We start from the raw sequence: 144,179 nt of genomic DNA on the forward strand, positions 1-144,179 counted from the left end.
TTTGATAGAAAATGGGGCAGCAGTTTGGAATCCAACCAAGAACACTGCAACAAGGACTTTCAGTCTCTGTATACAACTCTCTAACAACTGAGCCACCGGGTGCGCTGATGTAGCATTATCATTAGATGTGACTGATTCATGTCATCACCTATTCGATTTTCAATAATCCACATAACTCCAGTACTGCTGGGTAGTGATAGACCGATTTGTCGACCGGTGGATAGTTGCGTTTTTTGCGTGTATCATATCGGCCGATACGGGCTGGTGAGTTCACAGATGTTTTTTTCCAGGCATTATTCACGGACAGGCATCCACAGGCAGCTCCGTGTTGCTGAAGACGCCTTTTTTAAGTTAAATAAATGTTCCTTTTTTTAAAATTCAGACCCGTAACATTTGTTATCAACATTGTGTCATTTTTATGATCTAAATTGAGGGAGCAAAAGTAGTATCTGTATCGGCATCTGCCCTAAAAAATCCATAGCTGTCGATCCCTACTGCTGTGCTGCTAATCAATCACCATAGGCTGAAGTTGGATACTGGAGAAGACTGGGAGTCAAAAGTTAGAGTTTTCCTACTCTGAATTAGCTTCACCAACACTCGTAGAGCTAACATTACTTAAAAAACTGAATATTTGTATTCTCACACCAAAACTATGTGTCTGATTGACATCTTGAAAGGTACGTGATGACGACTGAGCTGGTGACCTTTATTGTAGAGTATGTGGTAATTTTGTATTTTTTATATACCTTTTGCATATAGTGGGTACGGGAAGTATTCAGACGGCCTTTAATTTCTCACTCTTTGTTCATTTGCAGCCATTTGTTAAAATCATTTAAGGTGATTCTTTTCCTCATTAATGTACACACAGCACCCCATTTTGACAGGTGCTGTCCATTTCTTCTGATCATCCTTGAAATGGATCTAAACTAAATGGGATGCTGTGTGTACATTAATGAGGAACAAAATCAACTTAAAAATGTTTAGGAAATGGCTAGTGGGTCTGAAAACTTTCCATACCCACTCTATATGTAATCTAAATGTAGTATCAGTGCATTTGCTCAATTAAAAAAATGTATTTTCTTATATTTGGACAGATGTGGTGCGTCACGTGTGTTTGTAGATGCACTTGCTATGTAAGTTGGCGACTCCGTGTTTATCTGAGTCTGAGGACGAGCCGTGAGCGTCACTTCTCACAGCATTAAAATCCTTCTGAGAGGAGCTATTTGGTGAATGAATCTATTTGTTTTCTATGATCGTCACCTTGGCCGTACAGAGTAAACAAAGGCACGGCCCTTTTCATCTGGTGACAACGTGTTTTAAATATCTAGATAATGCAGAATTTCCAACATTTCTCCTTTAAATTAGCATAAAATCAGACTGTTACTGTGTAGACAGCCTTTCTCAATCCCTTTTTAGGAGATATTACAAAAGACATTAATTACCTACCTCCTACCTACCACATTTCTGGCTAACCTGGTATTTTCTTTTAACTTGGGACTTGAACTAAACAATACAAACAGAACAATATATAATCGACATGTGAACAGATTTGTTTCTTCATGTTGCGTCTCACCATGGCTCGGTGGTGATGCCACAAAACCACTGCTTCCTGGTATTCTGAAAATAAATTTAAGATGTTTCACCACCTTCATGAAAAAAAAAATGAAACCGAAAAGTAAATAATTTCAGACTTGGTTACCAATCCCATGAATGTATTATTTTATTTATGCATAGGAAGTTACATGTATTATGATAACAATACTTAGATATCTATCTTATATGGCATTCAAGTTAACTTTGCCTTCTTTACAATAAAGCATCACCTTGTACAAAAGACATTTATTTACATATATTATTATTTATTTATTTACACAGACATATTGACATAAAAAAAATGACATGCCAGGACCACATATCTGGGTATATTCCAGTTTATTGTCACAGAAAGGTGAGATGTGCTTCTCTGTACTCTCAAACAGAATTGTGTTATGTATTTTTCATACATTGTGCCAAACCATTCATTTGCAGTGCAGGTGTTTCCGTGTTGAACCTTTTAGCAATAATTTACCTCATCTTAAAGCTGTCTCTCACCCAGACACACGCAAGGCCTGAAGAGATGTGAGAGAATGTGCTGAGTTGCAACATTGCTTCACATGCATCACCTGTGCCTCAGCGGTGCGGGGGAGAGCCTGTGGAGTTTCAGGTTGCTCGCTTGCAGGCTGCTGTCTTCAGCGTCTGATTGTTCCACGCATGTCTTCATAAACATCATTGGTGGCGACGCGCCTCGGTGTCTTTGTGGTGCACAACGTCTTGGCCTGGTACCAACAGATATTATTGTCAACGTGAGATGTAGGGCTTTTATTCAATGTGTGTTTGTGTGTGTGTGTGTGTGTGTGTGTGTGTGTGTGTGTGTGTGTGTGTGTGTGTGTGTGTGTGTGTGTGTGTGTGTGTGTGTGTGTATTTATGCACTTGAACTGTATTGCCTTACACAGAAAAGAATCTGTTATTTATAGTAATCTATCCTTTTGAGATAACTGACTTGGACAAAATAATAGAAACAATTGTAAGAATGTGATACAGTTCGACAGCACCACACACTGCAGACAAATTGATAACAAATGTAGTTCTCATTATATCATGTGAAAGAGACACTGACAATAAACCCCAGCTTTCAAACTGAAAGAATAAATTCCACAAATAATTTGTAGCGTAGTTTGTCAGATGAGTAATGTTAAGAATAACAGGAACATGGAAACAGCCCCCGAGATTCCACCAGGGTTTATGAGTCATAGCCAAATAAAATCAAATAAAGAAACACACACACACTAAAACACATGGGTACCTTGCGCCTGATGATCCATATGGACAAGCATATGATGTTGCCAAGCAGCAGCGCAGCACAGATCCCAACAGATACCAGGACCAGATTCTTGTTTGATGGGTCACATGTTGTATCTGCTAATGGACAGTTGTAATGTTTAGTTGGAACTGAAGCTGTAAAGTTTGAGTGAAAGTCTTCCAATTTTTCCAGTGGAGTAAAAAGCAGTATTCATTGCAATGAAGTGAATAGAAAGCATTCATATCATTTCTATCAGATGTGTTTGGCTCAATCCCAAACCGGCTGTTAAGTCGTGACATAACGCCATTTCAAAATAGGATTTTTGGGTCCAAGCTGGTCCAAGCCTCGTATTTCTACAACGCAGCAGTTCCGTGTTCCCCGTTGTTTGAACAGATCGGAGTTTTTAAAAAAAACAACTAACTGTCATTTTACCTCTTTCTTATGGATGAAAAAGGTGTCCAACTGACGAAAGAGGGGATCGTGATTATTCGCATGTTCGACTGTTGTGTCTGTTTTGTTTCATCGGAGAGTTTGGACCCTGAAATTGTATTTTGGAAGGGTGTTACGTCAGACTTGACAGCCAGATCACCACCCTAAACCCTAAACCCTAAACCCTGAACTTTCACAGACTTAACTGACATCACCTCGAAAGTGCTTGAGTACAAGAGCCTTCAAGGATTCATTCACCCATTCAGACTTATGGTTATTTTGAATCATTCAAACCACATTCACGCACCTGTGAAGGGATCACCGGACTTCTTCTAGACATATCATGTCACCTTCATGATGCCAAAACATGTTGTGTACAATTGTGGGTTTGGGACTTTATATTTTACCTTCTCCTATTGGTTTGAAGGCCCCTTTACTGTCAAGTCAACAGTTTACATTTTTTTTTGTCAAAACAGCCTCATTTCACTAAATTATAAGAAATGGTTGATGAATAAACCAGGTGTGTTCGCATTCCTGATTTCATGTGTTTTTATGAATTGTCTTAACTCCTTAATGTTAATGTTTCAGTTTTTTTAAACTTAAACTTTTTAAACCTCTGGTAACTCCGTTTAATGTCACAACACTATGGGTAATTCCCTTATGCAAAGTCTGCAGAAATGCAGACTTATGGAAAGTGTTGATAAAAGGCTCAAAATCTCTGCTACAGAGCCGTCATGCGCTTGAGGATTTAACAGTGGGACGGCACTAACACCCTCACAGACTTACCATGAACGCACCTCAAAGTCTGTGAGTCTGAGTGTGGAAATTGGGATTGAGCCATTGTGAGTTAAGCATGTATCGAACACTTTGTAGTATAATGTGAAAACCCCTTTCCTCTCTGGACTGAACACAAATAGTTAATGCGTGTATTCTTTTCTTGTCACCTCAGAATTAGTTACATCAGCAGCCTGCTGTTGGAAAGCATTCTTGAACTATGTTGTTGTTTTGTGAGGATACATAAATAGATGAGGCTCACCTGTCACCACCAGGAGCACAGAAGTGCCTTTTGTGTCTATGGGTTTATCGGCCTTGATGTCAAACTTGTTATACATGCACCAGTACTGTCCTGTGTCCTCAGAGGTCAAGTTTTTGATGAGAATGTCCACATTGGGGAATACTCCATTAAACTGAAGTCTGCCCTTAAATTCTTCGGCCAGTGTCATTCTTTCTGATTTGCCATCTATGAACAAAACTTCGTATTCCTCATTGAAACCCTTCAGCAGAGTCAGGTACTCTTGGTCCGATAGAGAAGATCTGCACTGGATAGTGAAGGATCCTCCTAAATCTCTCCACACCACCCCAACGCTCTCTACATCGACAAACACAAAAACCGACAGAGTTAATCTGTTTCCTCTCACTTTACATTTGACAAAGCTCTACGAATTCATCCTGCCCTTACATTCATTACAAAACAACATTGGTTTAAATTCTTGGGCACATGTCATCAGTCTTACCTTGGCCACTCATCGCCGTGCAGGAGAGACAAAGGAGGGTCATGAGCTTTAACCAGACAGCAGACATGCTGACGGTGACTGTCACAAAGACGTTCACTTGAAAACTAAGTCTTCGGGAGGAAATGTGCATCTTTTTTCACCACACTTCTTACAGCAACACGTGACCTACATCAAGGTGTTTTATGTGGGCGAGAACGTGACAGCGTAATCAGACAGTCAGCTTAGATACGTTGTAATGTGGGATAGGCAGACTCTTAAACAACAACTTTTCTCTGAGGTCACACCACTTGCGCCATAAGTGAAGATCAACATTAGACTGTTTTATCCCTCTCTAAAGCATAAGGCAGGATATCCTCAATGTGGGATATGTTTAAATAGCTTGCACTAGTGCAACTGTAATATTAGCTGAGGAAGAATAAATATATCCGATGATATCAGAGTGCTTAAAAAAACAATTAGATAAGATCCAGTGCTATTGTCAACAGAAGACCTTTTATTTAAAGCTCCGATATTGTAAAATGTTTTTTATTATTATAAAGCAGGTCGAGGTGCTTTATAAATACCATTAAAGTATCAAAATCCTCAATCCACAGAGAAATGCACAAGACTGGGCTTTTTCAGGAGGATGGGTTAAAGAGACAGGCGCTAAAATCGAGCATTTCCGACAGAGGGTGAATACAGGTATATTCCATAGACTGTATATAAAGATGGGCGACTTGACAGCCCAAAAAAGTGGCTTGCTGCAGTATATGGCAGAGATGGGAATTGTGGCTTCAACATGTCATCTCCATGCCATGTATTTGTTCTGCTCAGTCACTGAACCAGGTGCATTTACTAATTGGCTCATCTCAATGGCTGTGGAGCTGTGCTGATTGCAGTTAGCGGGTTCAGTGACCTAGCAGAACAAATACATGGCATGGAGATGACTTGTTGAAGCCATGATTTAGCATAAATTGCGCCCTCTCCATGTTGGCAGATGGGGAAATGAGCAAAACATCAAAGTACATGTCAAATAAATTTTTCCAAGAGATGGTCCCTGTCATTTCAGGTAGTTTTCTTCATCACACTGATTTTTGTTCAAGTGTTCATGTCAGGATTCCGGTCCTGTCAGTCTCTTCCCTCTTCCTTTTGTGTGAGTTTGTCTCCCTCTGTTTGTTTCTCCCTGCTTGTGTCTTTTCCTGTGTGTTTGTCTGTTGGAGCTGGTAGGCGTGGTTCCACCCAGCTGTGGCTCATCTCCTCGTCAACGCCTGGATAAATAGCTAGATATGACTCACGTCCAGTGCCAGACCGCTATTGCTATTTCATGGTTCGTGTCTCTCTCTTGGTTGGCTACCTACTTCTGATGATCGTATTTTCTATCCGTGTTGCGTTTTGTGTTGTTAATCGTTTCTTTTGCTATAGTTACCCGAGTTCCTGTTTTTCCTCCACCCGTTCGTGTTTCGTCTCCTGGTCCCCGCGTTTGGTTTGCCCCTTGTGTCCACCTGGACCCTGTACCTGTTTTTCCGTTCTCTGGTTTTTGTCTGTTTCTCGTATTTGTTTATGAAATATCTGTTGAAATCTTACTCGGTGTCCATGTCTGCATTCGGGTCCTGCTCCTCGGAGTTATTCCCCGCACCGTTCATGACAGTTCATTTTCTAAAAAGTTTGGTTTTAATCAGTTTTTTAATGCTATAAAACAGGGTGAAACATGATTGACAGCTGGGATTCACTCATGACTGGTCGGGCGGGTATATGGACGTGACTTCGGTGCTGCCTGATCCCTACTGTGCAGACTCTGGTTTCAAAATTACAACATGGCAGCGTTCATAGCAGGGATATTTTGGCTTCACTTTTATACAGTGGGAGAAAGTGGAAGACATGTTGATGATCTTTATATACATCTTCAGACAGACAGTATGAGAACAATAATGTGTTTTTTGAACGTTAAAGCATGTAAACATGTTCTATAGAAACCCAAAATACAAGTAAAATAACATAAGCTAGCTGTCACACAAATTAAAGACAGATGTGTAGTGATAAAAATGACTGTACAATATACTGCATGTTTTAAAGATGAGTATATGTTGAGTAGATCATATACAGACAACCATGGAGATAATGCCACCTAATGGGCATATACCGTATACAGGAGAAACCACTTCACTGGAGTGTACAGTATAGCCGTAGTTATATAAAATAAATGAAAAGGGTCTGTAATATTCTACGTAGATAGTGACAAAAAGTAACACCTAATCCGAGACTTGACCTGATGAATTCTTATGCATGATACATATAATTGGTTGCTTACCTTCACCACTCAGGGCTGTGCAGGAGAGACAAAAGAGCTTTAGACAGCAAACATGCTGACATACAAGTCTCACATATGGATCCTAAACAGGAAGTGTTAAAAAAACAAACATTTCTGCTTTCCCCTTAGGATTCTTAACTACTTGACAAAAGTCTACCAAAGACAACATGTGGAAGTCTGGTGTGAGAAAAAAGATAACTAAATTGTGAAACCCAGACAGACAGTTTATATTTAATTCATTACAATGTAAGATTGGCAGCTCTAATCTCAATTTGAGACTACAATAATAATATCAAACGCGTAGCATGGGATATCTTATCCTTATGAGGTCACATAACTCATACAGAAAGGGAAGTTGAACACGAGGCTGTTGTTTGTTAGACCTCATTAAAGCATCGGACACCAGGAGATACATCTTTTACATCAGAGTGATATGTTTTTGAGCTTGCACTACAGGGTTCAGGTGTCAATGCATACTCCACACCGAAAGTAGGTCAAAAGTTTTGTGTTAGCAGAGGGTGGGAGGCCTCTGTTTTTCAGTGTTTGCATTGCCCTCTAGTGGTAGATGAACAAACATGTTTTTAGAAGAAATAAACAGAAGTTCTATGCAAAAAATAAGTAACACTATACTATACTATTTTACTATAGTTTACAATACACTCAAATGTAGTTTAAGTGTTTTTTTAATATATTTCTGAACAGCTATAACTCCTTCTGTGGGCTCCAATGAGTGAGGGCTGGTGTGTAATGAATGATGAACACAATGAATGACAGTATAGTATAGCACGGTAGTAATAATATATTATATTAATAAACACTTAAAAGTCCCTTATCCTGATTAAAAATATATTATAGTGTGTCACAAACCATAATAAAATGCATGTAAATTGATACAGAGAAACAGTGATATATTGTACACCACCACATGTCCAGGTATACAGAAAACAACATCCACCATACTGAAAAGGTTGGTTTCATTTCATTCTCTCTTACATGACCGTATTATTTCTGCCTCCACCTCAATACAATGGAGGTTAACAGAATTCCATTATTGATGCTCACAGTATTGAAAAGCTGCCTTTGAAGAGACAATGTCCTGTTCACGCTGTCAATTATTAATTTTCTTTTTTTAATTAACATATTTATTTATTTGGTTTTCAGTACACAGAATCAGTAATATGATAATCAGCCAATTACCGTAAGAAATACAGAAAAATAATAAATTAAAGATTTAAAAAATACAATTCACATTAAAACATTTTTTTACAAAATACAATTTTAACAAAGGGATGACGAGACATCACAATTTTTGGATCTGCGCTCTCGGCATCTCTGCACCTTCATTGCAGCTGGGGAATGACTGTAACGACACTGTAACATCACTTTAGTGTAGTTGTGACATCACAACCTCACATAGGTCCCAGCGGCTTGTTTAAAAGGCACAAGGTTTTTGAATACTGTGGATTTATTTATTTAGTATTTATATAGCACCTCAACATGCTTTATAATCCAAACAATTATATAATATATAGGACCTTTGATTAATTATAATATAGAATAATAAACAAAGAAAAATGGGATTGAAGGAGTATAGGATGAATATTTAGGAGCAAGGAACACAATCTTGCAGCTGAAATCTCCACACAAGTGTCGCTTTGCAAACCAAAACCTGAGATCAAATTAGTGTGAAATACAGTGTTACCGTGACGACTGAAATTCTGCCAGCCTATATCTTAGCTAGGGGTATGAAGTGATACAAAATAAACACAGTGTTGTTTTGCGTCAATACGTATCAAACACAATATACCACCACACCTATTGTTCCCAAGGTTTCACAGTTCTATAAAATGATGAACATTGTACTTTGGAACTGAAATGACCTCAACATACTCCATTAAGCTGTCACAGTCCTGAGAGAATTGTAAACCCAACATCAATAACATCAATAAAGGCTTTCATGGTCTTTGGACATCAATTCCCACCGCTCTCTCTGCCTCCCTGGGACAGATTAAAAAAGGTCCCTGTCCGTCCCACTGCTCTTCCCTCCATCTCCCCCCCTCCAGTCTCATCCGGTTAAGGAGGTACAATGTGAGCCGAAGCAGACACTGCAAGGAGGGCTTTTACGCTCAGCTTTGTCGCTACGGAAACGGCCCTGTCCAATTGCCAACTAGTGCTTCCTGTTTAGGGCTTCTGGTGGGTGGGAAGTGTTATATTTCTGAGGCACCAGGATAATAAGGAGGCTCTGTCTGTGGCCACAGAGAGACAGACGTTAATAACAGAACATTGGAAGATCATTTATTGAATCATTTCATTTTTTTTCTTAAAATAACAACATCTTATTGGCTGTGGATTGATGAATTTCAGGAGTCTTCTGCATGGTGTTAAGATACTTAGTAACATTAATAGTGTATTTCCTCCTACAGTTCTCCTTTCTCCTCCTGCCTAGTTGCTGAGTCAGTGCACTATGACTGAATGGGAGTATTGATTGCCTGATTGCTTGCCATGTCACTCATGGATGACTCAACTCGTTTCCTCAATTTGGTTTCCACGCTCTTGTATCCTTTTCCTTTTCAGAAATCTCCTGGGAACACACATGACCTCATCTGGAGCGCACATGGTATCATGGCCCTGTCAATATATCCTGAAGTTGTAAATGAGAAAGGGTGCTTCCACATTCATCACAGACATCAGTTAAATAACTTGGCATATGGCTGTGGGGGAGGAAAATGGTAATCTCCTGTCTCACCAGAAAGATTAGTAGATCAAGGGGGGATCTGTTTCTAATGTGGTTTTACTGAGTAGCTGATGACCGGGGCTAAACAGCCAATCCTAGTGTTGCATTAGCTACAAACGGAAAAAAAAGAAATTTTACACAGAACATTTTGAACTCACAGTGAACACTGGGTATCTCCAGGGGCGTAGCACAAAATTCTAGACACTGCAGGCATTCTCTATCGGCCCCTCCACAGCGATTCATTTTAGTATATTTAGCCCCTTACACCTGGCTTTTGTCTTTAGTGTGAAAGGTTACAATTGGCATTCATTCCCTAAACAGATGAGTAAAGTAACTGATATAAAAAAAGAAGTAACCGTTGCAACCTACATATTCAGCTGTTTACTAACTGTTTTCCTGCATATTCGTGATGTTGAATGTGACACACAAGAAAAAATGCATACTCATCTACTGGCAATGGGAAAGGGGTCTATTACCTACTTTTAGAAGGATTTGCGGCATTTAAAAAAACAACTGTATATACTTGCCAATTTCCTCCCAGTCCTACACCTTGGGGTAACACTATTTACTCCTTACCTATGTGTATACACATGTTCACAAGACAAAGATTGAGTAAAGCACCAAAGATCCATTCTGAATAGCTGTAAGTGATGGCTAAACAGTTCAAATTAATAGCTAAAAGTACTGGTTGAAATGTTCAGCTTTACTCCAGGTAGGTAGGTCGTCTGGTTGGCTGGTAGGATCGCTGACCAAACCAACCTTGATTCCAATTCAATCGTATCAAAAAAATGATCCATGCTTATATATTGAATAGTGTCACACGTTTAGATGAGAATATATTGGGAATCAACGAAGGGACATGAGTTTATCTGACTGGGCTGTGGGAGCACCTCATACCAAAAAGGTAGAATAAAAAACACATCAGTTTCCCTGTGGGTACAGCACTTGGTGAAAACAACCCTTCATTCATTGCCCTCCAGCATCCTGGCATTTCTCCAGGTCAGGAAGTTCTTTTCCTGATCTTGAGTGACCTCTGCATGCCTTTCACAGCAGATGAGGGCTTAAACACACCACTGTGCCACAGCACTCTTCACAGGCTACTCAGGGTTTGGCTCTGAAGGAGCTGGCAGAGAGAGAAGCCACTGTTACAGACATATGTAGCGTGCACAATACAGTGGACGAGACTGTTTAGTTAAGCCCAGGGTGAGCACAGCATGAAGGCTTGCAGGAAACATTCCTCTTTGGGTCAGCACGACCTGTGAAGTAGAAGTTATTTCTAAAGAGTGCATTATGATCGCTAAAAGATCCTTCAGCTTCACAGTGAGAAACTTACAAAATTATCTTTTTTTGTATTGTGAATCCCTTTTTGCATTCACACATAGACTGGGGGAAAGGCAAGCTCATCTTTTGATCATCTTTCCATCCTGTGATTGATCTTGGTTGAATACAGTTCCCTCATTTTAGGACTGAGCTGAGGTCTTAAAATACATTATCAATAGTTACTTCCTGGGGTTGAATCCAAATGAGCGTTTCTTTCTCTTCCACTCAGTCAATTTAGGGATTATAGCTTACATGCTGTTAGTTTTCAATCATATTAACTGTGTAGGGGCTACTAGTGTACTAATATATTATCATTATTCTGCTGATGGTGTGGATTCATTAAATATCAACTCATTTAAAAAGATTTATTAAACGTTATTTTATTTTAGAAAGACTGATCGTAAACACAATTGAAGATATGAAAAAAAACATTCAGAGAGGTGGAAAGGATTTGTTGAGATTGGGGATTGGGGAGGGGTCTTTAGCAGTGAGGACGGACCAGTGAGAAGTTTCTCAATTCTGCCTGTGTGTCTTAACGTTTTTAATGAAGAATGTTGTTTTGTTTTTGTCCCTTTTCCATTGGAGACCATTGAGTTTGTCTTTATTATCCTTATTTCTAGTTTTTATTATTATTTTTTCATTGTTTTAATTATGCATTATTCTTTTCTAATAAGCGGGAGTTGTAATGTAGGTCATGTATATTGTTTGCTTCTGTTTTCAGTTGTAAAAAAAACAAAACAAAACAAAAATGTGCAGTGGCATTACTCTCTCTGGCTGTACAGTTGAATGAGTCCTAAATGCACAAACTTTAGGTGGCCATATCTCAAAATTGCATTTTGTATTTCACAATAAGGGCAGGAAAACCGCTAATTGTATTTGTATTTTTTTTAAAGTCATATAATCAGATAGAAAGTAACCAAATCAGGTTTGGTTGGTTACCTATTCGTCAGTGTTATAGAAAATCTATCTATAGGTATCACTACTTATGATTCACTACCATTAGTAAAGTTTGTGGTTTAGGGAATAACTCAAAAGTTCCCAAAGTCACATTAAATCTATAAATAACTATGCTCAAGAAATATGTGAAAATATAAACGGAGTTAATACTGAATAAGTCTGGTATGTCAAAGAAATGCAAAACCGGTGCTGGTAAAGGATGATTGGTGTACTTTATCCCCTTTGTATGTTTTTAAGAAGGCAAATTTGCTCAGACAAGCATTTCCAAATAAAGCCATCTTTGAGGAGTGTTGTTTCATAAGTACCATTACATCTCACATGAATCACTTCACCTTATGATTCTGACTTAGGTTTAAAAAAAGAAAATCCTAATATTCTTAACATATCTTAAATCAGAAACACTGAAAAGAGCCAAATATCCAGCGTATGATGTCATGAAAAGACATGCCGTTTGTCTTTTGGCACAACTGGAGGCAGCTTTTGTGATTACTTTAGCTGGGCAGATTTCCAGCCAGAGAGCCTGTCTCTGCTCTCAACGTGCCGCAGTCTTCAGCTCCATCTCACTGCACATGAATAATATTCAGCTCCAAGTGTTGAGTCATTTATGCACACAAAAATCCACCGTACAGTAGGTTTTAAGTCTATATCTTTATACTTTGTGCTTTTATCTACATTACTATACATACATCCCTTCTGAACTGCAATATTCACTTTATTATATAATTCTTATGCATGACAGTTAATACATATAAAGAAAAAGCCAGCCACAACAAATTCATAATCAATCTTTATTGTATTTAGAAATCCACGCATCAAATCTTTTTTATTCTTTTTTTCCTTTACCATTTACAACAGGGAAGAATGAGGGACAAGCTAAACGTCATGCCTTTCCCAGCAGGCGCGATGCACTACAGGATGGGCTGAAATGGAAGAGGGGGAGAAAGATACATAAAGTGCTTTTGTCAACAGTTTTCTTCTTTTAATAGAAAAAAGGATCAAAACAAAAGGTTTGAGGGTGGAAGGAGAGGATGCGTTGGTTCATGGACGTGACAGCGTGAGTGCATGTGAAGAAGGTGACAAGTTGATGAGGAGGAAGATAGTGGTGGGGGGGTATTTATCTTCAAAAAATAAAAAAAAGCGTTCGAATGAAAAAGTGAAGAAGTGGTCTCAACCCAGGATGAGGCTGGACTTGCCACCAGGTGGGTTTCTTCGGCCGCCTGTGGCAGGGTTGGCACCTCCCGACGGGGCAGAGGGCTCTGTCGTCTCCTTTTGCTGCTGCGCTTGCTCCCCATGCTCCACCCCCACATTCTCAGGACACTCTGCAACAAAAAGACAACATATTAATCCAAAGCATTTAATAGTGGCTGACATTTGGACAGTATATTTAGTAAAACTAACTGACTGGATGCTCAATTGTGAGGAAAAAAAAAAGAAAAATTGTATAATATCTACTTTGACACCGAGTGGCTGGATGGCTGTGAAAACAGCATTAATGATAGTTTTACAATACTGGTGCCACAGATATTAGGACTTCACATATTTTAACTGTCTGGTACAGATTTACTGAGGCTTTAGTGCTGTTTTCTTGCAGATGCTAATGTGAGGCATTAAACCACAAACATGCTTTATTTATCAAACAGGCTGGATTCACAACTTGCGTGTCATTTGTGTGACTGTCTCCTCGCTGCATTTATGTGAAGATCGTGCACATAAGCGGAAACGTGTGAACAGAGGATGATTATGCTGATTTTGTTGGATTTACTGGAGGTCATGCTATTTGCAACTGTCATTTTTGCAGTGAAATATCTCTGCCTCTGAAATGAGGCATAAACACAGATGGGATTCACAAGAACCACATTAAGTAAAAGCTGATTATTAGAGACAAAACTAGGCATTTATTAAGGAAAAATAATATCTGATTACAGTAATACAAATGCATAGCGGAGCGGAAATTTTGGTTATTAAATCAAACTTGAATTTAACAATCAACTGTAAAATCACTACAGACTGAAAACTAAACTTTTCTTTGTCTTGTCACTACATTACCATTTCTTTTCTGAGCCGAGTGATCTCCTAGAAATCCCACCTCCAACCTGCGCCTAAAAGCTCACCTTCATTGGCAGCGACTACGTAATGAGCTGATGTCTTCGTAAATCACACAAACTCAGTGAAAACTGCAGCACATGTCTGCTCAACGCCATTTTCTTAATAAAACTGGCCCTTTGCCTGCCCTTCTCTCTGTGAGATATGCTTGTTTCAAAGAAATATGTGAAAAACAGACTGGTTACACCGTGTTAATAAACTGACTGAAGTACTCCTTTTTTGTTTTAATATACACTTCAAAGAGCACACACACATTCCAATCACATTAAAAAGCAGAGCAAATGAGTGAGCTTTTATTTCTAAATGCTCATAGAGATGTGCGGTCAAACCCTCCATTATCTGAGCAGCCAGCCACTCTCTAACAAACATGCACCTGGAGGTTAATAAAAAAGCTTTTCATACTAAGTGAAGCCTGCCATCAAGAACAGCTGCTTGACTACAGACCATCACGCCATCATGACAGGGGAAAAACACATCAAAGAGATCATGTGATGTTGACTGAAAAAGGGAGAACATGTGTACTGTATCTTAAAAAAACATGGTAGAGTCGTGGTATGCCAGCAACACATGGGACACCACAATGTGATGTTTAGAGGCAGTGAAAGGGGAATTACCTGATCTGTTATAGTATATTATGGAGCTATTCACGGAGTAATTTAAGTCATGCGCTGCTGTTTAGTCAGAGGGAGTGTGACAGGAACTTAAAAGCTCTAGAAACCGTTTCACGATACTTACCATCATCTGCTGGTTCTTGGCCATTCTCAACCTACAATGAAAACATAAGACGAGATATCAGATATCCTCACTGAACCAGAGTGGCCTTTTAACTTAATATAAATAGGGCTCTCTAAATTCCTATATCTGAATCCTATTAATTCTACTCAAAACTACTAACAACACAGTGCCCTTGTGGTGTGAGGTATAGTGTTGTTATTTATACCACAAAGTATCTATGAACTAATGTGTACAGTAACGTAATAACGTTATGACGTATAACAGGCTCATCAAGTCATTTTTGGTATGACTGTTCTGACCACAGATGACAGCGCTGGGCTGCCTAACACCATGAATGAATTTGCCACATAATATTAGCTAAAGTATGTTGACTCATCTAATGGCGAGTTAGCAAGTTAATGTTGGCTGCCATTACTTGCGGCCACAACATGAAAAAACCTGCATATACGTGATTAAACATAACATGGACAAAACTTTAGTAAATTAACGTCCTTGAACATTATTACTACCGGAGTCACATTAGATAGATTTATATCAACTCTCATGATCCCAAGCTACTTCAACATGTAATTAAAACTCATTTCAGACCCCATTATTATTACTTAAATTGAACCAAGTTTCATGGTTTGTTTATACTTATAGAAAACATTAGAAAATTACACCCATGTGAGTGAGTGATGACAGGCACACTCCCAGAATAAAAATTAAACCTCCACAAAGATTACAAAATGTCAGTGGAGATATCTATTAAACAGCATCCTGGGTCAGTTTCAAATAGATGGATTGGGTCACCAATCCCCCAATGAATTTTCCACTGACCCGTTAAGAATTATAGTTAATCTATGACTGTGTGCTTTTCAGCCCCAAACTAGGCTGGGGCTTTGTTTTGGAAACAGTGCCTGTCAGAGTGCCTTAGGGGGAAAGAGAGGTACCTCTTGTCTCTGGTTCCAGACCAAGGCTGCCCCGGAGTTGTGGATGGTGGTCAGTTCCGGGTCAGGGTTCTTGGGGAAGAGAAGAGGCTGCTGGCACCGCCTAAGTGGGGCTGAGGGCTCCCCGCACAGGGTTCCTGCAGCTGCCCCAGCTGGGAAGGTAAGAAACAGACAGACAGAGCAACAAACTATATATTAAAGACTGAGCCGAATGTAATAGTCACTTTTATTTTTATAGCCCAATATCACTAATTTGCCTCAAGGTTTTACAAACTGTAATGTATGGCACCCTCTATCTGGGTAATGAAAAAAAATCCCACAAAAAACTAGCCTGGCATCGCCACAGTAATTCGCAAACACGTACCAGTCAGGAACCTCTCAGTTAATTTTAGATTTCCAAAAGGTGTTTTCAATGTAATGGAGGAAATCATTGGCAGGCGGGTCTCAAACTTTCTCAAATTACAGCTAAACAGTACACTAAGATGTGTTTCTAAAAACAATTTAGGCGAGAAATAGGCAATACAGTAACATAATCTTGATTCTATTTGATCAGCACTGCCTGGGTTGACAGTTTGTGCCTGACTGCGAACGTCAGTTAAGTTAGTAACTATGATGCTCCTCTGTCAGTCATCATCTTAAACCCGCCCCACATGAAATAACAGTTGTGATTGGGTTCCCCAGGATCTGGCCGGCTGGAAATCTATCTGAATGGGAGAGGGGCCAGGACGTACATACCAGAGTAAATGAAACATAAGCTCGGCTGTTTTCTGACTACCAAAAGAGCCTTGAAGAGGGAAAACATGTTACAACTACTAGCTGTAATTATATTATATTATATTTTATTTTGTTCCTTTTTGGCCAGTATATTATATTGAAGCTCAAGCTAGACAGGAAACACATGAGAAATGACCAAACATGACTCAGGCTTCAAAACAGCAGTCATACACCATATGGAGACTAATCCAATTAGCCAAAAAGACACCCCAATGCTTCCAATGAGGCAACCAGGCTCACCAAAAAATTCATCTTCGCAGATTTGACAAAACATGAGGTTTAGGAGGGAATTTAACTGAAATAACATGAGACAAAATCACTGAGAACCAACAGGAAACATCACCAAAGCCGCTTGGGCGTCTGCAACAGACCCAGAAACGCAGTGGAACACTTCCAGGCAGACAACATGAATGCCAAAACTCACATAACCCTGTAGCATCTGTATTCTCCTTTAGCAGAAAGAGCATTACAATCCAGTGTTTGGCCCACTGTGGGGAATTAAAGCCACATAAGGTAAAAGCCCAGCTCCAGCCCAGAGAGCCAGGGAGGGGACAGACGGTCTTTGTCATGAGGGGAACAACAGTTGCTGAAGAAGAAGAGGAGTGGCCATTGTTGTTGTTAATGGAGTGAAGTGAATCAGCACTGTTCAGAGCGCCTTCATTACTGGAGTCTGGTCAATTCTCTGGACAGTAAATGGAAGAGGATTAAACCCGATTCATCAGCTGGAGACTGGACACTGACGCATTATGTTATCATCACTACAACACATAGCCTTCTACTTAACCTTATAGATCTCCTGGTGCCATGATATAAATGTATGATAACACTGACCTCAGTAACAAGCTTGGAAGGCAGAAACAGCAATCATGCTGCTGGTAGTGTTGGCTTCCTCTCTGATTACAGAGTGCTCCTCTTGTGGCCATAAGCTGAGGGCACTTGAACAAACCAACGGCTCTGGTATTTGAAAACCCTAAAATCCTGACAATAACCTGCCAAAGCCTCTGGCTGAATAACAATATGCTTATGTGTCAGCATAAACATAATATCAGCACATCCCTACAACTGAACTGACAACACAGTCATAACTCTCATTAGTAGATTTTTTGAAACCCTAACAAACTATATGAGTTCGCTTCACATGCTTAAATACCGTTTCATGAAGAACACAGTTTCGCCATTCAACTTTTTCCAAAGGTCCATCCAAATCACACACAAATCACTTCCTCCCATGTTCCTCATGGTAAGATACTTTTAGGTTTATAAGCTCAAATTTTGAGACATCGGTTTCTAAGGTTTCTACCATCATCACAGTACTATATTCAAGTTAAATTTCATTAATCAAAACATTAAAACAGGCACCTGAAACTCAACCGCAACCTGTCTTTCCAGAGCACATGTCCTAGTCACTGTGAATAAACCACAGACCGAGCTGTGAACAGTTTGATTGAAAATACTTATTGTAGAAAAAAATAGTCCCTATATGAACTAAAAACTGTTCACAGTGAGTTTAAAAGAATTATGATGCGTAAACAGGATATTGCCTGAGGCAGAGTCAGGAATTTTAATTCTGAATGACAACAAACTACAATATTAATTCTGCTTACAGTGTCTGCAGGTCTTCAATGATCGTATAACTCAGCCCTCAGGCTTCCTGGTGGCTCTAAGTTGGGAACGACTTAAATGCAACTTCGCTGCTTTGAAACTACAGTGGGACCTTTGTTGCATTCCCTTCATCTCTATTTCTTGTCACTCTAATTTCAGAAAATACAAAATGCAAAGAAGTATCTTCCAAAGTCTGTGTACACAATGTTTCCATAGATTATTATTATAACAAGGCAATACCAAGCATATATACTTTACATATACAACAGCTATACCAAGGGTGAAGCATGGACACGTACTGCAGGACAGTATTCACAACAAAGGCATATTTATAAAAGGATCTACTCAGGATGATGTGCCAAACCAAACACACCTGTTCATCTAAACTAGCAGTTCTTACATAGGCCAGACAGATCACACAATGCTTATGAAACCTGTTATAGTAATAAATCCTGCTCACTCAGGCAGAAACAAATATCCCCATCCAGTTGTATCAGTTAAAATGGGAAAACTATGGGATGGCTCCCCTGAACCTGACCTACAATTAAACAATGAAAGCAGGAAAATGCTATTGCTGTCAGCAGCTGCTGTCCATAAAAGGTCAGAGGAGAAGTAATGGTTTTAGGCTAAATTCTTTATCTTCCTCCACACATCCAGAAATTGGATACACCATAGTTCCCCATAAACTGAAAAGTGTGAAAACATGTGATTTCTAACTTGTGAGTAACTACACGCACCCAACCTGAAATTGAATCCTAGTGCTGTGGGGCCTGAATCTTCCTCTTTATGCACTTTATCAAATATTTCAGCCTTGGATCCAGTCCCTGTGTACAGAGGTAGTTTTTAACAGATTTTTTCCCTCCTTCATTCTCAAAAGTAATCTAAAATCTCATTGAAGAGCTGTCAAGAGCATGCCGAACCAACAGGCGGCGATATAACCCTGACCCTGTAAAAACTACTGTTAGCAAGGTTAGAACCAGCCCCAGTTTGGCCACATCCATGATTGCGCGAATGGCCTTGTGATGCCTCCCAAAAGAAGATAGCGGCGCACACTCTGACATTACAAGACAAAAACACTGTTTTTCCTGTCTACAGGACAACACTGAAAACTAAGTTTCTGAAAATCTTCATCCTGGCAGGAGTTTTCCAAAAGATCCATTTTCAGGGACCTAAAGCGCAGTTTGTGTGGGTGAAAGTCAAAAACTCATAGAAGAAGCTACATTTAAACAAATATCCCTGTAGCAATAGCTGGGTACAAATTCCCATCCTGTATACTCAAGAGTGAATTATGCAGTTTGTATGGCTAAAGTTTTACCTGGATCATTATGAACATGCTGCCAGTCCCAATTATGTCAGACTACAGTCATCTTTTATTCAAGCCACTGTGGCGGTATGTGCAGTGACCTTGACAACTCAAAGTCATTTACATATCCCCTACTGCTGCATTTGTCTGCCTCTCCTCGTGTACTCAAAATCAAACTACCCTGGTGTCTCTACGAGGCCACACATTTAACCAATTGACACATTTTTTTAACTGACCTATTTCTTTCCACTGAGGGCTGTTCCTCATCCTCATCTGACAAAGCCTAGCTTCAAATTACCCTTATCCCAGTACTTCAGGCACTTGTGGGATGTTCTTTCTGTCAATCCAAATGGAAAAATGCTTAATAAAACTCCAGTTTGTATCTTTTCCTTGCTCAAATAAGAAGAATGAAGTCCATGGTGCTTTTTGCTTACCTTAAGGCTTCTGGTCGTTTGTCTACTTTTACAAGATTAAACTTGCCCATACATAAGTGCCTTTATTCCCTCCCTGGTGCAAAATTCAAGCCACTGTTATTGTTACCTTGTAAATCCAACCCCTATTGTTTTCCTTCCTTTGGCTCTGGTATTGTCACAAGGAAAAGAACTAAGACAGGTTATTAGAGTCATGTTAGATCGAGTTACTGGGTGGATTGTTCCTCCGATGAGCATGGGGATCCTCAGGTTCTGCAAAGATGTTGGAGACCATCTTGTCCTTGCGGGGGTTTGAGTCATCATCTGCGCCAAAGGAGATGCTGGAGTCCCCGCCTGGCGGCCGTAGTACCCTAAGAAGAAACAAATGATGAATCTATGATCGATATATATATATATATATATAACAAGAGCGTCATTTGATTGACATCCTGCTACCATGACCCCACCCCCCTCTCTTTAGGCCAAACTAAAACACAAGGCCTTGGTGTCACATGCCACTGATCAGCTGCACAGTGCAAAAAAGAAAATCAATAGTCAGATATAACATGAGGATGCCTCAAGCTGCTTACAGCCTTCTCCCTTCTCCACCCGAACCCTTTTATACACATACCACACACACAAAAACACACAGGCTACCAGCAAGGTCTCCGCTCTCTAAGCCCCGGCTGTCAGCCTGTCAGACGGACAGTCACAATCTCTGCCCTGCAGCTGACTCCAGTCGCTTATAATCAAAGAGTTAGCTAGCTTGCTGCTGCCTCTCCTCAGCACAGATTCCTTTGCAGTGACACAGAGGGGTGCATTGGTGTCAGTTTCTGTTAGCATTGTTATTCCATTATTAAATAAGTAAATCAATTTTGATGCCCCCTTTGGGTCAATATAACACAATAGAGGTTAAAAGTCTGATGTCCACAGTTGATATAGGTCACCTAATAAACAGACTGCTCTAGAAAAATAAAGAGCCTGCCCTGCATGCAGACCAGTCCATGGTAAACAAAGCACACTTTTCACCGACATTCCTTTCACCACAAACTGAACAAAAGGAACACAATAATGGGTAGGGAAACCCTTTTTCCTTGCTGTGCTGAAAGACAGTTGGGGTAGACGACAAAAACTGGCATGTCTGCAGAGCCCCTGCTGGACCCCTCCCTCTTTTTTTCCAGCAAACTCTCCTCTCCTCACAGTCCCTGAAGCCACCAGCTGACACACACAGCAGCTGTCTAAGGGCCAGGCGGGCAGATGGAGGCCAAAAAAGCAACCCAGCTATCGAAGCAAGCCCTACAAAAGAAAGCAACTACAGGAGGATAATCCAAACAGGACCGTGGACTGCACTGACGTGAATTTTCTCAATCAATTTGTGTATACACACTCGTGCAAGTCACACTTGGCTGTGACAGTAATTCCTAAACCAGACTTCACCTCCCGGCCAGAGAGGATGAGCTCATGCTTTCCACATGGATTGCGATGGGGGAAAAGCTTTGCCTGGCAGCAGACCCCACCCTAGTATCACGAAACTGCAAAAATAATATCAATGAAATAGCATTAATGTTCAGAAGCTGGAGGGGGCAGCTTCAGGCTGGTGGACCTATGGGTTGATATAGCTGAGCTCCAAAGCCAAAGATGGCATGTCTGATAAGGCAGGGTGGGAGGCTTTTTGATGGCCTACTAAGATTGTAGCCTAATTCTGCACAAGTAGCTGCTGTGCGGATCCCTTTGGTCGAGCGGCATCAGAAATGACCAACAGCCCGTAAAAAGGGGCTTTAAGGAGCAAAAGCAAAGGGCTAAGGAGCAGATTTACAGGCTTAACTAGCGCAAAGCCCCCACCCAAACCCCCGCATCGTCTTGAAAACAGCATGCGACTTCAAAACGCTTAATGACTGACCGAGATTTGACATGCTCACTAAGCAAAGGCTAATAGTACTAGTTTCCCCTCACAATCCGGCTTATACGCCACTAAAATCATGACCCATTATTGAGGCAGCCGTGAATTAATGAAGGCATTTTTCCTCTGCATCGTTTTCACTGCAAAGGGGGCAGGAATGCATCCAGACTGAGACGCATCACTTACGGGAAAGCTATGACTGCGTGCTTGCAGGATGAGTGGGCCTTTTTTTATATGGGGTTTCCACGAATATACAGATACAGACCTATTGAAACTATGGGCATCATGTGAATCTCTCTAAAAACTTGGATTCGCCCTAACCAACAGTGATGAGCAATATGGGCGATAATGACATATGCAGACCAAGAGTCCTGTCTGGGATTCTTCCTGCAATCATTCACAAATCTGAACTTGAGCTGTATACATTTCTTTCTCTTTTGAAAGAATACTACAAAGTCCACAGTGAATAGATTTGGTAACTTATATAACCGTTAGCGAGCAAACTCCAAAGAACAGCGCATTTAGAAATAAACCAGAAGACTCGAACAACAAGAAAGTTATTTCGTAGTTAAACACAGACGGTTTAAAAGCTGTCGTTAAAGGTAGCTTTGACCATTTGTCCACAAAGTTAGATGGAAACCCCCTTTCTTGTAACGTTACTTTCTTCCCAAACTCTCGTGCCTAATTAACGTTGCGCTATAATGGCCAGACAAGCTAACATAACGAACTTCGAGTAGCTAAAGGCTAGCCTTGTTAAATGTTGCACCAGTCACCCAATAAGATTAACTTAATTAGCGAGACTATGTGACAGTTCAGCTAAATCCAGAAAAATCCCTCCCTCGGGCTAATGTTAGGTAGCAGGCTGCCTTTGAAAGCAGACGCAGAAAAGAGGCGTTTGCTAGCTGAGAAGCTCGCCCGCATCACACTTCTTTTGTTCCTCCGCGAAAAGGTTTTCAGATTGTCGGGTTTTTTGTTTTTTACCTGGAACTGCTTTTAGAACCAGGCTCCATTCCTTTATAGGTGGTTGTCGTCGTCATCTTTGTGGAGTATTTCAATGGCGGTAACAAATAGTCAAAGGAAACTAATAAAAGAGGCAGTCCTCCTCCTAACCCCGCAGAGCTGCGACGGGATGTAGACTCCACCCGACACTGAAAAACATAACGAGGACCGATCCGTTGGTTCTGCGGTGCCAGCCCGAGAGACCCAGCCCACACAGCGTTCGACCTGCTCTGATTGGACAGAACATAACAGAACTCCTCCCTCATTGGACAGAACCTCACAGAACTCCTCTCTCATTGGACAGAACCGCCAGAGCTCGCCTCTCTTGTTGGTGGCAGGTCTCGGCTTCATGTCAGTGATGATCAGACAGTTAGAGTCCACACCCCTCCTGAGGGCCTTTTTTGTTCTCCTGCTATCTAATCTGTTAGCTTTGATCATGACACTCTGCAAACTGTTTTAAACTGTAAGGGGAAAGAAAAACACGGCCGAACTTTGACCTCCAGCTAAGGAAGATCTTGGGTCTATATAACCGTAAGCCAAAAAATGAAGCAACAAAATTACTATCTGGACTTCTACTTCTCTTCTACAAATGCATTTCATATTTGTTGTATTTCTGCCCAGGCGATGAGGACAGAGGGGAGATGCTCAAACAATCACACAGAAAAGCGAGACCAAATTAGGCGAAGTTTGGAAAAAAAGACAATAGCTTTATTTAAACAAGAATCTTAATAGACATTCATTTATTTAACTGAGATCTCTCTTCAGGCTTCATAAATATGAAGCTTGGCCTACTCAAATGATGAGTCAAACATGTTTCTACACATCCATTACTATGTAAAAATGTATCAAATCAATTTTTTTTCCTGAAGTTAACAGAAATGAAATCACAAAGCAGCCCCAAGTCCAAACTGGGTAGGCTTTATACCGTTCCCAACGGGATAGCCAGTCCAACAATAGTACAGTTTAAGAACCGATTTTCTGGACCAAGCCACGCCCAATGACATTTGATCAGAAAAGTGTTGTATTAACTATCACCAGTCCTATCTGTCTGCAACTTTGCCAGAAGAAGTCCTTAACATTTACCACAATACAGCATGAACAAACAAAAACCTGGGTGCGGTTTATGTACAAAACAGGAGTAAAAAGGGCAAGAATTAAAATACTATACAGCAGTTTTGTGTAGCAGAATAATGACAGCCTCTTCTGTGTGGAATTGTTAGACAATAGGACAAGTTGCAAAGAAGCAGCCGCCGCTGTGTATCACAGGCTGGGAGGGTCGGTTGTGTAGAGGAGAAAAATGGGTGAAGCATGTTGATTAAATGAGGCCTCCCGTCTGTTGTTGAAACACGTCAATAGTATCTTCATCTTCCATTTCCAACTGTTAAGAGAAACAAAGTTATATTAATTATATCATTATGTGTCACGTGACATTGACAAGCTGGGAAATCTCTTTGCTGCTTCTCATACTCAGTGGGTCTGCATATTGTGTATTTATTTTAGATAGATTGCCTTTATTAAGAAAAAAGTGTAAAGTGAGAGGAGATAGATAGAGGTGGGAAGAGTGAATATCGTGTCAAAATCATGTTGAGCCCCAAGGCTGGGAGGATGCTTCACACAAACTCAAATGTGCTATTTTGATAGGCACCATTGCAGCTATGATCACGCCAGCCACGATGCAAATTGGGTCAGGGCTGTTAAGTGGTGGGTCATTTGGCCTCTTTTCCTACTTTCTACCCCCCCCCCCCCCACTTCCACTGCCCTTGCTTGGACCACACCCATCTTTGAGGTTGTGACTCATTCTGGCTGCAGACAGACAAAAAATACACCTATCAAAATACCACTACATGTACAGTGGGTGTTTTCAGGACGCCATTCTGCCACAATGACACACACAGACTAACAAGGTGAAAACAATACCAGTGTCTCGGCTGGTTAAAAATTGTATTTGGCTTCGATGACCGCAGCGTGACAACTCAACTGTGATAACAGGATGACTAGTTTCAGCCAACCACACACTGCTCACTGTGGGGTCATCTCCTGTATATTTCACCTCTTTTTACTGTTTTATTATTACTGTATGTCCTACAGTTGCATAGATCAAGATTTGGTCAGACACTGGACAGTTTTTGAGTTGAGTGTGTACTGTTATTACATTCAGTTTGTTTCAGGTAGCTAAACTCCTTGTCTTAAGGCTTCACACTTACCTGTGATGGTGTGTCTGTCTCATTTATTGGCTGCCCATCAAATCTGAATCTGATTTGCCTCATCGACAGTCCCTGGAGAGACATAAACACATCAAATGTTTGTTGTGAATCAAAGACTCATTAACCCCATTCCTTTCTGTACATTGTCAAACCGACAATCAGGAGACTTGCACCGACTCCTTGAACATTTCACAGCCTAACAGAGGGACTTAAGGATGGTTCACACGAAGAAATCGCATGTTCAAGAGTGAGCAATTTCTGAAAAAAGGTTTCTTCCGTGAACTTGACGTAAATGTGATGGATCATTCAGTGCCTGATGTGAGACTCAAATAAAGTTGAAAGCATGTTAGCAAGTTAACTCTCTAACAAGGACGGGCAACATGATGATTTCACCACCAAAATAGAGGTTTCACTGCAAGGTAAACGCACAAAACCACTCAGTTTTCCCTTTGGTTTTACTATAGCTGAGTGGGTTAGCATTAGTAAGCAATTACAACTACTACTAACAATATACAAAACATTTTTTGTGTAGCGCATTTGGAAGAATAAACAACAGTTATATTATATGGATAAACATAATATTTGCATTGACTGGCCTGACTGCATCTGAGCAGCAAGAGAAGAGCTGTAGAGCAGCGCTGGATCATAGCCAATACATTATGAACAATAACTCTCAGGAAAGGAAATGAAAACATCAGACTATGATAAATAAGTCTTCAGTGAGCATCATCTGGCTTTTATTTTAGGTTTGACCTTTTAGCATACTGCAATGTCTTCAGATGGCTTGTATGTGATGTCTCTGTTGGATACAATTTTTATTTCTGAAACATGCTGAGTCAGACCTTCCCATTAAGTCTGTAGTAAACTGAAGTCTTCATCATGTCAAATAAAAACCACAGTTATGATAAGTGGGACTTACAAATTGCAGACATAACTACCTGTTTGCTTGAGGTTAACATTGCACTATTTTGAACTTTTGTAAAACAAAAGCTTAAATGAAATGTGTGTGAAAAAGCTAAGAATAATGATTCTTATAGGGTTTTTTTTGTCTTCAAACAAGATTAAACACGTAAATACTTCAAAGATGTTGCGTTCAACTATCAAAGTGATTTACTAAGTTATTTCCACATAATGTAAATGCAGCATAATCTGGCAACGTAGCTCTTTTCTTTTCACTCAAAATACATTTAAAACCTAGAGAGAGCAATTCAGTCTCAAACCTAGAGCCCCATTAAAGAGTAATAAGTTAACTGCAACTGCTTTCTTTCTTAAATATAACAGACGGGAAAGATATTTTACTCTCGTAATATGCTTACTTTTCCAATGTTAATATATTTCTTCTGGGCTGATAATAAGGTAAATATTACAACGATGGGAAGGGCTCCCCTACTTTATGCCCTTGATCCGATTTGGTGTCGCGACTGGTGTGATCCCGTTGCAGGACAGTTTGCACTTTGTTCCATTTTAATTTGTCATTGTACATCTAACTTCTCTAGTCAATTCTGTCATTATTATGATCTATTAAAGACTAGATGTACTGATGAGATTATGATTTGACAACTGATTAGTGTCATCAAGAGAATGTGATGGACTTTAATTTGTTATGTATATTTTCTTTCAATTGGAGCAATGAGGCCACTCAACTACACCTTACTCTGACTAAGAGAAAATAGAATAAAAGCTTTCAAAAAGAACTCGCTGACTGCTTCTACTTTTGTGCTTACATGATAGTCAAGTGGCTGTATTTGGTTAGAATTGCAATCTGATTCTTAGATGCAGTAAATGTGTTATTTGTTACCACTGGTTTAGGAAATAAACCTTTGACATAATCCAGAATGAACACAGTCAACCAACTATGGTTGTTGTGTGCTGATATTGTGCCCTGCCCACCTGTCGATCGCAGTAGGCCTTCATGAGTTTGATGAGCGGCGTGTGCCTCTTGATCTTGAACTGTACTATAGATCCATCCTGACCTGCTACCTTCAGGTTTATGTGTTCATTGCTTTCTGACTTGACTGCTTCCTAAGGGAGAGAAAATCAGAGAGAAGAGAAAACAGTTAACAGCCATGCAGAGCACCAGAGCGGATTAATCAGTTAGACAATCAACAAATACTGCAAGCTTGAATTTTGAAAAAGATGAAGATTGTATTAATTACAAACAAAAAACATTTACTGGTTACAGCTTTACAAATGGAAATAAGAACATGTTTATCTCGGTCATAATAAACAGAATACTTGATTTTACCAGATTTTTCAGGAGCTGCAATTATAAACCATCATTTTAAACTCATAACAGGCAACTGCCATGATAGCTGACATTTCCAATATGAGTAATTGATTATTAATAAAAGGTAAAGCATCCACGGTGAGCTGGTTAAATGAAGAGCTACAGGTAACAGAGGGTGGGTGAATGCCACCTGTCATTAACCCAGTGGTTCTCAAACTCTGTGCTGTTGGCCAGGTGTGCCTTTAAATAAGTCTCATTTATGATGATTTGCACAGAATAATATGCAAAGACATGCTTTGGAAATACTGGTTTCCATAAATGGTGTGCCTTGTGACATAAATGTTGAACTAGTTGGATTATATATACTGTGAGACAGTAGAGACTTGAAACCCGTTTAGCTATAGACTTCAATCTACCCAGGCATATATAACCTTAGTACCTCCGGTTCACTTATAAATAAGCATGCTGACAATGTTGCATATAGTATTTAATTATGCAATAACCAGGTTTGGGTTGGATAAATGTTCCGAAAAAATAATTTACATAAAATGTATTTAAGTAAACAAAATTTTAAATCTTTTCTGGGGGACATTTTCCACCTCCATTTAATTCAGTAGAGCCTGCAGTGGTGGAATAACTCAGATTGTTTACTTTAAGTAGTAGCCTAATACTACAGGGTAGAAATATAAAGTAGTAAAGTAAAAGTCCCGTAAAAGTCCCGTTTTCAAAAGCTTCCCTAATTAAAAGTACAAAAGTATTGGTATTCCCATCGAAAAATACTTAAAGTACTCATCAAGTATTCATTATGCAGAATGGTCCATTTCAGAATCATATAACTGGACTATTATTGATGCATTAATGTGCTCATCACTTTAGGGTGGTAAAGGTTTCAGCTCTTCATTAACTTCTTAACACTCACCGGCCACTTTATTAGGCGCACCTGTCCAACTGCTTGTTAACGCAAATTTCTAATCAGCCAGTCCCATGGCAGCAACTCAATGCATTTAAGCATGAAGACATTGTCAAGACGATCTGCTGCAGTTCAAACCGAGCATCAGAATGGGGAAGAAAGGTGATTTAAGTGACTATGAACGTGGCATGGTTGTTGGTCCAGACGGGCTGTTCTGAGTATTTCAGAAACTGCTGATTTAATGGGATTTTCACGCACAGCCATCTCTAGGGTTTACAGAGAATGGTCCCAAAAAGAGAAAATATCCAGTGAGCGGCAGTTCTGTGGGCGCAAATGCCTTGTTGATGCCAGAGGTCAGAGGAGAATGGCCAGACTGGTTGGAGCTGATAGAAAGGCAACAGTAACTCAAATATATCCACTGGTTACAAAAGAGGAATGCAGGAGAGCATCTGTGAACACACAACACCACCTACTTTCTAGCAGAGAGGGAACAGCAGCAGAAGACCACAGTGACACTTTATTAAGCACCAAGTGCACCTAATAATAAAGTGTCTGGTGAGTGTACTTCACAATATCTTAGCCTAATCAATAATAATACTAATTAGTTTATTTATATTTTTATAATCTGAATCTGCAAAGTGAGTCTGTTACCAATCAAATGTCTGAGATCTAGTGGAGTATAATGCAGCATAAGCAATATAAGATGAAAATAGTACTACCTAAAGTAAAGCACAAGTACATCCAAATGGTACTCAAGTACAGTACCTGAGTAAATGTACTCAGTTCCATTCCGCCACAGACAGCCTGATATGAGCAGAGCAATATCAGGATGCAAATAAAGCAGGCTCCAGTAGTTTTAGTGACACTTATTAGAGATCCCACTGATGTTTACAAACTTTCTCCCACTTGCAAACAAATGAACACTCACTCAGGCTATTACCATCAAAAGCATTCACACTGTCACCCTCACTCTCTCTCACACACAGGTAAATAAGTTGAAGCGTGAACTGAGGATGACACCAGCTGATATCTGTGTGTAATTATGCAGAACGCGGTCTGCGCGCCCGTGGATGCGCGTTCACAAACCTTCCGGTCTATCAAAGTAGTAGTAGTAGTAGTGGCATTTTTCCGCTCAACTTTATCAAGGTAAAACAAAACATGTGAAAATGTCCGTTTTTTTCTATGAACCCCTTTGCCACAGATCCGGCGAGATAAACTGGAATATTAATGTGGAGACACTAACCTTTGGTTTTTCATCAGCCATGATCACTCTTTTGGCGCTTCTCTACGCTGCCACACAAAGAATACGTGTGCGCGCACGTACTCGTGCCCGTCTAAATTATCCGAAACGAACGTGCGCGGGCACGCGCCAGTGCGCGTCCACAGATCCGGCCTTTGATTGGGCAAAGGTAATCACGAGGATGAGAGCGCAGTCTGGGCACGGGCGGGAGAGTCTCAATGCGCGTAACAGGGGCACTTGCCGCCACGTGCACGCGCACACCGATGTTGTTTTCTTTTGTTAGGTTACTACATAGACTGTATAAACAGAGCTTCAGTTATCCCTCAACATGCACCTTCATCATGCTGCTGTCCTCCAGCTGACCTCGCGTCAGTGGTGCATGGTTCAGTCGACATCAGTAAACATACAGTAAATCACACATACTAGCAATGTTGTCTTTGCACTTTTTTAACCCTATGGATCCCAGCGGCCATCTTGTTTTTGTCTGATGAAGATGATGCACTAACACTACAGTAGACTATAATGAATTTATATATATTTTTACATCTAACTAAAGTGTGTAATTGCATGAATCAAATCAAAACACAGATTAATCTCAGAATCTATTGAAAATATTTGTGTTGCATGTGGATAACATAAATAACACATTTTTATAATTAAGTTCTTCCCTCTTGTTGTATGTGAACGATGTGAACCCAGTTCATTCCCTTTGCAATTCAATTCAATAAACTTTATTTATCTGTTAGGAAGTTTATTTGTGTATAACATCAGTGCGTGTTCACACACCCACTACACATCACATACCAGCAGTCCAATGGTGGTCAGTAGATGCATAACACATTAAGAACACGCGATAAAGAAGCATTAAAATAATGTAAGAAAATAAAAATAATGATAAGTATATAGAAATGAATAAATAAATAGTAGATCAGCTTCTCATGAGTCTGATAGATGTAGGCACGGAACTCGACATGACTCTCCTAGTCTTAGGTCCTTTAAGAGGTATTGATCACATGTTGTTAATATATATATATATTAAGAATGCAACTTTTAGTTATCCATTTGTATGTCGGGGACAAAACACGAGGAGCCCAATGAAACACAGCAGATGGAAAAACAGGCAGGAGTGAGGCCAGCCCTTCCGTGACGTCATTACACCTGCGCCGTGGGGGCTTTCGACTGAATGAGCGGCACAGAACCTGTAGTTCATGGCGTGGAGTGTTTACAGCTGAATAGTTAGGTATTTATATTTCACTGTGTTGATAATATCGTTCCCTGATGGAGGAGTTAGACGTTGAGCCGGCAGTCACCGTAAGTAGCGGAGTTTTCCCTCTTTTCTCCCACTGAAGAGCAACAGCTAACCGCTAACCTTAACTAAAAGTCTAATCCAGCTAAACTGAACCAGGATATAAACACAGACGCACCAAATGTTATTAACAACTTTATAATGACAATAATGTTTAAATTAACAACTCTTTTTTCTAAAACTATAGTTAGGTATCACTTCGATGATACAGTTATTATTTATTTTGGCTCCTTCTCTCACAATAATACATTTAACATTATTAATCTCTTAATATTACTAGTAAAATTCAATATACATAAAGTCAAAATGTCCAAGGTGACCCCTTTTCTGTCATATGTTGATTCAGCTATTGCATTTTATTCAAATTACATTCAGTGAACTTGTCTGCCATTGTGTGCCTTTGTCATTTCTTTGAATGTCTGTTCCATTGTCTTTTTAATTTCCTAGTTTATTTTTCTGTTGTTCATAATATTTGAGTTGGTTAAAGTTAAACATAAGTTAAAGAAAACATACGTCATAAAACCGTGAAAAAAGCTTCAGAGTAGTAAGAACATGATAGATACAATGATATGAAACGAATTTGTTAGAAAGTATTCTAACTTAATCTTTGGCTATTGTTAATTAAATTAGTAGTCTGTTTTAATATAGGCATAATAAAATGGTACTCAAACTCTGTCTATAATTCAAACATAATATCCAACCAGTCTCTCAGTTCAGTTACAATCACTTATTGGAAAGGGAAATTTCATGTTCACATAAAAAAAAAAAAAAAAACTTTAGTCGATATTTAATTCAATTCATTTTTATTTATTATCATAACAAAAGTTATCTCAAGACACTTTTGCATATAGAATAGGTCACACAGACAAAGACAATTCCTCCATGAGCAGCAGGAGGTCGCAATATCTATAATAATATTTAAATATACAGTATTTATCCAGCAATCTGGTGCACCCAGTGGAAAAGAAAACCTTCTCTTTAACAGACAAGGACGTGGAACAGACCCAGCTCTATGTCGGACGGACATCTGTCTTGACCGGTTTGGGGGAATCTTTCCATCACTAGTGGATAATTTACTGTAATGACCCTGTTCCTCTTCTTTAAATGCAGAATATTCCTGCAGCCGGTGATGGGAAGCATTTGGGATTTGCATGGGGTCCAGGTGATATCCTTGCCTTTGAGACCCTTTACAAAGCATCAGGTATGTGTATATTTTGATTCAAGCCTTTCTCTGTGTTTCAACACTCGGTTTTCCTCTCTCTCTCTTACCTAATGTCCGTCTGTTGTCCCCTTCTGTCCTGTATTTTCAGGTGCTAAAGGATCAGGCTCCTCCTTCATCCATGAGGTCAGGAAAGATGAGGACATATATTCCCCTATTTTACGCAAACTCTTCAATGAGTCACATCACATCTTTGTTGGCCTGCAGACAATTAGAGAGGACCTCCCCAGCAAGAACAAAAAACCACAGTAAGGCCATCAGATGGTTCTCTTCCTCTGCATGTCAATGTATTGCCTTTCAGTGACAAACTTTTATTAAAAGCTGATGAAGCACCTGCAGAAAATATTGCACATCTGTCTTGCTCCGTAGATTTGTCAGCATCAGTAAAAACTATAGATCTGTGATACGAGCCTGTATGGAGGAGCTTCAGCAAGTTGCAGGTCAGAATCTTTAAGTATAATTTTAATATTTTAGGGGGATAATACTTTAATACTTAGGGATAATCACATTCAAACTTTCTCTTTTCTGCAGTTTCTACAAAAGATGCAGCAATGGCAATGCAATATGGGAATCAGGTATGCACTATTACTGTGTGTGTGCGTGACTGGAAATTAGACTAATGAACATACAGGATGTCATCTGTGTATTAGTTTCTAAGTAGGGCTAAGCAATAATTTAGTATTAACATTTGTTATATTTAAGTTGAACGGCATTGCAACAATATAGAGCCAAGAAAATGGTACTTGAAAACTGAAGCAGTTACTCATTATCTACAATAAGTAACAACTATTGCTAAATGGCTAATGCAGGGGAGTAATTTGGGATTGAAATCTACTTTTGGATTGTTTTGTTTCCATTGACACTGTCCTAACTTCAGCCTCTGTTTTGGTGTTACAGGTGTCCATTCTGTTGGCTATAGAACTGATCTGGAATCTGTGTGAAGTGCTGTTCATTGATGCTGCTCCTGGTTAGAGTTTGACTTTGTGCTTGCACTTAATCTCCCTTTGTATCTTTGGAATATATTTTATAAATAACGTGTCTCTGAGACTATGAAAGCACCCAAACAAACAAACAAGTCAGCGGTGTGTCTGTGTCCTCAGCGGGTTCCCTGTTGCTCCACCTCCTAGACTGGGTGAGATTACACAAGGCTGATGTGGATGAGAAGGCCAGAGAAGTGCTGCAAAGTGAGAGTCCTGCTGAGCACCACGACTACTGGGATGTGGTAGGTTCGCGCGTGCGCACGCACGCACGCACGCACGCACACACACACGTTTATAGAAGCTATATTCCCACCTAGTCCTGATCTTGAGTGTGCCATGTTTCGTGTCTGGGTTGTGCAGGTGGTGAGTTATGTGCTGCAGGGCAGGTTTGAAGAAGCCCGACAGATGCTGGTGAAGCAGGCCACCCTGCAGCCCGCTGCCAGGAACATGTACAAGCTGATGGACACTCTGCTCAGCAAGATGCCCTTCTACAATGTAAGATCATCTCTCAGTGGTTTATCTCATTGTTTAGCTTTAGTCTGCCCTGGCACAATGATATTTGCATCATTTTTGATCCCGATAGCAAGAATAAGTTCACACATGATTTGATCTCAGCTGTAAATGGAATGTTTATTTGTTTATTTGTCAAGTAAAAAAGTGTACTATGTACATTAAACACAATCCATCAGATTCTTTGTTTATTTCAACCAGTAAATATTGTGTCATTGTCCAAAGCATCGATATAATATTGTATCGCAATAACACTGGATTTACGAACATACCATTTATGATCATACATGGGGTGACTTGTCCATCATTCAAACTTGATGTCAGCTCATAAACCAACAAATGGAGGCTTTCACTTTTGAACTTTCTCTGATAACCATTAGCCCGGTGGCACCCAGACGCTGACAGAGTTTGATGTGAAGTGGAGAAACTGGCACGAGGAGGTGGACCGCTGCCTGCAGGACAACTCGTTTGCCAGCAACCAACACCTGGAGATCATCTGCAAGGTCAGAGCCCTCGGTAGCCCTAGCTACTGCCTTTACATGTACAGAATATGCCATATGAAAAGTACTACTAAAATACTATATGCTGTGATAATTCCTGTTGAAGACTATAAATCATTACATCAGTCACGTCAATCCAACACCTTCTTTCAGGTTTTAGTGGGGGATGAAGACACTTTGCTGGAGCACAAGGAACTACTGAGCACCTGGTACCACTTCCTGGTCACTAGACTGCTCTTCTGCCACCCCACAGTCAAACCCACTGAGTTACACTACTATGCACAGGTACACAACACTAACTGCTGCTGCACCATTCAGCCTTCATGTTCACTCTTACTACATTCCTGATATTTACTGTGTCTTTGTGTGTGTGTGTCTGTGTGTGTGTGTGTGTGTGCGTGTGTGCGTGTGTGCGTGTGTTGCAGTCATGCATGACGATGTTTCTGGACTCGAGAAGTGTCCCAGAGCCCCTGGATAGCATCTTACTGGCTGCCTTTGAGTTTGACATCCACCAGGTCATCAAGGATTGCAGGTAACATGGAGAATGACATCCCTCTATAAATACATATAAACAGTACGTACAAGATACATTTGCATTTATGCCTACAGTCTATAAACTTTAACTATTTTCCAAATTTCTCCACCGTGTGTCTCCTCAGCATTGCTCTCAACAACTGGTGGTTTGTGGCCCATTTGACAGATCTGTTGGATCACTGCAAACTCCTCCAGTCTCATAATCTACAGTAAGGACTCGCTTGTTCTGGCATACAGTTTTAATTTGGAGATGACATCGCACACTTTATTCATCTAACATTTACCATGTCATTCTGTCGTGTGTGTGTTTTTTGTGTGTGTGTTCAGCTTTGGCTCCAACTTGAGAGAGTTTCTCCTGTTAGAATATGCTTCTGGTCTCTTCACTCATCACAGGTATGGTTTTAAAAGTATGCTAATTACCCTGATGGATTCTATTAATGACTGTATTGAATTACTGTGTTCATTTCATTTTCTTGATTTACACAGTCTTGATATATATGGCTTTACTCATTTACTCTTTTAATTAAGTCAGTGCCAGCGCAATTGAAACAAGAGATGACAGCATCATGATATTTTATGCCTCATCTTATAGGACGTTTTGTGTGTGTGTGTGTTTATGTTCAGTCTGTGGCAGCTGGCCGTGGACTACTTTGACCACTGCCCAGAGTTTGGCCGTGTCTACCTGGAGCTGCAGATTGAGCGTGTTCCTTTGGACACCGAGCGCAAAGCCCTGAAGGTGCTCAGGATCTGTGAGCAGAGGCAAATGTCAGAGCAAGGTACTGTAGCACTTTCGTTCTCTTGAATCCCACTTGAATCCAATCTTACACAAACACACACATTATTATACTCATGTGTTTTTCCAAAGTTGTAGGAACTTAAACTAGGGGTGATAACAATTTACCGTTAACTGACAACAATGTTTAAATGAATTGCTAAACAATATTATTAAAATAATAATAATAATAAAAATATGCTATACAATCTATTTCTTAGCTGCTAGTTTACTTGCTTCTGGTAACTTTGCACTGGTAAGTTGTGCGCAGACAACCTCGCAGGTGGATGCGGTGGGGACAGGCTCGGACATAAATTCCGTGTCCGGACAGCTGCAGACGTGTACCGGTTATGCGGATGCGCACACTGTTCCATTACTGGGAAAGTGGCTGCATGTGTCCACGACAAAAAAAAATTATTATCCCTAGCATAAACCTTTCATTTCTTGTCCTCATCCAGTGCGGAGCATCTGTAAGATCATGGCTATGCGGGCCCTGAGGAACAACAGACTGGGCTCTGCTCTCTCCTGGAGTATCAGAGCCAAAGATGCTGCCTTTGCCACCCTCATTTCAGAGAGGTTAGTTTCCTTAACAACACATTTATTCTTCAAGGTGTTTCCCAACATTCGATGTGGCTGTGCTGGAACCTTGGGCACAATAATCTGCAAAGACCTCAATCTCTGAAAAAGGCCTTTTTAAACTTTTTGCCATGTCAGAGAGAGGCTTGTCTTCTTCTCTTCTCTGCTCGCTAGACTTTTTTATTTCTTTCCAAGTGGTTTAAATGTATTTGTCTGTCAGGTTTCTTCAGGATTACTGCAACAGAGGGACCTTCTCGGATTTGGACCTGATAGACAACTTGGGTCCAGCAATGCTGCTCAGCGACAGGCTCACTTTCCTTGGTATGAACAAGAGACACATACACACACACGCTCACTGCAGCATTTGTAGCACTGCTCAATTTATGACTCACAAGTTGAATTAACACATCAAGTTAAGGGTCATTCAGTCAGGGCAGATTGTCTCCTTGACAGCTTCTCTTATAACCTCTTTTAGACAGTCACATGAGACTCAGACACATGAGATAAATAAAGAAATGTACTGCTTCATGGAACAGCATGTGATAACATGAAAGACTGGATAAATATCAGTGAGAATAGATGAACCATTTATAAAACTTTCTTTAGAGAAGTATATTTAAATAGTTTTTTCTATAGATTATAACTTTATTCAACTATGTTAGTTTGTAAATAGATCCCTGTATTTATAAAGAATGATATCCAGAGTTTATCAAGTGTTTCATGGCAGAAGAGGGCACAAACATAGTGGTTGTTTGAGTTCATTTATCAAACTGCACTTTCCTACTGTGTGATACTATATATGCCGATATTAGCTTAACAGTTATCAAAAAGTCTTGACATGAGCCGGTGTTGTAGCTTGAAAACTTTCTTTCCATTCCTAGGAAAGTACCGCGAGTTCCACAAGCTGTACGGAGAGAAGCGCTTCAGGGAGGCGGCCAAGCTGCTCCTCTCACTCATGACGGCGAAGATCGCCCCCCGAAGCTTCTGGATGACTCTGCTGACCGACGCGCTGCCACTGCTGGAGCAGAAAGAGGTATACTGTGGATTTGGACAATTATCTATTTAAAATTTAAATTATTATTTCAGTAAAGATATATCAAGTAACATTAAAATATGAAATTGATATTATAGTTTTGCTGCTGGCACAATAAACCTGGCATTGTCAAATTAAAGTCCTTGATTTGTTTAAGATTGTTGTCATTTCTTTAGACAAGTTAATAAATCTATTATGAAAATATGCAATTTTACGAATGATAATGCTAGTGCTGCAACTAAGGAGAGTTTTCAATATGGATTAATCTGCTTATTTTTTTACATTACAATGTTATAGAGCTTCAAGTAAAGCCTTCAAAATTCTTACTTTGTCTAACAAAGTTATTCAGTTTACTGTCATAGATGATTAACAATACCAGCAAATACTCATGTTTAACAAGTCGAAACCAGACAATACTTCACATTTTATCTTGAAAAACAAAAACCATAAAAAAACAAATACCAAATTCTATCGCAGTGCTTTTGTCGGACATTTAATGAAGTATGTAGGATAGACAACTAAAGTAGTAAAATAGTTGGTGTCAGACTGATAACACATTTTTGGTGTGATCACATTTAAGTTTCCATAATCGATTAATCTGATTTACAACAGTTTCACCTGTTTATCTGTTTACTTGAGCATATTCCTGTCTGGGAATTGACTTTTGGCAATGCTCATAGAGAAGTTGTTCTGTGGCCTACTTTAACTGAAAGGTGGCTTTTGTCCCATGTTTAGGTGATCTTCTCAGCAAACCAAACCCACGAGCTGATGTTCTGTTTAGAGGAGCTCACCTCTTCACTGAACACCACAGGTCCCGGCACAGACAGGCCCATGCAGGTACGCATCTCCTCACACAGCTAGGGTTGCTCCGATGCTCCGAGGTTGTATGAGTCAGTGTATTACTTACTAATTACTATAGTAAATGGCAGTCGACACGCCCCCAGTTTGGAGACAAGGGCGGGACGACAGACATGGAAGCTATGCAATGTACTGCTGTGGATGGGGGCAGCAGCTAAATATATTTTAGCCACCTAAAAAAAACGGTCACTTTCAGTGTACACTATATTTGGAATATTTTTAAGGCTTTACCTTGCTATCAGACAGCCCTGTTTAAGTTTACAGGGGGGGGGGGGACACAGAAAAAGTTCTAGTCAAAGCCACCAGACTCAGTTTTCAAAAGTAGTTATTTTAGCTCACAGATGAGTGAGAGTTAACAAACTGACCGAGGCAGTGGTAGACCAGCAACGCCTGTGTTCTGCAAATTGAAATTACGTTTTTTTCATTGACTTTGGCGATAGCAGAGATAACGGTTTCGAGTGCGCTTAAACAGGGCTGTCTGATGGCAAGGTAAAGCATGCATTTCTTCTGCTGCGATACAAAAAGGATCTGCTTTAAAGACTTACCAATTTCTGCATTTCTTACGTGAGTGTTTTGTCGTTTCAGGAAGAAGACATAGAGCAGACTAAAGTGGAGCTCCTGAGACTCGCTCTTGCCAGGAATTTGGCAATGGCTATAGTCAAAGAGGGAACTGTGGAAGCATGAATGGTGACTTTAAAAAGAAAGCTCTTCTTTTGCATTTTTGTATTGTATATAAAAGTAATCAAAATGTGCTCTTTGATAATAAAACACTCTTCATGATGTACACTTGTAAAATCTGACTTTTTGGTTACTTCAATAACCTCAGAACATCAGACATCCATTGAAAGAAAAATTTATTTTTTTATGGAGCGAATAAATGGCACATCATACAGTATGTACAGACCTAACACACTCCCAAACTGTACACGTCACATGCTCACATAACTTGTCATACAACAACCAATAGGTACATTACATACTATGTACATTAAACACAAATGTCTGTACATCCCATATGATGAGTTGGGGACTACCAGAGAGGGCTTAAGGGAGGATCGGGTGGACTGATTTATGCAACTTTACTCACAGCACAGTTCCAGTCCACCCCACTGCTGAACACATTAACATTTATCCAAGTATGAGATAACTACAGTTATCCAACCACGGTTATCTGCCTGGTGACATTCCCTTTCAAGCAAACACATTTGTATTCAGATGGTTCAGTTCACATTTTCTAGGTTCAGTGATGCACTGAAATACTATGACAACAGAAAAGAATAAATATGACAAAAATACTCCCAATACTGACACTGGTAGAACAGTAAAGCTCTTTAAATACAGAACACAAATATGGATACCCACTGCTAAAATCATCTTTCATTTCATTTCAAATGAAAAAAAACGAATCATGAAATAAACCCAGTTGGGCTCAGTAGACTCGGGTCATAAGGACATATTCATTATTATAAATTAACCATCTTAAGTGCAGTCGGTCTTCACAGCACAAATTAAATATTGTTGGTCCACTAATCTAAAAACGGCATAATAAACACAGGTTACATAACCATGTAAAAAATATTGAAGGCTAAAATGATCAGTTCTTTTTGAGTTTAACTGCATCCTAAGACATCTACTAGATCATATTTTTCAATTTCTAGATATATTCAAGTATATGTTTTGTGTGCAATAGAAATAAAACACAACTGTTGTATCTTAGGCTCTGTTAACCTTGAGGTTATTTAAAAAGATTTTGCTATGAGACAATCCATCGCGTCAGTCAGTGGCTGAGCTCTAATGCATTGATGATTTATAGTACTTTCAAATCTGTTGTATTCATCTTGGGGAAAATCCATTAAAATATTTATCTTAATACCGCCCACTTGTAAACACCACAGCTGTCTTACTTGTCAATGTGTATCTTTAGTTTGTTAGCTATCTGCAGAAAAGTATACAAGCACTGTATAAATACAACTATTGTCTGCTGTTAGCTTCTCACTGCCAGTAATAACAATAAAATGAACAACTATAAGGAATGTAAAGCTGAAAGGTAGAGTGCAGCTGAATTTCCCCACCTTTCCCTTCTTTCTCTCTGGGATGGATGTGAATACACACATGAGCAACCCTTCATGAAGCATGGTCTGTCCCTGCTGAGTGGTAGCAGGCCCGCACACTTCTATAGATAACCCCATGTCTCTGGTGGGGGAAACTGTCCGACCTCTCCAACCTCGTTGCACGGATGATCTCCTAGTGTGAACGCTAGCTTGTAGCGCAGACGCACCTTCTCCTGTGAGGACGCATGCACAAAGATCTTTCAGCTTTAACAGCATCCTTGTCAAAGTTGTGTGTTTGTGGTTTGTGCATTTATGTCCTCAAAAGGATAGGTCAGAATTTTCATAGTGGGGTTTGTATGAGGTATTTATCCATAGTAAGTATATTACTGTTTATAGTAGATGGCCTCAAGTTTGGAGAAGCATACAGGAGGATAGACACAGAAGCTAAGAAATACACTACAGTGGAGGGGGGCAGCAGCAGAAATATCAATATCAGTTTAGGTGTACACTATATTTAGAACATTTCACCACTTTACTGTGCTGTCAGACAGCCCTGTTTACGCAGGGGGGAACGAAAGGCATTCTGTGCTTTTGTCAAAGCCGCCAGACTCCATTGTAAAAAAACAGTAACTTTACCTCACAGAGCACAAGAGTTGCTGATCTACCGCTGCCTAGATAAGTTAGTTAGTTTTGTTAGTACCTCACCCTTTAAAACACAAGAACAAAACTCCAGAGTTCTGTGAGGTAACATCATTTTTATCCGGAGTCTGGTGGCTTTGAGGAGAGCATAGATTACAGCTTCAGTTCCCCCTGTATAAACTTAAACAGGGCTGCTTATGTCAAGGTAAAGTGGTGAAACGGTCTTAATATAGTGTAAATTTAAACTGAACTTTATTTTTTAGGCGGGCATTTTTATAGGTGGTTGTGGACTCGTTCCAACCACCATCTACTGTAGATAATACACTGACTATGGATAAATACCTCATACTTAAACCCCAACCCCACTTAAAAAAATGAGGAACTATGCCTTTAAGTGTTATTGTGTCACCTACCTTTGTTGGGTTGGCCAGCAACATGATCTGGGTAATGGAGGCTGGAGGTAGGATGGGGTTAAAAGGTGCCAGTTCTGTTCCTGATGGAGGCTGCAGCTTCACCTTCATTGACTGGTGGAGGATGAAAGGAAGAATCAGCACTTCACTTCAAAATACCACGTCTATCTCTGTATTTCCACAGACGGTTTCCTCTCTGAGGGATGACCAGGGGGTGGTAACATAAAAGCTGTGGCTTAACGTGACCCATAGCAAATTAAAGAACCCATGAAACATATAAATAAACAGAGGAATAAATGTCTACCTTGGGCACAGCAGCTTGCAGGAGCACATTGTGAACAAGCAGGGGTGCTGTGTTGAGCATGGACACTACCATTACCAACACGTCAGGCCTGCAGGGGGGGCAGTTCGATGCAAAGTTGAGGAGCATGCGGACACCGTCCTTATCATAGGCCGTGACAGGCAGCACTTTACCTGCGGAACAGGCAGATATGAGCTCATCAAAGAGTTTATATCCAGCTATAGATATTTTTTTTTAAATAATTTGTCCGTCAATCCTGTTCTTACTTGGTCTGATGGCCTCCAGAGGGATGTGCACATTGCTCAGGGAGTCTGTGGCTCTGGCTGGGCTGCCCTGGAGGGGAGGGTGGCAGGGGGACAGAGAGCGGAAGAGAGGGCTGCCCGGGGCTGAGCCCAGAGTCTGGGCCTTGGCATGGGACAAAGCAGGAGAGCCAGGCATTGTACCCTGGAGAAAAGAAGGGGAGGAGGGAGAGCCCTGCCCAGGTATGGCTGGAGGTGCTGCTGCAGGCATCCCAAAGCTGCTTCCTCTAGCCGTCATCTGCATGGACAAACTGGAAATCACATTTAATTGCTATGAGCGGTTAAAGGACAGCAGACTGGTCAAATAAGAGCAGTACCATTACGACAGTAAACTTTGTACACAAAATAGATCCTCAAACCTGACCGAAATGTCTACAAACAAGGTCATTATAAGAGACAATTTTGTGGAAATAGATAGATAGATAGTTAGAAAGCAAACGTTTCCAATTAAAGAGTGGAGAGATAAACACTGCAGATGTTTCTGTACCTCTTGTGATCTGAAAAGCCCATCATGGCCAGGTCTTGCAGGTTCTGGAGACTGTGTGTGGCAGCAGCTGGTTCAGCTGGAGGCCCCACTGGACCCGAACAAGCTACACCGCCAAACATATCCACACCTGAGGCTGGAGCCTGCAGAGGAGATGATCATTTATACAGTGACTAACAAGCTGTTGTTTGGTTCAAGCTGCTCACAAACCATTTTAGATGTACCTGTAAGGAAGTCCACTGATTGGACAGTTCGTTCAACTTGGGTTTTGACTGGTTGCTCAGAGAGGTGGGGGGGTCGTTCAGTCCTGAAAGAAGGTACAGGCATTTTTATTGTCAAAAGAGAGAAAATCTTTTATCTTTAATACAGTTATTTATTTGAAATCAAGGAAACAAAAAAATACCTGTCTGTGAAATATAAAGCTACAGCGAGGAGATGGTTAGCTAAGCCTTAATACTGGATACAGGGGGAAATGTCATTATGTCATGTCAATCCCATAAGACTTTATAACATAGGAGGTTGGCTTCGTTTTTCAGCCTCAGATTTGGTTGCTTGGTCAACTTGTTGTGCGTCCAGGATACAGTGACAATTTCAGCAAATGTGAAAAAAAAATCCCATGTTTTTCATAAAAGGTTTAGACTTTAACTCAGTTAGTGGGGATATACTACCTAGAGACAGAAGCTCATCGTCAAGGAGAGAGAGTGCAGTGGAGGCCTTGTCGAGGGGGGGATGACTCGGGCTGCTGCTCTGACTGCCATGGGAGCCGGCCAGCCGTTTGGGAGGAGGAGGCAGGACAGGGATGGGGGAAGCCATGGGATTGGTGGAGACAAGATTTGAGGACTGGAAGGGAGGGGCGGCAGGGTGAGGAGGGCTCGGAGTGTCGAGGCCGGCGAGGTCGATCAGCGTATCTGTGGTCTCTGTTGAGCGAAGATTGCAGCAGCTGAATTACTTAAACAATGACATGAAATCTGGAGCACTAAACAATTATAATTTTATCTAAAATGTGCATAATTAATAGATGTCTCTCACCGCTCTCGCTGTGACCTGCTGTAGATCGAGGCTCCTCGCTGTCACCGTTGATGGGCTGCCCCTCAACAATCTTCTTATAGGAGTTGATGACCCTGGAGAGCTCATCGCTGGCCTGCAGGATGTCACCTGAGGAGCCAGAGGTTACACGTTATACACGATGAAATGTTAAGAAAATGTCAAGACAGGGCTTCTTCAGATAAAGATAATACCAAGCAACCAAACCTAAATTGGTGTCATTGTCCTCTGTTTCTGTGGCCATTTTGAAAGCAGCACGCCTCAGCTTGTCACAACGCTGGTAGAGTTCCTGGAAAGGACATACAAAGGAGTCGCTGTTCAGTTTAAATGCATCTGTGACACCAGCCGGTGATCGCATTTCAGAAGTGAGTGCAGTCAGTTTAATCGACCTAAACATCAGAATGTAAACGTATCAAATACGTGCACGGACACACCTTAATGATGTCCTTGTCCGAGTCAGTGGAGCTGTCTTTGTTGTAGTGGGACAGCATCTCCGTCAGCAGCTTGACGTTGATGTTCACCTCCTCCAGCGTGTGTATACGCTTTGTTACCTTCTGCACACGAGCCTCATCCTGACAAAAACAACAAGATATAACTGTGCACTACGCATTAAAAAGGTCACGTCATGTATGAAAAATATTATGGTAGTATTGCATTGAAAGAAACTCTGAGCCAAAACTATTTTAATTCCTTGGTCTTCGTAGTAGCATGCAGTGCAAAACCTGCAGCTCTTACCTCTTTCACCATGTTTTTGATTAATCTGTTGGCTTCCTGCAGGTCCTCTGGATTTTTACTCCGGAGAAGCTCAGCTAGCAGCTAAACACACACACACACAAAGAGACAAAAACACTTAGAACTGCATCATTTACTAATACTGCTTAATTTTTGGTGATGATGCCCTGCCTTTCTTGCTCATTCATTTCATCAAGAGCCATACATGAAGTTAATACGGTCTGTCTGAATCCCAAGATTACACAACAGATGTAGTTTTCCACCTTGCCCATGTCTTCGTTGTCAAACACTGGGTGTTTAGGTCGTGTCGGAGGAGAGGGAATCAGAGTCCTGTCCAGCGGTAACTCCGGGTCATGTGTCACGAGGCCTGGTGAGGAGAGTGAGGACAGTAAGGTGTCTTCTTACATGCATTATGTCAATCATGCCATCTGACTGAACTCCACACACACCCTGTCGTCTCAGCGTCTGGTAGGCTTCACAGATCTTGGTTTCATTCGGAAAAGCCACTGTCCAGCTATACAGCATCTCTACGATCTTCATCTTCACCTTCTCAGGTGCACTGTCACCCATGTACTGGAAACAAGAGTTGATTATAAAGAGGCTGGGCGAGTCAGCCTACTGTGCTTTCCATATAAACCTGTTTGAAGACTGCTTACCTTTGGAGACACAACTTTTATCAGCTCATTCAAAAATCTGTATTTTCCAACTTCATTATGAAACCTTCTCCCGCAGTTCTTCATACACGCCTCCAATACCTGTATGCAAAATAGTTAAAGTGGGGATTATTATGCATTTTCAGGTTCATACTTTCACATATTTTGTTTAGTTTTTATTAGAATCTACTTATTTTCTGTGTTAAAAAACACATTATTTTCACATACTGTCTGTTTAAAAATACTTGTGTTCACCCTCGAACCCTGAAATGCTCCATTTTGGCACATGTCTCCCCCATTTTGCTCTGATTGATCAGCGTTTCTGGATCTTATGCATCTGCGCTCTCACCATAACTGCCCAGTCATTGTAGCCGACGAATGACTGTAAATGCACTAAAGCAACAACTTCTACTGAGTTATGACATCACAACCGTACAGAAGTCCTGACGGCTCAATTAGCCATAGTTTCTGAATACAGGCTGTGTGCATTTCTCTGTTGATTGAGCATTTTGATGCTTTCAGGAATATGCATATAGCACCTCAACCTGCTTTATAACAAAAAAGACAAAGAAATCTCACTTTTTACCATATAGGACCTTTAAGATTAAGCCAAAGTGTTGAGAAAAAATAGTCCTTGTTGACATTTAGGTTAACTATCTCTTACCGTCAGCGCCTGAAGAGCCTCCCATTCTTGCGGCGAGTGGATTTTGTGGACGAGCAGAGTCACAGCTATCTGAGGACTGCAAGAAGAAATGACAAATTAGAACCCTTTTTTTTCTAGAGATGACTGAAGAGGTGGTTTGCAAATACGACCACAGACATACCCTTCCAGTTCCTTGTTGATCTGATCACAGAAGCCTATGATGTACTCCCAGTCCTCCTGTCTGTTTGTCGGATGAGTGGCTTTATCTGTTAGAGAAAGACATTTACACACACTTGTGTTTGAGGAGCACTGTGTACATTTGAATGCACATCCTGTTGAGAATATGGCTCCCTGTGAGTCATGTGGTTAACAAAACAATGCAGGAGTTGTTCCTCAGTCATTTCTGTGTTCTTTGTTTAAGCAGTGCTGCTCATTCATCATTCAGACCTGTTTTCTGTCCCAACAGCTGCAAGTATTAAACTGTACTGAGGGACAATCACTGAGCTGTCACAGGTAAATGTGACCCAGACAGCTCTCCACCCATCCTGCCAATGATGCAGACAGTTGACTGTCAACCAGGTCCCTCTGTTAGCTCCCACCAGCTGCTGGATGCGCGGACATCTTCTGCCATAACGGCTTTACTCTCCTGTCACGCGGAGCAATACATCGAGCTAATTATCCATAGTATTTAATTCATAAAATGGGATTAATCACTCACTGAGCCAAGATTCAAGCGACTCCCCTTCCTGGTACGCCATAGCACTGGAAAGCATCGCGTGATGTCACCAGCGTCTGCGCGAGAGTCCAAAATGATGCTCGCACACTTAATTTATTATTTTATATGTATTGTTCAGGTATATTTTTATATGTATTATTTGCACACTGATGTTATTTGTATTAATCTTTATTTAGCTAATTGTCTGCTGGTTCTTAATCTGAAATAAAAATGTCGAAATAAAAAATTTATTCAAAACAAAAACACGCACAAAAATACATTATCCACCACTGTTAAAAATAATAAATATATATATACATATATTCTGATCTGATCAGCGAAAATCTGATTTTGAAGTGAGCTTTTTTTGTCCTCAGGCATGTAGAGGAGGTACTAACCTGAGGCCCCGACAGAAGCTCACATTTTCAAGATGGCTGCTACCATCTCAGGATTGTTAAAACCTTGGACACCAAGGTAATTATCATTTTTTCAAAGACTCAAACAAGTAGCATGTGCTGTTAGCTGTCTTTTTAATGGTACTGTGTTTTCCCTGCAGATCAGAATCGAAACAATAATGTAAATGACGTGGTTACATAGCGACCTAACGTTAGCATTCATGTTAAATAACTGCCAACACGGAGGTAATGTAGCACTTCTTTACCTTCATTTATCCGCTAATGTCAACACTGTCGATGTTTTTAAATGGCCAATAAGTGATTCATACAAAATGTATCTTAAATAAGGACATATTCCCATCACTATACAATTTTTTTCATCATCGCTTGATCCATCGATTATTTTCCCCCGTTTATTTAATCATTCTTTATATTTTACAACTCAGCAATAGTATAGAACATAACGTTATTAATTTTGTAGTTTTAGAAAAATGATAAAAGCAGTAAATCCTATTTAACAAATTCAAATTCCACACCTGAAATCCAAAACTTTTAGAAATTGTTTGATAATACAATTAAATATATTATTTCTTAGGTAATGGATACGTCATCTGGTTTCTAAAAAGTGTCAAAAAAATTGTAGAAAAGAGAAAGAAAATTTAAAATGTCCCCAAGTCCAGTCTTCAAATCGTATGTTCTGTGCGACAGCGCTACCCCAAAGCAGAAAATAAATTAAATTTACTGATTAATAAAAACACACTATAGAAAACAACCAAGTGTGTCAAATTTTCACAATCCAGTCAGTAAATCTTCTTCCGCTTTATGATCACTACTTTATAGCACCGATTCATTTTCTGTAGGCTGACTTATCAGTTAATTCGGTCAGCTCTCATTCAGACAAGTGCTGATTTTGAAATGGATCTGCTGTCCCCTCACACACAAACACTGCTCTCTCTGTCGTGTCCTTTTGTTTGCAGAGTGTTCCTGCTGAGGTGGAGCAGATACAACCCGTACTATCTGGAGCCAGAGGTCAGGAAGGAGGCCTTCAGCACACCCGAGACGGAGCTGAGTGCTGAGGAGAAGGAGCAGCGGAAGCTCAAAGCGGTCCGACCCATCAAGGCTGCAACCAGTGGAGTCAGCAGCTCTGTTTTCAGCGACCCAGTCATCAGGTACAACAACCAGACATCCCGGCTCACTGCAGGGAGGGCGTTACCTGTTTAGTCGAAGCTGTGCATCTGGTAGTTCATGTCAGGTCATCGGCATTTTTGTCTTTTTCTTTTCAGTAAATTCATCAACATGATGATGACGCATGGAAACAAGGTTTTAGCCAGAGAGATCATGACACAGGTAAAAAAAAAAACTGCTCGGTCTCAGTGGAGATTTCCTTGTGGTCTAATAATACACTCATTACTACACTTTCTCTCTTTGCCTCCAGACCCTGGAACACATGAAGAGGACACAGGTGGAGAAATTCCACAAAGCATCACAAGAGAAAAGGGAAACTATCGAGTGTAACCCCTACGTCATTTTCCACGAGGCTCTAGACAACTGTAAGCCTGTCGTCGGGTTAGCCAGCATACAGAAAGGTGGAAAGAACTACCAGGTGAGTGGCAAAGCAAAGCAGCACTCTATTCGTCTTTTGAGACAGTTGTTGATCTTGTGCCATCAAAGAATAAACTATTCTATTCCCGGTCCTCATCCCCCAACCCAGGTGCCCATCCCTCTCACGGACAACCGACGTCGCTTCCTCGCCATGTCATGGATGATCACAGAGTGCAGGGACAACAAACACAGACGCACGCACATGTATGAAAAACTTTCCCAGGAACTGCTGGCAGCATTCGCAAAGGAGGGCAACGTCATCAAGAAGAAGTTTGAGCTGCACAAGATGGCTGAATCCAACAGAGCCTATGCTCACTACCGCTGGTGGTAGAAAGAAACTCCTCAGGACTGAAAGTCAAACGTTTCAAAGACTGGACAGACACGTGGAAGATTCAGTGACACATTTTGTTGCTCGAAGCGCTTCTGTAAATAGTGAAAATTCTTTGATGGAAGGTCTACGCTGCAGGCTGTGCTGCAGGTTAACAGTGGATTATAAAGGCCTGCATGCATTGCGGACAATATACAGCCATATTGTTAACACAAAATAAACACACAGTTAAGGAAAAACTTCCAAGATTTATTAGAACAAATAAATTGGTCGTAACCCAACCATAAAAATGGAATTGAGTAATGTAAAAGTGTTGCAACAGTGTAATAAAATATACAAACCGATATTGCAGCCAGTACTGTGCCCTGTCACTATTTGTAACTTTCAAAACCTTGTTACTCCAAATTTAACTTTTTAGGATCACTTCTGTACATCATTAAACCTATTTTGCCTCCGTTTATTTTATCAACTTGGTCCGAAAGGTTGTGAAAAACACCGAAGATTAAACGGAAATCTTCAAACACACCTAGAAAAAAAAAAAGATTTAGGGAAATACAATAGAAAATGTCTTAAATCCTGATCATGACTGGGCTTTTAACTTAACTTTTCTAACATTGAGGATTCTTACTCTGAATTGATAAACTGTTGATTTGTCTGCCAATTTTATATATGATTTACCGGTACAGCTTTTCACAAAACGCTTTTCCAATGAGACGTAACACTTTGTCTCCTCTGCTTGAAGACTGTAAAGCCGCAACTGAGTAGTAACAAGGGTTAAACTGAGCTCAGCTACATCGTTTTCCCTCTGAATTCAGCACCACCAGCACTAGTGTAGCTAGCTGAATTCAGGGAAGATACGTCTCCACTAGCGTTCTTATCCTTCGTCCCACTAAGTCTCTATTCCGAACACGAGAACTTTTTCCTACCTGAACACTACTGATAAAGTCGGCGCCAAGAGTTATTTTTGTACTCTTTGGTTAAGAAAAAAACTGAAGAAACTCCATCTGGTAAGTGAAGGGAGGATAAATACCTACTCCTTCAGCAGTGCTGGAAGGTAACTTAACATATTTACTCAACTACTTAAGTACACTTCAGAGGGGAAACACTGTACTTCTTCTATTGCTGCTGTCCTCCAGCACCGCAACTACAAAATTAAGAGCTTAGGCTTTGTCAAGAAGTACTGGATGATGTTGTTCTTGTTATATTGGCACAGCTTGAAACTTACAAAACCAAAAATGTTTTGAATATCTGATTTATCAGATAAATATTAACAGTAACTAATCATGAGTTGAGCTGTAACAAGAAAAAAAATAAATAAAAGAAGGTCCCTGAATTAAGACTCAATGCTTCATCTGGAAAAAAAACAGAACAGCTTCATGTAACAAAACAGTAACACAGGGATCCCACAGGACAAAAAGGGCAGAAGATTGTGATAAATGCATTTCAAACCTTTTATAAAATGTCAATATTCAACTAAATGCTTAAAATATTGTTTTCAATCAAAATTGGTCACATAACAAAAAGTAAAGCTACGACCAAATCAGCTTGCATCTGACTGGAATGTCTGTTCCAAGTCCTTTGGATTTGGTTAGAAAAATGGGAATTGAAAAGGTTTTCTCAAAACAGGATTGCTGCAAGATCAATAGCAATTAAAAAAAAACGTAAAAAAATATCTTCAACCTTTAAAACAAAGTGTACCTGAATGTGGCTAAACCTCATTAACTTAACTTCAACACACTGTACTATTGCACAATCCACATCCACGGCACCATGGGTCATTATCAAAACGCAGGGAACGATCCAGCAAAAATCAAAGTCTTTTGTACAGTTTATGAACCGCCGTCTTCTCAAATCCTTCCACTGTTTTCCTGGAGGACATTGCTGTCCTTCATGAATTTGCTGGTTTTATAATCAGTGGTGATGTAAGGAGAGGTATCCAAGGTGCTTGAAGGTTACGTAACCTGTAAAAACAGCTGCTCAGCACCCCTTTTTCCCCTCACGAACAATCCTAGTCAGCAATTTCACTGTAGTAGTACTTGTGGGCCGTGCTGCTGAGCACCCAGCCTCCTGCCCTGAACTCCAGGATCTCCAGCAGCAGCAGACGGGCCATGGAGGTAAGACCTTCCTGGAGCAGGAAGCCGTCCCGCAACAGGAAGAACAGCTCATCCATCCGCGGGCCGTTCACCTTCTCCAGCTGCTCTCCGATACGATGCAGCTGCAGCACCAAGCAGTCAACCTGCAGAGGGATACGGCGGAGACGTCAGTGACTTATGTGAAAATAAAAACACCACCTCCAATAAAGTTTGCCAGTCCTCACCTCCTCCTCATTCATTAGAGCATCTGGCTGGGCTAGCCTGATCAGACAGTCATACACAGGATGGACCAGAGCCACCATCGGCATGTTGTTCACCTAAATGTCAGAATAAACACAGAGTTAAAATGACACATTTTGTTTGCTTAATACTCTAATACGCACAAAACATTAATAAAATGCAACTGAAGCAAATGTTCCCACCAAACTGCGCCTCTGTGTGGTCAAAAGAATATATTATTTTAATCATTACACAACCGACAACAAAATACAGATATCAATATGAACCAGTTTTTAACCACTAATGTTGTTCAAAATAGCACCACCCCTCTGCAGTAGCATGATAACAGTCCCTACACATAAAACTAAGCACCAACAACTTAGTGAGCAAACCCGGAGTTTATTTTAAAAAGACTGTTTTACAAGGCTACAAGCTTTAGCAGCCGGATGAGAGGTATTGAGAGGCAGTCCAAACAAGTCGATTTCGGTAAACAACTTTTTACTGTATTCTTGTGTCCAGGTCTTTCCATGCCCATTAACTATCGTTGACATATAAGTCCTACAGTAAGCGCAAAGACTAGACAAATTTGGACATTCATTATGGTGTCCACAGTATATTCCTTGACAATAATGTAAAGCTAAATAAGCACTGACTGTCACCGTAAGAGTTGACCTGTGGAAAAACCACGACAACGGCCATTATCAAGGGTGAATCCTGAGTCACTGTGAAGGGGAACCGGGGGCCACACTTTACAGGCTAATTTTTACCAACGCTTACATTACCACACTATACAAGCAAGATGTTCAAGATTCTGCAGCAGCAAGAGAAGCACATGTGGTGTTTTACATCTGCTTAATTGAACACAAGCTTTAATCAAAGACGTCACAAGGTAACAGCCCAAAGAAAATACATTATTCACGCATTTTACAGATGCATTGATCTTGACATATTCAACTATGCTGCTCTGTATTCATGATTAGGACAATATGATGCAGTTTGTCATATATCAAAGGGGAGAACAACAGTTACTTACTTTGAGGTAGTCGAAGACGTTACAGATGAATGTGACGTAACACACCCACTCCTGCAGCGAGCGGCCCCTCGTCTCCTCGCGGTTCTTGAACTCCTGCTGGAGGCGGTTCAACAAGTTCCTCCTGAACACATTTCCGTTGTTCTGCTTTGACTCGGCCTGCACAAGGTGACCAAGGGAGGTCAGATAGAAGGGGGGATATGGACTTAAGTACCTCCTGTTGCGTGTTGAGTGTAAACTACCAGTTAGACATTAAAAGATAAGAGGATTAAGAATTTGGTTAAAGAGACTCAATCAGATGTTTAATCCCGCTCCTGGTTTCTGTCTCAATGGCGCTCAATGTCTCGATCACAGACACTAATGTAAACAACTACTGCTTAATGGAAAACCAGCCCTTCAAAGTTCAAACAGTATGGACCTGCACAATGGTGTAGCAGATGCGGCCAGCCTCTTTGCTGAACACTTGGTCCTTTAAAGACTGATCCACAATGACATCGGATACCTTGTCCAGGTTCACTGAACTTGGATCTGAAAGAAACAAAACTGTGTTTCACCAACATGCCAGTGTAGGAAAAGTTTTGAACATTATTTGAGACGTTATTGCAACATTGTCCTGATACTGAAATCCCCCCCCCAAAAAAAAATAATAAGAGGGCATTAATGTGCTAACCTTTCAACGCAGTTTTCAGCAACATCTGTGTGTCCAGGTCAAATGACTGGATCCTGTAGTCATCAGTAGTGTTTTCCATTATAGACGGTAGCATCCAAATCACACCTGTGAGAGCTGTCACGCTGTAAAGATCAGACAATTGTTTTTACTGCATTTTAAATGGACCAAAAATACAACTAGTGATTTTCAATAAAGAAATACAAGTTCTTTAACACGCAATACTTTTCTGATTCAAAGTCTGGGGACAGACTACATTACACAGACAGACAGCAGAACAATTTGTGTGAAACAATAACAGCAAAAATCCTGTAGTGTCATCAAACTGGTTGCTGCCCACAGCTCATTCACTGAGGTTTAGGAGGGATTACATGGGCACACACTGGTCCACCAAAGGGTCACTCAGTACCTCAAATCAACACATTAAACAAAAAGCATTCTGTTCAATTGTGAGGTATTAATACCATCACATTAGCCACATGCCCAGTACAGTTAACTTGTAACGTTATAAAGGTTTATCGCGAGAGTAAATGCAGCGTTAAATTAACAGTTTTATTGTATGTCTATCTTGCTGAAAACTCACTAGGGTTAATTGATAACTAACGTTAGAATGAACTAATATCGATACGCTAGCTTGTGTGCTTCTGCTCAATTGCAGAAACGTAACAGTTGACGTCAATGTTAGCAAGTTAGCGTCAAGTTTTACACCTAACGTTAGCGTTATCCTACATTTACGTTAACGTTACAGTCGCCCGCCAAAATAAATGACGCTAACTACATGTTGAGAGAAAAGCAAGATAGGTTACTTAGAGCTACATTTCTAAAATAATATGCAAAAAATTACCTATAATTTACGCCAATTCTACATCTAAGCTGATCATATCACTTCACTGGATGTTGCTTAGGTTAACCGACGAACCCTTTCAAAGTAAAAGTATCAGTTCAAGATGAATCCCTGCGCCTCTTCACATTTGTAGATTGTTTTCACGTTACTTCTTTTGATTTGATTTACAGCATTACCTTTTGAATATGGATGACTAAACGTGACTTAACTCTCAATAAATACATTAATAAATGCATGTACATGCAAGTAAATGCAATAAGACTTACAAAATAAATAAATAAATGCTGAAATAAATAAATAAATGCATGGATAAATAGGACCTCATAACTCATAAACATATGGACACGGAAATACAGAAATAAATAAATGTGGAAATAAATGTAAAGCATTTATTTATTATTTTATTTATTTATTCATTTTTATGTACACATTTATTAATGCATTTATTTGTTTGTCCTAGTGTATTTGACATGACATGGTCTTTAGGGACGGTATGCTTATATCTTTTTTATTTTTTATATATATCTTCATTTTTATACAGTCTATGACTTGTATCCATAGTGGTTATGTTGTGTTCCGGCGTGTTGAAGTCTGGTTGAAGTGAGGGAGTGATTCATCTTGTTACGATATTTCTTCTTTGAACTGTGGAATCCGTACCTAACCCGGAAGTAATGAGCAATTTACGTCCAACTTTGGCAAAAGCATACCTGTATTCTTGTTGCTATTAATGTTGGACAGTACGTGTTGGGGTTCAGTGCTGCAGCTGTAGTTGTGTTTATGAAGCACTTTTACTGTGAGGTAAGTGTCTGTCTGTGTCACCGCTGCAGCTAACAGTTAACAGCTGCGCTCTTGTTGTTGTTAGCTTAGCATAGCTAGCCCCAAGGTCCCACTGCATGTCCTCTATATGCTATGGCTTTTACTAAATCTGTTCTTCATAGCGTGTTGCTAGTATTACTAATGTATGTTGTTATATTAACGTCTATAGAGTTTTGTTTTCTCTAGATATTCACATATTTACTATATATTTCTATGGTTGATGTGCCACACATTTCTACGGAAAACACATGAATGAATAAAGTTGTTAATAATGCGTGGTACATACACACGACTTGGTTAAAAGTAACTACATAATTTTACTTAAGTTAACCAAAGTACAGTATTGAAGTACTTGTGCTTTACTGCTACTTCTTATTTTCTAAATTTCAGAGGCCAATATTTTACATTGCATTCATCTGACAGCTAGCCTTTTTACTTAGAAGATAAAGATTTCACTGACAAAACAGATGTGCATCTTATATAATATGATGCAGTTAGCTCTACCTGACTTGTTGTCAGTTATAATAATAATAATAACAATAACAACAACAACAATAATTCTAGTACTATATTTATCACAACCACGTTCAAGTACATGTACATAAACATTTGGAGTGCTTTTACACTATTGTATGTACTGTATACATTCCCTTAAATCAAGGATTGTCAATCATTTCATCTCTCACACAATCTGTTTTCCTCCTGAATATTTTCGAATCTGAACCACCTCAATAACCAGAGGAAGAATATAATCTCTAGTAAGCTATAGCGTATGATTCTGTGCCATCATGGTTTTGTTTGATATGTCCATGACGGTTTTTAACTTTAATAAAAGCTAATTAAGCTAAAATGACAACACCCAAATATTTCAGAATTTCTTTCTGCAGTGTTAACAGGCATCAGACACCGTGGAGACATGGTGGGATATGACCCCAGGGCTCAAGGTGCAGCCCTCTCCCCAGAGGAGGCAGCCCTGGCGGGGTCAGCTGCCGGGTTGGTCACACGAGCCCTCATCAGCCCCTTAGATGTGCTCAAAATCAGATTTCAGGTAATGATGTGTCAAAGCACTTACTCAGAAAGCTCAGTGAATATTCCTGTTCTTTAGAAGATGCTTGAATCATCTAATGTCAATTTAAAGCACATGTACCAGCTGTTGGTTTGTGTCTTAGGGCCACATTTCAGCTGAACTACATTATGTTGTTAAGGCTTTTTGTTTATCAGTAGTTTTGTTCCCCACAGCTGCAGATTGAGCGTGTGTCTTCACAGAGGCCCGAGGGGAAGTACAAAGGATTATTTCAGGCATCCCGGTGCATTTATTCAGAGGAGGGACTCTCTGCATTCTGGAAGGGCCATGTTCCTGCACAGCTCCTCTCCATCTGCTTTGGGGCTGTTCAGGTAGAGCCTTCTTAAACTATCTTAAGAACACAGTTACCTGCATTCACAAGATTTTATGTAATTGTGAATGTGTGCTTTGCAGTTTGCCAGTTTTGAGTTCCTGACAGAGGTGGTCCACGAGTCGACGCTGTATGACAGCCAGACAGCAGGAGTTCACTTCATGTGTGGCGGTTTGGCTGCCTGCTCTGCTACAGTGGTCTGCCAGCCCCTGGACACACTGCGGACACGCTTTGCAGCTCAAGGAGAAACCAAGGTAGAAGATTTTTTGATAGTAGTCAAGAATATCTTACATCAACTCATAGTTGTGTTTTTTTTTTCTTTAAGTTAATTTTATTGTGAAACTGGTCAGACCAGTTCCAGTACACTGTGAATTTAAGTTTAATTAAGTATTTACTTCCCTGTGAGCTACAGTTACTAAAACACTCATTGACTCATAGTAGGCAAGTGTTGAGGTTAGCAAAAACAGAACTTAAATAAATGAATCATGTTTAATTGGTTAATACATCCATTCATTTTATGCTTACCTAGGCCCAGGGCCCGTTAATTAAATTAATTCTATCATCAGGAACTACTGTTATTAACGCTGGGAAGTAGTGACAAAAATAAGATAAAGATTGCTTGCTGCTTGCTTTGGCCTGTATTTAACTTAGTGAAACCTGCAGAAACCCCGTATTATGCTCATTAACGGAAGCCACCAGCCAAATGCTGGTAAAATATCCAAGTGGCTGCTAGATTAGCTTCACTCACCAGAGACAAAAATGTCTTCCCCTGTCTCCTTAGGTGTACAGAAACCTGCGTCATGCTGTGTCTACAATGTGCCGCTCAGAGGGAGTCCTGGCGTTTTACCGCGGCCTCGCTCCAACACTGATGGCGGTGTTTCCTTACGCTGGGCTGCAGTTCTTCTTCTATAATGTCTTTAAGAAACTCTTGGCTCCACCACCCAAAGCTGGAAACTCAGGAGGTCAGTGAAGATTATGGAGTTTATTACACCACACAAAGCGCGTGTAAATGGTGCGTTTCAGTTCAACTGGGAATATCTGAGTTCCCGGTCGGAAATGTCATCTGGAACACCACCCCGAGGTTGGATTTCCTACTCAGAAAGTCGGGAGAACCCCACCAACCCCCGGCTTCACAATCCAACATGGCTGCTCCGAGCATCAACAGCCGTGAAAGTTGTAGGAATATACTGTTTATTAGCACTTCATTCTTTTTTGCGTCTCATTAAATCAGTCGTACACACAGTACTGTCCATCTGTGTTGCCACGGTGTTTGTATGCACAAAATACCACATGATGCTTTGTTATCAACTTGCTAACAGTGATGATGTGATGATGGTTAAACTTGGGCTAAGCTTAATTTCTGTTACTATAATGTATAAAGTTGGCACAGTACACAATGACACCTCCTCCTGACCTTCATTACGGCGCTAATGCTGAATCTCTGTGTGAAAAGCTCGGAGCCTGCTTGAAGTTTGATCACTTTCTATGTCTCTCGTCAAGGGTACCTGAGAACTCTGGTCTGTGGCAGTGGAGCTGGAATGATCAGCAAAACCATCACATACCCCTTCGACCTCTTCAAGAAGAGACTGCAGGTGGGGGGCTTTGAGGTGGCCAGGTCTCACTTTGGACAGGTAAGCTCTTCTATAAAATGTCCCACATGTTTTGAGCACATAGTTGGGTCAAAGGTGCAAATATCGTGTTTTGTTTTTCGTGCTCAGGTGCGGAGTTATAGAGGTCTGGCTGACTGCGTGGTTCAAATAGCCAAAGAGGAGGGCGTCAGAGGCTTCTTCAAAGGCCTCTCGCCCAGTCTCTTGAAGGCTGCGTTGTCAACAGGCTTCACCTTTTTTTGGTATGAATTTTTCCTCAATACCATGCAAAACCTCAAGGAGAGACGGAGAACAAATGGCCTCATCAAAGACCTAGAGGAAAGGTAGTGAAGGGAACAACAGTAATGGCACAATCACTCACCACAGAAATAGACTCATGTCTTTTTCTGTGCTCGCACTTAACAAATTTGGGTTGTTCAATGGTGGTTTATATTGTGTTTACGTATGAAGGATGAAAAACATATTCTCATTGTTTAGGTTTTTGTGCTGTCATTACACTTATTGTTGTCCAAACAATGTATTTATTATTTTTCGGGGTTTCTAAGGGGTATGGATGCTGGATTTTAAAACATAAATGTCAAGCTGAACTTGCACATTTTAAGCTCTGACTTTTATTCATAACTGCCAATGCTGACTCACATTTACTCGACATTTAGTCATTAAGTATTCAGCAACAATATATTTGATTGTGTGATTGGTTGTATGTGTTTAAACTAAACATGAACACCTGTAATATTTATTTTTTATTATGTACTGCGTTGGGCAAAACAGCATCATTAGGCTAAATGCGTTGCTAATTAAGAGTTTTATTAAGAGCGAGTTTGTCCTGCTAAGAGGCAGGTGTTCTGTCTTCATGTCTGCAAAACTTTCAGGTCACTATTTTTTTTGAATAAAAGTTTTTTTTAAAAAGTGTGTGGTCTGCCGGCCTATTGATAATAAACACTTTTGGCGTCTGAACTACTTTCTTTGAGTAGTTATGTTTAATTACATTCAAATATGGTATAAAAATGGTATTGACAAGGACTCCTCACATTATGGATATAACAGGATTACATTTAATTTAATTTACTGAATACAAAACCTTCCTGGTTTGCCTGAAAAAAGAATACATTTCAAATGAATAAAGCAGCAAAACATGCAAACCACATGACCGACCTGTATAAACTCTTTTAAAACACAACATCAAGTATGAGCCTGAGAAAACAACGAAAACAGAGAACATTAAATATTTAAAATCATGCGTTCACATAAGTCATTTACATGTTGTGAGTAACAGAACTCACTATAATAAACACTTAAAGAAGATGGAGTCTTGTTCTTTATAATACACATGTCATTTCATAGCAGCAGCATCACTGGATATATTCTTTTTTGAAGTACTGACATTTTACCAAGTGAAACAATGTTCATACAGTATATACAAGAATACACAATCACCTTACACCTGACCGTGAAAACCATAATACTCAACCAATACAGTGGCCAGCAAGAATCTGTTGAAAAAAAGTCCCAACCACATAAACCGATACGTCAAACCACAAGCTCCAGTTAACAAAGCCGGATACTCCTATGCTTAGAGCGGAAGAAACAAATCAATTCTGTACATGTAAGGTTTGTGTGCTGAATCTCAACATATATTGTCAACATAGAAAAGCAAGATGATAATCTGTAAGATAAAACATTTTCAGGAATGTGTGCTACACTCAATCTGAATAATTGGACTCCATATGGTTTGATGCATGGTACTGGCTTTTCTGAGGAGAAAGAGGAGCCTTCCAGCTGTTTTTGTTAGACTCAATGGGACACACTTTACCTTTACACCTCGCAGGACGTTTTTGCTATATATCAGGCTGCCTGTCTGTACCTGACCTGTTGGCTTTATGCTGTAACACCGGCGAGTCTGCTGAAGAGGGCTGGGATCACTGGGAGAGTGAGAAGACCCCTTCACTTCAGCTGGCTGAGGGGGCATTGTGGGATGTGCTGGGCAGGCATCCTCCACTGATCCGCGGGTCGAGGGGCTTTCACCAGTGGCGCGGTACCGCTCTCATTCTGGCTGCGGACTGGAGTTCCAGGAGAAAAAGCTGGGCAGTTTGAAGAGGGAATCCCTGCGGCCCGGATCCGGCAGGGTCAAGGTCTCCGGAGCGGACTTCTTCCTGGGCCGCTCCTTTGGCACTGACAGGAACTCCGGGGCCTCTGTGGAGAGGGGAGTGGAGGGGGCGCTGCTCGGGCCGCTGCGGGCGCTGGAAGGCAGAGGGGTTTCTGAGATGGAGATGGCAGGGGGGAAGGTGCCGATCTTCAGGTTGGTGGCTTCTTGTGTTGCACGCTCAAACTCTCTGACTTCCTCCATGGTCATGTCTGTTGGGATGGAGGCAGCACACACTTAGAAAGAGTGATTTTTCTATGTTAGTTAGATTTATGAGTGTAATGTTACTCTACAGAAGGAAGTGAAATATTGTACGGTGTCTTATGATTAAAATAGAAATCATAAATTGCTCAGGAAATTAAATGGCTATTATGGGTTATACTTTAGTAGTCCAATTATGATTTCTATGCAAGGTAATGAGAAAAGAAGGAAAGGGGAATATTGACGGTGATATAAATATGTCCATACAGTGACACAACATAGGTAAGTGTAGACATTCATATGTCTATTGACAGGTCACAACATATACTAGAACAATGATTCCTGAGCAGGGTTTTTATGTTTTTGTGTTGGGGAGGCTAATGCTCTGTAAAAAAGGATTACACATTGGTGATGTTGATCTTTACTATATTTACAGTAAGCTGCCCAGTCAATATGGTTGGCTTTACACTACCTACTACATTCAGTCAGAGTTTACATTGATTATTCTGACAACTGTGTAAAAACCTACAGAAGCCAAATGGGAATTCTACAAATAAAAGACATGGGTAAAACTATTAACGCAGTTTCTGATAACCACAAGGCAAAATACCACATATTCTGTTTTGTATAAACATTTGAATGAAAGTGCTTTTAAGCATAATCAAAGATGCTTTACAGTATAAAAATGTCCTTGCTGGACCTTTAAAAGACATATTCTCATTAGCTGTATCATTTTTATTATACTTTCTATGAACTTTGAGTTTGAGTCACACAGATTAAGCAACTACAAAAAACTTTATTCTGCTTGCACGTATATTGGTTTTTGCCACATTATCAAACTGCAATCTTGAGATGAGTCAGTCTCTGCACAAAACTAATCCACTTTGCCATCTCAATAAACTTACCAATCCACTCATCCACCCAGGCAAAGGCCTGCCTGTGTCCTAGAAGCAGAACATCTCGAATCACCTGAGCAGAATTAGAAAAAAAGAAAGGCGGAAGCAAAAAGATGAGCAAGATCAGAGAGGAAGAAAGGCAAAGAAAGACAGAAGCAGGGAGGAAGTTCAAGGACAGAGGATGTGAATCAGAATGAGACAACTCTCAACTGTTTTCATTCAGTTATTGAATACGATTGATGAGTCACTCCAGGTGTTACCATTGTGAGTAATGGCCCTGCTTGTGTGAGTGTGTGTGTGTGTGTGTGTGTGTGTGTGTGTGTGTGTGTGTGTGTGTGTGTGTGTGTGTGTGTGTGTGTGTGTGTGTGTGTGTGTGTGAGAGAGTGTGTGTGTCAAGCAAGGAGAGCTCAGGGACAGTTTGCCCCATAGATGCCTAGGGTCACACAAAATGAATAAGGGAAATAAAAGATATGAAGTTTAAATTGTGCAGGCAAGGTAAAGTGAGGTGGTGCACGGACATCTGCAGAATGTAAACCGGGCAGATACTGTGCGAAAATAGAACATGCCTGTGGCACTTACACCGATCTACAAGGGGTAAAAAATCTACAACTTATCCCCACTAAAAAATCACACTAGAACATTTTTTTAATCCCAACCTTGTGCACAAACTGCTCCACGCGTGTTTGCAGGCCCCAGACTTCAAACTTGACTGTGACCAATTTGTAGGAGCACATGATGGGCTCTTGGTTGTCGATCCATCCTTCCTGCAGGATGCCTCGGTTAGTCTTCTTCGACTCAAAATACCGCAGGTCCTGCAAGGCCATGAGACTGCAGTTAAGAAAAATCATTCTTCCTTTTACTCCTTTTCCTTAAAATGCTCCTAATAAGAGTATGGCACACGGAAATGTAAAAGAAATCCACCAGGTGTTGAAACTCGTAAAATTTCAATTTTCATATATTTCTGATAAAAGTCTGACCAATCATTTTATTCGGTCCGAATATAATTATTTGTTGTATCTGTTTTTACTTGCGCTGCTTATGCTGCGTTTGAGTGTAATGGGATATCTGAAGCTTCAGACCTCCAACTAGGCAAAGTGCACTGAAATGCCTCTTACTAAATTTCGAGGTAGGTAGATCTCCCCCAAATTTGCTAATAGGAGGTTCCACTTTGACTTCCCATTGCAATCGAACGCAGCATTTCTCTCGACGCACGTGTCAGGGGAGCGTCAGAGGTCAGGCAGGGGGAAGAGGATGCTAAGAATTGCTTTACAGGTCACGTGCTCATTCTTGTATATTGGGTTTCTGCTAGAACACATGTACATGCTTTAATGTTAAAAAAACACAGTATTCCATACATCACATACCTGGAACCAATCTCATCAACTTGTGACTGGGGCAGTCCGTAGCGTAACTATGGAAGTAGTGATGAATGGGGCTCAAGGCCAGATCCAGAATTTCTCAATGAGAACACCTGCATTCATAACGAGCCTCGTGCAGAGTACAGCCAAGCTGCACGGTGGGAGTCCCTAATCACAAACTTTACGCGCATTAATCACTGCTCCCTGTGGACTAATTATTCTGTAGTGCTATTTTGTATTAGGAACATGTGTCTGTCAAAGTGTGTGTGGGGGGGATACACCACTCTCTACATCCCTGCTGGGAAACTATTTCAATGGAGGTGGAAATGGTCCGTTGCATTTATCTGCAAAGAAAATGTGTCATAAAGGTTTGTGGCGGACAAAGGGAAACTATGACAAATGCTAATGAGAGCTTGTTCCTTTGAAGATGTTTTTATAAAAAACGAAGTCAAATGTATTTTAACTTTATAGCTTCCAGATTCGCTGAACCATTTTCTGTGGGTTGAATATGCTGATGCTTGAAGTTATATTTTACTGTGATCCAGCCTTTATACAACGTCAGAAACCACAGTGTGATTAACCAACAGGACTGTGGATGTAAAAAAATTTTTTTACAGAGTGTCTGTTTACACCATGGTAAAAAAAAGCCTTTGCCGTGCGATCTGGCAATTGACACCGACCATTCATCCACCGCCTTAAAGAGCGACAAAGTGTGGTATTATGGCAGTTAACTGTAGGTGAGTGAATGGGTTAAGCTTTGGATTTTCATCTGGAAGACCAGGAATCAAAACCAGTGTGTATATAGTTTAAAATGATGTTGACTTAGTATTTTAGCAGTTTGGTTATATTTAGACAACAAAAATATAGGAAAACATGGTCAAAATACAATTCTTTGCTACCTACACCCTGCTACAAATAACATACATTGTTATTTACACCCAAAAAAGTATGCACTGCAGTTTTGAAAATCAAATCAAATGCGTAACACCCCTACAGATGTCTAGTGTCAATTTTTTTTATTTTAAAGGATTCGTTTTTTTTGTTGACAGAAGATTGAAAAAAAACATGCCATTAGTACATTAATGCTGTGTGATGAAACTGGCTCTGGTGCATTGTCAGGTGCAGCTGATGTATCCACAACCCATCTGTCTTTAAAATCAAATGATATTTACATCAACCACGCGACACCCACTTTTAGCTCTGGACAGCCTCTCGCTGCTATTTTTAGCTCTGAGAGGATAAAAGCAGAAGACCATAAAGCCCAGTGGGAGTTGTGTATTTACGTATGTGTGTGTAAGTGGAGGTGTCAATAATAAAACCCCACTGCAGTGACACCATGACCCCTCTGGATTATTAATAGCTCAGCTTTTTATGACCATCAGACCCTGATAGACACGCACACACACATGCATACAAATGTCAAATCACCAGAGTTAACGCCCATCACCTCTCCCACACATAAAACATGCATTTCCATCACTCTGAGAAGGCAAATGGCCAGCTGGTGGTCAAAAATGACACGGCGCTGCTGGAGAAAGATAACACTCAATTCTGTTTATCTGCTCACACGCTGTCCCTTCTCTTCGTTTCTCATTTGTCGACTGCTCCCCTCCCCCGTTGTTCTTCTGTTGTCCGTCTCCATTCTCTCTCTATTCTTTTCAAAGACTCCTTCCTCTATCTCTGACATGTGTACATGTATTCATTCACTCTGTGCTTGTTTTCAGCTGCAGTATGGATCGCGGAAGTACTGCGTAACCTTTAGACTTGCCCCCACTGCCACCACTGAGTGTGAAGGGTTTCCAAGCGAGACGTTAAAAGTGATGGATGTTTTTTCGGTGCTATTGTTATTTGATTTATTAATATGTGTCTGTGCTGTACCTACGTGCTTTGGCAATAATGTTTAAAATATTTCAGGCCAATAGAGTACTGTAGGGATGAGTTCTAAAACCAGGGAGTGAATTAGCATTTTTGCATCTCTGGTTCCCTTGTCTCAAAGTCAATGTTTTTTATTTTTTTGAATGTTTTTTTGGTGACCTGCCATAAAGCAATAATTACCTTTCTTGCATTTTTACACTTTTCTTTTGTTATCTTAAAATACTCCTAATAAGTGTATGGCGCGCTAAAATGCAAAAACATATATTTCTGATAAAAGTCAGAGCTTCCTGCCTCCATTGCTCTGTTTGACTTGCGCTAACTATGCTTCCTTTGAGTACCATGGGAAATCGGAAGTTTCGGACCTCCAACAAGGCAAAGTGCACTGGAATGCCTGTCAAAGCGGAACCTCCTACTAGCAAATTCTGGGTAGGTTGATCTCCCTCGAATTCAGGACGTTCACTTTGATAGGCATTACAGGGCACTTTGCCTAGTTGGAGGTCCGAAACTTCGGACTCTAACTGACATGCAAGAACAGTAAGAATTCCTTTAAATAAGTTCTGTGGTTCACAAAGGCTTAAGGTATTTTAATGTTTTATTCTACAACATAGAATACACCCCACTCTTGAGTGCTCGCCCGTGTCTTTGCTAACAAGTGGCCAAATTAGACTATAATCCTCATCATGTGTACCATACAAATAAGCTGGGTGGTCATTCAGAGTCTAACGTTAGCTTTTTTAATTCTGGCGATTGCATTTACGCATCAAAAATCATAAAAGTGGTGTTCATCCGTGAATATTATCTTGATGAATAAAACGTCTAATGATCATAAACGTTTGTATGCCACAGAGCTCATTTTCGGCAACAATCCAAAATCCAATCCAGTGGAAAAATCCCATTGGCTTTCTGTTCAAGGGAACCAGGGCTATGCTAAATTTCAGATCGGCTTACAAAAATACATTATCCCTGTAGCGCAACGTTCATTATGTTGACCTGAACTTTTTAAATGGTTCTGTGAGCGTTTAGCTGTTGATTGTAATGTGATTACAGAAGCGCGGCAGGTGGTGAAATGTTTTTGCTATTGATGTTCTGCAGCTAAATGCCATAACTTCATTAATTTAGTCACATGGATGCTTTAATGGAAAGGCATTGAAAGATAAAGGATGTGTGTGGATGAAAAAGAGATGCTAATCCCTTTAATACCTTCCATATCCAAATCTCACAATTAAAAGATGGTACAATGATGTAGTAACCCTCTGACAAAGAGAATTCACTGGCTCTGATTTGGAGCCTTTGAAACAAAAAAGATCAGTGAAAATATGGTAAGAAAAAAAAAGAGAGGAAATAAAATAAACCGATATGTGTGCAACAAGAAAGGAGATTCTGTGAAACACTTCCTCCCCCGCTCCCACTTCTGTTGTTCGTCTCCATGCTCTCCTCTCTACTCTGTCCTTTCCTTCCTTCCTCTGTCATGTTTCATTCATTTGTTCTGTGCTCCTCTACATTCATATAAACAAAAAAATATATATCATGAGGTCCCGACCCCCCCTTACCTCTGACTCCTTGAAGTGGCGCTCAGGTATCTCATCATACACTATGTCCACAAAACACACCTGTGTTTCCTCCTCTCTGGGCTCGCTGCCAAAGATCTGAGGAAGAGGCAAGAGTACACTGTGTGAGGAGGACAGCTAAATCAATAATGCACTTTAGGGGTTGACAAATGCTGGGATATGATGTGCAGTGATTTCCCCTGTCACTTGATGTGTTGGGGCAGCTTCACACACTTCACAAAGACATGAAAAATAAATATTTCACAGAGGTTCAAAAAGGGGGTTGGGGTTTGACGATAAGATAATTTCCTGTTGGTCTTAAAAAAACGACAGAACACAGATAACATGATTTCCTTCCTTTTGACTTCACCCTCAGACAATACACTAAACAAACTGCGAGGATGAATGTGACTCACTCCGAACAGTGTTGTCACTGATTTCTTCCCGTGTCTGACTCACACAAGAGCAAAGAAGTGTAAGGCAGTTATCCTGCTCCTTTCAGAACAACCTCACCGCTCTTGACGTCACAAAGAGTCGATCGCACCTTCTACGTACGTCCAACTTTTATACAGGTGTAGCCGTAGGCAGAAAGGGCAGTGAGAGGGAAGAAGAGGTTATAGAAAGACATGACGAAGAGAAGAATGGAGGAAGGAAAAAAAAGAAAGACTGTACAAATGGTGAAAGCGGAGGAAGAAGTGTAAAGTTGAGAGCGGAGGGAGCAAACACTTCTATAAGACTCTTCTTCCCTCACTTCTTAAACACCCCCAATTGTTACAATCAGTTTCCGATGTGACACTATGACCGTCTGTGAAACTATCATAGTGGGTTGCAACACCCACAAGCCACCACTAGGTGAAGCTGCGGCATTTTGTTTGCAGCTACAGTATGGATGGAGGCAGTGTTGCGTAACCTTCAGACTTGCCCGCTGCCAACACAGTGTAAAGTGGTGCTGAGGGAGAGGTGGAGATCAAGCTAAGAGCTTTTAACAGTGATGAAATACTCAATTGTTTTTTCGCTATTACTATTACTTGATTTATGAATGTGATGGTGCTGTACCTAATTGCGTTGGCGATAATGTTTCAAAACTTTCAAGCCAATAGCGTTCATCATATTGAGCTGAACTGATTAAATGGTTCTGTGATGCAATTTTTAGCCGTTTATTGTGATGTAGCTACAGAACCACCGCAGGTGGTGGATTGTGTGTGATTTCTTTACATTTGTATTACCTGAACTTGTAGCATGAATGTTCTAATGGAAAGACATGGTAAGATATAATCTGTGTATCAGTATGCTTCTTATTCCAAATCTCACAACTAAAGGGATGGTACAATGATGCTGTAACCCTCTGACAAAGAGAATTCACCGGCTCTCATTTGAAGGCTTTGAAGGAAGAAGATCAGTGGAAATATGCGAGGGAAAAAAAATAGACAGATATGGGTGCAACAAGAAAGAAGATTCTGTGAAACACTTCAAAAAACATATGTTGAAAAGTCCTGCTGAGAAACCCCCTTTTTATTTGTCAGATCTACACAGTATGTTCCCAACCGTACGACACTGAGTTTGACTCACATTATCATTGCTCCCTTTGTTGTCCTCGTATTTGGTCTCTATGTGGATGGAAAACTTGGGCAGGAAGGAGCACTGGAGTGGGGGATAGAAAAGGCATGACATAATTACATAGCTTAGGTTTGGATCAGATCAGATCACACAGGTAGAAAAATGTCTGGCACCTGATCCACAGTATAAAATGTGAGACTGACTGTGTGTATACATCTGTGCTTTATCCCCCAACCAGATGAGCAATAATGATTATTCTCTCACTGTGTTAGATTTACTGCACCGCTCCCCTTCTTGATGATTACTACACAAACACGCACACACACTTTATTGCCTTTGGCCATATTGACTGCTGTTCATCAGCTCTTAAACACAACAGTTTGATTGGATTAAAGCTTACATCAATTATTATAAAACCAAAGAATGATAGAATACTGGTGTACTGATGTAAAAGCTGGTGTGTGTTGGTGTGTGTGTGTGTGTGTGTGTGTGTGTGTGTGTGTGTGTGTTTGAGTGTGTGTGAGAGTGTTTGTGTGTGTGTGAGAGTGTGTATGTGTCTTTGTGAACAAAGACAGCAGGAGGGATGAGGAAAGAATGAGCTATAGGGGCTTGATTCTGGGAGCTCATGGTGAATGCATAGGTTTGTGTGTGTGTGTGTGTGTGTGCGCACTTTCTTATTGTAATTATAGTACACAGAGGAGAAGGAGATGGCAAGAAAAGTGTGTGTGCTATGCAAACGTGTTTGTGTGAGAGACTGAAGGTGGAGGATAAAGACAATACCATTCACAGACTTTTATTCTACATAATCATCATGACTTCATGCAGTGGTTACTTGCCCATGATATGCTTTCTGAGCACTTTATAAAAAAATACATTTCATCTTTTATCATTAAGATCATCATTTCTTACAAAAGTTGACTCATTTTCATCAATACATCTCATGCAGACACGGCTAACTAAAACAAGAGTCTAAAGCAAACCATGTGAGGCTGTACTCAGGCACAGCGCTGCTATGGCTTAAATGCTAACGTCAGCATGCTATAACAACATGCTTACAAGGACAAAGCTAACATGCTGATGTTAAAGCAACACTGCGTGAATATTTTAACAGCTTCAAAATCCTTTTTGATGCTATGCTGACTCGATTCCGCCTCGCTGAACGCCTGTTCTTGCACTCTGTGTAACTCCTGGGAGGTGTGCATAGAGCTTTACAGCACTACCACTGATTTTAGCGAAACTGGATCATGTTTTATGGAGAAAAGATATGTTCTGGTTCTTCCTCTGCTGTCTTCTGGCTGCTCTGCTTTGGCTCTATGTGATTTATGGAATGAATGTAATTGTTAAAGTGAATGATGGACAGAAAGCTGTTGTTGTTCAGCACTTTACATTTAAGCGATAGCTCACGACAGGCCGTGGCATGTTGTAATTATATCAAAGCTAAAGGGCATTGTTTTGCCAGAAGCAAAACTAATCAGAACAAAACATGCATAATCAGCCCCATGAGGCAGCGTGACTACACAAGCACCATCGACTCAGATTATAAACACAAGTGGACCTCTGTATTGTCGCTGGGCTCTTATCGAAATCATGGTGTTTGCTGATTTGAGAATACTGAAAGTGGCCTCGTACGCCCGTGGCATATTTTTCCAGGAGAGGGATGTTCATGTTCAGCAGCAAAAAAAAAATTCAGTTCATTCAGTTTCACATCAGCACAACCTTCCTCAAAAACATCCAGATGTGCTGTGTATCTGTATAGTGTCAGGGGAAAAGATCAGCCTGCTGTCGATTTCATGTGTGCCTCATTGACGTTTCTCAGGGTGTGGCAGACTAATGTTCCACTAATGTCCCAGAGCAAATCATTAGTGCATTTTCTCAATGACAGTCAATTAACCAGTTATACAGTTGAGAGCTTTGGGGGTTTCTTAATGTTTTTAAAGGAAAATTAACTTGGTTAGTTGATAGTGACAGGCGGATCGGTCCAGCGGGGTTGCAGGTGAAGCATGATCTGGGTCCATATGTGAAGCTCTTACAAGTTGATTTGACATTTCCGCATTCATCTAGGTCTAGAGTAGTAATTAAACAATTTGATGTTAGATAAAAGAAATTAGTTTCTGTCTTAGAGTGTCTTTTTTTTTTTTTTAACCTTACAGACATGTTAAGGGAGCTCAGATATCCAGAAGGTGCTTAGAGTAGGAGTGCGAGTCAGTAGATCAAGATTCTGATCAGGATTCATTCTTGACACCTCTGTGCTGAGTTGTTCCAGCTATATCCAACTGGGAGGTGACCCCAGGGCAGAGCCACAACCACTGGGGGGGTTACTTATAACACTTGGGGACCTGGGACCACCTTGAGATTCCCAAAGAAGAACTTACTTCACCTGCCGCCACCATGAGCAATGGAGAACGATTGAATAGCTGATGCTGATTATTATTGTGTCTTGGGTAGGCCTTTAATCAAGGTCCCAGATTACACTGGGTTTTGACTGATGTGAAATTACATGTGTTTCAAATATGGGATGGTTTTAGTTAAATGTCACTGCATGGAAAATGCTCAAATCTAAATCTGAAATGAGATGTTGTATCTGCTTGAATTAGACTTCATTTGCTGCGAGCACAATCTGATGAATGAAGGTCAGAATAATGTCACAAACATGCAGAAGTTCCTCTTTTTCTCTGTCAAACACACACACACACACACACACACACACACACACACACACACACACACACACACACACACACACACACACACACACACACACACACACACACACACACACACACACACACACACACAGCGACATAAACGTGTGCTGTCATTCAAATGTCAATCAGCTGTCAAAAGTCTGAATTGTCAGAGATATTCATTTCCACTACCGCACCAAAAGTGGGTGAGATCGAGCGTGCCAAGGCCAGTTGCTTTTCCACTGACACTTCCACTTATCGGGGCCAATTTCCAGGTGAATATGGCCCATCGTTTACCCATAGGCCAAGCAGAGCTACCCCGGCCTGGTTCGGAGTCGAGAGTCTCTGGATGGGGAGTAGCAGCTGCAGCTAATTTCTCATTATCACTGAAGAACCCGGAAAATGAAGAATGGAGAAAAAAATACAGTATTGTTGAATGGAGGACTTTAGACTCTGCTCACTACCTGGTCCGAGGAATAAGACATTAGCATCTATATATCTTCAGTGTGTATTTTCAGAGCAGGTCTTGGCTTTTGTTTTCTGGATAACGGCCCGTCTGCCTGCTGGCCTTTTAGTCCAGTGGAGCTTTTTTTGGACCTATGGTATTTCAGATTAAAGCGGAGGGAGGCGGCCCTAGTTTAAGTCATAAGAGTCTGTTTATCTGTGGTGTGGAATGAATGAGTTGCGTTTACACCGAGGCGGCATGTTATGAGCGGGTTTCAGAGAAATACCGCGGAGCTATCAGGGCAGTAGCGGAAAGACATATGGGTTTTGTTCACCCAGCGTGCAGTACAGGGTCATCAACACCGGCTGGCTCAAAGATAGCTCGAGCTCACAGTGGCGCGGTAGTGGAAAGACAGCTATTGTATCACAACACACTATGTGTGTTGCGGCATACAGATGTGCACAGACAGACAGATGGTGCAGCGTAGACATTTGAATGTCGCTAATCCAGGAGCCATGAATTCCTGCTGGAGACCGGATTTTCACACACATTTCACCTCTGCCACAAATATTTACATGTCAGCTTTTGCATCAAAGTGTTTTTTGTGTGTGTGGTTTGTGTGTGCACGTGCATGGATGCACACACATTGAAAGTACTCACCGTGTACTCTGACCATATCCCCAGCAGAGGCCATCAGTGTAATAAACAGAAAGCAATGAAACAGTATGAGAGAGATAAGAAAAAAACAATTTAGTTCAAAATGGAAAAAAGGAACATTAAGCCTCAGCAATAGCACTTCAGTCCCAGCAATACCACAGGAGTGGAGTCCATTTTGTATTGCAAAACGTATTAACTGTATGTACAGGAGAGCTGCAGCGCTCCCTGTTATGAAAGTTCCACATAACCATGAGGCAATGTGACATCTGCAGACTGATGCTAGCTGTTCTGATCCAGACTGTGAAGGTTGTTTTACTTTCAAAGGTGGTTGAAAGGTTGTAATGACGACACTTTAAATGAATCTCAAGTTTGTTGTGGAACCTTCATACCTGATAGATACTGCATCCTAGCACTGCCGGATGATTGAACACCACTGTAAGTGAGCCACAATAGCATGACATTGCAATACTCCTAATAACATGCAGTAATATCTTCTGTTATACGTTACACAAACGATGACAGAGCAAAACACGAGTAGTAAATGCAAATAAAAATGTTATGTTCAGGTGCATGGTTCAGGTCATAGTCAAGTTGCTGCTGCACTCTGCACTTTAGAGAATATATTACTGTTGTGCAGTGCCTTTGGGGGGTATTTAGAATAATACATTTCTCACTGAACATGTTATAACATTTTATCTGGTCAGGGTGTTTTAAACTTGTGTTCATGTTTAGCCTTACACATACTGTTTTCTCTCAGCCTGCCTGTCCTCTCCACATCATTTCCACTGTTCCTCTTGACCTCTGTCTCCCCCTCCCTCCCCTCATTGTGGATCGTGTCGTACAAAATATTGCTTCCATATCAATTTGCCCTCACGATGATCCCATCAATTGGCTGCCAGCAGGTGAACCATAACCATGTTTATAGAGCAGGGCAGAAACAGGGAGCTTACGTATGTGTATAAGTTGTTTTAGTAAAAATCATAAAGTCATAGAGATTGTTGATTAGAAGAGACAGTAGCCAATACTAGCTGACATGAAAGAACAATTAAAAAAAAATGCCCAACTGAACCAAATTCCTGCAGACCTCTCTCCATTTTTTCTCGGTTGTCTCTAGACGGTTACCCTGGATTTGTGAAAACTCTCAAGACCAAGATCTTCCATCTAATCCATTTCATCCATTCAATCCAATCAAGGTCAATGTAAAACCTCCACCATCTTAACATCTGGTCACGTTTATTTTTCTCTTGTTAGATTGTGGATGACCAAGGCGGCCTTTTTTGTTTCCGGTTAGCAACCTCTACTTCTTCGTCTCTGTTTACTGACAGATTTTAGCCACGACCACCTAATCCACATTTCTTTTTTGCAACATTTCAAAACTTTACTTAAAATTAGCTTGACAACTGAATGGAAACACGGCTAGTGGTTGTCTAGTTTTTTAAACCAATGCTTATTTTTGTTACATAATATCATGCACTGCAGGTAAAAATGGGAGATAAAAGCGCAAAGATGTTGAATTAAAGTATTACCTGTGATGGTGTATGGATAGTAGTTCCAAGCCTTCTCTGTGACATAGAAGATTTTAGGGACCACTGCTCTGGCCCAACTGGGCAGCTTGCTGAAACACAGTGAAAGAGGAGTGGGTGGGTTTGTCAACTGAAGGAGAAGAAGACTAAAGCAAGGCAGAAAAACCAGATGACAATGAGAGAAATCTTTTTAGTCAAAGTAGCCCTCTCTTTAAGTTGTTCCACTCTTTTGTTTGGCCCTGTAACCCACAAAAAGCAATGACAAGCATCCAGCTGTGTGGAGACATAATAGAGGCCATACACTGCAGACATAATTACCCCTGGGGAAGTTGATTATACATTCTTACACCATGCAGCGGAGCTTGCACCATGATAGATACAGAAAGGGACACAGTGAGCGTAAAGTACAGAGAACTAGCTATTACTCAGCACAATTGATTCTTAACAGTTGCAGCCGAGCATTTTATTGGAGGCCCAATAAAATGCAAATGGAAAAGGCGGAACGACGGGGGCCAAAACTTGGTTAGCTGGAAGGAGATTGCCAAGCCAACGATTTGAGGAATGTATGAATTCACAGGTGAAACAAACAAATTTCTTTTTGAAACGTTGGTACTTTTCAGAGTGCAGCCTCATTATTGAGTCCTGTCACAAACGTCACTGTAGCCCAAATCACAGAGTTCTGCCGACTGAATATCAGCCAATCAAGCAAGGAAAATAGCACCATTAATTGTCATTTACCTGTTCCAATTTTCACTTTCAGGACAATTCTCTTTTAAACCAGCCATTTATCATTTTAACTCCCACATTATCACCTCTTTCCCTTCTTATTCTGTGCCTAACAGCTGTAAATTAAATGTGGAGATTATACTGAGAGTCTGTAATGGACCACTGGGACATGAGACGGACGGCTCCCCTGTGGTCTCTCGCCACCGGATTGTCAAACAGCCGTGGGAGCGTGAAGACACAGCAGACTGGCCACATGTCCTCACACTGCCTTGACTACAAGACACACACACACACACACACACACACACACACACACACACACACACACACACACACATACACACACACACACACACACACACACACACACACACACACACACACACACACACACACACACACACACACACACACAAATGCACACACAGACTGCAGCTATAACATGGTAACAGGTGGTTTGTGGGTGGTGAGAGGCGAGCGCGGCGTCCAACAGTGACTGCTCAAATTATCCATCACTTACACTGACCTCATCTCTCTCTGCCCACACACACAGTAACAAACACGTATATATATATATATATATATATATACACACACACACACACACACAAACACACACACACACACACGGCACTAAACCTTCCTGTCGTCTGAGTTTGTCAATGACACTTCACATTTCCCAAAGGCCCAGTTACTTGTCACTTCTGACCACAAAACCTTTCTCTCTCCCTTCCCGCCTCTCACTTTGGTATTCTCCATGTGGCTCTCTTTTCATCTCTGTCTCATTGTCTTACTTTTGGGAATCAGTGGCCCAGTTGTCTGTGACAGCATTTGATTCTGTGGTCTTTATCTTATGAGTCATATCATTATCGTACACCAAAGGGCCCATAGTGATAAGGAAAGGTTACATTATTGCGCAACAGCCATAAAATACAGTCATTAGTAAGCAAAATAAGTGGCGAAATAGAGCTATTTCCTCTGCTGATTTAATGCTACATCCTCATGCATTTACTAATATCTCCGGTTTTGTCTAGCGCGCTGTTTTGAGCATAAGCATACCCTCGTTAGTGCTGCTTGTTGTCAGTTTTCTGTTCGTTTACATGTCATCCTTTGCAATCTTTAGAGATTTGATAAGGGAAATCAATGAAGTGCTGAACCAGGCTTTCATCCGGAGTCACCTCATTAGTGTACTCAAACGAAAGGTCTAAGTGTCTGTAAGGTTATGTACAAATGATATTTTTTCCAATGTAATGCGTCACAGAAAAAAATGAGAAGCAGGTGAGTGATGATGGGTCACATTCAGAGGAAATTCACAAATGAGACTGAGAAGATCTAACTTCAGACTGTACACGGCAGCTGATTAAAATGTAATCAACATAACAGAAAATCAAATATTCAATTTCACGCTTATCAAGTTTAACAAAGTGCAGGAAAATTGGCGTGGGTAGATGAAAAGGGACACCTTACGGCATTGTTCTCTTGTTTTTTCCTGAAAAAACACGTATTTATACACATTGTAAGTCGTTTATTTAATAAAATTAGGACTGGGTGATACGGTCAAAATCATCTATTCCGATAAAGGTAATTTCATATGTTGATATAAATAAATAATCAATGTTAAGTAACCACATGGTACAGCCTATTTTTTAGATACTTATGTGTAAATTAAATATTTGACAAATGAAAATTGAGACTTTTCTCATTTAATTGAAAGTATAATAGATTTGGCTAATTGTTTCTTGTTGTCGCAATAGAAATGATATAGAAAAATACACGAAATACATTTTTATATTATTTTGACGATAAGTATCTCCTTTCTTTTATATTGCCGAGCGCTATTGGGAAATAAACTGTTTGGTAATGTAAAAGTATTTCAGTTAACATTTTCTAATAAGTTAATGTGTTAATGTGCTTGTTATTGTTACTTTCGACAACACAAGCACAAAATCCTGCTATGATTTTTGCACAGTATCGATTCAATTTGAATGATAAATTTGTAGTGAATTATTGCCTGGCGCTAAATTAAACTGAATGTATATTTCATTGCAAGAAGAAGACACTCACTTGTTGAGGTAGATTCTTTTCTCGGTGAACTGGCCTGATCCATGCTCGGGGTCCTCATATGGCTCGTTCTGGACCACCTCCACCCCCTCCCCGCGTTCACTCTGTTCATGACTGTGTTTGCTGATCATATACAGCTGGCCAATCCGGTACTGAAAGACAGAGAGGAGACAAACAAACAGAGGCTTTATATTTGATTGATTTTTTTACCCCAAGTGAAGGAGTTCAAGAACTTCGGGATCATGTTCACGAGTGAGGGGACGATGGAGCGTGAATTTGGCCGGAGAATCGGAGCAGCGGGGGCGGTGTTGCAGTCGCTCTACCGCACCGTTGTGCAGGCAAAGCTCTCGATCTACCGGTCAATCTTCGTTCCTACCCTCACCTATGGTCATGAAAGCTGGGTCATGACCGAAAGAACGAGGTCGCAGGTACAAGCGGCCGAAATGGGTTTTCTCAGGAGGGTGGCTGGAGTCTCCCTTAGAGAGAGGGTGAGAAGTTCAGCCATCCGTGAGGAACTCGGAGTAGAGCCGCTGCTCCTTTGCGTTGAAAGGAGCCAGTTGAGGTGGTTCGGGCATCTAGTAAGGATGCCCCCTGGGCGCCTCCCTAGGGAGGTGTTCCAGGCACGTCCAGCTGGGAGGAGGCCTCGGGGAAGACCCAGGATTAGGTGGAGAGATTATATCTCCACACTGGCCTGGGAACGCCTCGGGATCCCCCAGTTAGAGCTGGTTAATGTGGCCCGGGAAAGGGAAGTTTAGGGTCCCCTGCTAAAACTGCTGCCCCCGCGACCCGACCCCGGATAAGCTGATGAAGATGAGATGAGATGAGAGATGATTTTTTTATTTATTATAGTGAAAAAATTAAGGTAGGAGGAGAAGCTCAATTCTGACAAACCAACATTGTTATAGTAACTGTCCTTATAGCCACGCATCTGGAGTACAGTTCTGTTGAGGCTATTTGAATGGAAACAATATGCTCTTTGTTTGAAGTCCAACAACTGACTCAACAGTATCTAGTATAATATTTATAGCAGCCATAAAAATAAACACAGAAGGGAAAATACCAGTTGGTCCTGACACCTAGGGACAGTCGCCATAACGAAAGAAAGCTGGGGTATTATGAGCTGTCTGTAGCACGACAAAGGCTTCATCGGGTCAGGACCAAGCAGCACAACAATAGTAACAGCAGCAGCAGCCAGTGAGTGTGGCCCCTTGTGGCAGCTAACACCTACATCTTTTACTCAACACTGACTGACCCACTTGGCCCATTTACAGTGTCACTCTCGGTCGCCTTGACAGGCTGGATTGGGGCGTCACGCTGCAACTATTTTCCATACATTTGGAAAAGACAAGCGCTGGAGTGAGAGTGCTCCAGGACGGAGATTTCCGACTGCTTGTAGGCCTATTTCCAGGCCGGGGGAAATCGATACGGCCCTGATGGTGACTTATGCCGCCCTGCTGGAATGCCAAGAGGTCATGTGGGACTCAACTGTCACACACACAAACAGAGCTCCAACCAAGGATAGCTGTGTTAAGCTAATGGAAAAAAAGCACAAGGACCGCCTGGGATGTTGACTTGTGACTCTACATCAAGCCACAAAAAGCAAGGAATGAAGAGGAGAGAAATTGATAGCGTAGTGGAAAAAGGCAGAGCCAATGTGTACCAGTAAACAAGCTCAGGGTGTAACTTCTTATACCACAATGCCAAATTTTTCCATCTGCCAACCACAAGAGAAATAGCAAAGGGCTGAAACAGGGTATTCCCAGCTGGAATGTTGATGGCCCTGCTTCTGACTGAACAGCTGTTGGATTCTGGCATAATTTTTCCGCTGCGATGACACAGTCACAGGCCAGGCATAATGGAAGAGGATCCTGTGGTCAGTCACACACAAACACAGTCAGAATTAATGATTTGTTCATAGAGAGCAAGATAATGAAAATGGGCATAATCTCTACAACTTAAATTCACTCTAATCAATATTACTATAACTAATGAATCAAATGATCTGTTCCAAAACAACTAAGACTAGGGATTGGAACTGATAACGTACCAATACCAATACGACACCAATTACATTATCAATGGGACCAATCATATTATGGGACCAATTCTTTATTGATATCTATTTTCTCTGCGGTAAAAAATGGTATCAAGAAATGAGAGATTATTTGTACAGCATTTAGGTTTTCTTGGTTAAAGAGAGAAATCTGCTCAGCCTGTCTGCGTGGCATTAAAGTCATAACAACACAGGATATTTGCCCTCAGTAACGAATGTGCTGCTCAGTTGGGAAGCAGTGGCACTTGTGCGTAGAGTATAAAGTACATGGCATTCCTCTTTCTGTGTAAATTAAAGCCACACTTTGGACGGTTTTTCCTCTATGCCATGACTCCGTGTTACAGGTTTCTAGGGAGTGATGAGTTTGACATTATCATTATTGTTCACTTTTTTGCTGCATCGATAAAAGGAACTGATAATGGTTGTGTCTAGATGGTATCAAGTCTCACAAGATGGTTACGGGTAGGTAATGACCTCATATGGTCTTGTTATGATAGGTCGTCGGGAAGCAAGCCTTGCGAGTTTTTGTGAATCTAGGGTTACCACCTAGACATGACCAAAGACCTATCCCTAACCAAGACCCATCTTTGTCACAGTGTTTACAAAGGTGAGCTTTAAAAGGTGAAGTAATCGTTGCTGTTATTATTTTTTTTCCAATTTTATAATAAAGCAGAGCATTACATCATTTGTTGAATATTTCCTTTGTATCTGTATACGGTCATTATGATCCCACAATATGACGTTGGTGTGACAGATTTTCTAGGTCATTTTTGGGCGTCCAATTTCGGTCCACTGAAAGGTTTGTTTCTTAACGCCAGGCAACGTCTTTTTTCGACTTTTGTCAAATGTCCAATGTTGACGTCCGTGGGACCTCAGAGTGAGGGCTTTTTATAGTCCAAATGTGGTCGTTTGTGGACGTCTTTTCAACATCAAATTTAGACAAATTTTAGACTACTTCTATAATATCATGGCACTTTTCTAGGGTCACGGACCTTATGGCCGCCATTCAGCGCCTACGGCTCATTCGACCAACACCTCAAACATGCAGCATTCATCCGTGGCAAGGCTAGTTTGGACATCGAATAGATGTCTAGAATTAGTCATGGACGGACAGACCCAATATAAACATGATCTGCACGTCTATTTGACGTCCAATGTTTAGTGGGATGGAGAATGAGGGAGGTCATGACATTCAGACAACTAAAAGAAGAAGAAGAAGAAGGTTGTTATAGAGATCACTAATTACTTTTCCAGCGATTGTGGTTTCGGGCAAAACAAAAATGAGAGAGGCGGTTGAAGAGCACACATAAATCCCCCTGCTAGATGAAAATCATCAGGGCAGAATACCAACTCAAGGGGACCTCTGAGTGCCACTCTGATCACGCTGATGGCCAGCAACAGCGTATTAATATCAAGCATCATCTTTCATGTTTCCCTGGGCTCATTCAGGGCTATTGTGTAAACACGGCAGCTGTTATGATGTACTTCCTACCTGCCATTGTATTCAGCCCGACTGCTGTCTACTTGATGGCTGCTGTTGATGAATGAGAGGCTGTTTTCACTTGTTGTCTTTGGAAATCTTGCTCTAATGACTAGGAGGGTGAAGTGGCCATGAATAATCTCTTATTATCTCCCTATTTCTCTCTAAAGAAAGTAGAGCCGTTGGGCAGGATCAAAGGCTGACAGCGAGGAGAAAAGATGCTGTATTGTAGGCTCGGGTGTAGTTTTTCTCTTTCACCTGTCATTTGATTTATCTACACACTAATTCCCCCCCCCCCCCCCCCCCCCCCCCCCCCCCCCATGCCTCTATGTTTCTGCCTCATTTCAACCTCTCCTTTTGTGAAACTTTTCCCCGTTATTTTAACGCAACAAGCAGTTCAGGCACTTTCAGCACTCAGTCCTCAGTATCATTACACACAGAGCTGCTCTTTGTGTTTGTTATTACAGGAGATTGAGAGCTAAAAGACCATTGAGTGAGACTGTCAGGATGAGCTGGCCCGAGAATAATAATTGGAAGAACACATCTTGATTTTTCTGCTTCCTTTCTTGGAAACCTCTCTGTGAAAATCATCTGTTTTCACATAACAACATTTCAGGAAAAAGAATTGGGGAATTTAAAGGTATAGGTTTTTGGGGAAATACGCTCATTTGCTTTCTGTCAAAGATTAAGACAGTTCACTGTTACTGCCCCAAGCAGTGCAATATCTTACACATAACCTATGGTCAAATAAAGAATTCAAATTTACATTTGAGTTTTTGTAAGGATTAAACAAAGGAGATTTAATGTGTTAATTAGTGAGCTATAGGCTTGCTGGCTTGCAGATTTGATCACCTTTTGACAGAACAAGGCTAACTGTTTCTTCACGTTTCCTGTTTTTATGCTAAGCACAACCTAACCAGCTGCCGGCTGCAGGCTGACATACAAATGTGAGAATGATTCGAAATAGAGACGAACAGAAACAAAACTTAGTACGAACGAGTATCAAACAAACAGCCGTGTGAATGTGTTCAAGTGCCCCTATGCAGCCCAGAGAAGCATAGTTCCAGCTTTATTCTCTGCCAGTAAGCGAATAAATTAATTCCCCAATATATTGAACATGGTGATAAATGAAACAATTTCACATGATAATATTAGTTCAAGGTAATGGCAGCAATGACACACATCCTGCTCTTGATTTAAATTTCAATACAATGCAAAAAAGACTACAGTGACTACATTCAAGAAACATGCTGGTTGCAAATAAAACATGCAACTGAGTCACTGTGGCTTAATATGCATGTATGAAAAGAATAAATAGCATACCAAGATGAAAGCACTGAGCCAATACTGTGATCAAACTGTCTCTGCCTTTCTGCTTCTCTGTAACACAACAGCAGGTGGCTAGGAGCTGTGGTCATTGTGCTACAGACATGGAGTGTGTAAGTGTGAGAGTATGATTAGAACACACACACACACACACACACACACACACACACACACACACACACACACACACACACACACACACACACACACACACACACACACACACACACACACACACACACACACACACACACACACACACAATACTTGGCACAATACTTGGCACAATGCTAACATATAATTAAAATTCAACCACAGACAGAGTAATTACTGCTTTGATCTCTCTGTATTCTTGAATAAATGACTGTGCTCCTAGCTTCTGCGTTTTTTTGATGTACATGTTAGTGCGCTTTTTCACTAAAACGCACACACACATACACACACACACACACACACACACACACACACACACACACACACACACACACACACACACACACACACACACACACACACACACACACACACACACAATGGTAAAAATCCATCCATATTGCTTTATCTCATCTGCCCATATGGTGGATGAATTATTCTGACATCAGAGGGCGCACAGACATATAACCATCCTGTGTCTTACAGCAGATGCTCACAAACATGTGTCCAAATGAACGTTTTCGAAATTTGAACAGAAATATTTGTTAATCCTAATGTATCAAACCATATGCTAATATATTCAAAACTTGGACGATAATACTACGGTACTTGAAATGAGTAACACTGCAGCAGCAGATGAATATTTAAAGAAAACGTTTGCATGTAAGCTTAAAATAATAAAGCTACTTCCATTCATTCATACAACCCAGTACATCACGTATCGGTTCGTACCGGGCTGGTTCACCGTACACAAAAACATTACTACAAATTGGGAAGGATTATGCAGTACACTGCAGGCCGTAATCTAAGCATAATCCCTATAATCCAAACTCACACTGGATGAGTACATCAGTTGACAAATTACATATGGATCTGCATGTGTAAAGCACACTTTCATTCAGCTGCAACAAACAAAGTCAAAGTCCTCCAAACACACAATCCAGGTCATGTGTAAAAAATCCCATACGCCAACACTAGGGGTGTCATAATATCAGATACTGATATCATGGTTATTGTCAGGGTAAATATCATGGTTTCCACAAATATTAATCAAGGAATTTATTATTCAGAAAGAAAAATACAAGGCCTAAAATACTTTATGGTGAAATAGGTTCTGCACATACTCATAGAACTGGAGTTACATCCAGGTAACTACTACATATCCCTGCTAGATTCAGAAAGTTTACTGTAACATGTTGTGAATTACTCTGTATTGTTTTGTTTCAGCTTAGTAACATTACATTTGCTAGTTCCGTTTTATTTTTCAACTTGGGCATAAAGGGGTGGATGATTATCTTTAAGTGTTGAACCCTGTGCAGGTACCTAGGACGGTACTCTTTGCGAAATTAGATATCCATCTTCTTCTATTCAACTCCCTGGTCATTTTGTTCCCAGGCTGCCAAATTGAGGTGTTTTCGGGGGGGAATATAAAGCTAGGATGTCAGTTCCCTCTGACATTTTTACAGCTTTTCTTCTCAAATCTTCAGGTGAATGGCATAATGACTCTCACACACACAAACAAGTGGTGCACACACAAACAGCAAGACTCACAAGATTGGTTTTCACAGGATTCAGGACACTAGTTAGCATAGCTTCTCCAATTGTTACAGTTATGAAACTGTGATGTTGTGCAGCCTCCTTTTTCATATCGTAGACTTGATGAACAGCGTCATGGTAAAGAGAATTGATAAATATCATACATACAGATAATAGAATTAAAAATGGCCAATTTAAGAGAACCATTGTGGCTGGAACAGAGGTGCACGAGCTCTTACACTAAAAACATTGTGCTCCAGGGTAGAGCTGTGTTAGGGGTGTGGTAATCCCACGCAGGACTTCTACCATGAAGAAATAAATAATTAAGAAGTCTAATTTGGTTAAAGGTTTCATATTATGCTCATTTTAGGTTTCTACTTGTATTTTTGGGTTTCTTACATGCTTTAAAGTCCCACTCCAGACATGTTTTAAAGTATAGAAAGTAAAAAAAAAAATGTTTTAAACTCAGGGAAGGGGCTGAAGCAAATCTCTCTCCCTTGTTGAGACATTCTGCATCTGGCCTTGCCCGGGAAGGCTCATCAAGATGAATAAACACATCTGAGAGAATCAGCCATAGGCCTACATGTTTGAGCCGGCTTCAGACAGGAGGCAGTCGGGCAGCGGAGCTCCTTGGGCGGACCGCCGACTCTGGTGGATGGACACGGTCCTGCCCACGGAGCTAATGTTAGCGTCCTGAGCCAAGCATCGGTCAGACTCAGATGAGGAATATGTTGTGCACTAAAATCGGCGACTAGCAAACATGGCAGAATGGTAAGTGTAGTTAGTTTAACACACACAATCCTAACCCCTATCTCTTACCCTCACGACTACACTTTCTCCCAACCTAATTCGTACCCTAACTCAGATAAGGTTACCTCACTTTGAAAAAAAAAGCTCTAAAACACAAACTTTTTCCCCACACACGGACTACACACAAACACATCACACAGTGCTGTTTCAGCAGAAGCGTAGGCTTGCTGTTGAGAGCGAGTACATAGGACTGACTGCATTTGCTCCGTTCACGCTGATCCAGCAGAATATGAAGGTGAGTGTTAACTCCCCGTAATGGTTTGATAAATTCACATAGGATGCCAAGGATGGCAGCTGGCTCAGGGAAGCCATGTGTCGTGGTAGCTCAACGCTAGTGTACTTGTATGCTGTGCCCCCGTTGCCGTTTGTAATTTCATTGCTTTACTCAGAGCAGCAGCCAGGAGAAATGGAGCGTGACAGGTCTAAGAGCAAGATAATTGAGTATCAGTGGAACAGGAGGTTCAGATTGTGACTTTCACATCTTGAATTCTGTGGGCTTGCTCCCTTTAGGCAGCCCAGAGTCAAGTGTTGCAGGAAATCCTTATGCAAGACTTGTTGTGTGATATTGTCCACTTGAAGAACATGCCATAGGTCTTACATGTGATATACTGAGGTAGACATATGTGCTCTTGTCAATGTAAAACATGGATGGAACATACCAGCCTAGTGCTTCTTTAGGGGGAAATTTAAGGGAGAGAATCGAAAATGTAATAAAATAGTGTCATGAAAACCACCCATAAGGGGACCGACTTGCATTTCAACTATCACTTGTTTGATATACAGCCACAATACTAGAAATTTGTATAGATATTGGTTTTATGTAACCAGTTTTTGAGATAAGATTTCTGCTAATATGGATGAATAGAAGTGGAAGTTACATCAGTCCTGATGCAGAGTGGTCTTCTTAAAGCCACTTGCCGGGAGCAAAAGACCGCATTACATAAACCACGTCAAGATGTGTGGGGGGACGTAATTTATTAATACCGATCGTTGCAGGTGGAAGGGAGAACTCCCCTGTTCTGTTTCCCCCTCTACCCCTTTCTTGCTCTCTTCCTCCCCACCCGTCTTCTAATCCTGCATCTCTGCAGTGTCTGAGGTCACTGAACCAAATATTACATAACGCCAAGATCACTCACTGTGCATCATCTTTACTCCCCGCTTGGCAGCACACTGGGTGGCCTACTGAAGTGATGTGTTTTATATGCATGTGCCAGGATAGAAAAAAAAGGTTGAGGAGAAAATTGGATTGAGGTAGAGCGTCAAAGAGAGGTAAAGATGATGAAGAGGAAGAAGACGACAAAAAGAAGCCACTGCTGCAAAAGAGAGGGAAAACTGACAGACTGCTGAGCTATTACATAACAGGATTTGATTGAGGGAAGCTGTTTCTCTCCCCTCTCCTACTGCTCTTTGCGTTTATATGATGCATAGCCCTTTCTCCTTCAAGCTTTTCTTGTCCGACACTCTTCTGCTTTGAACTACTAACTCTCCCCCCTCTTCTTAGCTCTCAGGCGTAAGCAAACTCTTTGTCAAATGAACATCATGCCGTTGGATTTTTAGCCATGATTTTTCAGCAACTATCGGAATGATTGCTATGAAATTTTGTACAGATTCGGGCTGTCAAAAGAATAAATCCTGATGACTTTAGTGAACCTCTGTCTTTTACTCATTACCATTTACATTTTTTGGCTTTTAATGAAATATCTCAGCAGCTACAGGCTGGATTAGTACATTTGGTGATCCTTTAACTTCATTCAAGGGCCACCATGTGGTTGACATCTGTGCTTTTGAGTGAAATACCTTAACAACTATTAGATGGATTGATATGAAATTGAGTACAGACATTCGTGTTCCCATCAGGATGAACTATAATGACTTTGGTGTTCCCTTGACTTTTGATGTGGTGCCATTTTCAGTTTGTCCAGTGCTTTAGTTTATGACCAAATACCTACAAAATAATGGCATTCCCATGAGTTTAAGCTGTACATAACTGTGTGGTGTTAATGAGCAAATGTTACCATGTAAAAATGTTAAACGTTAACATTATAAATGCTAAACATCAGCATGTTACCGTTCTGATTACCACATTTAGCTCAAAGCACTACTGTGCCTGATTACGGCCTCATGGCTCTAGACTCATTTTACTAAACATGCATGTTCAATCAAAATAAATAAAGCAAGAGTCCTTTTTGGCATCTGGTGTTTGATGTTTAACTGCTGAGACCCTGTGAAGCAGGTTCATTTAATATACTGAGATCCTAAAGTGCAGGGAGTGTTACTGATGAGAAGGAGCCTGAAAGAGTTTACAAGCAGATGAAAAGGCATATATTTTCATGCAGTTTGGCCTTTTCATTTACATCAAAACTGAGGTTTTATCACAGTAAACGATCATTTCTGAAAACTCTGGCCAAAGACGGGGTTCATCAGTATCATATCACCTGGCAGCACAACTGACATCGGAGAGATAAAGCTCTGAGTTCCAGGTGAGACATTTAACGTTGCCTGAAAACCACAAAAGTGTGTTTTAAAGGAGATAGGAGCAGCCAAAAAAATCACTACATCTATGCCGAATTGAACATTGTCTCAATATAATTCAAAATATAGTTTTAATCATATATTTTGATGTTTACAGCGTTTGAACTGGAGGCACTTGAAATTAAAATATTTTTAAAATGTTGCCCGGTCTACGGGTCCTTTCAGAGAGCAGTGGTCGTGTTACAGAACAGCTATCTGCTAAAATATCGGACTATATTTATGCTGAGTTGATCAGTGGCTCTCAGAGTTTTTCTTTCATAACGTCTCCCTCAAACACTTTTATGTACAATTGCTAGAATATCTAATGTAATCATGTTCTGTTTGAAGGTGGAAGCCACCTGTAACAACTGGTGGCGCTCGATGGCGTAGACCTATTTATGCGGGTTCTTGTAGATGGGAACTTTTCTGAAAATGACCTGTTGTGTATGACTTTATTATTGAAAATAGGGGGGGTTAATAAGCTCTCCTTCCAAGTTACATAAGCATTTAGTCCTTGCTGTTCCACTCTGGAGTGTTTTGCTACAACTTGATTTTTAGGCTTCTTGGGGAAAACCATGTCTTTTATTATGGATAGAGAGAACACAGTGTATTTCTCAGTCCTGTTGGGATAGTGAAAATAAAAACTGAGCACGAAAAGCGGAGCAAAAGAGAAAGAATGACAGAAAGTGATTTAAGAGTTATCTTGGTATTGCTTACAATATCAGCCTCTCCAACTACTTTCTACTGCTTCGTATTTTCTCTACTCTTCTCTGACTAGAAGTCAAAAACACACCAACAGTGACAGATGCAATAACAGTAGGGAGGCTTGTCTTTATGGACCAGGGCAGATGAGTGTGGAGCTAATTTGCAAATGTAAGGTTTTCTGTTCTTGTGAAAAAACAGGGTGAAGGATGAGCTGAGAGTAGCATGAAAGAAACTGCAAAGTGTGGAAAGTGTACTTTTTGTCAAAAAGTGCTGTTTGGGAGGCTCAGTTTAGGCGGGAAAAGCAATGAATAACTTTTTCATTAGATGACTTGACAGGCACATTTAAAAGTATCAGCATGATACATTTCTTTCAATTTCTCTTTAAAAAAAAACAAACATCCTCACTGAATTAATGCAATTCACTCAACATTTGTTATGTGAACAATCAAGGGTGTCTTTTAGGGCAACCGCACTTATGCCAAGGTTGATTACTTTTCCTCATGGTTTTGTAATTGAAAAACTGGTTTAAAAATGTACATTTTAGTCAATACAGTGTACTGCCAATTCAGCTCAGTAAGACACAATCTTTTCCTAACCCTGACCATGCAGTTTTGATGCCTAAAGCAAAGTACACAGTAGATTTTTTTCCCTCCTTTGAAATCTGTACCAACATACTTTTTCCACTGAGGTCAACTGAAGATCAATTGTGATGTACTTTTGATCACAATTGTGATGTACTTTTTCAGTCCATATAGCTCAAGGGTGATGTCAAGACCTTCATTGTGAGGTGGTTTCCACTTCAACACTTAATGGATGGAAAATATTCGAGCACCACACAGTGACAGCCTTGACTGACAGCACACAGCTAACATAGCCTATGTGTCCTACCAGCTGACAAACAAACCGGTCAGGCAGGTTTTAACAAAGAATGAAAAAATCTTTTTTTTGGATGGGGCTGAAGATGAAAGTAGCTAGGGAGAGAGCTATTTCTGCGCATGCACAGTACCGATCCAGCAATCGCGAGTAAATGGTGGCTTGTAAAGACTGAGAGGAAGTGCAGGCGAGCATTTTGATTATCCTGTTAACCGGAGCTTAGTTGGGTGATTCTAGATACTAATGTGGGAAAAAGAATAAAAATGTTTTTAATTAATTAATATATGATTATATATATGAAAATTAACTTTAATCTTTGTTGTTTTTCTTAAAAACTAATACATAAAACTATTTATATGGGGGTAAGTAGATTTCTGAGCCCCTAGCCCAACTGCGCAAGTAAAAAAAACATTAACGTTGGACCCTGCATGGATACAAATATGTAAAGTAGTTAAGCTTAGATCACAGCAGCTGCAGGGAGGTTTTACAGCACCCTGTCAAACAAACATACACACAACCAGTCTCTCTCACATGATCTTTACAGGCAGTCAGCCAATTATATTTACTATGAGAGCATGGCCATGACCTTTGTGCCTACAATAGCTAACATAAAATGTGTATGTATACTCGTGTGGGAATAGAAAGCAACTGTGTGGGAATGCTTGTTCGCTACACACTAAACTACTGTCACTAATGAGTGTTTGTCTATGGATTAATCGACTATTTTACAGATTAGGATCAATTAATCTAAATTGTTATTTCCCCTCCAAAAAAATATAAGTAACTTTTGAATTTAAGTTTATTTTATTTGACAACAACTGTAGACCACATCATTGTATTATAAAACACAAAATAAGATGTAAACAAAGGTTTACATATATGTGCAAAACTGTAGGTTTAAATCTGCAACATCAGCATTATTTCTTTTTTGGTGAACTAAAATCACTCAATAACACTTTTCAGTGGAGTCTGGTGGATGTGACCAAAGCACAGAACTGCATTCCCCCCCGTGTAAAGTGAAACAGGGCTGTCCTACGGCAACATAAAGGGGTGAAAACATTCGAAATATAGCGTACACCTAAACTGATATTGTTTTTCATTTTAAGCAGGTGGCAGCACCTGTCCACAGCAGTACTTTGGTCAGCTTTTGTGCCATTACTCCAGCGTGCCACTACAGTATGGAAATACACCGACAGAAAGATAAGTACCTCATACAATCCCTATTCATAAAATCCAATACATGTTTCAGTATAACAATCAAATATCAGCCAACCAATGACTGGAGCCCAAAATGACTGACATCACAACGCAGCAATTACATAGTGAATTTGAAGAAAAACATATAATGAACCGAAGCATTTTAGAAAAAAATTTACAATATAGGTTTACAATATTCAGCGCATTTTGAGTGTCGGCGTCATCGATTGCGCCGACCAATCGCAGCAGCCCAGTCATATGCACAGACTTATGTGGACACAAGGTCATCATGTCTTGAATTTGTTTAGGTTTCAAAAAAGTTACTTACTACTAGAAGAAGAAGAAGAAAAAGATGGAAAAAAAACAGACCCAGATCCACTTGATGGACATGTCCTTGTGTGATCATGTGTTTTTGAATCACTCAAGGGAGAGGAAGTGCTTTTTGGATTCCTGATGGTATGTACCTGTCTACTTTCTATGTGGGTGTTAAAATACAAAAAAAGGAAAAAAAAACAAATCCTAGTAGACACACATAAATACACATTAGTCACTTAGACCATCTGGTGTGATGTGATTGCATTGCCATTGTGAAGCGCTAAACTAAAATATTGGTCTAAATCCATTGTGTGTGAATATTTTTAATCAAATAACTTATGATGACAATTTTATTAATTGTGTGCCCTTTAGTAAACTCTTTTCCTCTGATGTATTTTAGGAAATCCAAACATACAAGCACACAAACACACACACACACACACACACACACACACAAACCTTGACAAACGGGTGCTCACTGCATAAAAATGCCTGTAGATGGCAACTTCCTCATCAAAGAGATTTGTAATCAGTTGTGAGCTACTGATGTTACTATAGCAACCAGGCACACTTGTACTTTTTTATTCTAGTCTGTACACAGTGTTTCTGTGCATGCATGCATATACATTTGTGTGGGCGTGTGTGTCACGGTCACTTTACACTCCTGACATCCTGTATCTACTCTGCAGACTTCACAACTTACTAGGGTTGTCATGATTCTACAAGTCCACGATGTGATTTGACATTCGATTTTAATGGTCACAATAATAATAATAATAATTATTATCATTATCATAATAATAATAAAAATAATAATAATAATAATAATCATAATAATCATAATAATTATCGTTATCATTATCATTATTATTATTAGAAGAAGTTGTGTGATATGTTGCTGCTCATGGGGGAATTGTTGGGTCAATTGTAAATCATAAATTAGTCAGAACATCAAATTTAGCCTAATTTTAGACTACTTCTATAATAACATGGCACTTTTCTAGGGTCACTTCAGGGCCATTCAGCACCTACGGCTCCACCACCACCTCGAACATACAGCACTCAGGCAAGGTAAGGGGGGTGAAGTGTCTTGCCCACAATCATGATATAAGGCTGTACCCAGTTCAAAGGTCAAATGATGAACGTCAATATGACGTCCAAGTTGGGTCATGGTTGGACATCCAAATAGTGAACCTAGTTCACGTCGAATAGATGTCCAGAAGTGGTCATGGACCGACGGACCCAATTCAGACATGATCTGCACGTCTATCCGACATCCAATGTTTAGTGGGCAGTGTCATGTTTGGCAAACTATAGGAGACAACAAAGAAACCAAGGAAATCAATTTCACCCTGGTGACTGCATTAGATTATGGATTTATCAATATAAATGAACAGAACAATCACCACAACTATAACAACCTGTTATAGTACTATGCTGAAAAGTACTCTCAAGCGTCAGACCCTCTACGATCCTTTGTAACCTACGCTTACTAACACCACTTTCATTGTGAATGTTTGCAAGCATGTTTCCATCTATCTTAGGAGAATCAATCTGAGTTTAAGACATGTCAGCTTGGCAGATTTATCATCCGTCTTAACACAAGACTGATGGCTGAATATGAGACTACATTATTTTTTATAATGGATGTTCTGTAGCAACCACTTTGGGGGAATCAGTGTTATTTAAAAAAAAAGCTAATGACTGATCACGTCACTCCCCATTATCATCTAACATACATAATCCATCTCCAATCAGAGTGCACAATGCATCCTGATACATTGTGATCACATTATAATGTGACATGCCCAGCTGCTACCCTTCTCACGCTGCATCTCTTCTACCACCTGTCCCATAACTCTACCGACACATTCACAATGTGTCAGCACAGCTTCTATATTCAGTAGCCATTGTTTCTCTTTGTTTAGACAGGATGTTGACAGTAAATATGGTTTAGGAGGACAGGAAGAGAGGAGGCGGGGGTACAGGGAGAAATGGAGGCACCGGCGATTAAGAGTTTCCTGTTCCGATAAAGTGAATGAGCTTCCCATCACTGCATGCATTTTTCACACCAGTGTTGTAGTCACCAAACACTGAAATGTCTCAAATCATTGGTACTTGAGTTCAAAAAAATTTGACATACACAAGTTTAATTATTTTATGCTACAACTAATAATAAAGATAGATACACTTCATTGTTTCCTCTAGGATTATTCTCAGCTGTGGGGGGAAAGGGTTAGGTTTGAAAGAAAGCTTGCCAATTCCTGATCGCCCTGACTCCTCACCAGATCATCAGACTTTCTGTTTCTGTCATTCAATCTGTTTTGTCATTGTAATGTCCACACAATGTCACCAAAATGTTACTTTTAGATCCTTATGCATCCATCAACAATCCCAAAGATCCGGCATGATTCACTTGGACTGCTGGGTAAGAGACCAGAAAAGAGCAAGCTGTAACTCTAAAAACGACTTATAAAGACTGTCCTCCCATGAAGAATGACAGCATCGGTCGTTTCACAGAGACACATTTTTACGTTCATGTGACAAAACCGGTCATAGTAATTATGACGGGAGCAAAGGAGGAAATAAAGTAATGATATAGAGTCTGCATTGGGGGGGGGGCTCAGGGTGAATGGATTAGGTCAACAAAATATTGGACTTTAGTACGGTCAATATTGGGTTTTAGCGTTTCCTAAACCTTAGCCGAGAGTTTCTTACTATAACCTTATTACAAAGGTCCCCTAACCTTAGAAAAAGTGGGGTAATTAGGGGTGTTAGTAACTTGTTAGTATACGTTTGTAATAATGTGTAATGTTAGCAGGACATTTTTGTTCATGAAGGGAAATATTAATGAAAGAAATGCCCTGAGCTTGTCCAGGTACAAGGAAAGCAAGCAGAGCCGATCCGAGTTAAAATATCTTCACAGCAGCATTCAGCTTCCACTAGATACTGCAAAAATAAATAATTTATATTTGAGGCTGCTTTTTCCTGGAATTTAACTGATGTATGCAGGTTCTCAGGAAGCGTCAGTACAACGTGTGTATCTGAGGTGTGTATGTGTGTGCAAAGGACCATTAAAGATGTGTCACTGCTTTCTCTAAACCTCAGAGGATCTCTGTTTGAAGCTCAGTGTTGCAATGTGTGGACTTTCAAACACATGGAGGCAGTAGCAACAGGGCAAACCAGATGTCAAGCAATGGCATTAGAGCATGACTACAGATTTAAATTATAATTCTGATGCAAAATCACCTCATGGTCTTTTTTGGCACTTACATACATCAAACAAGCCATCAAGGCAGTTTTCGTGTAGCAACTATTAACGCAGAAATCCAGGAGAGTCACTAACAGCCGGGCTTGGCTAACACTGATTTCTCAGGCGTTACGGTGAAGGCATTAAAACAGCTTTTTTAACCACTAATACTGCTCAAGACACCAAACCTTTGCAGTGGCATGATAACTACCCCTACACATAAAACGAAGCATCAATGGTCTCTTTCCTTTTGGATTGCATTTGGTAATCGACTTGAATGGACTTTACTATGAGAGGAGCGGGTGCTTTGAGCTGGTGCTCAAACTAATGTTTTCCAGCTTTTCCTGGGGAACATACATAATCTCTTCAGCATGCTCTGGTTCTTTTTTTACGGGTCTTATTGTTAAAGCCTCTGGTCAACGGTTGTTGGCTCCCTGACTATTTCTACTATCCTCTAGGATCTTTACCAGATCAAAAAGATTTGACACCCAGGCTTTCTGTTATTATGCTTAACGACTGTAAAACCTCAGCACTAGGGGTAGCTTAGAGATGTGACTGTTGTCTTATGAGAACACCAACTAAAGGGAAGATTCACTCATGTTATCGCCCCCTTTTCTTTGTCTGGATCGTCCTCTCTAATTTGTCAAGCAGCTATAGTTGTAGATATTAAAAAGAAAAAAAAAGAAGAAGAAAAGAATAATACAGTGCCTTGGTTCAGATAGTCCTCCTTTGGCACTGGATAATTTGCTAAATTTCAAGTGGCACCCTCTCTAGGTTTGTACTGTACCCTATCTCTGTCTAACTACAAAAGGCTGTGTGTGTGTGTGTGTGTGTGTGTGTGTGTGTGTGTGTGTGTGTGTGTGTGTGTGTGTGTGTGTGTGTGTGTGTGTGTGTGTGTGTGTGTGTGTGTGTGTGTGTGTCCGCCTCATTCAGATAATGAAATGGTGGCCAACTGAAGACTTTTTAAAAAGGGATATTTAAGAAGCTGGACAGGAAACAGGATAAGTGCAAAAATGAAAGACTTACTCGAGAAACTCGAGGATTCACCATCCAACTAAATTAAACTGAGTCACTGGTCACCTAAATGGACCCTACCACCTGGCCAGGTGAGTTAAGCTGATAAAATATTTAACATTTGATTTGGGAAACACAGGTTATGCACATAGATATATTACTGCTGACATTACTATATAAATGTACATATTTATGGATACACCTGACCAGATGAACCAGAATATTAAAAAAATATCATTCACTGCAGAACTGTCTTATTCCCCCATTCACACTAAAAATGCCCAGCCCCTCCCTTGTTGAGAGGCTCTAATTAGGCAAACCTGCAGACAAGATGACACGAGTGCGCAGCTGATCTAAACCCACAATCACAGTTAGAGCCAAAACACAAAAACTATAAACCCATGACTAAATAATAAGTGTCAAAAAAAGACCATATGATGAGTAAATATAACTTAAGTGGTAACATTTGTGTAAAGAAGGTGTATATAGTTATGTTCTGATTACACATGTTTAAATACATTTGGATAAATGCAAAGTTAAGATTGCAGAAAATACTTAATAGTTCAAGTTCAATTAACTGAATGGAATTAGTATTAGTAGTAATTAATTAACTTTTATTACTTTAACAATAAATATTAGTTCCTTGTAGTCCAATCAAAAATTCTCTATACTTAAATTGTTTGAGTTATCCAACTTTAATGATTTAAGGCAATCGGTTTCCTCATACCATTTGAGTTGAGCTAACTCAGGTTTAACAATGTGTCTGTGATTTACTCCACCAAGCTCTGGTTAGAGAAAATAAATGTTGCTAGAACATTGTTAGAAGCATTTCTTCGACATGGGAAACCTGCGTGGAGTTGGGGGAGTCTTCTGTACGTTAATTCATCCTGTGTAGTTCATTGTAAGCAGGTAAAAAGAGAGCAGCTGGCAACGTTATATGTCATTTTGTCCACCGTCTCAGGTCAACAGCACAGAAGGCAGTGACAGGACCACAATTTAAGGGGAGAAATCTTTGGGCTGCATTACACTCTGAACTCACAATACAATTCACGATACTTGGCTCATGAGACGATTTTCCCACAAAGACAAATTATCAGGGAAAAGATCCCTCTATTTAATGTCTCCAAAGGTTGAGTACTTGCTCTTACTCTACTTCTGTTGTTGTTGTTCAGCACTTGTACATATAGGAAACAGTGAGTGCATTGTTTTAAGTTGAACCTTTTTTAACTCACAGCGACCAGAAAAATACTCCAAACATTAACAGTGCTCAGTGCCTCGTCACGCTCACGGAGTTTATAGCAGAGTGTAAAAAAATAATGTAAAAGAATGTAAAAAATATACTTCCCTCAGGATAAAACACTTTAGTGGACACAGTGCTACAAGGAGTGCTCTCAGGGGACTGTGGGCTATTTTAGTCACAGTTCTTTTCACATCGACCAATCGATAGGTAGAATTTCCATCAACCAAGATTTTCTTTGGTTGACTACGGCTCTCTTGAGCTGTGTCGTTGAAAAACCTTGATATTGGAAAAGCAAAAAAGATTTTCAAGAGCTCTTTTTCAAGAGTGTGTGCCAGCTCTCTTTCTGCTCTCTAATCTCTGAGGTGATGAATCTGCTTCATTAATCCAGTGCATCAAAATCTGAATCCCTCCACTGCCCCAATTAATCACAAAACGTGAAAACACACACTCACATATTGCATTAATTGCCTGCAATTTCTCATTGTTTCCCAAGAGATGAGCTCTGCCGGCCACAGTGTAACGCACTGATGAATGGAATGCCAGTGTTGCAGGATCCCAAAATAAAGCATTACAGAGAAGACAGCAAAAGTCTGATTTAGAAAGAAAGGTTGAAGCAAAAATTAGCTTTAAAAGAAAAGCCATAATCTCAAACAAGGTTTGTGAGCGCAACCTCAAAAAATACTACCAGGGTTCAATTATCTCCACAGCAGGGAGTGTGAGCCAATGCTCTCCTGTAAGCCAGAAGGCAATGGGATAACCATCGAAGTCAGGCAGATGGAAGCAATTCAATTAATAGGATGTGGATAAATAACTAAAGTGATCATCGCTTTCAGTAACAACTAGCGGTGGGACATAACAAAGCCACATAGAAGTGACTGTTAAAGACACAGAAAAGAGCACACACATTACAGGCCATTGAACACAATGCAACAGAGACAAGATGGCTATAACTTTTGAATGGAAAACATACACCAAAGTGCAACAGGGTTCTGCAAAGAAATGGCAGAGAACCCATCCATTGTATCGTTGTCATGCATTCTCATTCTTTGCTTTAATGTTTAAATCCTGTTGGAGCGCACAACAGTTGATTGACAGTATTGATTGAACTATGGGTGTGGATTGATGGGTCTGTTGATTTGACAGGAATGTTCTTCTCCATCACGGAGAGGTGTAAGTGGTCAATTAAAGCTCTATTTTAATGGCTTATGGGGCTAATGTACAACCTTTATTAAATGATGATGGCCAACGGACACTTACCTTGTCTTTTAAAAGAGCAAAGATGATTTCCTTGTTTCCTAAGCTAATTCTCCAAAGCTTATTACTTAGGAGCTAATCAAGCAAGAGGTGAGAGTAATCCAACTGCTGCTCAGGTGCAGAAAAGACACTGTTCTATTGCCAGTGAATGGTTAATTAATTCCAGAGAAAACTGCATTTTAATTGATGAGGCAGTGGAAACGCTGCTCAGTGTAGTCTGAAAATGATCGTCAGAATGACTCTTACATTGCTGTATGTGAGATTTGTTTAAATCTGATATAGTAATGTATCCCTATGGGGAAACTAGTTACAGTGTACTTTCTTTGAGGCATATTAGAAAGATATGAATAAAATAAAAACAATCAAATATAAGCAACTAAAATAGAGAACACTTAACAGATGTATTCAACTCTGTACAACACTGTACATACTTAATATGTATAGTATCATTCAACATACCTTTGTGTGAATAATCGGTAGTATGAATTCTTTCTGATGCACTGAGCTGTAATTACCATGTCACTTTCTACAGGTTGGAGACACGTAACCATGGTAACCTATGCCAGCCTCAGCTCTATAGCGTTGCCAGATAATGCTTAAATTACTGGGTTAGGTAAGCAAGTTTCAAATACTGTTGCACACACTGTTTTAGCCTACTAAACAGCAGGCTAGTACATAATGTTTTTGATGCAACCATGTCTTTATAGTAAATATGTAGCTGGAGCTAGTGACTGGCTAGCTTAGCTTAGCTTTGGAACTAGATGAGCTAGCGTGGCTTTGGCCAAAGTTAACAAAATCAACCTACCTGCACATCTAAAGCTATCTTGTTTGTTCAATCAATACAAAAAAAAAACATAGAAAAAACTGTCAAATGGACGTTTTATGGGGGCTGAGGGTTGTATGTGACAGACTATTTTTGGGGTGGGAGCAGTTGCCAGGCAACCAGTAGAGACTCCAGGAAATGACTTCTCCCCATATATGCATGCTTTACTGTGAGTTATAGAGATGCAGATTGTGTTACCCTTGGACAAAGCTGGCTAGCTGTTAGTCTTTATGCTAAGCTAAGCGCTAGCACATGAGTATCAAAATACTTACTCTTAACTTTAAGGATACCCTATCCTTAAAATGCCATACAGATGTTTAAGACAATCATTGGCTTGAAGAACAATTGCAGAGGCCTTCATAAAGTCATGCTGACTCAAGCAGACTAAGACAGTTCTGACCAAATCAATCAATCACCTTCTCAACACATATGCTCGCTCTCTCTCTCTCTCTCTCTCTCTCTCTCTCTCTCCCTCTCTCTCTCTCTCTCTCTCTCTCTCTCTCTCTCTCTCTCTCTCTCTCTCTCTCTCTCTCTCTCTCTCAGATCATCTTAGTGTGCATGCTTCTCTCCATCTGGTGTGTGAGCCAGGTCACTGTCTGGATGAGCCACGAGGATCCTCGGGGATCAATGGAAACAGGCTTCTCGTTAGTCAGAGCACAAAGTCTCTCCTCTGGGGTGGTAAACAAGATCTTGGTTCTTGGCCTGGGTCTCAGTATGCAGGGACAAAAACATATCGAAACCCCAGCAGGCGGACGTTTCAATGACTGGCTGATGTCACCTTAATCAAAACAAGTATGTCTGTCATGTCTCAGGGGAGCATAGTATTATCGGTGTAAACACTAAACCCTCAGCAAGAATACATACATTATTCACCGAAATCCATGGCTATTTAGATTTTTTTTTAGAATTTAGACATTTCCTCCTTGTTTGAAATTCTTGGCTTGTTGGGGTTTTTCAGACCAGAGCAGAACTTTTTCATCGTTCTAAAGGAGCCACTTCTGGAGACGGACAAGCTAGCTGGTTAACTGTAGTCTGTAAGCGATGGGGAATGAGGCGTAATTATCAGCTAGCTTACATGAGCGTTCCTATTGTCGGTGCAAATGCAAACAAAAAAAGCCCCTGAAGGTGTGTAGTTCTCAATGGACAGTTCCTCTCATTGAGTCCCCATAACAGTGTGATCTGAAAACACCTAACGAGATCCAACACAAGTAGAAACCGGTGTGACAGTAAATTATGTAAAGTGGCATGCATTAATGGATTGAAATACATTGGATGGAAATGTGTGTTTGTGTATATCCTCTTTTTATACTGTGACAGATAGATCCTCCTGCCTTTCTTATCTTATCAAGGAGATCTGATCATTCTGATGAATGTACACACTGAAATGAGTACACCTAACTCGGGCACATGTGTATAGTACTTTTAAATTTTTTTAAACTGTAATAGAGAACACACAACATATCAACAACCATTTACGTGTAAACACACTAACACAGAAAGTTAAAAAAAAGCCACAATTACAAGAGAAACCTAAAGCCAAATGGCCTAATCTAAATTTAAACACTAAAGTGAATTGTGTCAAACAAATCCCCCATCTTCAAACTGTGTCATATGCCTGTTTACATTTATATTAACTATTAATGTAGCATTGTAGAGTTAAATGTAATTTCGAGATTTACTGAGCTGGTGATATAAATCTCACAAACATATGTACATTATATACACAAACGTGTATATAATATGAACAGAAACAGCTAAGCATCATAGTAGTCAGATCATTGCAAATGATTTGCATTAAGAGAGTAATGTACTTTGTAATAGTCAACGGAACTGCATTCATACCACAAGGAAGTCATAATGACAGTGTCTCCCATTCATTTTCTCAGCAGTGCTTCAACTTAACAGCCTCTGGAGGAAGCCTTTTGTCATCTGTTTGTGTAAAATTGGTAAATTCCTAGGATTTCTAGTCACTCTCCACTTCATTATAAGACTGATATTTATCTGAAGAGGAGCTTATTTCCCTCATGCTGAAATGCCATTCGAGGAGTTTCTGATTTATGACTCTCAGGATATATTGACTGAGCAATGCATATAAACAGGACACCAAAGCGCTAAATCAATCCTTTGCTCATCATGAATCTGGTATACTGATTATGTGAGATGAAGGTGTGTTTTATCATGCAGCCCATTTTCACAGGAACATATAGCAGTACAATATGTAATCTGCGCCTGTCTAGATGGCAGCATCGTTAGAAAAATATTGGCCACTTCTAAATTTAATTGGGAGCTACAGTGTTGGATCAGGAAAGAACAGACAATGTATTTCATTTTACTTTATGTTTGAATTCGAAAATCATTTTTTGCCTGCTGGCAGGAACTGTTTAAGGGCATCCACTCACAATAAACGACTGTTTTGTCATTTCCACTTCAGAGTTAATATGTTTTTAAACTCTTCTGAGATCATCTTACACACACATACACACACACACACACACACATACACACACACACACACACACACACACACACACACACACACACACACACACACACACACACAACACTGGCAATGACTATGATTTATGTGTTTTTGTGCGTGCTGGCATGTACTTGCCTGCTGCAAAAATTAATAGATAACAAATGTTCATTGGTCAAGTCAGTGGCAGATAAATAGATTAGAATGGACCCCATTGTTATTATCATTACGACAACAGATGTGATAGCCTTTAGCTGGCTACAGAGGACAACAGTGTCTTCAATCACCGCTGGAGCAAACCAAAGAAGAAGAGCCAATCAGCCTTAGGACACGGCGTGATAAAGCAGTATCCTTGTAACTATAAACATGAAACTCATAGAAACAAAGTGGGATGATAAAGCAAGATAGGCTATAATAGACTTCAGGAGAGGCTGCTTACTGATTAAAAGTACAGATTTAATCCTCTACCAACCTAGGAGCAAAACAATGGGCTTAACTTGGCTGCTGTGAAGGATATTATATTCACAATAAGCCACTACTGCCACTACTATGCCATTTATAGGGAGCATGAGCATACTATGGGGCCTTTATTGTCCGTGACTCTGAACCACTCTGGCAAAACACTTATTCAGAGTGTACTGACTCCCTTTAAGTGGCAGACAGTGTCATATGATAAACTGGGTTAAATGGTGTGTAAAAACCTTTATGGCACAGTTTAATCTCAATAAAACACTTCAGCTGGAACATCTGTTGTTTAGGTTCAGACAAGAAAGATAACACTGGAGCAGGTAGAGGAGAGACAGACGTTGGTCCAAGCAACAATCAAATAAACACAGTCTCAACTGAGCAGAGTGCTGAATGTTCAAGGGGAAAAAAGCATCATATTTGCATCCTAAAATGTTTAAAAGACAGCGGCACAACTTGATCGTGAGGCTGTGATCTGTGTCACTGTGACCTGAGGGAGACTTCAGCAGCAGATGCTTCTTTCCCTCATCCTTTCTTTCACCCTACCCATTTCTAAGAAAAAATACTGTGAGTGAGTCTCGTAATTGTGCATTTGAGTAATTTAGCCCTTAGGAGGAGTAATCTATAAATACATGCATTGATTCCTGCTTAGAACAATACATGCGACCACAAATGAGGAGTACAGATGTAACACCACCAGGATCCTCATAATATGTGATAATACAAATGCAGTGGTGTTTGGAGAGGATGCAAGTGAATGACTGCTGTGAAGAGGTAGGAAGCAACGTGCGTCTGCATTATTTTCTAACCACTAACAAAGCACGCAATGACAACCTAAACACTCAAAGTAAAATATATGCACGACTTGTCCCCCCACGGCCAATAATAACAAGGTCCCCTCTGCTGTTGTTGTGCACAATTTATTTTAAAAGTGCATAACGTCTCATGAACGCACAACAGTAGGCTGTAAGAGAGACGGCACCAGCTCCACCCGGCGGTGGCTGCCAGACCGCACCTCGGTTGTATAGGAGCTCAATGTCCTTTGGCGCAACAATGATCTTCGCATCACTGACAACTTTGCTATAATCGGTTCCACGGTAAATCCAACAAAACACGCTGACCTGCAAACTCCACGGCCGCTACACGTGAAAACGAAGAGTAGACGATCGGCAGCATGATGCAAAAACATTACGACAACCGAGAAAACTTACCTCCTCCACTGTGAGAGGCATGCAGATGCGGTACTCCTTCAGCAACATACTCCCTGTAGGTGATGGCAGCGCAGAGGAAGATGAAGGTTGACGAGCTTCAAGTCTTGGGTCTTGATCCTGCAAGTCGGTTATTTACCCGAAATCATTTGTCAAATGAAACGAGGTCACGGAGTTGCACAAATTCACAGAATCCTTCCTCACCGCATCGGCAGCACCTCCTGCAAACCCTCCGCTATGCCTACGTGACACTAAGGGCTAGAATAACCCTGCTGTAAAATCAGCCACTTGCAAGTTTTTATAAACTATTACAAAAGCATTCGTTTTTGTGTCTGAGTTACGTCTGCAGCGTGGAAAGTGTACAGAAATCACACCAAACTCAGACACAAGTCGCTTTCCAACCACAGCCGCAGCTTCAGGCGAGCTTCTCGTAGCGCACTCGCTCTCCGGACTACAGGGTTGAGCCTGTCGTCGGTCCCCTGACATTAACACTTCCTCGCTTAACCGTGTTCACTTGGCCGCAGTTCCCCCCACACATAACGGCGTGTCTCCTGCGAGTTCTCCTGACAGCTTCTCCAGGGGGTGTGCAGCCGTGTGGAGCAGCTGCGTCAAGTGAGCGGGAGAGAGACGGCGACGCGCAGGAAACAGGAGGATTTCACTGTAAAAGCGTCCCCGTTCAAACCGACACAGCCACCGATCTGCTGTAGCCTATTGTTAATACAGGTGATACAATTGTATTAAAGCTCATTTGTCGGAACGTTTTTCAGCAGCTGTTCAATTCTGGCGTTTGCGCCAAACATCCAATAAGATCTTTGTTTTTGTTTTTATATTTATATAAATGGTCGGAAGTCCTGCGGTGTTTTTGTGGTTCAGGTTACAGAAGTTTGCCCTTCGCACAGGCATAGGGGCTCTGGGATTTAAAGGATTTCCAATTCACAAAATAAGAAAATTGAACCTATGTTAAAACACAAGTGAGTCGATTTTTTTAACCATTCATATGAGATAATACATTTGGATCTCACAAAACCTTTGTGGCTGGATGTAAGATGATGCAGTGGGGCGATGCATCGGAATGATTTGCGATTGTTTTCTGTATTTCTCTTTTTTCTTTTTTAATTAAAGGGAACCCCATAGAAACCACATCACATAGCAGGTCTATAATAATACTTTTAACATAGAGGGTCTGTACACTTTAATTAGGTCTTGGTTCTGACCATAGACTGCATACAGAGTCTGGTTCTGACCGGGGACCAGCCTGGGACGGATTCTAGTTGTAGCGCTGACCTTGGTTCTGATCCGGAGCTGGCCGTGGTTCTGAAATGTAGCCGCCTGGATTGCTTGAGTAAAAGTTCTTCACAGGTGATGCTTTAAAAGAAAACTAAAGATGCTTTCCCCTCTCAAATATATTTCAGTACCTCTTTCTTATAAGTCACCATTATAAAGGCCTGATTTATTGATGTCTATTACTTAATGACAGGACTCAGGAGTAAGCATATAATGATTTATATTTTTCTTACACTTGCATGGTTGGCTATTTATTTAACGTTAGCTAAATCAACTCATTGTAATTCTGTTACCTCAGTCTGCGACCCTGGGCATCATTGGTCGAAACTGTGACCTGTCTGCTTTGTTCAAACTCTGTTACTAATACGTTCATCTAATGTAAAATTATTAAAAAAGGTAAAAAATGATAAAACAAACTTATCATTTATTATTAAACTTTTTATTGTGTTTGGTTATTTCTCCAGCTTCGTAAACAGGGCAGAACAAAATATAACATGCAGTTTATACTCTTTTCAAACGACAGAGGTCACCAGAGGTCTTCCCTTCAGTGATCAGAGTTGTAGAAAAGACACCCACTGTATGACATAAATCATGTTTGATTTGTTTTTTGGACGTCATACATGATGGAGTACAATTTTGAGGTTTTTCCTGTGCATTTATACTATGCTTGAATAAATTCGGGTGCACAGAAGGACAGGGAATCTGTTGAGTCTGTGAGCTGCAGACATATTGACTAAATAATGATTTTTTTTTTTAAATCCTGAAGATTAAAACGGATATACTGTACGATATGAATTACCAGTAAGAGCATAGACAGATACGGCAGATTTGAAGATAGTGTATACATGTATAGGCTGTGGTTATACCTGCATATATTTGGAGTGACATGACTCAAATCATTTTAATGAATGAAATAATTTGCATATCACACACACACACACACACACACACGCACACGCACACGCACACGCACACGCACACGCACACGCACACGCACACACACAAACACACACACACACACACACACACACACACACACACACACACACACACACACACACACACACACACACACACAAACACACACACACACACACACACACACACACACACACACACACACACACACACACACACACACACACACACACACACACACACACACACACACAAGATAATTAGCCCAGAAGATTCTAAACAATATGGCATAGGCAGTTGGATTTTCATACCAGCAGTTGAGGTTGATTGTTCTCTATTTTTGGGTCATGAAAACTTAATTAAGAATTATTCTTAATAATTGCACAAACCAAGCAGCGCTGGACTGTCAGTGTTGTGGCTGGTGGGATTCAGAGATGGTCAAATGGACTTTCCCCTCTGTGCTGGAAGGGATGGAAACAGAAGTTCTTATGTCTCGACTCAAGAGGGTGCAATGCATTTGCTTGTTTCTATAACACATTTCTCACACTGTTGGTGTCACAGAGCAAGACAGCGCAGGGGCACCAGCAAAGTCATAGAATCAGATTGGATTAGAGGATGTAGATGTGCACAGTACACTATGAAGGGATTGCTGTATGTGCCATGATTAAAACTTCATCATACTGTACAGTATGTTTTGTCACTTTAGCTCTGTATGTATATGGCACATGCATTTACTTTACTACAGTGATTGTAAACACACACACACACACACACACACACACACACACACACACACACACACACACACACACACACACACACACACACACACACACACACACACACACACACACACACACACACACACACACACACACGAACACACACACACACACACACACACACAATGAAACAGAAGCCATTCTTTTGCTCTGAGTTGACACATATATCTGCTCACACAAACACACACACACCAAACTCTTTTTATTCCAGCAGTATCACAGTGTTGGCCGAGAGGCAAAACTGTTGCTAAGAGACCTGGCTTCCTTGCCTCTTGCAGCTCAACGTCATTAGTTGCCCTTTACTGTCTCTTTCCTAACCTCTCAGCCGAGTCAGTCCACTGTTACTGTGGAGAAAGGAGCTTGTTTCTTAATGTGTCCAATAGTGGGGGCAAAATTAATAAGGGGGTTTATCGGAGTCACATTTCAGCTTAATGATACATAGAGGAGAGAAGGTGTCTGCGGTGGATGTCTTTTGCGCTTAATTTTTTTCTTTAATAGCGAATTTCTTGCCACTCTAGTAGGACATGATTGAATCCATGTAAAGTTCAACATGGGGCTGTTGTTTTTGAAATCGCTTTATTCAGTGTGCACATCAAGGATTTTAGCTTTCTTAACTGCATGACTTCTTTGATCTTCCTATTGCTTGGTGTAAAATTTGTCCTTAGGTTCTGCTTTTCTTCTTATGCTGTTTTTGCTGAGATCGCATTAGAGGGCACTGAAATTTCTGACACATATTTGGTCCTAAAAAAATGTTTTCAATCCATGTTAAACTTTAGAGCTATCAGCAGACTGATCAACAGTGTTTGTTTCCATGTCATGTAAAGCCCTGATCCATCAAACACTTTCATGTAGTACCTTTAAAACTGCACCTAACCCAAAAAGTTTCAAAATAAGCCATTCATTGAAGGTGCGCCTTATAAAGTGGTGCGCCTTATAGTGCGGAAAATACGATATTTTACATAAAGACAAAACATTTTCTAAAAACAGCATGAAAACAAAAAACACAGTAAAAAGCAGGAGCAAAGAAGAATAAAAAAAGTAAAAGAAAAGAAAATAGATAATGCTATAAGCTAAATGTTTTTAACCTGGATTTAAAAGTGCTCACAGTTGGGGCTGGTTTCAGATCTGCTAGTAGTTTGTTCCAGTTGTGTGCAGCATCACAGCTAAATGCTGCTTCACCATGTCTAGTTTGAACTCTGTGCTCCACTATCTGACCTGAGTCATTAGATCTCAGAGCTCTGCTGGGTTTATACTCTACTAACATGTCATTCACGTATTCTGGACCAAACCCATCCAGTGATTTGTAAACCAGTAGCAGAACTTTAAAATCTATTCTGTAGTTGACTGGGAGCCAGTTTAAGAACTGGGCTGATGTGATCTGATCTCTTTTGTTCTGGTTAAAACTCGAGCTGCAGCTGTTTGATCCTTTTTTTGGAGAGTCCAGTCAGAAGACCGCTACAGTAGTCGAGTCTAACGGAGATGAAAGCATGAATCAGCTTCTCCTGATCAGTTTGGGACACAAAACCATTAATTCTGGAGATGTTCTTAAGTCGATAAAAGGCTGATTTGGTGACTAATTTTTTTAAGGTCATTACAACCAGAGGTTTTAGTCCTGTCCGAATGTCAATATTATGCCGGAGAATGTCAGTTAAAAATACAGCGAGTTTCACCTTCTGTTAAACTGCCTGGAAACAATACCTCGGATAAAACTAATCCCGTCCGAATACACACTCTGTAAAACATATATGATGATATACCTTCACTCTTATCACTTTTTTTAGGTAATTGATTCTGTCCTTTAGTTTCTTGTTGATTTAATTTTGTGATGTCAGGAAGCTATGTAATACGCAAATGGCGACAGGGAGGTGACGGCAGTGCGTGAATCGAGTAACCCCTCCCACCTCTGGTTGAATACAGGGATTTCTTAATCCTGTGCCAATTTGCCATTTATATTACAGAAGTCCTGAGGTAAGACTATTTTACCCCTGTCCCCATGCCAAACTAATCCCATCGTCACAGGGCTTTAATTAAACAGAGGTATGTTTTCGGCAGGACAGGACAAAATAGAACGGTAATATTGGTGCCATCTACAACTTTTGACACTGGAAAAGAAAAGCTCTGATGTGTGAGACGAACTGAACTGAAATACACTATCTGAATCTGCTTGTGAATAAATGCTTGAATTTGGCCTCTGCAGAGCCGTGAATGGCGACTAGTTCATTAGTGAGATAGGATGCGAAATAAAGTGGCTGGAGGGTGTGAGGTGAACATATCTCAGCTGTGTGGGTTTTCACCACAGGGATTCACACATAGATGTGAGTGCCGCTCATCAGCATGTGATAATGCGTGGACACCGCCTATACACACACATATCCCACACCGTAGACAGATACTCATACACACACACAAACTATCACAAATGTCCGTACACTTGTTCCACTACAGTCTTCCTATTGGCGTGCTGTCAAATGTACACCGGTGAGGTGGTAATTGAGAAGACATTGACAGCAACTGACTGATTTTGAATACAGATTTTATTGACCTTAATTGATATTTTGAAGTACATACTGTAGTTTATCCAAATTTTCTAAGAGTTGGGCGCCAGACAGGAGAATAATCTTAACCCTAAACCTGTCACTTTGATCCAACTACGGACATGAGCAAGTTTAAAAGATAACCCAGCTAGCTTGTTACACTGACAACAAAAAGAGACAAGATCAGAAAATAATGTCCAATGAGGCAAAAAGCAGGGACAACGCAACATTAGATTGAATTTGGCTGACTAGAGGAAGAGGTAATGCACATAAAGATAAATTCCCTCTATAAGACTTTAAAAGTTGTCAGGTTGCTGTGCTGTTCACGCTACACAACTTGCCGTCTTGTTGCTGTGTCTTTTTACAGTAAATGCAGCAGGATGATTCTCCTGTTAAGAAGTTTTCTTAAGTGCAGCTGTGTTGACTTAACAATCGGATGATTTAACAAGATAACAAATTGGAGGTAAGGAGATTTTACCAATCCGTCGCTCACGGATGTCTTCTTTTGCCATGTGCACTCACCTTTATCAATCATGCAGATGCAACCTTTTAAAGAGGAGATTGATGCTTCATTGTCGAGACTGTTTCCATGGATACACTGAGATCCAACCTACTTCTTAGCTTTTCCCTATTGCTAGTCTAAAACCCAAACATGAAGGGAGTGGTGGTGCTTCAGGACCAGCATTACCAAAGAGAAATAAATGTACCAATCATAAACAGAGCGCCCATAATGTGCCTTTTTATCCAGGTAATTTCAGACGCCCCGTTTTCCAATCTCGTGGGTCAGACAGCCATCTAGGTGTCATGCACATTTCATTTAAAATAGAAGATTGTCTCTTGCATAATGTATAATGAAATCTGAACTTATTGCCAGTGCAGAGATACTGCTGTGAGAGATTTGGCATCCTTTTTATCATCTTGGGGCTCAGCTTGCATTTCTCCTCCAAGATTAAACGACAACTGTTCAATATCACAGCTATTAGGGTGTGATGAAGGGAGGGAGATGAGTGCTTTGAGACGTGTACATCTGTGCATTTGAGTTTGTCTCCTTGTGTGTATATGCACATATGATATGTGCTTGTGCGCATGACTCTCTGTGCTAGAATTTCTAGTTTTTATTTATTTTTTTACAGACGTAATGTTTTTGCTTTGTCACAGTGGTCACAGTGTATTTTAGGGCTGCTGATCATTCCCTGCTTACAGCCAAGCTGCTGCCTCCATGTCACTATGGAGACACTGGTTGCTATACATCAGCCAATCAGTGAGATGGAGATGTTAATAGCTGTTTCAAGAGTCTCAGTGTTGTTTGGTGTATGCTGAGGAATTTAATCTCTGTACTTCATGTGTCACTTTATGTCTTCTTCTCTTCATTGACTAGTTTCTATACACATTACTCTCTTGTAATATGATGGTTTATAGTAACAAAAAATAAAAATAAAATTGAATAAATTCAATACAATTATCTCTTTGTCCACATTCTATTGAATAACTAATGACTGACTTTTCACAGTTAGTTTAGTACGAGGTTAAAATTCACCAGATGGCTGACGTATCTTGTCTTTCTGTCTCATAAGAACAGGACCGGTGACCCAATCTTTCAACTGTGAACCGTAACCGTAACCGACGTAATTAGACGCTCAGAGCAAGTGTTCCAGATGAAAGCAACCAAGTTGGTGTCAGGAGGAGGTCGGGGTCCTGGGTCACACAGACACAGGACTTTACACTGTGACACGTGTCACGTGAGAAGCGGACTTATTTAAACCTCACCTATGACCTTTTCTTAACCCTAAGTGCTTTTGTTTGAATTCATAACATTAACCATGCGTTCCCTGTGTTTAAAACAGGAATAGTTGGCTACCCAGTGCATTGACAAGTGTAGCCAAGGGGTCAAGTGAATTATATGAATTTCTTTAATTTCAGTAGTCATGTTGCAGAATCCCCAGATCTCATCAGTTAACCTTGTAAATTGTTATTGTATTTAAACAGACGGATGGACAAAAATACAAAAATAAATTGATTGTTAAGAGGATCATGGTTGCTTTTGAGGGATGGTAGAGAACAATGGCAGAACAGCAGGAAGAGGCTGAAAGTAAAGTAAAAGAAGCAAAAGGAAGATCTGGGGAAGAATAAGGGGATGAAAGGGTAGGAGTGGGAAGAGTTCAAACAAGCAAGGATTTGAGAGAGAAAGAGATGGGAAAGGTGAGTAAATGATCCTTCAGATGGAGGCTAATGAGTTCATCTGAGGTGTCTAGACTGTGATGAAAGTTAGATACACTCACATACACACACACACACACACACACACACACACACACACACACACACGCACACACGCACACACACACACACACACACACACACGCACACACACACACACACACACACACACACACACACACACACACACACACACACGCACACACACACACACACACACACACACACACACACACACACACTCACACCTTCTCAACAAAGACACAGCATTAATTGACGAGTTTCTTCCTCAAGTATTAGTGATGTTAACGGTTTGCCCTCCAGCTATTCAGGCTCCGGCACAGAAAACTACTGATTCTTATTGTCTTATTTAGATGGGCTTAAAGTTTAAAACCTAAGCCAGAACCATTTGTCCTTGTTGATATTAACGCACTGAAAGACGGTATGAGAGAACAAATTTGATTTCAACCCTATACAGAATGCTTTGTTCCACCTCTTTCATCTTCTGTCTGTATCCTTGCTCTTTGACTGTATGTGGTAGACTAATGCACCTCAACTGCTTTGCATTTTAACCTGAACCTCGATTGCCTTTTCTTGTAATTGCTTTACAAAGTAACCCTTTCACAAGAAAAAAAAACATATTCACAAGTCTTACGAGCAACAGATTTTTTTCAAATGAGCTAACACTCAGCTAATCTGCCCTCCACTTTTCAAATTGCCTCTGAAAATTACATCTGCACGTATGGACTTGAAGTGGAAGGCAAGGAGTGATGAAGGGGGTGGTGGTGTAAGCGATTTATTGTTTTTGATAGCCAGGCTCAGTCACATGCGACAGCTCCAAATGCAGAGGGTTAATAATGTTGGCGCCTTGCTCCTCCGAGAAGCGGAGTGATTGTATGTAAATCTGACTGTCGCTCAATGTGCGCCTGCTCTCCCAATTAAACATACTGTACTGTGTATACACACACACACACACACACACACACACACACACACACACACACACACACACACACACACACACACACATACGTGATCATATCTCACATTTGGACGTACTTATGTTTTTGTGTAATTCTATCCAGGGGAAAGAACAATCTGAATAAGGGTGCATCCCCCTTCAATTGAATAAGACAAAGAAATAATAAATACAATAATAAAGCATAACAGAACAGAAAAAGGACTCATTCGTCACTGCATGTCAGCTTGACCTCTCCTTGAGTGGGACACAACACAACCCATCAATTTGATTTTGTGGGAGCGGATGAGTGTTGCTAAGGAATTGTCATATGTGTGTTAGTAACTGTTTATGCGTGTGCCAGTGTCAAACAGAGTAAAGACTGAAATTAGTGTGACTTCCAGTGTGAAATGAACACTTTTGTCCTGACTGGAGTTCAAGTCGCAGACATATATACGAAGATATAATAGATAAATAAATATGTTTCTGAATTATTTTAACATGTTTAAGTTTAATGTGTGAAGATTCTTAAAATTCTTTGCAAAATGAAACCAATCCAAATCATCATGAGATCTACTGTAGTTTCTAAACACGAGTAGTCCATAAAGGGCTTTGTTAAGCAAATGTTAAACCCAACCATTTAAATCCATGTGTGAAGGTACTACATGTATTTAAAATTCTTTTGGATATGTCGAAGTACGGTATGTACCAGTGAAACAATGTAAAAAATATATTGCGTTACAAGTGTTGGAGTAATTCTGCTTTTAAAGGTAAGTAGATGTCATTAACGGTACAGGGAATAACTCAGAGGAATGGGACCCAAATGCAGACACGGAAGCAGAGTACGGTTTTAAACAAATATTTAATAAGGTAAACACCCTTGTCCAGTAACAGGGGAGAAGGTACAAAACAAAAGACGACTGGATGATCAAGGGTAGGGTCACTCCCCTCTAATGGGGAGAAACCTTGAGCAGAGCAAGACTCCTTAAACCAATAACTGCGTCTATCTGATGTACTTGAGAACTACATTTATTTTTCAGCTCAGTGCACTCTGTTTAAATGTCAAGACTCATTTTATTGCCTCGGTTTAAAACAACTTACTTTCCTTTGACAGGCAACGTTTTAAATCTATAAAATGTCACGTCATTGTTGGGCCTTTTCAAGGCGAGGGAGTTGAGACTGTAAAATAATTTGAGTTGAAAATAGAGTGAGTGGATAGACAGAAAGCAGTATGACAATCTGAAAGAAAGCCACTGAATAGACATGCAGACAGATGGAATCAAATAATTTTTCTTTTAAAAAAAAGCAAAAAAGGAGCAGGGCACAGAGTTCTGAGCTGTGACGCACAAACTTGATGCAAATCAAGAAAAAAAGTAAAAATAAAACCGGTGCCAAAACAGGACGAATCATACGTGGGTGGACAACCGCGCAGGAGAAAGCAACTTGAATAGTGAGCCAGCTTTAATCCCATTCACATTTTATTAATTGGATATCATGGCTACAACAACTTTTGTCAACCCCCGCACAGCTACGGATGTTACAGAGGAAATGCCCTTTGTCCATGGTTGCCATAGCCCGATCACAGAACCAGGAATCTGTGGGACATTAAGGTACCATGTCAAGCTGAATCAGTACAGAGCATTAAGAGACTGGCAGTGTCAGCTCCAGTAACGCATAGCTCCAATCAGCTTAGGGCGCAAAGAATCTGCTGCGTTGTGTTTGACCCTGAGAAAAGTTCAGTTTTGTTGGAGACCTGAGGTGAATATCTGTGTGTGCGGGGACGTATCTCTCCTACTCTCTCCTTCTGTTCATTGGCAGGAAAACATGCAAATGAATAACGCTCTGTATTTTTCTTGAAAAATCCCACAGCCACAAACAAAGCTAACAATTTAACGGCAACGGAAAGGGAAACGGAAGCCATCATTAAAGTGTCTGTGCCCTGTTCTCCACCCTACACATCCAACAGCGTGATCTCCTTCTCTCCCTGTCTTTCCATCGTTCTGTCCTTCTCCTTCACTCTCCCTTATTTGCAGTCATGGTGACCATGACGCTCAATAGAAAAGAAAAGTATATACTATAGAATGAGAGAACTTTAAATCAAGATTCAGAAAACTTATCGACTGTACTTATGTGCTCTCCTCCCACGTCGCCCATGAGTGAGTCACAGGCCAGCATGATGGAGATGAGAGCTTTTACCGAGCAAGTGAGAAAAACGGTCATTCTGAAGCTTCACTCAAAGGTTCAGTTAGAACATGAGCAGTGAGGCAAGGCGAGAAGAAATGCTATTTCTTCTTGTTTTACAAACTAACCTGAAAGTGTGAGCATGAACGTAACCTTTCTTTATTGGAAAGGTTGATGCGTCATTCTTACCTCTCTGACAAAATTCAAGGGTACAAATGGTACAGTCACCCAAGAGCTGAGTCCCCCTCGATGATTGAAAACAAAATGAAACTTGGCTGCTGATGAAGAAGCTCACAGGTACATTTTTCTGTGAAGTTTCCCAGTTGCACATTGCATGCACCCTCGTGATGAGTGATGGGTGAAAATGAACAAATCTTTTTAAACTGTTTTAAGCGTCCTGTATGTACCAGATCAGTACCGAGTGCTCAATATACCCTGACGTTTCCCATTCATATTGTACACGTTTTCTTTTCCAGCATCATCTACTTAACACAAGTTAGATAACTGAAATTAAATATATAGTAAAGTCCAAATTCAAAAGCTGAACAGAATAGTAAGAAGATTACGCTCATTCATCCCTGGTTTCTCATTCACAGCTTGAATTATCAGAAGCTTTATAAGCAAATTGATATCAGGCTCCTGTTATTGTCCTCTTCTTACCTGATATCACTTCATTTTGTTCACAAGAAAGTAAATGACAACAGGTAAAACAACACAATCAAAGCGTAGGGAAACAAAGAAACGACTATCACACTATTCTCTTATTACCCATCGCCAGCTTTGTCAGTGTGGTACTATTCATTTCTGCTCTTCCTGTCTCCTACAATGGAAAAAAAAAAAACATTATGGCAGAGCTCAAATCTATTATTCCACAATGGCTCGACTGAATGACGCCTCCATGCTCATCATTCTTAACAATTGTTTCCTGTGCGTGTGTGTGTGTGTCTGTGTGTTTTGGACAATTATTGCCTGAACTTTTCTGTCACCTCTCCTCCCTACTGATTGTGAAAGCAGACTTGGATTAATAATTCACAAAAAAAACAGTGGGAGTTTTGACTACTCTTGTTGCCCATGGCAGCAGGACCAGAGTATGTGTGTGTGTGTGTGTGTGTGTGTGTGTCCCATTTTACTTGTGTGTGTTGCAGTAAAAGCGTGTAGCTGCACAGGCATTTATTGTGTGTGTATGCCACATTGAAAGCAGTACACGAAGTATAAGACAGTGAAACACAGGGCTTTCACTCAGGTGAGCTGGGTTTGTTTCCCTGTCCGTTGGCGTTCATGTCCCGGATGTAATAAACCAAATGAAACCTTTTCTTCTAATCCTTACCGAGTGGTTTTTGTGCCCTACCCTAACTGTCACCTTTTGTCGGCTAAAATCGGTCACGTAACTGGTTCTGTAGAGTTTTAATACAGGTAGCAGCATCCCAGCTGGCATGACGTTTACAGCAGCATATTAGAACACAAGGGTGACTTTTCCTGTGTTTTGAGTTACACAAAGTCATAATTATGAATTTCCATCATAGTACCACTTCGGGTCAATCGTCTTAGCGGTCCACTTCGCAGCCCACTTACAGTCTGTCTCCGTATCGCGGCCGACTAACGTACGCTGTTTCGTAACACATCATATGAATTTGTGCGCAGAAGTTTACTTACGATATCATACAAACCTGTTCATGAGATTACGTTGACATGCACAACTTTTTGTGTTTGAAATGTATATTTTACAGCAACTCAAACCCTCTGAACTCTAAATCTGCATACTCTGCAGACTTATAGGCATACTGGTCTTGCAGACGCACACGTGGTTCTATCATATCTTATTTAGATCCGCTTGGCCTGGCATGCATTTCCCAAACTATTCCAGATGGTGGCGGCAGGTACCGTAGTCTTTGTATCCCTTAAAAGAGTATTTCCTATTTTTTCACTTTGTGCTTTGTCTTTGAATTTCAAAGTTTAAATTCCTCATCCCACTTTTAATTTTCTCCTTTTTCCTTCTTTTTCATCATCTTCTCCTTGTCCTTCTTCTTTTCATTGGCAAAGGTGCATACTGGTGCATACACTAATGAACCAGAGTGTGGATCAATGAGAGGCATGCGCAGTAGTCACTTTTTTTGGGGTCTGCCCGGATCCTCGCTGACATGAGCGGATGACATCAGGATGAAGTAATTTATTTCACACGAACCAAGGCCGACCCTCGCAGACACATGGAGGTGGAAAGTATTCTCTCCATTGCGGTTTGTCCCGTCTTCGCTTTGAATACAGTGAAAGGAAAAGTACAGTATATTAGGTGAGTGTGATTGAGTGAGGTGAATAATAGGGTGAGATTACCATTGCCACCCGTTGCCTTGATCCGTAGATCCACTTTCTGTAATCATGTGCATTAGAGGAATAGTCGGACATTTTGGGAAATATTTATGAGCTAAAAATCCTGTCTCTTAGAAAATTACGTTCCTACATGAAAATGCATTCTCAATACATTTTTGAGAAAAACACATTATCCAGACACAGTTTTGAATTTAAACAAATGTATTTAGTTTAGGTTTCCAAACCAACTTTCTCCCTACGCGGAATTTAACTGACTTTAATTAGACATTTATTTCTGATTCCGCAGAGACAAATGTAATTCGGAAATATAATTTTTTGTTGTTGAACGGGGACATCATTTTTAGGGCTGACTGTTTTCGGAAATAGTCTTGGTGTACAGTTTAGATTTGAAACAAGACATAAAAGCTGTTCATTTCACTGCTTTATCCACCTTAAACCAGACTGGAAAAGTTAATTAGTGAAATGTGCTGCTGCAAAATTATAATGCAATAAACATCTGCACATACATACCACCTTTAATCCATACATCTATCCACATATCTATCATCCATATATCTATCCATATACTACAGCTGTCGAACCTCACTAACATATTTTATATCAAAGGAACACTTCTTTATCTCTTTATTCACCCTCTTCAGAATATTCATTTGTTGAAATACAATCTCCCCTCCTTTGCAAAGACACACCACTTGTCCTCCGCTTTCCTTTCAACTAAAAGAGTAATTTAAGTCAAGCACTCTCAACCCAAAGGACATTTCATCTCCATGCTCTGTCAGCTCCTCTGCCTCCAGGCCAGGAGTTCAGTATGCAGCGTATGTACAGATGAAGGACTGGTAGTGCCTTGTACTCTTGTGCTGGGCTGGATTGTCTTATTACAGGTCTATCTCCTCTCAACAGTCACTACGGATCCAAGTCATTAGACAGCAGAGTGCCTGCTTGAGAAAGCACTGGAGCAGAAAGATAGGGGGAGAGAAAAAGCTGATAAAACGAAGGTGGAGAGAAACTTTCAGAGGAAAGAGGGGAAAAGAAATGGAGGAAAATGAGAAGAGATGATTGAAGCAGACCTTCGGAGAAAACAAAGAAAAAGTGGGGGGCATAACCTGCAGCCAGGAAATAAAGAGACACATAGAGACAACAGATGAAGAAAATAGATAAAAAGATCAGAAAACAAAGGTATGACACACACACACAAAAGAAAAGGACAGAACAAGAAAAATCTGGTTGAAAAGATAGAATTGGAGATGTGAAGTAAAGAGGGAAGAGAGAGCAGCAAAGACACAGAAACAGTGACATGACGACACTGAAGGGTAGAAACAGAATGTCAGAGGGAAAGAGAGGCAGATGACTGAAGGAAAGAGAAACAGTCACATAAGCAGAATGGAGAAAAAGGAGAGAGTTGGTGGGAGGAATAATTCAGTCTAACCTGAATGCCGCTGTCCCTTTCTCCCTGAGGTGAAGAGCTTTGTTCAGGAGAGTAGATCAACAATCTTGGAAAACACTTTTCCGTAGTCTGAATTTAGTGAGACCTTTGACCAGGTAGTATTGAACAAAGTATATACTATGAAAAATATCTGAAAAACAGCAACAGCAGAAAATGAAGATGTTGTATAACAAGCATAACAAGAAGCTCTGAGAGGTTGTGATTTACGTTGATTTTAGGACAGTTATGGGGCAAAAATCACAGTAAATCACAACTTTTATAAAACGGTTACTACACGTACCTGGCAATGTTTCATTCAATAAACACATGGCAACAAAAGATGCAATCATTTATTGATAGCAAATAATCATTCTTTCACCAAGCAGTGTATTTCTTCATGGACATTTAGCAGAACCGTTGCCACGCAACACACAGACACAGTGGACAACATGCTATCAAGCTAGTTAAGCAGTGGTTGTCTCTGTGCCGGCTGGCTGCTTTAGAAATACATGGTAACATGGAGCCGTTAAAGGTTACCCCAATGAGCTCTCTAGTGTGCCTAGCTTTAGACGAAAAACATGTATCTACATATATGTATCTACCATCTGCAACCTATTATGCTCACTTTTCCCTAGCTTTGTCACTTGCTAGCGATGTCGTTTTTTTTACGTGTGTCTTGGTTATACACTGTGACAAAAATGATATCGCTAGCAATTGTCAACATAGCTAAAGAAAAGTGAAAACGCAAGCTAGCTAAAGTTACACTGTAAGCTTACCATAGATCGTTGGTGTAACTACTATGTCTGCATTGGATGGAGATAAAAGGCTGGTGGATGGCGACTAACCTGACCCCGCTAGATGGATTGAGTTGCATAATTCGCATTTGCCCTCGTATCCATCTGGGAACCCTCGTTGGAGATTTTTTAGGAAGAGGCAGAAATACTGGTTGCTGAATGGATAAATCATCTGCCAAATCAACCAATCAGATCAACAAAGTGTATGACTTACTAACAAAGTGTCAGGGCAAAGTAAACAACATGTCGATAGAGGTAGCGTGAATTTAAGGATAAAAGGCACAATTCAGGTATTCATTCCAATTCATTCCATATTACAACAGAAGGATCCAAGTGAAAGAAGCGTTAGCCTCAAAACGCTGATTAGTTCGGTCACTTGGGCAACCTCCAAATTTTCTCTGCCGCAAGTAACCAGACTGAACTGCGAGTAAAATACAATGGAGCTTGCGAAACCATCCTGATCTCGTGAGCTACATTGTATTTGACTAGGCTAGGCTAGGCTAAATGGCGACAGCAATGACAGGTATTTTTCCAACAAAGCCACAGGACCCAGCTGGTTCCCTGATTGCTCAAACATAAATCCTCCTAGGCTCTCTGTGTTTATTGTGTGTGCATTCATTGAATGACACCGTACTTCTGACTGGTCCTCACAGGCGGACAACGTAGTAATACTGAAAATGTGATGTGTCAGAGCTGCGTGTTTTTATCCAATTATTTTACAATGCCTTGGAAAGCAGCTCAGCCAATCCCAATTAAGGACTGGAACTGATTGATTTGATAAACAAATGGAAGTACTTGACTACGCACAAATGCTGCAAATGTGTGTATTGGGATAGACTTAAAGAAAACAGAGGCATTCAGAACAATTTCCAGTTTGTGTATTTATATGTGAAAATACACATTCACTGTCTCAAAGTGTTGTTTAGTGTCTCAGTAATTTCCTTTCCTGGAAGCTCTGCGGGTCGCGCTTCACTGCTCTTTAGAGGATGATGTTTTCATCTGTCAGTCAGTCAGTCTCCAGGGCCAGCTTGTGTCCATGTATTTTTTTTCAGAGCGTTTAAGTGTCTCCCTGTTGCTGTCCCCACACCGTGTCAGTCATTTCAGTTTAATTTCATGTTCCTTTTCTTCTCCCTCCACCAGAAATTTAAACCAGTGATTTTAAACCCTTTTGCCAGCTCATGCACTCTCTGAGCGACACAGCTGAATGAAAAATGCTTGTACTGTCCTGCTGTGTGTAGAGAAGCTCTCAGTGAGAGGTCAGGAAAGGGACTGACGGCTGCATATGTCATCGACAAACTGCACGAAGGTGAGAGAATTCTTCTTCTACTTCTTCTTCTTCTTCTTCTTCTTCTTCTTCTTCTTCTTCTTCTTCTTCTTCTTCTTCTTCTTCTTCTTCTTCTTCTTCTTCTTCTTCAGTAGTATCCAGCCCTTTACAAGTTGTACTTAAGTAGGGGGCAAACCAAAGTAATATTCCATAACACATCTACATGCATATGAAAAAAACACCGTTATTTTTCACATTATTGTTTTAAACAACCTTATATTTATTCTTTATACTTACATTGTCTACTTCCCTGCAGAGATCATTATATACCATGATATTTTTTTCCTGTAGTTTTGTTTAAAACTGACAAGGTTCATGAAACAGAGGGACTAAAAAGAAGACCATCCATTGTTAAAATGCATGCTACACAAGTTTGCTTTGGTTGCACACCTTGGCTCCTCAATTGCATATTGCCTTCACCGTAACCACAGGAAAAAAGAATCCAAATCAATCAGCATGAAGTTTAATGCAATATTTTAAAGAAAAATGTCTTGGTCTTTTTTTAGAAAGTTTAAATGATGTACAGACCCACACTTGACCATGGGCAAAGATGAAATCATGGCTTTCCAGGTGTGCAAAGTCCACCGTTCAATCCTCTGCAAGCCTCCAGCACTAATTAAAAACATCCCCTGCAATACCTTGGACAATGCACAAGATATTAAAAGGTACAAATGTGGGATCCATAAGCACAACATTTTTGTGTGTGTTATTTTAATTGGTATAGTGTTAAACACATTGTTTCACACATGTATGAAAACAAGGAATGTGTTTGAGAAAACAATAACAAAACCATTAGGGAATTCCATCGATCAGAACCAATGTAGGCGGCAGAGAGTAAACAGTGTACACTCTGCCCGTGCTGCTCCCGTTGCTGGAAGGTAAAGGTCTCATGAATCATTTAGGGAGCTTCGTGCATCTATTACATCTGCTCCTGAAAAGCCCTGACCTCTGTGTGAAAGGTCGCTGAAGCATTTCCAATAGGTTTGTCTCTCAATTAAACCACGTTTTCTGTTTGAGAGGTTCTTGCACCAGAGTGTATTTGTGACCAACGACACAAGGGTGGTTGATTTGAGACTTGAAATGCAATTTTTATTCCCTGAATAAAAGTTTCCATTGACGCTCTCTATATATAGGTACACAAATAAAAACATAAGGATGGAAAGACTGTAAACCTGCTTTGTTTTATATGTATTAAAATAATTGGTAAATGGAACCAGAAGGGGAACCAACATGATAATGCGTCAGACGATAAACTCGTGCACAAGAAGTCATACCAACATTAAACAGCATTTGACCTCTTTTTAGTGGTCAGTTTTATTTTAGTTCTTTTGAAAATAAAAACACAATCATGGACATTTACTTAATCAGAACATATAAACATCTAAAATAAAATACAAATCGGGCATATTATTAACAAGAAACTACAGGTTCACTGTATGACCTTCTCTCATTTTTCAACAGATCATTAAAATTACACGTCAACAGCTGCTTCCTGTCCAGCTGAATGTGATTCATTTTATTCATGTGTGATTAATATAAAATAGTGAATATAATGGAAGAAAAACTGTTGTTGTTTCAGTTTTCTAAAATACAAACCCTGTGACTGAAGTAAGAAAAATGAAAATATTCCTCACAGAAGAAGCTCAGGGCTAAAATAATAATTTTATTTTTGTGTTCCCATGTGAAACTGCATCATTTGGGCAACTTTCATTTGATTGCACCTGCACCAGCTGAATGACTTTGGGGCCGACGTGACTCAAAATAACATGTTAGACGTAGATGGCTGTTGGGCTAACAATGTACGACGCTTGTGTGAAATCGCCACAGGAAAAAGAGCTGATTTTTGTGTTTTCATTGGTTTTACTCAAAGGTCGTCTATGATTTGAATGGGAAAATAATTAAAAATCCACTTAAAAGAAAGTCTGTCCATCTGAATGACATTTTCATCTAACAGCAACAATGTTGTTGTCTACAGAGCAGCAACATCTTCAAGCTTTAAGATACCAGCTTACAAACATAGGCAATGTTTAAATAAAAAAGCAATCATACTTATCCTACATATTTTAGCTTTATAGGCATAAGAGGAGAAAAGTCACACAACTTAATACAGCATTGCAAATAAAAAGACATCTATTTGTTTTTTCATACATTTGAAAGAAATCGCTTCATACCCGACATTGGCAAAGTTTAAATTGACCATAGGTTAAGCCACACACCCTATTTAGTTACTGTTGCTATGTCTGTCAAGTTTTCCATATAGTCACTACCTTTTTTTTATTTGTATTAATCAATGTTATTGGTCACCCGTAGGTTTTACAAGTATTTAACAATGACAAATAAATACAAAAATCAAACAATCCTTGATTTCAGGCAAACACAGGTTTTACAGCCGGTAACCATTCATTTTGTTGGCCTAAATGACTTTTGCTGATTTTAGCATCTGTAGTTGGCTAGCTAATTAAGCCCACATGAGCTTCACAATGTCTTCAGCTGATTTTTAAATGTCTGAGCTGATTTATTTTAAAGGGGGGCGCTGTTTGAAGGCATCAAGTTGGTGGCTACATTCATGAATTGTGCTAAAAGGCTGAGGCTAAAGCGGAAAAATGTCAATAAATCTCCACTAGTTGCTCATCCATGTGGAACACGAGAAAATAAAGAAACAGTTCTTGTGTTTCAGTGTGTAGCTACTTAGTCCTAGTATTGACAGTATAATAACGAAAAATGTATCTTAATGTTCTAACACAATGCTGATAGCTCAGCTTACCTACCTGGAGAAACAAGATGTATGCGAAATGTATGCTTTGTTGTCCATATGTTTTTTTCACTTTCACTAATATTTCACTTTTAATGCTACAAGTTGTATTAGATGAGAACCAACCAATCTGTTTGGATGTCTTAACACTAGCTCTGGTGATGAGTGTGGCTGAGATTGCTGGAGTGAAACTTTCCCAAACCCAAGCGTGACAAAGCCACTCACATTGGCCTACACTGTGACAACCCATAGACTGTATAAAAACTGGGCGTAGCCTCTCGCCTACGGGAGTCACCATCTTGTCAGACTTTGACTCCGCCTCGTTTCCTCTTACCAAAAAAGGGCATCGATGTGACATTGGAGGGAGGGAGATACGTCCATCTGGCTGACGTATTCCTCCGAGGGTGAGTGAGGGCCAGCAGCTAGCTGTCACTAAAGAGGCCGCGCCCCTAATTTTTCATAAACTTTAACCTCCAATAAAATAAAAACTAGCCTGGTACAAAAAATCATCCCCTTCAGTGTTGTCATGGAGATTTGTACCAGGTCTAAAATAGGTTTAATTATGCTATGAAACCAGCCTGTTTAACATGGGGGTCAATGAGAAATTGCTCTATTATGAAACCTGCCCTAGTGGCCACTAGTAAAACTGCAATTTTTGGCACTTCGCTGTGTAGCAAACTATAGTAGCAAAGTGGATGTGATAGAGGTGAACATAGCTTTTTTTTCTAACATAACACTGGAAATAACACTGGGTAAGGTTACTGTATTACACATTAGAGCAGATAAACACACTGTTTTTCTACACTTTTTTGCTTGTAGGTTTGGTTATTGAGAAAAAAACACACCATTGAAGCCATTTATATATATGAGTATTGCTCTTGCTACAAAGACACATGCACAGTGCTTCAACATATGGAGAAATCTTTACATTGACCGACCGGCCGTACTGTGTTACTGTTACCAAGCTCTGATTGGATAATGGCTGTTCAGCGAATGGTCAACTACTTTCTGTGTTCTTTGTATATTGTATGCAAGTATATTTACACATAAAGCATAACACTGAGGTTCAGCACTTATATAGACAATATTATGGATTGGAGGTCCTGCACTTAAGTCACCAGGCGTCTGAACATTGACTTGAAATAAATGACTGATGTCAACAAAGAAGTATCAGGCAAAGGGTCTCTCTCTAGACAATCAATGGCATAGATCGACTGTAGAAAGCCCTTGGAGAAACAAAGATGTTGCAGCGGCAGTAGGCCATTAGAATTACTCACATCTTCCTTTTAAGCAATTACAGTGCAATGGGTCACTATTTTATCTGGTTTAATGTCAGTCAAAAGAACTTGCTTGGTCTTTTGTATCTAATGTGACTTATCAAGTATTAAGGTTTGATCATGTCTGGTCTACCTGTTGTCATACTGGAGTTTGTTCTGTAGTCTAGTCCAGTATAAAACAGCATATGAAAATAATTTTACTTTCATTAGTGACAGACGTAAGATTAACTGCAGTTGAACAGTTCAGATGTTGTCAGATTAGCCACTACTGACCATAAACAACTACACATTATATTTTTGAACATGATTGTCAAACAATATGACATTCTTTGTATTGTACAATGTGTCAAAACCTTTATATGTGGCACCATATTAATCAAATACTCTGACCAAGGTCTCAAGCCTTAATGGGCGACAGTATACCAGATTCTCTTGATCCTTTTTCGACTTCCAGGCATCCACTCACTGCAGTTAACTTGTATGAAAATCAATAAGCAAAAAAAAAATTCACCTTGCTTCAAACAAATGATCAAGCATGGGCATTTAGTTGAGTCCCGGGTGTGTTCAGGTGCGTGTAATTTTTACATTTATGAGCAAAGTTGTAATAAAACTTCACCCCTAGAACAATTAATAACCACACATGGACCTTGTAAAAACAGATAATGTGCGTTTGGTTTAGTCTTGCTTTGAAAAAAGGTCTCTTAAATCTCGGATGTTACTTACATAATCATTTCTCAGCTCCTAAAAACCCCAATGAGCGAGAGTTTTTTAAACAATACCTGCTTCTAACTGCTTTACCCTGTGAAGATAGATAAACTTCATTGTTTTTCCTTTGGCTCATTATCTAACACAAGTCTATCCAAGTTGATTTTAATATTTTACGACCATAAACTCAATTCGAAACAGACATGTGGGACACACATTTTGATGCATTAGAAAATAGCTTGCAATGCACAAATTTGTGGGATCGGATATGTAGTTAAAGGGCTAAACGATGCAACACCACTTTTTATTTTAACCAGGCTTTCAGACATTGCATCACCTGTTCACTAATCTAAGGTGTCGGGCTCAGCGTCCATGCAGGTCTCCCAAGGGTTACGTGGCATGTGGGGCATGGAGATGAGCAGCAGGGCGGCACCACCGAGGATGAGCAGGGTGAAGGAAGCGCAGGCGCAGGTAAAGGACCAGGAATAGTGGTATTCAATCCAGATGGTCTCATCACTGTCAATCATGCGCTTGACAGACTGGCGCATCACCTCGACAGAAATGATGATGCAAAGGCCTGTGTGCCAAAACAGAAAGAACGTGTTGCAGTTAAAAGCAGATGCTTTAGCCACATTCATGGTAATTGCGTTGTCATTCCTGTTTAATCAAATGCTGTTACAGTTCCACATTTACACTGCAAGATTACCGCTTTTATTTTAACCTTGTAACAATAAATGTGACGCCTGATGGGAGTTTACAGCCATGAAAGTTAATTTAACACTGAGGCCTTTTTGAAACTTCGCCCCAGAGATTCATCAACTCTCAGCACTGACAAAAAAACATTGTCTGTGCATGATGATGACACCGTCACTCCTCACGAGTTCAAATTGAGCCAGACCACAAGAGACAAGAGAACCAGACAGAGTGTGATCTGTAATTTACATTATCTGCCACGTCTGACCTGCAAAGGCGAAGAACATCCCAGCAGGCCGGAGCAAGTAGTCCCTTCCCTTCCCGAAAGAGAAGATGACACAGATGGTGCCCAGGATCATGAAGAGCAGACTGAAGATTGCGATGGCTGCTGCTGAGATATTGTACTCTGAGGAGAAAAGAAAAGAGGAAATAAGTGAGAAAGAGATAGTTAAGGGAAACAATGAGTGAGAGAAGAAGAAGAAGAATTCCTTTATTAGTCCCTCGAATGGGGAAATTCAATTTTCACTCTATTGTTTTTCATTTAACACACACACAGGCCCGAAATACACACACGCTCAGACAGGACCTATATACATGCAACCAATGGAGAGATGTCGAACCAGCAACCGCCCGGTTCCTAGCCCAGTCACCTATGGACTGAGCTACTACCGCCCCTGAGAAGACACGACGCTCAACCCAAAAACATTGAGTAGGCAAGAGTGAAAGAGACATGTAAGGAAGAGAGAGATTTAAAATTCAGAGGGTGCGTAGTAGCAGCAGGGGAGGTTGCAGTCTTGTTTACATAGTAATTGTTTAAATATTGCACTCAGGCGAGTTATGACACAGATAATTAGCCTTTAAATTAGCCTCACTCTAAAGACAACTGTCATTTATCCAAACTGGCAATAATACTATTTGCATGACAGATAAGATGCTACAGGCTTATAACAGGATGATTACAACATCCCTGCCCTCCAATCTCTTCTAAAACAAAGATAATCTAGTCTCTGCTTCTCTCTAACAATCCAACTGTGATAGAAATTATCCTTAGAGCATCCATTTCCATTTCAGCACCCCGACTGTGGAGTAACAACAAGTGTAAAATTACCTTATTTTAAGTCTCTCTGGTGTTGGGTTGGTTGTGTGATTCTCTCAAAGTCTCCTTATGCATTTCATGTGTGCTTTGTTTTTGCCAATGCAGAAGTGCCTTAAACCTGCATTCATTCTAATTCCCGGCAGGGGGCGACTCCACTGGTTGCAAAAGTCTGTTTGTATAGACGTCAATGAGAAAGTGACCCTACTTCTTACTCTATTTATTACCTTAGTAAACATTTTTCTAATGGTTTTTGGTCTCAATCCCTAATTATTAGTCTAATGTCTAGAGCACAATGTTCAGTTTGTAAATGATGGTCCCATTTAGAGAAAATTATATGAAAAGGGAGGGGATGCTTTAGAGCGTGGCTACCTTGTGATTGACAGGTCGTGGTGAAGGTTGTGATGTCACAACTATACTATATATATAGGTAGTGCAGCTATAGTGCCATTACAGTCATTCCCTGGCTGAAATGATGCATATGCGGAAGACCTAATACATTATATGTTTTTAATTTATTCTCAGTGTGGTAAGTATGTTTTTTTTTTGTTGTTTAAACTCAGCAAATGCTGTTTCTATTTTCACACCATGTTGTTCTCATATAGTTTCAGTATAAAAAAACGGGACTGTTGAATTGAAATATATTTCTGCCACACAGCGAATGTGCGATCCTGTCTACCATATGCAATATGAAACACTATATGAATTCATTTTGAATATGTAACTTCACTGATTTCACCAAGATTCAACCGTGTACTGCACATATTGCAATCATCTAAAATTGCCTTTATGAGTATATAGATTTGTGTTCCTTCACGCTTCCCTGTGTGTTCTTCTGTGTCTAGATAGAAGTAGAAAAGTTGAGCTAGCCAACACAGGAGCTATTTCCCTGAAATACATTTACCTTGAAAATAGCGAAGCAGAGAGGATGAGAAGATGAAAATCAGAGGATAGGTGGCAATGAGGAGGTACCCACCTTTCTGGGTCTTCACTTCAAAAACTTCAGCTTCTTCCCCTGAGGTGAAGTGTTTGAAGTAGGAACAGTTCTTTGCTGCAGAGTAAGACAGGGAGAGAGAGAGAGAGAGAGAGAGAAAGAGATAGAGAGAGAGAGAGAAAGAGAGAGAAAGAGAGAGAGAGAGAGAGAATGCATGTGTTGAGAAGAGAAAGACACTGAAAGACATACGTTTGTGCCCACTATGCCAGAAAAGAAGTGTCTTGTGTGTATGTGTTTTATCTTTCTAATTTCTAAATTGGTAAAGAATATGCCGTTAAGTCCAATGCACGTTTGACACTGCGTCCAAATCCCAGCAGTGTTCTGCAACTTGCTGTCATCCTAGAATAAAACATCTTCAAAGGTCCCATCTTGTAAAAAGTGAGATTTCACAAAAAGCACGACCCACACTGCGTTCCTGTGGGAATCACTAGGACATAGGAAAGAAAAAAACAGCACATAAAACAGAAAACTCAAAACTGTTTGCATATTGGGTGAGGGAAAACGGTCAGCGAGGTTTCTCACACAGCCAGGCAGCCTGCCGGCAGCCGTCATCAGTGCACTTGCGGACCACGCCTGTCGCCCAGGAGGGTGAAAGCTGTGAATATACATGTATACTAAAACAGACAGTATGAAAAAAAATAAATGTTTTTTTTATTTTTTTATTAAAGCACATATATCTGTTCAAGAAACCCAAAATACAATTATGAACCTCTAAACTCAAATCCTTCACTGTCCACCATGTAGGCTGTGTTTACTTCTCAGAAAAGATTTCCACAGAAATTGATACATTTCTGCACTTTGCTTGCTCTTTGACCACAATCTTCAATATAGCCTCATATATAAAAACTATTCCTGTGTGCAGTCATTGCCAACACATCTATTTGCTGTCTCTGAGGGCAGCTGAGCTGAGACAGGGAGGACATATAGGCCAAGTGAGTGTTCCCTACTTCCTCCACTCACCATCCTTTGTCGCTGAGATTAAACCCATAAAGCAGACAGGTGTTCTCTCTGTCCACACAGAGATGGACAATGTTTGTGTGTTGGTGTCTGTCTGTATACATGTGCACGTACTATGATTGTGTGTGTGTGTACCAGGCAACAGAGGAGCTGTTTGTTACCCAGGATGAGAAAGAATCACTAAAGAGGTAACCTAGCAACAGGCTGCTGCAGGTCTTGGCTATCCCTATCTATTTACCCATGTAAAGGCATATCAAGAGGAGTGTGTGTGTGTGTGTGTGTGTGTGTGTGTGTGTGTGTGTGTGTGTGTGTGTGTGTGTGTGTGTGTGTGTGTGTGTGTGTGTGTGTGTGTGTGTGTGTGTGTGTTTGAGGGGATGTTGGTGGTGGGGATTAAGCTAATAAGTGTTTGTGCGTAGCCATAAGATTTACTCTAGTTTCTATGAAGACTATTATCTGCCCACCACACAAAGATGAGACAGGAAGACATTTGGTTTACACAAAGGAAGCTTCAAAAGCCTGAGTTTCTATCTGCTTGAGTCTGATGAATGATGATCTTTAATGTAGAGAGCAGGGGAAGAAAATGAGAGTTAGGATGATTTTCTTAAGTTGAGTAAATCGACCACTGGCTTATCCCACCTCCCCTGTTGCTACGCCTTTCAAACTTTCTATTCTAGCACAGCACTTATGCAGTTTGCTATAATAACGGCAATCCATATCTGAGTAATGATCGAGAAATCCAGCGCTTCACAGAGCTGCCAGTCCTGGTTACGGTTGCTAAGATACGACTGGAAAATTGCAGTTCAGGGGCAGGGTTTAGCAAATGAGTCAATTTTGTCGTGATGTATGCTAAGCAGTCCAAATATGTCGCATGGGCTACATTGGTAAAACTGATGAATGAGTTTTTAACATTTTGATTAAGTATAGCTAAAACAGACAGAAGACAGGAAGTGAAAGTTACAGGTGTGATTCATCCAAATGACCACAGTCACTTTTTTTTGCCACCGCCAAAGTTTGAAAAAACTTTTACAGCAACTCACTTTGAATACGGCATAACCATTTCGTAATAAAAAAATGCACTACCCACAAAAGGTCCAAAAAACCATCTGTCTTCTAACTTTAGACGGTGAACATTCACTGAGGAGGAGAACATATCGGTGCGTATCATTGACCTTGAAGTCAGACTAATGAGGACATTTAGTTCCACTGGGGGGAAGTGATTAGAACGAGGTATCGCCTGTCATTTTAGTTTTGCCTCTTTCCATTAAACTCTGCTACCATCTTCCTCTCTCTACACTGCTTCTCGTTTCCATCTGTCATTAAACCTGCCTCGTCCATCTCCAATTATTTACTTTTTACAGTTGGTTTCTAGGATGGTATTTCCATTTTCCGTTTGTTTTTATCGATAATGACATTTTACATTTGATCTGGTAAAAAACTTCTATATGTTTTGCAGGGGTGTTACAGAAGATGTTTTTTTATGCGATGGGGGTGCTGTTCTTTTTCGATATACACAGAATGACTAATTCTAGGTCAATGTGACTAAGACGGTTGGCTCTGGTGGTGGTGATATTTGAATGACTATTCCACCAGAAGGTCCGATAACTGGGACACTAACAGACTTTCATGTAAAAAAAAAACAACACTTTTTTTTTCTCAAACGCTCTCTTTAAGCCCCCTTATCTTAAAAAAAAGCCCAGTCTGCTCTGATTGGACATTTTTCTGGGTCTTTCGCATCTCAACTCTCAGCATCTCTGCACTGTCATGCAGTCGGGGAATGACTGCAACAGCACTTTCTATCTATATATAGTACGGAAGAGCTAATAGCTCGTTCAAAGGCACAGTTTCTAAATACAGGCTGCGTATTATTGAAGTAATCACAAACTACATCCCTGCATCTCTTTCTGTAAGTATTGTAATGTTAGAATATGCATTTCCTTAGCTCAAATTTACATAACAGAGAGTGATTCATTCAAACTTTGAATCTTACACTTGTTTTCTGAATTGCCAAATCAGCGCCACACCTCCACAATTTTGGCTACGCACTCAAAGCTGGCAGTCTAGAGAGGAAAATTATTGCTCAAGGTGACGTCAGTGCTTTTGAGGGTATGAATTGGGGGCACCAGTATTGTGTCTCTGGAAGAAGCAGGGGGGAGGAGGATATTTTATTTAAAGGCTTAAGTCATCTCTAAAACATCTCTGCTTATAAACTCCTCTCCTTTTTCTTTGGGCTTGTATGTGTGGAACACACATGCACAAAAAAGCACCATTTACACTCTTTATTCCCCATTCGAGCGGCATGATGCGATTTTTACAGCACTCAAGCTGTCATGCATCATTTGTGGGAAGCTCATTTCAAAAGTCAGTTGGGGTTCACTGCTTTGCTGCCATTGTTTTGCAACCCCTTCACGAAAAACATTGAATTGTACCTATATGTGTTTGTGTACGCGTCTCTTGACAACTAACTCCCCCCCTGTTCGGGAAAATGCAAATGCGTGGTATGAAGTCCAATCACCGCTGCTTGCTTGGGTGTACTGTTCAACAAGAATGTAATCTGTTATGGTGCATTTTCGATCACGTTTTTCCATCATTGTGTTTTGTTTGTGTGCTAAACATTTGGGTTACGATGCATATTAAATTGAGAAGATAAAGTAACGCTGGTATCATGGTGTTAGCCACTCCATTAAGCTCTAAACTCAGTGGCCAGTTACTTACATAAGCAGACCCTTCCAGAACCAACATACTAGTAAAAGCAGATGTGCATTTTGCACCACTGTCTTCTTGCGAATTGAGCCAAAATGATCAAAATATTTGTTCAGAGCTATCCAGTGATATCGTAGGGTGAATACTGGGACATTAAATCTGTGGAAACAGACCCATGTCTCTGACCTAGTCATGAGGTGTTAATGGTGTTGCCAGGTTGGCTTTATCACATGTGAAACACTATTACACATGTGAAATTGCACTCAAAATGTGCTATCCAGCCAGCCTTCAGTACTTGCTTGCTTTGCTACAAGTCCAAATAGCACTCAATCAAGGAGAAAGCAAATGGTTAAAATCGGAGAGTGGCTGTCGTCTTCTCTTGCTGTCACACTACATCACCCAGACTGACTACCTGAGTACCAGTAGAGAAAGCACCTGTTGAGAAGAAAGCTGTAAACACCCTTTCTTGGCCACTGGAGAAAGACAATCAGCTTTGCCTGGTGAAGGTGACTGAAAGTCACAAGCTGCAAAACCAAATCAGTATCTCACCCTATGTCATCTTCACGGACATAAAACAACATTACAGAGAACACAACCACACTCACAGAGCACATGACGAGGTAAGTAGCCATGCGCCAAATCCATGGTTCTTTTCAGGTAATATGAGAGAATGACTCATTTTGTGGGAATGTAACCATTTTTTGCTGCACACAGGTGGCAGCTGATTGAGAGCTGAACTCCTTTTGCTGCTGAAAAGATCTCTCTCATCATTCCCGTCCATTCCAGATTGTGTCGAGTATCGAAGAAGCAGCTGGGATTCTGCATAGATATTCTCACACTGTTTTACTACTGCTGTCAGGTTGTGGGGGTTATTGTTCACCATGTTTGAGTTGCAAGTCTGTCAGCTTCCTTTTGCATTTGATACATTCCACATGAGACTTGTCCATAGGGAAAAATCTCCAACTACTGTTCTTAACAGATAAAAATTGTATACACCAAGAAGGTGCTCTAGAGGCCCTCGGTGTGTCACATTTTTATGACAGGCAGCTGTCACAATTCTTTTCTGTCAGCCTCTTTGTCTACCTGCCCTCTCTTTCAGGTCTTAGTACAATAAAACCTCCCCTCATTGAAAAGCCCCTCCCCCTTCTATACATACTAAAGTGCTCCCCCTTCAACAAAGGCATCCCTGCCTCTACCCAACCACAATTACTTCTGTTTTCTTCCACAATCCCCTTCATCCCTCCTGAGTCTCCCGGGTGTACTCTAACTTGTGAGCTAGAGCTGGAAGCCACACTTCATTAAGGTTTGTACCGATCCTGAGGTGCTGGAGCTGGATGCTAAGTCAATGATAGAGTCAGAGGGAAATCTCTCTGTTAGGCTGCAAGGCACGCACACACAGCCAGGGGCCAGCGAGACGCTGTTTATCCCAGGGCTGGATCTGTTCAAACACAGCTTGCAATTAGAGCTACAAGCATATGTTGCTTTTGACTTGTGTCTTTTTGTACTGTATGGAATGTTATGTAAGGACGGAAACTAACTTTCAAAATGGTCTTGTTTAAAATTGTTGACATACATTCTGCACAAATTAGCCTCTCCTATTTTGTTTCAGGTCTTTTTTATAGCTTGTAATTAAGTTAGATTTTGCAAACTGGTGCATTTAATCATTGACAAAACCAAAGTTTATCAGTGGCATTAGAAAATACTGCTTGAATGAGATAGTTTCCCTAAAACTTCTTGCAAGACAGTCATGCATCTGGTTTGATCAAAGCCAACCTCAGATCTGGTGTGACATTGTTAGCCAGACTGTGCAAAAGATGAAGAAGTTAAAAGGTGTCTGTACATTTTAGTACATAGAGAGCTTGTGAATATGCCAACAAATAATGTAACACTCCCTATGAGGTAAAAAAAAAAAAATTCTCATCTTCCATTGAGAGTCCATTAGCACAGAGAGAACAGATCCATGTTTTTGTCATGTTAATTGTGAAGTACAGCAGCAATGCTCTTCCATTACGTACTTGATTTCAGCTGTTGGATTGTGCTTAATTGGCTGTTCAGAGACTTCCTCTGTGGAAGATAATGATTGTTTCAGTGAGAAGCCGTAGAACTGTTATACATTCAGTCCAAACACACACTGAAACACTGGGTGGAAGAAGAGGTGAAACAAAATGGCCCTTTCGACTGTTAAGCCTCAGACTCCGATCATCCCTGTTTCCGCTTTACCTCCAATGAGATGTCAAAGCAGAATTTGAGAGTTTGAGTCCTTACAGTAATGGAAAATTGAAAGGTTGTTTGCTTTGTCTGTTCCTGGATATACAAGGATTATTGAAAATTGCAACGAGATGGCGAAAACACCAGATCTGCTTAGCTTAAATCCACATACTTCAAAGTTCAGGCTAAATAGTAGCCGCAATACGATAAGGTCCTATGCGATGTGATGCCATGTATTATGATGCAATACGATGTGATGTGTTACAATGCGATACATTCCTTGTACGATGCAATAGGATATGATAGAACACGATAGGAGACGATACAGCCCTGTACGATACAATATGATGGGATACCATACATTCCTGTACGATGCAATAGGATATGTTAGAATACGATAGGATACGATATGATACAATATGATGCGATACGAATCGGTACGATACGATGCGATGGGATACTATGCGATGGGATACGATAAGATGTGATACGATGTGATCAATACAATGCAATACAATACGATATGGCCCTGTAAGATACAATGCAATATGATACAATATGATGCCATACAATGCAATAAAATGTGATACGGTCCTATACGATACATTCTTGTATGATGCAATGGGACGCCAAACAGTCCTTTATGATGCGATATGATGCAATATGATTCGTTACGATGTGATAGGTTGCGATATGATAGGTTGCGATATGATTCGATATGATGCGATATGATACAACGTGGTGGGATGTGTTACAATGCGATACGATATGATGCGATATGATACAAAACAACGCGGTGGGATACGATACAATGTGAAACGATACAATGTGAAACGATTAAATTTACTTTGTTGCCCCCATGGGAAAATTTGTGCTGCAGATTCATGCTGCACACATACTGTATAGCTGGTTCCATAGTAGTAATATCAGAGGGTCTTTGAAAAAGACAGCTTGCTCTCATTGGCCCTCCCTGATTTAAATAAAGGTTTCAATCAATATTTAAAAAATCAGAAAACATAGACAAAACAGCACATACTGTCGTAAATCACAGCCACATATTGCCCATCACACTTATTGCACACATTACACAACCAATGATAAGAATGCCATGAAGCTTTTGCACACGTCTGCAGCATCAAGCAACATTATTTTCAGTTTTAATTGTGGTTGCACAAGTGATACAAAAGAGTATACTAAAGGTAGCAGACAGACCACATTCAGCTGCTAAAAAAGTTTTGACCGCTTTGACCTGCATGTTTACACAGATACATAAATCAGAACTGCAGGATAAACATCTTTTCACTGATTCCAATCCACTTTCCACCAACATACATATTTTTATTTCTCTGTGCTTCTAAATCTTGCAAAAGAAAAACTCCTCACCACAACTAAGCATCTAGAATAATTTCAAGTCAGGAGACCAGCCGACCATATAACTAATTGGCTTTGAAAACACATATATGTGTGTAGCCATTTTACCTCTAAGTCAGAATATATAATAAAATGTTACCTTGACAGGAACTATAACCAGAAACAAAACAACACACAAATTATCAGACAGCAGGTTTTCATTCGCCACCAGTAAAAACAGACGGCTCCATACCTCCAGGTAAGCTGATTGGGCCGCAGCCTTTGCCCTGAGGGTCCTCCTCCACAATGAAGATGGTCTTCTTGCAGAGCCTCCACAGGCCAAAGTGGGCTGCCTCGCAGGTAGTGTTGAGCTTCTCCACCCGGGGACTGAGCACGGCCCAGTGGTCAGTCACCACCGCCGCCAGCATTGACGAGATGCCCACCAAAATCACCACAGATGTGATCTTGACCTTGGTCGCTTGCTCCGCGAACATGTTGCCGTTCGACGTGTGTGCAAAGTTGTGGACGTGTGTGCGTGCACGTGCCCGTGTTTGCACGTGTGTTGGCGTGTGTGACACGAGTAAGTGAAATGGTGAGATGGAGTGTGTATGACCGTGAAGACTGGGTGGAAAGTCAAGGTTGTCTTCAGTTCCTTTACGCCGGATGTTCCCCTGTCTTGTCTAGCGCTTCACTACACTTCTGATGTCCTCTCCTCTCTCTTGTGCTCCTGTCCACAGCTCTTTCTGTCTCTTTCTCTGCCTTGTGTCTGGTGGTTGGTAAAAAATGGGCCAGATAACAATGCCCTAGTTTCTACCTCTCTCCTCGCTTCCTCTCCCTCCCAAGTTGCCTTTGGTGAGCAGAGTCCATTCAGCCACGAGATAAAGATGTACTGGGATGTGCTTACACCTATTACACCCATCGATCGACCCTTCCGGTGTTGAGTCGGGTCAAAATAACTTAATTTTAAGCGTAAGGCAAATTCTATTGATTGCATGCACTTCTAACTGCAACATCTAATGAAAACTTCCGGTAAGTTTTGACAATGCTATTCAATATTTAAACACCATGCCAAATACTCCTTTTATCAATCTATCATTTATCTGAAACATTCAGTCTTTCATATTCTTTTTCAGCCCAATCCAGCTCAATCATCTCAGGCGCTGTGTGCCAGGAGACTCCTGGGGGGGAGATTTCCTTTATTAGTTGTCATCTGAATGAGCTGATCTACTTACTAAGCCAATCAGCAGTTAAGGCTTGAGACCAGGGTCCCACCTGATTCTAGCAGCTGATCCAGATTCGGAAAGACAGAAAGGGGGCTCAGTAGGACCTCTAAAATTTGAGATTCAGTTAATAAAGTTTAAAAATGTGTGGCAGCACAGCAAAGAGAGTTCTCAATTCTTAGAACTTTATATATTGAAACACTAGCTCACAGCAGCCTGGTAAGATGTTATTATATCACAGCTAAGAGGCATTGTTCGACCTGCTGCGAAGCCTGAAATCATCAAGGTTTTCTTTTGTCCAACTGTTTTTGAATATTTTTATCCGACCAAGTCTGCAGTAGACCATTGGCGGCATTTTTTTAAATGTCCATCGCAGGGAACAGTGGTATATAAATAGACATCAGGACCACCATCAGTACTTGTGTTTGTACATGTACAATCGAGCCGTGCTGAAGCCAACCTCTCTAATTTCATAGCTACTCATTCGACAGAATGACACAGAGTGATACTGAAGTGTGCAAAGGAATTGGATATCATAGCCATTGTATTGCTGTTATATCACAGCTATGAACCAATCAGATTTCTTGATTTGAGTTACCCCTTGGCCTTCTAAATGTTCCTTATCATATATTAACTTGCATTTGGATAATACAAGAGGCTGAGTTGCACTGTATGCACACAAATGTTTGATTATATGTTTCCCTTTTGGTAAATACCTTTATTTTTTATCTATAGCAATATATTGGTTATTGATTCAGCACACTGCAAAAAGGCCAAAAAGGACATCATGCAGTTTCAGGATGGATAGATCCCCTAATACATCTCAAAGGCACAATCAACACATTCCCTTTGAAATACTTGAGTATGAGGCATGCTTTTTATAAACCACTGTGCCCCACTTTAGACAGGACTCTGGCCCATTTTCAGCCCTGATAACACTCACACACAGCACTGGGCTTTTAACACACTAAATGGCAAGACGTTAAAAGCAAGAGGTAAAGGGACAGTCTTCCGAGACAATCTTTTGTGTGTGTTTTTGTGAAGAGTATAACAGAGACAGAAAGTGTCTGAATATTGCACACACCAATTATACAAAATAGGTGTAAAAAAAGAGAAAACACCACATTCTGATAAGTCTGATATCTCACACTTTTTAGAAAATGAATGTAATGTGAGGGAGACAAAGTGCTTTTTGTACACACCATCAGTAGCTTACTGAACCAGGAAATTGATCATCAAAGATAAATGATCTCACTCGCTAGCTTAAAAAAACCCACAGTGTGGGTTGAGAGGAGATGAGAGGCATTTCTGTTCATTATCGAGTTCCACCTGGAAGCATTTGCAGCAAGACTGCCTCTTCTCCCAGAGGAGGAGGCTGCAAGAGTAACCGTTTGTCTCTAAGTGCGTAATAATAGTGTCTTTTGGCACAGCTTGTATTTCTGGTTGACCCTCTGACCTGCTTCATTTGCTCGCAGTCCCCTGGTGACTGCGGAGAAACCAGACACCGCAGTCTCCAAGCAACAGCCAGCAGTGTGGAGGACTGAGGTGACCAGTCATCAACGATACAAGTGTCTCATAGAGGAGGGATCACTGAAAACAGATGACAGCATCTGGCAAGACAACATTACCAGAAATATCACTGGCAAGCGTTTCAGTACCCAAACTGTTAGAGCAATGACAGGAACATAGAAAAACAATTGAAATGGGGATTGACATGTCTAAACGCAGCAGTGATTAACTTCAATCACGGCTACCAGCTTCCCATCAGAATTTTTGTTCCAGGATGAAAAACAACCTTTTACTGGTGCCGAATTTTACCCATAACAGAACTGACTGCACAGCCTTCAGAGGTACCCGACTGTATTCATTTCCTTATGACAGGCAACATTACTCAAACTAAATTAGATTACCCATGCCCCAAAGCTATTTCTATGAGGGTCATGTTAATATTCCTCTCTAAAACAACGTGATCAGTAACCACACATGTTGATGCCATCCTCACCCTTTTGGCCAATTTTAGCAAAAGCTTCAGCCATCAATCAACATGAAGCAGAGGTTAGGTTAAGCAGGACAGTGAATTTTGAGTTAATGAACAGATTGAGAGAGAAAAAACAATTTTAATTAGGTGGAAATCACAAAAGGGCTGATGTAGCTGTTGTTCTCCAATATCAGATATCACTATCAAAAGATAATTTCCCCAGCTAGATAAACAGCTCATCTTTTACCAAATTGAAATCTCAATAGCATAATTTCACACATCAGACAGGGTAATTTAGTAGGTTGATTTTATTTTTTTCATATGATGCACACCATAGAGAGACAAAATCCCTCCCATTCTAGTGTTCACCATGGGACCTTTTTAATTTGTATGGTAGTCACCGACGAGAGACAAATCTGTTTTTGATTCTGTTTGAATTGTGAATTGCAGATATGATGTTTGAGAATTTAAAAGATCATTTTGTTCGTTTCTCATAGGACAAACTACATCTCTCGTCTCGTCCGATGTATAGGCTTACATCCCCTTGCTTGCTAGCTAGCTAGGTAAGTTAGCAGTTCAGTGCACGCATGTAACGTTTCTGGATCCGTTATCTGGATCCGTTATCTTGATCCGTTATCTTGATCCGTTGTCTTGATCCATTGTCTTGATCCATTATCTTGATCCATTATCTTGATCCGTTATCCTGATTCGTTATCTTCATCCGTTATCTTGATCCGTTATCCTGATCCGTTATCTTGATCCGTTATCCTGATCCGTTATCCTGATTCGTTATCCTGATTCGTTATCCTGATTCGTTATCCTGATTCGTTATCCTGATTCGTTATCCTGATTCGTTATCCTGATCCGTTATCCTGATCCGTTATCCTGATCCGTTATCCTGATCCGTTATCTTGATTCGTTATCTTGATGTGCTTAAGCCAGAAAGCAAAAGAACGATCAAAAACTATTGCTACAAAAGACACACAGGCATCGTAGCATAAGGGAGACGTCACCTAGGTGATTTCTGGGTAGACTGTAGACTTTTTGATCATGTATTTTCACCGTTGTTTACTTCAACAGATTTACAGCAAACTGTGACATTCCTGACTTGCAATATGATCTTTTAAATTGACAAAGATTTGTGTAATTCATGACACATTTGGGAGTGAAAAAATTATTTATTTCTCATAATGAACTACTGTAGGCCTACATATTTTTTTTTCCAAAATAAGGTCCCATTGTGGACCACTGGAAGGGGAAGGACTTCGTACCTCTCTGTAGTGTCACCTGAAATAGAGAGTGCTCTATATCCAGGCATATGATACAGTGCTTGTATTGCATTATATAGTGTAGGTTAATGGTTATATATTCTGCATTTCCTTGCAGATTCATACCTGCATATGGCCAAATAAAGAGACCTTTGGAAAGTCAGTATCATTCATTCTATCCTTAAGAAGTAAAAACATTTGAGCTGGCAAAAAGAAATGTAATCTCTGCTGACCAGCCCTATTTCTCTGCCCACAATATGCTCTTCTTTTTGAGCAGTATATTCATATGATTCATGCAAATTGAGAAAAGAAAGGTTCACTCCACTCACTTATTGGTCAGCTGGCATCTCTCTGAGAGCGACACTGACAGCCTTTTGACATTTTGATGTAAGAGTGCTGCCATGAGCACGGTTCTGACCGATTTATATCTTTGTCAAACAATGCAAAGACTCGTAGGCTGGAGTGGCTAACAGCTCATGGTGAGATGACAGTGATTCAGTTTTATGCAGCAGAACTGAAGAGGTATTCAGGACTCAGAGAAGGTCAGCCACAGAAATCTGAATGAAACACGGCAATCAAAGCTCTTCAGGGGAAATAAAGCTCAACTGAGGTGAATGCTCATGGCTGTAGTTATTCAGCATACATCCTATACATTCCCTATGCATCTGCATCTATTCTGCTATGCCTAGAGGGTTGTTCTATTACATTTTATTACATTATATTACCAGATGTGTGAATTTTTCTTGGCTCTAAGGATGGCAGTGTCTCTTGGTCCATCAATCCACCACTTCATGACTGAAATATATTTAAAATAAAAAACTATGGATCAGTTGGTTCTTCAGACATTCATGGTTCCCACAGGATGAATCTGAAGGAAATTGGTTTTGAGTGAAAAAGTCTCATCAAATTCTGTGTAGATTGCTATGAAACACGTACACGCAATCATGTTCCCCTCAGGATGAATTGCGTTCCCTTAATTTTTACTCAAGTGCCATCATCATGTGTTTTGGTTTATGACCAAATATCTGCAAAACAAGCAACATTCCCATCAGCCTCAGCTGCTCTTTGTGTTTAATGCTAATTGACAAATGTTGGCATGCTATCACGCTAAACTAAAGTGGTGAACATGGTCAACATCATACCTGTTAAACATCAACATTGTGAACACGTCGACTTCATCATGCATTTCGTTAACATTCAGAAACGGTTGTAGTTTTAAACACGACATTAACGTTGTGAAATGGAACTACTTAGGTTTGGCAACAAAGATGCTTTGTTAGGGTTAAGAAAGCATCATGGATTGGCTTAAAATGAGTCATGGATGAAACTACGCCACGGATAAATGTTGGTTAACTTAAAAAGTGTCACTGGGGAGGTTTTCGTTTCCACATGAGGAAGCGAACACTGATCTCTTGGGTGAAAGTCCTGAATTTTTTAGACCCAACCGCCTGCAGAACCTTCCTCCTTAAGTCTTTACACATTTGGACGTTTTTTGTGATGAGTAGACCTATTTTCAAACAGAATGCGAATATCATGCAGTGATAAAGTGGAACAAGGTTGATCTTCTGAGATATGGCACTGCCAATGAGGATTAAAAAACAAAGACGGGGAAGCACTGTGGCAAGATGGTAAACTTCACTCCTTTCCCTTCGCACCTTCTGTTCTTACCTTTCACAATAAAAGCCCCAGACTGCGTAACTGCTTACCTGTAACCTTACCTCCTCGTTTACTTCCACAACACTTTTTAAGGCCACTAGATGGCATCGCCTAACAACAAACGAACATAAATATGGGTCATTATAAGCTGTTTGCACAATCAACTGTTTTTTGTGTAAGGAGGGTCTGGCCTCACAGAGCTGCTAGCATGGCTACAGTCTCCTAAGCCACTTTCTCATATGAACTCCAGACAATGTCCAACAAATTAAGTGAAGACATTGTCCAAAGTCGCCCTTTCTCTTTCTTTCTTTCTATGTCAGACGCGTTCTCTCTTCCTGAAATTACTCCATTTTGTTTAGGCAAGGGAGTGGCATTGAAATGGAGCGGATTACATAGTGGTCACGTAGCCAGTTCACCAACAGAAATTCCTAAATCTTGTCGTCTCTTCAAAGATTTTCGTTGGCGTCTTGTGTGAATTAGCCTTCTTCATCTTCTTCTTCACCCTCTGAGGTTTGTTTTCTTCCAGTCCAGCCGCATGATAGAATCATCATCAACAGGCCCACTCGCTCGCTGTGAATTCCCACACATGGGCTCAATGAGACATTTGTGCTAGGGTGCTGGAAGGTTAAATCACAGCTCCTCGGGGTGATGATGATTTCAGGTTTGCAGTCCATGTGTAAAAAGGATTTTTAGTCTCGTTAAAAAGAAATCATCACTAAAGAACAACAATATCACCCTACTGTCGTTTATTTGTCTATTTACAGTATGTTTGGGGTTGTTATTAAAATATTATATATAAAGTAAATCCAGATGAAATGAAATATATTTTTTTGATTGTAACAATAAAATCAGGAAATACAGTACATTCTACATAAAACAAAGGCACTATACTATCAGATCAAAAACATAAAAATACTTTTACAATAGTCATGTTATCCTAGTAGATTTGTACAATGTAAAATGAGTTCTTTGATGCAAGTGCCTTAGTTTCTTTCACTGACTGCCTAGTATCCAATTAGCACTTCCCTTCTGAACGTCTGTACTTAAAGGTTTTTCTTGATTTCTTGAAAAAAACAGAGCGCGAATGTGCTAATTTCCCAACACTAGCGATAAATCAGTATAAGCACATGCAGTAAAGTACAGCTGCTGCATACACTTGACATGAAAAAAAATATGCTAAACATATTTACTGTACTTCACCTTACCGAACAGATTATTCAATAAATCAACTTCTTTGACTGATAAAAGTTAAACCAGTGTGCGTTCATACCTGAATATAAAATGTTAAATTGAATGCCAGATTGCATCAAGGCATTATTATTGAGATGTTGTTATTAATGTAATAATGCTTTGAATCATCTGTTGCACATTCAATGTTTTTGTTTGTTTTTGTATTTTTTATTGTACTTTTATATACAACATTGCAGCTTTACATTACAAACAAACACATTTAGATTTTTCCCCAAACCCTAATACAAAAGTGTAAGATCTACACTCTGAATGTATCATACTAATGGCTTTCTTTTACATGAGCTAAGACTGGTTTATGAACTGGTATCTCTAATGGTATATCAAACACACTAAATACAATCAAATTTGATTCTGTGGTTGAATGCGCTCCAAACCAGAACCAACTGAATAGCCCTCAGACTGAACCCCAGCCCCCCCCCCACCCCATCTGGAGCAAGCCCAGGCAAACACTCACAGCATTTACTAAACACAGTGATGGCATTCCCCCCTCCCCCTCCAAATAGTTTTTACCAGGTTTATCTTTATCACAGATCCATTTCCCAGCACTGCCAACAAAGTAGGGAGAGGACCTCAAAGTGTTCAACCTGCCACAACAACACAGTATTTCCTGAGAGAACTAAAAGGAAAAGCAGTTATGGACGTGCAGGACGAGAGGCGAATCCCTCAGGGAAGCGACTGCAGACAGCTCCCTCTGCTCTCTGTCTGGGTCCTCTCTGTCCAACACGGGAGAGGGGAGCCAGATGGATTCACAGGCGGTGTGACAGACAGACAAGTATTCTCTGCCTGGCTCTGATCCTTATCCATTAAGCCCTCTGGATGCTTTCATTCAGATCAAATGGAAGTCCTGACTTGTGCCTGTTTTCATACTTCTGGGCACCCCCTTTTTTCACCTGCTCTTCTCTTGTGACAGGCATGTGCACAGTAATGTCACATCCATCGGGGGGGGGGGGGGGTGAAGAAAAGGATGGTGGACTGATATGGAAGTGAGTAAAAGGGGCCACTGAACAAGAGGTGCTCCACTGACAAAACATTTTGTTGGACTGACAAAATGTCTGAGAAGAACGGGATCAAAGAAGAGACGTCAAGGGAGACAAACTTTCACATTGTTTGGAGGATTGAATGGTCAACTTGTACGATGTGCTAAAAAATACTAAACATTCAATACATTACAACTCAGCGAGTCCATCATTTGTTATGACACTGACTCCCAAATCATACTGAAACCTGAAAATAGTTAAATCTATTTATAATTTCGGTTTGTTTAAAAGGTCATACATTATTCTGAAAGACAGGGCTAAGAGAGAGAGAGAGAGTCCCTGTTGTCTCTTTCAAACATATGATTACATTTGAAAGAGGTAGGACCAAACTGGTTATGAGGACACAATACAAACTTGGGAGGAGGTTTCACACCTTATAGTGACTTCACACAATTAGAACACTTTCAAGTTGAAGAGTACATTTCATTTAGCACCTTGTTGAATAATTTACAGGTAGAATACTGTTGACGGGCAAATTTCAAACCCACAATGTTTAGTGACCATTACACAAACAAGTGTGATCCACACACTGCTCATTTAAGCATTTTGACAGTTGAAAGATAACACCAATTTCCAATCAGCTACAGCACAGACAATGTAACTCTACTCTGCTTTGATGATCTCTAAAAGCAGATGAATAGAGGTGCGAAGTCCTGCCTTTGGATTTCCTGTACATGGGACCTCATAATGAATTTCTGACACATGTATTCCTATGGCAAGATCGAAATTATTTTCTAGTCCCATTGGAATTGTGCCATGAATTTCACATATGTTGTTTTTGGTTTTTAAAGAAAAGAAAAACTACGATTTATCGAAAAGAAGTTTGATAATGGTAGGTTTTTGAGGCCGCTTTTTGAACTACAGCTCTTCGCTGCTCTCGACGCAAATGATATACTTCACCACCGACGCTTGGTGCTCTGGTTCAGATGAGGCGATATCTCTGCTCCACTTCACCGCTTTTTTCCAAGGGGAGGATCATAGCATCGAACATTCGGGAACAAAACAGAACGGTAGCTTGGTTTGATCGGTGTTGTGAATCGCTGTGAGAAAGGGTGATGACGTGATGTCACATATGCAACATGTAGTCTTTCACATTGTGTTTTTATCTAAAGCCTTAAACTGAAAAATTGCACGATAAACGGTCAAACTTTTGACATGACATGAATAATTATTTAAATCCACAAACAACATATTTCTAATTTGGGGCATATAACAACTGGGACCGGCAAACAGTTAAATAATTTGAATTGAGACCCATTCATTTGTATGATCTCATAGGTCCCATAAGGGTCTAGTGGTAGGGGCGGGACTTCGCCACTCTATAATTCTCAGGTTCTGTTAAATGGCTCGTCTTCTGTCCAGCCGAATGTCCTCTCATGGGGTCCTCCCAAAAAGGACAGCCCCTCCAAAAACTGCGCCTCTAAGATGACAGGCTATCACAAGCCTTTGGGCTCCAACAGATAAAACCCACTCATCATTTCCTCTTCATCCACTTCCAGTTGAACCTCAAGCCCAGCAACATGCGCCCTCACACTGGTGTGGTCCTGCGGTTCACCCCATCCTTTAAATCATTGGGGAAACAGTTATGGACCTGGAGGAACTCAGTAGACGCCTCATGCTCGGGGCTGTACGTGTTCTCCGTCACACTGTCCCTCGCCAGGGCATACATGGACAGCTCGTCCAGGGGCCCACTGGAAGATGGCACCCCCTTCAGACCGACCACAGGCGAGTTCTCCCGCGACCCCTCTGTTGAATGAGAGCTGGCGCGCGATGTCCGCCGGCGGTAGCGGAAGCTTGGTATCCTTGAGTATGGGGAAGAGGAAGAGAGTGAACGGATGAACTCGCGCCGCGCCCTCCAGCGAACTTCCTTGTTTTTCTCAATGTAGATGTTGATGGCGAGGACAGCCACGGTTTCGGCCACAATGAAGGAGAGGGCTCCAAAGTAAAACGACCAGCCGTAGGAGTAGGTGTACTTCCTATCATCGTCGCGTTTATCACTGGGGTCTCCTGCATTGCTGGAGATGTAGACGATGATGCCAATTATGTTGCTCAAACCTGATAAACAAGAAAAAGAAACAAGAAATAGAAACAGGAAAAAGAAGACATAGTGGATGAAAAAGTCTAGACAAACAAGAGAGAGAAAGAGGGAAAAGTGATCAATCACCCATGACTTTACAGCTAACAATGATGGAACCCATGAACTCCCACCCTGAAAACTGTTATTACAGGACTCTCATCACTACTGAGACCCATAAGAACGTGTTCTCATCCCTTATGTGTGAGGTGTGTGTGATAAATGGAGCTCCTGACCTCCTGCAGTGGGGAATGATGTTCATCTTTGTGATTGCACCTTTGATAAAGTACAATATGTGATCACAGGTGCCGCATCAAGCTGCCTTTCTTCATTACAAAACCCCAGCCCTTACATGATTGCTCCTCACTGGGAGCGCGGTTGACAAGCGTAATCCTCCAGCTCACCTGCAGCTACAAAGAGAATGCCCGCGCTCAGGAGGACGTTGTTTGTCTTGCTGTAGACTCGGCCCACACCGACACACAGTCCGCCGAGCATCAGCAGGATGGTGCTGAGGATGGGGAACACACTGGAGGCACGAACTATACCTTCAAATACAGAGGAGGAAGGACATGATTATGATGATTAATAATTGGGTAAGGGATTCAGTTGCTGTAGACAATTCATTTACCAATATTTGATTCGACAATAAAGACACTGGTGAGTCAAATATGAATACAAATGAATAAATCCATCACCCAACAGATTAAATTGTGAAGCAATTTATGGACACTGGAATACAACAATAAATAGACTAATAACAGGAATTATTATTAAATTATCTTTATATATACTTCTTCTTGTGGCCTTGTTGTGACAAAGCTTTGCTAATCAGATGCAGGATGTAACAAGAACTCTCACTGACTATCACATCCCAGGAAATTAATCATTGAACCATTTTACAAGTTTCCAATGATGGATGAGTGTATTCATCTGTAAAGTATTTTATTATGCACCCTTTTATTTAGTCTGGCTAATGTAATAAGTTTCTTCTCTGCATATTAGGCAGATACTGAATTGGCTGTGGCTTAAATGAAGGTCCTCTGCTGAAGCCTGGTCATTGTCATTTTAACCAATTTTCACAGAAAAATACCTTGGATTTTCTTTAAAGGAAAAGAAGGTTTTAATCTTCTTTTAACAAGGGTTTTTACATCCATGTAAACTCAGTTCAGTGTCAACAAGCTTCTCTTGTGGTGAGCATAGCTGATGTAACAGGAAAAAAATATAAAAATGAGGGGAACTGCAAATAAACTGGTGATCCTTCACCAGCATCAGGACTCAGAGTTATTCATAAGGAAATGAAGAGCTCTTTTCCAAAACTAGATAAAAGCCAAATTTAAAAAAAAATGAGTTTGTCATGCCACTTTGCTGTATACAGAACCTATTCACTGCTTCATCAATGTTTCATGCCAAATCGCTATATTTCCTTGTTTAAAATGGTCCTCAAGATGCAGTTCCTTTAAAAACCGCGACCAGTGCCAAACCTATTTTTAGCCTTAATGCGATACGTCCTCTCGACCAATCAGAATTCAGTGAGCGTTCTATGCGATCCAACATGGCGGCGCTCTGAAGCAGGAGAGTTTTTTGTTTTGTCCGTCCGTTCAACATGTTCAGACTGAGCCATAAAAACCATTTTGACAAAATAAATTGAATATTAACCAAATGTGTGGGTCTAGGTAAAAAATGTCATTTTCCTGAAAACTATTAAAATGGATTTATAGCGTTTTGGAAAGGAGCTCCTCAAATACAACATGATCAACTATAGGGTGCTTGTACTGCCAACAGTATTTTCTATACCCTTTTAAAATTATGTTTCTTAATTCATAATAATAAAATTATAATGAGCTTCTTCTGTATTTAAGCTCCATGTCTGACGTCACAATGTAAGGCTGTCTTTTGTGGGGTTTGAGCTTATTGATAAGCAAGTAAGGAACATTTCATTAAAATATGAGAGCCAGCTTTCACACTGGGTGTTTCAGAGTTTTTTTTATTACTGCTTTACAATCATTTTCAAGAAAAGTTAGACACCCAAAAAGACAAAAAATAAAAAAGATCATAGGTTGAGGCAACTGTCTCTTAGAAAATAACAACTACAATCACAATTATGTTTCGAGGGAACCATTGTGAAAATAGCCAGTTTTAAACACTCGGTTTAACGTTGTGAATTGAAACGAAACATAATTGGGTTCAGAAAAAGAAAGGGGTTTGGGTTAAAACAAGTAAGTTTGTTATTTAGATTAAGTTACGTCAATGTTGACTTTTGGTTTTCCCATGGGACGTGAACAGCGGCCTCCTGGCTGAAATCCTGTCTTGGTTTGACCCATCTACCCACTCTGACCTTGCCCTATGTGAACTTTTGCAGATTTTGATTGGTAGGCTTATGTTTTATTCTTACGTATGTGTGATACATCAGGCAAATGTAATTCGTTTCTGAAATGTAATTGAGAATGCAGTTGTACAGGAACATCATTTTTAGGAGACAGGGCTGGTTGTGGTCATAGTTTGATACAACAACGCTTTTAATCTGGAACCACTAAACACATATAAACCCTATCTTACTGTATACTGTCACATTTCTAAGCTCTCTTTCCCTGCCTTTGCTCAGTATTTTTTCAGTGTCTGTATAACAGAGTGTTGGCTGTTTGGAGACTGCTTTCAGAACCAAGCAACTAAATAATAAGATGCTGAACTTCCTGCAAATCCTTACAAATAAAGGAAAGATAAAGGCCTGACAAAGAAGATGAGCACTTACGCAGCAGGTATTCAGAGCTGTCTGTGTCGTAATCATTGTCATCTGGGAAATGGTTGATTCTGTAACAGCTGCCTTGATTGATGCCTGCAGGAAAAAGAGAAATAGACTCAATATTAACGATCAAAGTCTACAAGGTGCTATACCAGTCTGTTGCATGTGATGTTTACGACCTTTCAACCAACAAATAGAATCAAGAATATATGCATTAATCTCCTTTTGAGGTAAACTGAAGATATACCATATTTATTTCATACTTGGGGATTAGAGTTTTGATGTGAATCCATCAATCTCCAGTTGGTTTAAAAGGAGTTGTGCCGAAGTCAGAGCCAAAGATGCTCCCTTCTTAGCAAAAAGCTTTTGTCAAACTGTGTCAACTGGAGTAAGATGCTCCTGTGATCTTGTCCCTGGTAAAACAGGAAGGAGTGACTCTTGAATGACCTCTGAT

At 40.4% G+C, this 144,179-nt stretch overlaps 11 protein-coding genes across 12 annotated transcripts in view; 3 read left to right on the top strand and 8 right to left on the bottom strand.

The window, feature by feature from the left end:
* Positions 1-1,822: 1,822 nt before the first annotated feature.
* On the bottom strand, positions 1,823-4,867 carry LOC310959438 (uncharacterized protein). Of its 2 annotated transcripts, none has more exons than XM_083930779.1 (4): positions 4,783-4,867; positions 4,305-4,637; positions 2,843-2,955; positions 1,823-2,315 (listed from the first exon to the last, which is right to left on the bottom strand). In XM_083930779.1, exons 1-4 carry the CDS (start codon positions 4,847-4,849, stop codon positions 2,229-2,231), a joined length of 600 nt encoding a protein of 199 aa, XP_083786905.1. In that variant the 5' UTR covers positions 4,850-4,867; the 3' UTR covers positions 1,823-2,228. The 2 variants fall into 2 exon arrangements, with proteins under 2 accessions (XP_083786905.1, XP_083786904.1); XM_083930778.1 differs by having other exon boundaries at positions 2,843-2,958.
* Positions 4,868-12,860: 7,993 nt separating this feature from the next.
* On the bottom strand, positions 12,861-22,974 carry LOC310960005 (jupiter microtubule associated homolog 1-like). The gene is made up of 5 exons (XM_083931579.1): positions 22,818-22,974; positions 20,168-20,307; positions 15,851-15,999; positions 14,919-14,949; positions 12,861-13,399 (listed from the first exon to the last, which is right to left on the bottom strand). Exons 1-5 carry the CDS (start codon positions 22,871-22,873, stop codon positions 13,248-13,250), a joined length of 528 nt encoding a protein of 175 aa, XP_083787705.1. The 5' UTR covers positions 22,874-22,974; the 3' UTR covers positions 12,861-13,247.
* A 546-nt stretch (positions 22,975-23,520) lies between these two features.
* Positions 23,521-29,477, bottom strand: LOC310959310 (small ubiquitin-related modifier 2-like). Its single transcript, XM_083930612.1, has 4 exons — positions 29,420-29,477; positions 26,930-27,061; positions 25,040-25,111; positions 23,521-24,213 (listed from the first exon to the last, which is right to left on the bottom strand). Exons 1-4 carry the CDS (start codon positions 29,438-29,440, stop codon positions 24,151-24,153), a joined length of 288 nt encoding a protein of 95 aa, XP_083786738.1. The 5' UTR covers positions 29,441-29,477; the 3' UTR covers positions 23,521-24,150.
* A 1,126-nt stretch (positions 29,478-30,603) lies between these two features.
* On the top strand, positions 30,604-38,413 carry nup85 (nucleoporin 85). The gene is made up of 19 exons (XM_083932094.1): positions 30,604-30,727; positions 31,833-31,923; positions 32,033-32,189; positions 32,311-32,381; positions 32,473-32,516; positions 32,839-32,908; positions 33,042-33,163; positions 33,282-33,416; positions 33,812-33,934; positions 34,085-34,216; positions 34,357-34,463; positions 34,591-34,674; positions 34,793-34,858; positions 35,090-35,241; positions 35,696-35,813; positions 36,034-36,134; positions 36,695-36,846; positions 37,582-37,683; positions 38,290-38,413. The coding sequence occupies exons 1-19, from the start codon at positions 30,695-30,697 to the stop codon at positions 38,386-38,388; spliced, it is 1,959 nt and encodes a 652-aa protein (XP_083788220.1). The 5' UTR covers positions 30,604-30,694; the 3' UTR covers positions 38,389-38,413.
* Positions 38,414-39,631: 1,218 nt separating this feature from the next.
* On the bottom strand, positions 39,632-45,733 carry gga3b (golgi associated, gamma adaptin ear containing, ARF binding protein 3b; the record flags this gene model as incomplete). The annotated part of the gene is made up of 17 exons (XM_083930951.1): positions 39,632-39,988; positions 40,808-40,918; positions 41,109-41,278; positions 41,372-41,655; positions 41,892-42,031; positions 42,113-42,195; positions 42,557-42,805; positions 42,918-43,043; positions 43,140-43,221; positions 43,367-43,504; positions 43,668-43,748; positions 43,928-44,031; positions 44,114-44,237; positions 44,321-44,419; positions 44,982-45,057; positions 45,142-45,226; positions 45,679-45,733. 17 exons carry the CDS (start codon positions 45,731-45,733, stop codon positions 39,878-39,880), a joined length of 2,118 nt encoding a protein of 705 aa, XP_083787077.1. The 3' UTR covers positions 39,632-39,877.
* A 355-nt stretch (positions 45,734-46,088) lies between these two features.
* mrps7 (mitochondrial ribosomal protein S7) lies at positions 46,089-48,355 on the top strand. The gene is made up of 5 exons (XM_083930572.1): positions 46,089-46,149; positions 47,048-47,239; positions 47,354-47,417; positions 47,506-47,673; positions 47,782-48,355. Exons 1-5 carry the CDS (start codon positions 46,106-46,108, stop codon positions 48,001-48,003), a joined length of 690 nt encoding a protein of 229 aa, XP_083786698.1. The 5' UTR covers positions 46,089-46,105; the 3' UTR covers positions 48,004-48,355.
* A 117-nt stretch (positions 48,356-48,472) lies between these two features.
* Positions 48,473-52,910, bottom strand: mif4gdb (MIF4G domain containing b). The gene is made up of 6 exons (XM_083930573.1): positions 52,854-52,910; positions 52,013-52,134; positions 51,761-51,870; positions 51,346-51,501; positions 50,318-50,410; positions 48,473-50,236 (listed from the first exon to the last, which is right to left on the bottom strand). The coding sequence occupies exons 2-6, from the start codon at positions 52,104-52,106 to the stop codon at positions 50,009-50,011; spliced, it is 681 nt and encodes a 226-aa protein (XP_083786699.1). The 5' UTR covers positions 52,107-52,134; positions 52,854-52,910; the 3' UTR covers positions 48,473-50,008.
* Positions 52,911-53,514: 604 nt separating this feature from the next.
* Positions 53,515-57,582, top strand: slc25a19 (solute carrier family 25 member 19). The gene is made up of 7 exons (XM_083931670.1): positions 53,515-53,651; positions 54,557-54,717; positions 54,909-55,064; positions 55,147-55,317; positions 55,845-56,025; positions 56,564-56,694; positions 56,782-57,582. The coding sequence occupies exons 2-7, from the start codon at positions 54,586-54,588 to the stop codon at positions 56,995-56,997; spliced, it is 987 nt and encodes a 328-aa protein (XP_083787796.1). The 5' UTR covers positions 53,515-53,651; positions 54,557-54,585; the 3' UTR covers positions 56,998-57,582.
* A 400-nt stretch (positions 57,583-57,982) lies between these two features.
* Positions 57,983-99,083, bottom strand: pitpnc1a (phosphatidylinositol transfer protein cytoplasmic 1a; the record flags this gene model as incomplete). Its single annotated transcript, XM_083931075.1, has 9 exons — positions 57,983-59,025; positions 59,920-59,983; positions 60,567-60,722; positions 64,694-64,789; positions 66,260-66,331; positions 70,037-70,044; positions 71,560-71,648; positions 74,347-74,495; positions 99,036-99,083. The coding sequence occupies 9 exons, from the start codon at positions 99,081-99,083 to the stop codon at positions 58,715-58,717; spliced, it is 993 nt and encodes a 330-aa protein (XP_083787201.1). The 3' UTR covers positions 57,983-58,714.
* A 21,767-nt stretch (positions 99,084-120,850) lies between these two features.
* On the bottom strand, positions 120,851-130,995 carry cacng1b (calcium channel, voltage-dependent, gamma subunit 1b; the record flags this gene model as incomplete). Its single annotated transcript, XM_083930753.1, has 4 exons — positions 120,851-121,083; positions 121,468-121,605; positions 123,269-123,343; positions 130,755-130,995. The coding sequence occupies 4 exons, from the start codon at positions 130,993-130,995 to the stop codon at positions 120,851-120,853; spliced, it is 687 nt and encodes a 228-aa protein (XP_083786879.1).
* Positions 130,996-140,439: 9,444 nt separating this feature from the next.
* cacng4b (calcium channel, voltage-dependent, gamma subunit 4b) overlaps positions 140,440-144,179 on the bottom strand; it is a gene marked incomplete at both ends in the record, with an annotated part of 12,848 nt that continues 9,108 nt past the window's right edge. Inside the window, 3 exons of the mRNA XM_083931049.1 lie at positions 140,440-140,966; positions 141,390-141,530; positions 143,735-143,818. Of these exons, the coding sequence (XP_083787175.1) occupies positions 140,440-140,966; positions 141,390-141,530; positions 143,735-143,818 (752 nt within the window). The remainder of the gene's footprint in view (positions 140,967-141,389; positions 141,531-143,734; positions 143,819-144,179) is intronic.

The sequence above is a fragment of the Echiichthys vipera genome (assembly GCF_963691815.1).
Source record: "Echiichthys vipera genome assembly, chromosome: 17".
In the NCBI taxonomy this organism is placed as follows: Eukaryota; Metazoa; Chordata; class Actinopteri; order Perciformes; family Trachinidae; genus Echiichthys; species Echiichthys vipera.

Excerpts from the sequence above, each read along its gene's own strand:
- LOC310959310 (XM_083930612.1), bottom strand. The coding sequence starts at position 29,440 with ATGGCTGATGAAAAACCAAAG. Across the intron at positions 27,062-29,419 it reads TGGCTGATGAAAAACCAAAG|GAAGCAGTCAAGTCAGAAAG; the intron begins GTTAGTGTCTCC and ends TCTCTCCCTTAG. Across the intron at positions 25,112-26,929 it reads AGGCCTACTGCGATCGACAG|GGACTGTCGATGAGGCAAAT; the intron begins GTGGGCAGGGCA and ends ATGTCTCTCCAG.
- LOC310959438 (XM_083930778.1), bottom strand. The coding sequence starts at position 4,849 with ATGTCTGCTGTCTGGTTAAAGCTCATGACCCTCCTTTGTCTCTCCTGC. Across the intron at positions 2,959-4,304 it reads TGTGCTCCTGGTGGTGACAG|CAGATACAACATGTGACCCA; the intron begins GTGAGCCTCATC and ends ACTGTCCATTAG. Across the intron at positions 2,316-2,842 it reads TATGGATCATCAGGCGCAAG|GCCAAGACGTTGTGCACCAC; the intron begins GTACCCATGTGT and ends TGTTGGTACCAG.
- LOC310960005 (XM_083931579.1), bottom strand. The coding sequence starts at position 22,873 with ATGACGACGACAACCACCTATAAAGGAATGGAGCCTGGTTCTAAAAGC. Across the intron at positions 16,000-20,167 it reads TCGGAGGAACAATCCACCCA|CTGGGGCAGCTGCAGGAACC; the intron begins GTAACTCGATCT and ends TTACCTTCCCAG. Across the intron at positions 14,950-15,850 it reads TCTGGAACCAGAGACAAGAG|GTTGAGAATGGCCAAGAACC; the intron begins GTACCTCTCTTT and ends TTTTCATTGTAG.
- nup85 (XM_083932094.1), top strand. The coding sequence starts at position 30,695 with ATGGAGGAGTTAGACGTTGAGCCGGCAGTCACC. Across the intron at positions 32,190-32,310 it reads AGCAAGAACAAAAAACCACA|ATTTGTCAGCATCAGTAAAA; the intron begins GTAAGGCCATCA and ends CTTGCTCCGTAG. Across the intron at positions 34,464-34,590 it reads CAGGTCATCAAGGATTGCAG|CATTGCTCTCAACAACTGGT; the intron begins GTAACATGGAGA and ends GTGTCTCCTCAG.
- slc25a19 (XM_083931670.1), top strand. The coding sequence starts at position 54,586 with ATGGTGGGATATGACCCCAGGGCTCAAGGTGCAGCCCTCTCCCCAGAG. Across the intron at positions 55,065-55,146 it reads TCTGCTTTGGGGCTGTTCAG|TTTGCCAGTTTTGAGTTCCT; the intron begins GTAGAGCCTTCT and ends TGTGCTTTGCAG. Across the intron at positions 56,026-56,563 it reads CAAAGCTGGAAACTCAGGAG|GGTACCTGAGAACTCTGGTC; the intron begins GTCAGTGAAGAT and ends TCTCTCGTCAAG.
- mrps7 (XM_083930572.1), top strand. The coding sequence starts at position 46,106 with ATGGCTGCTACCATCTCAGGATTGTTAAAACCTTGGACACCAAG. Across the intron at positions 47,418-47,505 it reads CCAGAGAGATCATGACACAG|ACCCTGGAACACATGAAGAG; the intron begins GTAAAAAAAAAA and ends CTTTGCCTCCAG. Across the intron at positions 47,674-47,781 it reads AAGGTGGAAAGAACTACCAG|GTGCCCATCCCTCTCACGGA; the intron begins GTGAGTGGCAAA and ends CCCCCAACCCAG.
- mif4gdb (XM_083930573.1), bottom strand. The coding sequence starts at position 52,106 with ATGCTACCGTCTATAATGGAAAACACTACTGATGACTACAGGATCCAG. Across the intron at positions 51,871-52,012 it reads GCTGAAAACTGCGTTGAAAG|ATCCAAGTTCAGTGAACCTG; the intron begins GTTAGCACATTA and ends TGTTTCTTTCAG. Across the intron at positions 50,411-51,345 it reads ACGTCTTCGACTACCTCAAA|GTGAACAACATGCCGATGGT; the intron begins GTAAGTAACTGT and ends TCTGACATTTAG.